The following is a 144,179-nucleotide window of genomic DNA, read 5'->3' on the forward strand; positions in this document are numbered from 1 at the left end:
AACCTGGTGAACTGAATTTTCAAAGTTGGTATTACAGGCTTGAAGTTGGAGAATCCGGTTCACGAACTATTGTCAACTGAGTTCGGTAGTCTAGTAGGGTTGGCGAACCCGATTCAAAAACCGTTGCACCCTGACTCGGAACAAGTCAGGTTCACGAACCGTTCTACCAGCTGTCCCAGTTTATATTTTAACAAATGTTCAAAGACTTATTTTTAGTATGTTTAGCATTACCAGAACTCTCGTAATCCTAAGACTTCATTGATCACTTAAATACTTCTGTGTGTGCATCATGATTAAACTCTTAGGTGATTAAATGAACATCAAATAGTTTTTAGTTCTTAGGCTAAGTTTCCAAACCGAACAATCATTATACACGGTCCCGTAACTGGACCAAGGTGTATATTCTTCTATTTTTTTTTCAAGAATAGTGTTTGCTTGATTCTCAAGTTATCTTAGATTGAATTCTAAGCAACCCCTGGTCTTGGAAAACTATAAATAGAGATGCTCTTTCAATTGGGAAAATTAATCCCTGATACATTGTGTCATAGTTGATTTTAGAGTCATCCTCTATTAATCTAGGTTTCCTCTGAGAAACATAATTAAGTCTAAGACTAAAAGACTTTGTCGTGGGGATTCGTGAAGCCCGGTTCGACTATCTTTACCTTGATAGTTCGTGAATCCAGATTTTGCTTTTCTGCTATTGAGGATTTTGTAATCTCTATGAGGCAAGATAGATAGTAATCACAAAGCTCTATTCGTCTCAGACTTTGTGATTCCTCAAGATAGATATCTGAAAACTGATTTGAATTGATCTTTTTAAAGATTGTTCTTGAGAGGTGGTTAAGAATATAGACTTCTCTTCGGGACTCGTAAGTTCCGCATTTTTGAGGTTTGCTAGCTTTGTCATTGTAAACATATTTCCACACCTTTATCTTTGATCTAAACTTAAATCAAATAGGCTTATCTGTTAGAAGCAGATTGATATCAAAAGTCTTCACTTCATCTGAAGCAACTCTTAGGCTGTAAAAGGACGTAAGTGAAGGGAATCAAGTGCGTAGAGTCTCGCGAGTTTCAAGAGATGTAAGGAGCGCGACTGTAACTGAATCGCTTGGAGAGTGGGTTCGGTCTCCACTACATTCCAGTCTGAAGTCTAATAGTAGGATAATGTCTGTAGCGGCTTAATACAGTGTGGTGTTCAAATCTAGACGATGTTCCAGGGTTTTTCAGCTACTGCAGTTTTTCGTTAACAAAATATTTGGTCTTGTGTTTTTCCTATTCCGCATTATATTGTTTATCTTTATGATTGGACTTACACAGGTTTTTACGTCTTCAATCCAAGTAGATACGTCTGTTTAATTATAATCGATTACGAGACTTGTTTTTTTTAGAATTTGTATCTTGAAAGATTGATAACAAGTTTAATCACTTGGCATAATTCCGATGGGATTATTTGGATACGACTAGATTGATCTCTGATATTGTTTTTGAGATCGTCCAAGAACTCTGCTTAACAATCAGGTTCACAGACCATGTGTTTATACACATATTAATTGAGTAGAGGTTGAAATATAAACTATATATACATATTGTTAAGGATCATTCAGTTGGTCTACTTGCTATTGTATTAAGTTTTGTCTATGCAGGTTGCCGAACGAAAAAATTGGATGTATTTGGTATCCCCTGCATTTTCATTTGGTATCAAAGCAGACAAACATTGTTAGACCTAATAAGTTTGTGTTTGAAGCGATCTGTATTATGGACAAGAATGTAATATCTGATAGTGTACTACTAGATCCAGAGGATTCAGAATTTTTTCAATAATTAAATTTGTTGAAGAAATTTTGATAAAACCACCTATTGGTCAAAAAAAAAAATTGTAAGTATTCCACTGATCTTGATAAATGGTTAGAAAATCTTACTCTTGTTGTGGATTCATATCCGCAGAAGGAACAAGACTCTCTTGACAGATTGAATTGTATCATGATGAACAATGTGTTTGCTGGGGTAGATATTGATATGTTAATAAACGAGTGTTATACTCCCTCTTTTTGTATTGAAAAATAAATTAGTTTCTGCTTCATTCCAAAGATAGAGATTAATCCTTATCCCTTGGAACATATTTTAAACCATGGTCTGATACATCATGAAAACTATATGTTGTTTGTTCACAATAATGGTGTGAAACAGAGTCATTAAGAAAAAGTTAAAATTGTTTTCCATGATGAAGATTTAAAGAAAATTCTCTGTAACAAAAGAATTGGCTTACACATTATTAAGTGTCATATCCAAGTGCTTTTATTAAAGAGGTGTAAGACAATGCATCTAGGATGTTCAATTCGTTATACTACTGTCACATGTATAAGCAGTTTATTGATGTTTCAGGAATGTCTCTTGTCTACAGATAAAAGTACACCCAATCCTATTGGTGTTGGAAGGAAGTTCTTTCATGGAGTCATTCTGTGTTAAAATCAAGTTTGTGCAAGAATAAATCGTTTGGTTTTTTTTGTAGTTATAAACTTTCTCTCTCTCTTAGTTGAGCCTTGCTCCTAAGAGATAAACTCTTTTTGATAAGAAAATAATACAAAAAACTACATGACCTTGATAAGACATGTACGGTTCGAGCACCATGAAAATCTATGAATAAGTCTAGTTCTTGGCCTCACGTACTACACATAAAAAGAGTGAATATGATCTTGTTTTTATTTCTTCTTATTTTCTCAATAGTTCGAGAACTAGAAAGTTAAACTGAAAGGGTTTCGTAACTAATCACTATCAAAAATTATTTTCTTGATGATATCATGATTGTTTGAGTTCGTTGTATTCCTTTTGAAATCTTCTTCAACGGGTGATCAATTATATTTGCTTTTGTCAAGGTTTCGAAGCTTTACCATTATCAACAGTTCGGGTACTCGGTGGGTTTTTTTACTTGATCTTGGTACTTCTTTGATTCAAAAAACATGTTTGGAAGAAAAAAAAATCACCATGGAGAAAGTTCTAGTAGGATAAATACCGGTAGAACCAATGAGAATGATGATGAACGTTATTTTGATGCTACTCTTCAAACCCTCTTTGTTAATGAGCGTGCTTTTGTCACACATAATGAGTATTGTAATCAAACAATGATTATGGAAAGAAAATATGATGTATCAATTCTTAAGGTCCGTAACCTCCACGGGTTCATGAACTCTCATGAATGAGGTATTTTCATAGAGGTATGGGAACTTCCCACTCCAGAATAGCAAGACAATTTTATGCAAATTTGCATAATGCATATATACCTAACTACATATTCAGCACCATTGTTAAGAACAAAATTTTTGTTGTTACTCATGGTGTTATTTCTGAACTATTGGATTTGCGATATAATGGTGATTTTGAGGTTCCTCAACCAAAGAATCTACGACCTACTCAAGATGATTTGTCTAACCTTCTTATGCGAAAGTATGTTGCTTGAAAATAAGGAAAATTACATGTTCATGATGCTGATTTATGTCTAAAAGAAGTTCGAAAACTTTTTGTTGCCAATCTCATGTCAAGCATCATTGATAAAAATCTTTGGAGCAATATTTTCATGAACTAGCCTACTACCTCGCTCAAGGAAGGAACATTAATTTTTTTGGACTAATCATCCGTCAGATAATCAGTGTTAGTCATGTAAGAAAATTCATTGGCTATTCTTATCTCATTACCAGGATTTGCAGTCACTTTGGAGTCGTTCTATTTGGGTCCTCCTTTAAAAGCCTGAAACCTTTGACCATGGACATCTTAAGAAAACGAGAAGAAACACCGCACCTGCCTCTCATCCTGATATTTCTCAACTACGTAAAAAGGTTGCATGTCTTGAGGGATAAGTTAATTTTGCATTGGCAGTTCATCATGATCTTGCTGAAGGGATATTTCCGATCACCGACAATTATCTTCGCAATATTTCCAATGTTCGAGTGTTTTATTTCTTTTTTTTTATGCTATGGCTGTAAAAACTTCTTTGAACTTCTTCTATTTCAGTTGATGGTTGTATGACTTTGATGATATTTTATCTTTGATTGGGTTTTTTCTTCAAATTAAAAATGTTAAATGTGTTAAATTCATAAGAAGTGCTTGTATTGTGAGATTTGTTATTTTCTATCGTTCTTTGATGATTAAAACATATATCTCATAATTTCTCATAGGCTAAGCTCTTTCACTCTTGCAAAAGAGGAGTAAACTATTTTGAGAATTGGAGTTTTTGATCTCTCCATGATTACACTTTTGTGAATAAATTGTTGCAGGATTTCGTAAGATTTCTTTAGGGATCGACTTACTTCCTTGATTGCATCAGCTCCAGGGAATAAGTGGTGAACTTTAATCTCTACGTTCGTACATGGCTAGAGAAGTTATAATTCCTATGTTGAGTCATATAGCACTAATTGTTCTCTTGTTCATAACTGGTGTAGATAATAGTTATTGTTTATGATTTTTCTCACAAAAATCTTGTATCTTAGTGTCTCTAACATTAAGATCGTTATTTTTAAGTTCTTTGTTCGTAATTGGCGAGAAGAGATAAAAATATTAGATACAAATTTATTTTGTTCGTAACTGGCGAATAAATTTAAAGTCCAAGAAAATCCTTCTCTTGCGACTAGAGTAAGTTTGCTCATGTTGTTCTTCCGGGAATGACATTTAATGAGGTATATTTCTTTTGAACTTGTGCTTGATGGTAATATATTTGTAGGAAGAGTGGATGTGGAATTGTGGGAGATTCTTGTGCCTTATTTCTCCTTTACACAAACCAAGGTTTCTTGGATGAAATCGTCTAAACTAATGGTTGGTACGTGTTCTATAGTCTTGAAACTCTTTTGATTAATTCATGATTATCCCGATTTTTCACCTTTGCCAATTTTGTTGACAAAAAGGAGGAGAAATATTAAGTAGTATCTTACTACATTACATATGGCTTTACCGAGCATCATGAAATGGGGAGTGAATTATTGTTTATAAGTTTTACCTATTTTGTAAAAGTAGTATGTATTGACTAAGGGGGAGAACATATCACCGTAGTATTACTTCAAAATTGTGGTGTAATTGAATTTTGAAGAAGGTAACAATATTATGTTTTTGTATAACAACCAATTAGTAGAATAATTACCTCATTCTCTAAACAGCTCTTATTGATCATTCTCATAAGTTGTTATTGCTATGGATCTTCAACAACAAAGAGATAAACGAACACATGCAGATCATTGAAAGAACTCGAAGTACGAAGAATTCAAGAAGTGTGTTGAAGAACCAAGAAAATCAAGCATGGTGGATTGAGCTGTAAAGTTTATTTATTTATCCATGTGTATCTAATAGTTTTGTCACTAAAATCGACAAAGGGGGAGATTTCTAGAGCGGTGCTCAGTTTAACCCACAAGTTATGCTATCTCAAGCTTGTTGTCAAATTTAGGTGATCAAACCTATGTCTTGATTTCTAGTCTACTAAGTCAAGTCTCAGACTAGGTTAGAATTGTTATTGATTATCAGAGATCACCTTGAAGACTAAAGAAGACATTTGGAGAACTTCTATATCCAGGTATGTGAAGATTGAACCATTCTATTTTACTCATTATACCATCATTCTATCTGTTGAGACTATGTCGTATGACTTATAATAGATTTACAAAGAAGTGGATTTCGAGTCAAGCTTGTCTTGCGAAGAATCTCGAAATGAGACTTAGCAATTAGATGTTCAACGGTCCTTAAACAATATTAGTTTTATGAATCAATTTGTGGATAAATTGAAAATTGCCTAGGAAAATGATTCGTACGTGGGAATGTTTCAATACATCATAAGAGGGAAATATGAACTTACTGAATTTTGTGTCAGGGTAGGTTAGCGAACCTGTTTGCAAACCATAGTTACTGAAATACAGGGAAGGTTGGTGAACCCAGTTTGCGAACCGTAAGTTCAGTCGTGGACAGTTCACGAACCCGGTTGGCAAATAAAGGTGACCTGAATTATATATTGGATAAATTGGCTGAAAGTTGGCGAATCCAGTTCACGAACTAAGGTCAACTCTGTTCCGAAGTCTTGTAGGGTTTGCGATCTCGGTTCATGACTGTAACACCCTGACTCATGAACAAGTCTTGCGCTATACGAACCATTGTACCAACTATCCTGACAAAGTTTAGCAGATGCACAAAGACTTAATTCTAGCATTGCATAAACTCTCTTAAACATTTCTAAGACTTCATTAATCACTTAAAAACTTATGTCCGTGGTTCATAAATGAACTTGTGCTTAATTGCTATATCTTGGTGGGGTGTGTGATTGTGGAATTTATAGGGGATGCTTGTATCTTAATCTCCTAGATAAGCGCTAAGTATTTTTTATTCTGTGATATCATCTCAATTAAATTTGATATGAATCTTTTTGAGTCTTGAAATTTCTTTTGATTGAATTCATTACGATCCCATAATTTTCGTACCTTTTCCAATTTTTATTGACAAAAAAGGGGAGAATTAAGTTTCACGCTACATGCATATGGTTTACGGATCATTATCTAAGGGGGAGTGAATCAATATCTATAGGTTTCACCTAATATGCAAAGGATGTAAGCATAGATTAAGGGGGAGAAACATATTACTGTAGTATTACTTCGAATTTGTGATACAATTGAACTTTGGAGAAGATAATAATATTATGTTTTTGTATAATGATGATTGAGAATATTTGTTTTCAAAGTTGTTATCGTTGGGGATCTTCAACAACAATGATGCTGAGTTGAACACGTTCAAGATCGTTGCAACTTGAAGTAACTAAGAATTCAAGGAGTTTAAGAACCAAGGAAATCAAGGATGATGGATTATGGACTTTTGAAGCTTTATTTTTTTAATCTATATGTATTGATAGTTTTGTCACTAAAATTAACAAAGGGGGGGATTATTAGAGCATTGCTAGGTCGAACTCACAAGTGTTGCTATCTCAAGCTTATTGTCAAATTTAGTTGTCAAAATCATATCTTGATTTATAGTCTACATTTAGTCAGGTCTCGGATTAGGATAGAAGTGTATAGTTGAGAATTGGATATCAATGCGTTCTACCGTTTGAAGGCGAAGATCAATAGGAGCTTTGGATAACGTCAACATCAAAAGGTAAGTAAAGACTGAACCACCTATTTCTCGTAGTTTTCACCTTTCAATCTATGAGACATTGTCGCATGACTAAATTAGATAATACATGCGGAATAGAAATTTTGAGTCAACTTTATCGTATATATTATTCTCGAAATATGACTAGTATACTTATAAACATTTGTTTATATTTGATGAATTTGGTTAAGAAAAATTCATTGTTCATGACTTCAATTATGATTCAAGATTTAATCATTTGAAAATAGCCTGGAATAGTGATATGTGTCATTGAGGTTATTCTGGAATGTTTCGAATTGATTGTTAGAGAGATATAAAACTATTGTTAATATGTATACAGGACAATATGCATACCAGTTCACATACTGGGAGAATAGTTATAAGTCTGGAAACGCAGTACACGTACCATGACAACGACATTCACGAACAGGTACAATACACATACTTACCCTGTCGAATATTTTCAGATGCATCAAAATTATTTCTATGAGATAATCGACATTTTATCAACTCTCTAAAAACACTATCTAGACATTTTTGATGATATTTGTGATTTATGAAAAGTCTTAAAGTGTTATATGAAAATGGTTAAGTATATAGTTCAATTGGATAGTTTCGGCTAACCTACATGAACAAGTCATTATACATTGTTTGGCTGCGGTCCATCCTAACCATAGTGCATATTATGATATGTTAATCTCAAGTCAAGTTTTTCATCTAACGGTGATTATTGATTTCTTGGTTCCAAAGCTATCTTATCTTAAACTTCAAGCAACCTTGATCTTGAAAGTTTATAAAAGGAGAACCTCTAACAAATGGAATCTTTGAATCCCTGAAACTATTCTGTGTGTCCAAGTTGTAAATTAGATTCATCCTCTCCTTCAAATCCTTATAGGGTTTAGATACTAAAATACTTCACATGGGAATTCGTGAAGCCAGGTCCAACTATCTTTATCTTGATAGTTCGAGTATGCTGATCTTGTTTTGATCGTTGAGTTTCTCACTCAAATGAGATTGATAGAAATCTCAAAGTATTTTCTTCTCAGACTTTGTGATTTCACATGTTTCTAATTATGAGGTGAATAATAATCTAGGCTGCTCTTCGGGAGTCATAAGACCGGATTTTGAGGTTTGCTAGACTTTGTCTATTGCAATCGATTTCCTTCTTCACCTTGATCTTTGGTCATAACGTAAATCACAAATTGGATTATCTGTGGGAGGCATATTAGTTTAACGTCTTCAATTGAGTTGCAGCAACTCTTAGGCTATAAAGGACGGTAGCTAAGGGTATCATTTGTGCGGAGTCCTGTTGGGATTCAAGAGGCGTAAGGAGCACGACTGTAACTGAATTTTTGTGACGGTTTAATTCCATCTTAACTACATTCCAGTCCGAAGTTCTTATAGTAGGATAGTGTTTGTAGCGGTTTAATACATTTTGGTGTTAAGGTCTGGACTAGGTCCCGGGGTTTTTCTTCATTTGCGGTTTTCTCTTTAACAAAATTTTGGTGTCTATGTTATTTATTTTTCCGCATTGTATTATTTATCTTTGTTATTAAAATATCACAGGTTGTATGTTCGACTTGATTGGTTATTGGATATTGATCTTTGGAATCGTCCAAGTAGTCTCACACATAATCAGGTTCACGAACTTGCTTCTGTAAACTTTCTTATTATGAGGGAAAGATATATAACCTCTTAGTATAATTCCTTGATTGAGATTCATTAAGTTGAACTCTAGGAATTGTATTTGAGTTTAGTCCATACATGTTGCCTAAGAAAAAGTTGGTGGTGTATTTTGGTACCCCCCACGTTTTCATCAAGCATAGTGGATTGAGCTGAAAAGTTTATTTATTTTTGAATCCATATGCATTGAATAGTTTTTCACTAAAATTGACAAAGGTGGAGATTGTTAGAACATTGCTCGGTTGAACCCACAAATTTTGTTATCTCAAGCTTGTTGTCAATATTAGTTGATCAAAACCATATCTGGATTTCTAGTCTACTAAGTCAAGTCTCGGACTAAGTTAGAATTTGTAGTTGAGTATTAAAAAACACCCTTGTAGACTGAAGATCGACGAAGACATTTGGAAAATTTTTGTTTCATGTATGTGAAGACTGAACCATTCTATATTACTCACTATCTCACCATTCTATCTATTGAGACTTTGTCGTATGACTTCTAGTAGATTTACAAACAAGAAGTTTCGAGTCAAGCTTGTCTTGTGAAAATATTCGAAACATGATTTGGAAAAGATGTACAACGGTCCTTAACAATATTAATTCTATGAATTAACTTGTGTATCAATTGAAAATTGCCCATGCAAATGATTTTATCACTTAGGAATGTTCAAACATCATAAGAGATAAATATTGAACTTACTGATATTTCTACTAAGGGTGGTTTGGATAACCAGTTCGTAAACCATAGATATCTGAGTTGTAGAAATAGAAGAAGGTTGGAGAACCAGTTCACGGACCGAAAGTTCAGTTGGGAATAGTTCATGAACCGTGGTGAACTGAATTTTCAAAGTTGGTATAATATGCTAGCAGTTGGTGAATTCGGTTCACGAACCGTTGTCAACTGATTTCGGTAGTCTAGCAGGGTTGGTGAATCTGGTTCACGAACCGTTGCACCCTGACTCAGAACAATTCATGCGGTTCACGAACCGTTCTACCAACTGTCCCATTTTATATTTTAGCAAATGCTCAAAGACTTAATATTAATATTTTTAGCATTACTAGAACTCTCTTAAACACTTATAAGACTTCATTGATCACTTAAAAACTTATGTGTGTGCATCATGATTAACCTCTTAGGTGTTTCAATGAACATTAAATTATTTTTAGTCCTTTGGCTAAGTTGACAAACCGAACAGTCATTACATATGGTTCTGTTAGAGCATTGCTCGGTCGAACTTGCATGCATTGGTATCTCAAGCATGTTTGTAAATGTTAGTGATCAAAACTATAAGTCTTGATTTCTAGCCTATTTGTATATGTCTCGGACTAGGACATAAATAGTGTAGTTGAGCTTAAATCTCTCAACGTTCATCTCTTGAAGACGAAGAACTACTAAGGGAAGCTTGTGGAAGTTATTCGACAAAAGGTATGTGGAGACTTGAACTTATCTATCACTTGGAAAGTCTATTTATACTATCTACTATATTGAGACATAAGTCGTGTTACGATATATTTTTCTCTATACACATTTGAGATTTCGAGCTGAGTATATCTCGCTTACATATTTCTCGAAATATGCTTTGGTAAGCTTTCGCTTCGACCAAGTTCATCTTATATCATGAGAAAATTGCCGAGTAACATCTTAAGTAGTTTGTGTGATACAATCATTTGGTGTAAGACTTGGAAGGTTTCAATAATGATTATTTTAATATCTTGAAAATTGTTTTGATGTTGATAGTGTGTGAAAACGGCTATTAACATTATAGAAGAATGTTTCAATGATTGAAATAAAGAGTTGATGATGTAACCATCTTTGGATATAAGCATATATAGTGTGTTCGCACATTAGTGTATAAGTCCATAAACCGGAAGCTTAGAGTATGCATATGTGTGTATACGGAATTGGTGAAGGAGATAGGTTAAGTATGCGTACCCGTACGCATACTGGCGGAAGTTCTCAAACCGAGAATTTCTACTGAGTTTAGTTTTGGAAAAACTCACAAAACAGTCACCTTAAGTATGCGTTCCCGTACGCATACTGGCGGAAGTTTTTGAACCGGAAATTTCTGCTGAGTTTGGAAACTTTACAAACTCAAAATAGTTTGCTTAAGTGCGCATACTTAAGCTGGTTACTTTGTCAAATCGGTCAAGTCCATGAACTTAAACATTTAAATCATAAGGAATGCAATCTTTGCAAACCGTGGCTATAATTTTCATGATTGATTCAAGTGAATCAAACCGATTTGATTTCAATTTTGTTTTCTAAACAATTGAACAACTCTTAACTAGTTTCATTTGAGTCATTTGAACTAGTTATTGTTAAGATGAATAAGGTTGATATGAGAGTAATCATATAGCTAACCTCAGTTAACTATTTGTGAACCAACATGGTGTACACGTTTAGGTACGGCTACATAAACCTAAATGAGGGTACATTTAATTTGTGTGTAACAAGCTAAGTTCGATCTAACGGTTGAAAGATATTATCTTGGTTGAATCAGGTTATTCATTTAACGGTGAATATTGAATTATTTGTTACCAAGTTAACTTGGATTGCATACCTTAGTTATAAAACTATATAAAGGAGAACTCTAGCAACTGGGAAGACTAATACCCACACCTCCTGTGTGTTACTAGTTGGATAACTAGAGTCGATTCTCCTTTAACCTTAGGTTTCTTCTTGAGACCATGTAGGTTAACAACTTGAAGACTTCATTGGGATTGTGAATCCAGACCCAACTATTATCTTTGTAGTTGTGTGATCTGATATTGCTGTTTCTATCGTTTTGAATGAAATTGAAATAATTGGCTCGATATTTTTACATCTCCGATAGGCAAAATAGAAAAGTAATCACAAACAAACTTCGTCTCATCGTTTGTGATTCCACAATAACTTGTTTCGCTAGTCGATTAAGTTTATTATGAGGTGATTGATAATACTAGGTTGTTCTTCGGGAACATAAGTCCATTTTATCAATTGGTTCCTGTTCACCTTGATTTATCAAAAGACGGAACAAAAAATCTTGGGTATTTCTGTGGGAAACAGATTTATTCAATTCTATATACTTTTCTGTGTGAGAGAGATTTGTCTATCAAGTCTTCGACTTTGGGTCGTAGCAACTCTTAGTTGTGGGTGAGATCAGCTAAAGGAATCAAGTGCGTAGTATCCTGATGGGATCAGAGACATAAGGAGCGAAACTGTACCTTGAATCAGTGTGAGATTGATTAGGGTTCAACTACAGTCCAGTCTGAAGTTAATTGGTAGTAGGCTAGTGTGTGTAGCGGCTTAATACAATGTGGTGTTCAATCTGGACTAGGTCCCAGGGTTTTTCTGCATTTGCGGTTTCCTCGTTAACAAAATTCTGGTGTCTGTGTTATTTCTTTTCCGCATTATATTTTGTTATATAATTGAAATATCACAGGTTGTGTGTTAAGATCAATCAATTAGAATATCCAGCCTTTGGTTGTTGATTTACATTGATTGACACTTGAACATTTGTCTTTGGTACCATTCAAGTAATTACTCTTATATTCAATCAGGTTCGCATATTTCTATTTGCTGACTGCGGATTGAATTAAGAGTTAGAGATATTAAACTCTTTGATATACTTTAATCTGGATTGAGTCTGACTGTCTAGTTGATTATCTAGAAAGTGTATTTGAGTAAGTCTTCTCATATTGCCAAAGGAATTTTTGGGTGTGGTTGTTGTACCCCGCATTTTCAATTGGTATCAGAGCAGGCAAACACATTAAATATCTCACAAGTCTGTGTTTAGAGCGATCTGATATGGACAAAGGTGATATCTCTATAAACGTACTACTAATCTTCGATGGCACTAATTATTTATGGTGGAAAATTGTTATGCGTGCCTTTCTTCAAGCGCGTGATTTTCAATCATGGGTTTATGTAGTTAATGGCTATGATGCTCCCGTTGTGGCAGTAGGGAATGTGAACGTTCCAAAGAACATTGTTGAATACAATGCTGCCGAGATACTTGCTGCAAAGAAAAACTTCGACGGTTTGAATGCCATCATACATGCCATTACCCTAGATCTTCAGCACCATGTGACTACGTGCACTAGGTCTATAGATGCTTGGGATATCTTAGAAACCATATTCGAAGGTAATACCAGTGAAAAGGAAGTTAGGCTTAAAAACCTTAATTCCGATTGGGAAAACCTTCGTATGGCAGATGAAGATTCATTTGATGAGTTTAATCACAAAGTGTCTGAAATTGTTAATGCATCTTTTGCATTGGGTAAGACTATTCCTGAAAAAGACATTGTGATGAAAATTCTCAAATCGCTGCAGCATGCCATCGTTGAAGGAAATAACCTTGATGCTCTTTCCAGAAACACATTGGTTGGAAAGCTAAAGATCTTTGATCATGAGCACACATCCAAAATCAGAAAGGATGTTGCATTTAAAGCACAAAAGAACACTAAATTACTCGACAAAAGTAAAAGTGTTTATGTCTCTAAGGATGATCTTTCTGAGACTGATATCAGATGAAGATCTTAACAAATCAGTCTCTATGATCACAAGACAGTTTAGGGATCTTCTATTGAAGAGAAGTAAACGGTTTTCAAGAGACAAACCCAGGTCGTCAGTTAAACCTCACAATCGCGTTCCTCCTAAAAACAGGGATGCTGACGAGGATATTCCACAGTGATTTAAGTGTAAAGGTTTTGGTGATTTTGCAAATGAGTGCCCAAATCGTAGAACATACACTGGAAACAAAGGTCTTGATGCAACTCTTGATGAAGTGTCCGATCACTATGATTCCAATGAAGACGAAAAATCAAGTGTTGCACTTCTTTGTGAAGATATCGATTTCGATAAATGTAGCAATACATACATCAATCTTGATATTCTTTCAGAAAGAAACTCAACCAATCTGGAAGAAGAAATTAACCTTTCTGTTGGAAACTCTATGTCTGATTTTTCAGGATCCACTCTGTGCCTAGCAGCTTGCACATCTCGGGAGTTCGAATCAGCATATCCATTAACATGTTCTTATTGTTCACTTAAGTCTCGTGAACTTTCAAAGTGTTTCAAGTATAAACACAAGATGAGACATGCCAAGAGACTTCAACGAAGAGAAAATCGCCTTGCAAACAAGCTCAAACTTGTTCAAAAAACCAATGAGGTATGTAAGATTTTATCCTCTTCAAAGAAGTTGGTTTCCATAGATAGGTCAAGACCACTAGAGAAAAGAGTATGTTCTAAACACCTTGATAGACAGGGATCTATGAATTCCTTTCAAAAGTCATGGTGGACAAATTGTTGTTCAGCGCAGCACAACTTAATTGTATTATTTTTGTGCATCTTGTCTCATGTGCCTGATTAAAAGAGACAAGAGATTGCACACCTTAGGCTTAAAAAGAAAAGAAAAAAAAAATCTTTCTGTTTTGCTTTTCTTAGATTTGTTGTATGGTTTGGAATTCTTTCATATCTAATTGATATTGGAAGGAACCTCCCTGTTTATCAAAAGAGGGTTATTCTCGACTATTCCACTCTCTTTATGGTCGTGAATCGTTCGTGCGTGAACCGGTGTAAAAAGGTTCCATAACCCTGCATTCCCTTTTCCTTCTCTGAAACTCTTTTCATCTTAAGACTGCCCGTTTAGTTTATAGTGTGATTTCATCTCATAAACCCATACACATATGGAGACTCCAAGCATCATCAGTTCTGATGGAAAAGATGTTAATATGATTGTTAAGCCATCAATCATAAAGGAAAAAGAAAAATCTCCATTGCCTCCGACTTTGAAAAGAAAACGAAGGAATGTGAGGAAGCCAAGAGTTGTTCCTTCAAATTCTCAGAAGTTTTCTGATGTTCTTGAAGAGTTGAAAGAAGCAAGGAAAGAGATTAAGCAAATAAAGTCTTTTGTTATGAGAACTCTCGAAATTCAGAAGGCCCTGGTTCGACATCATCAGCCTAGAAGGTTTGTTGGAATTGACTCCTTTCTCCATGAACCCTATGTATCTATGGTTGTTGAAGACGATGAGTTCGGGGACGATAAAGAATTCTTCATAGGTCTCAATGTCTAGTAAATCTTCTTTTTGTGTTTTTAGAAGAATAACTAGGGTTTGGAATAGCTATTATTGTGAGTACACATAGCTATGTCCAACGATTTTCATCTTTATTGTTTTTAGATTTATTATTTAAATTCTAAAGTATTTTTTGAAAGATGATTTTTGCAATTTTAATCTTTATGATTTTATATATTGCAAATTGTTATGGGATATGTTGTTTACGTCCGTGAACATGTGACTGTCCCATACTTGTTCAAAAGTTATCTCTATTATGTCGATATGAATGTATTGATGGAAGATAGAATGAACTTTTGGTATTACAAAAGTTAAAGCCTTTTATGTCATATTTTGATGGAAGAAAGGATAAAACTTTTGTTTACAAGGATTGAGTCTATTATATGTAATTGTGCAAATAGTGATGCAAAATAGAATGAATCCTTGTCTATTCCGCAGTATTTGGTCGATCTCCGATCCACAATCTTTGTGCATATACTGTGTTGTTCCATAAGGTTTCTTATGTTGAGCACAATCGACTGAGTTGATTATTCTATTATGATTAACTTAGTTGTTGCTCCGTGAGGTTCCTTATGTCGAACATGTTCAACTAAATTAATCATTCTCTTTTGGTTATCTTAGTTGTTGCTCCGTAAGTTCGCTTTTGTCGAGCATGACCAATTAAATTGATCATTTTTCTTTGTGATTAATTTGGTTGTGTATGCCAATTGAATTAATCATGGGTTCCCTTGTGGTTATTTCAATTGAATTTTGTGGATACAAATTCATGTTTTCATGTGATTTGTTTGTCCAAAACAAATCCTTCTTTTCTTGTGAAAGTAAGGTCACTTTTGTTGTTCCTTCGGGGATGAAATTTTATGGGGGAGTTCATTTTGAACTTGTGCTTAATTTCCAAATCTTTGTGGGGAGTGCGGATGTGGAATATTTAGGGGTTATCTTGTATCTTTATTAACTCCTTGATGAATGCATTTAGCTTCGGCTTTATGATTGCATCCAAATTTGTTGGTATGTTAATACACCTTTTGGTCATGAAGTATCTCCGTGGAAATTTCATTAGGATCCCACTAATTTTCGTACCTTTGCCAATTTTTTTGACAAAAAGAGGGAAAATTAATGTGTAGTTCACACTACAAATACATATGGTTTACGGATCATTATGTAAGGGGAAGTGGTTTTCATGTTGAGATATGTATTGACTAAGGGGGAGTGATACATATTACCATAGTATTGTTGTCAAAGTTGTGATACAATTGAACTTTGATGTTGTGTAATAATACTATGACACTGTATAACAATGGTTGAGAGCATTTTGTTTTCTCATTGTTATAGCTACGGATCTTCAACAACTGTGATGCTGAACTTGTGGATAATGGAGTACTTGGAAGTTACGAATATTTCGAGTCGCGTTGAAGATGCCAAGGAGATCAAGCATGTGGATAAGAAGCTTATTTTTTATCTTTTTTGTAATCCATATGTATTGATAGTTTTGTCACTAAAATTGACAAAGAGGGAGATTGTTAGAGCATTGATCGGTCGAACTCGCATGCGTTGCTATCTCAATCATGTTTGTCAATGTTAGTGATCAAAACTATAAGTCTTGATTTCTAGTCTATTTGTAGATATCTCGGACTAGGACATAGATAGTGTAGTTGAGCTTAAATCTCTCGACGTTCATCTCTTGAAAACGAAGAACTACCAAGGGGAGCTTGTGGAACTTCTTCGACGAAAGGTATGTGGATACTTGAACTTATCTATCACTTGGAAAGTCTATTTATACTATCTTCTATATTGAGACATAAGTCGTGTTACGATATAGTTTTCTCTATAAACATTTGAGATTTCGAGCTGAGTATATCTCGCTTACATATTTCTCGAAATATGTGTTGGTAAGCTTTCGCTTCGACCAAGTTCATCTTATATCATGAGAAAATTTTCGAGTAACATCTTACATGGTTTGTGTGATACAATCATTTGGTGTAAGACTTGGAAGGTTTCAATAATGATTATTTCATTATCTTGATAATTGCTTTGATGTTGATAGTGTGTGAAAACGGCTATTAACATTATAGAAGAATGTTTCAATGATAGAAATAAAGAGTTGATGATGTGACCATCTTTGGATATAAGTATATACATTGTGTTCGCACATTAGTGTATAAGTCCATAAACCGGAAGCCAAGAGTATGCATATGTGTGTATACGGATTTGGTGAAGGAGACAGGTTAAGTATGCGTACCCGTACGCATACTGGCGGAAGTTCTCAAATCGAGAATTTCTTCTGAGTTTGGTTTTGACAAAACTCACAAACTAGTCACCTTAAGTATGCGTACCCGTACGCATACTGGCGGAAGTTTTTGAACCGAAAATTTCTGCTGAGTTTGGAAACTTTACAAACTCAAAATCGGTTGCTTAAGTACGCATACCCGTACGCATACTTAAGCTGGTTACTTTTTCAAATCGGTCAAGTCCATGAACTTAAACATTTAAATCATAAGGAATGCAATCTTTGCAAACCGTGGCTATAATGTTCATGATTGATTCAAGTGAATCAAACCGATTTGATTTCAATTATGTTTTCTAAACAATTAAACAACTCTTAACTAGTTTCATTTGAGTCATTTGAACTAGTTATGGTTAAGATGAATAAGGTTGATATGAGAGTAATCATATAGCTAACCTCGGTTAACTATTTGTGAACCAACATGGTGTACACGTTTAAGTACGGCTACATAAACCTAAATGACTTGGGGATTCGTGAAGCCAGGTCCGACTATTTTTACATTGATAGTTCATGAATCCTGATCTTGTTTTTCTGTTATCGAGGTTTTCGTAATCTCTTTCAGGCAACAATAATAATCGCAATTTATCTCAGACTTTATGATTCCTCAAGATAGATATCATAATACTAATTTTAATTGATCTTAATTGATCTTTTGAAGATTATTCTTGAGAGGTGGTTAAGAATCTGGGCTACTCTTCGGGAGTCATAAGTTATGGATTTCTGAGGTTTCCTATCTCTGTCTATTGCCAATATATTTCCACGCCTTTATATTTGATCTAAACATAAATTAGATAGGCTTCTCTATTACAGGCATATTGGTGTCAAAGGTCTTCACTTCGGCTGAAACAACTCTTAAGATGTCAAGGATATTAGCTAAAGGAATCAAACACATAGAGCCTTGCAAGGTTCAAGCGACGTAATGAGCGCGAGTGTAACTAAATCGCATGAAGGGTGGTTCCGGTCTCAACTACATTCCAGTCTGAAGTGTGATAGTATGCTAGTGTATGTAGCGTCTTAATAGAGTGTGGTGTTCAAATCTGGATGAGGTCCCGGGGTTTTTCTGCTATTGTGGTTTCCTCGTTAACACAATTTCTGGTGTCTTGTGTTTTTCTTTTTTCGCAGTATATTGTTTATCTTTATAATTGGATTTACACAGGTTTGTACATATTCAATCTAAATAGACACGTCTTCTTAATTATAATCAATTATGAGACTTGTTTCTTATAGAATTTGTATCTTTAAAGATAGATGACAAGTTTACTAACTTGGCGGAATTCCGATTGGATTATTTGGATACGACTAGATTGATCTTGGATATAGGTTTTTGATCGTCCAAGTACTCTGCTTAACAATCAGGTTCATGGAACCTGTGTCTATAAACATATTGATTGAGTAGGGTTGAGATATAAAATCTATATTCATATTGTAAAGGGTCATTCTGAAAAGTCGAGGGTACCCAAATATACCTCAAGCTAAAAAAATTCCTACCTATAAGTCCTTTCTCCGAACGTGATTGTCTATGGACTGAGTCGAGACAATGCAACTAATCGGTTCACACTTCGAGTGATCATCTATGGATACGAGATCGATACAATACAACAACGAAGTGCGTTTACTTGATAAAAAGGTTCGGACTTAACCAAACACAGTAGGATTGCTTATCAAGTAAATAGGAATTAACGTTTGTGTAATTTACTTTAATTATAATAAAACAATTATAATACGGAAAATAAAAGTAAATGACACAGCAAGATTTTGTTAACGAGGAAACCGGAAATGCAAAAAAACCCCGGGACCTTGTCCAGAATTGAATACTCTCAGGATTATGCCGCTACCAAGTGATGTGAGTTCGACAAAGGCTCTTCTGTTTATCTCAAATAAACTCCTTCGTCCGTTTCTTAGATCTATCTTATTCTCAACTACCGAAGTAATTGTTAAGATTTTGCAATCAATACTTTTAATAATTGTATTGATGTCGATCTACACAACTAATCAATCCAATCTACCACAAGGATAAAACGATTATAGTTGGATCCTCTATATCGAAACAAGTATTGTGCACACCAAAGATTACGAACCCTAAATCAGAAATCTTCAATATCTTCTTTGTCTTCAAATATTCTTAGATCTTCAATAAACGCCTGCACACAACAACTTGAATCTCTTGTGATCAATCACGCACATAACGGAGTCTGTTAACAATGGATTATCACAAGACGTATTTATATCTACAAGCAGTCTAAAGATCCCTGTCGAAACTTCGATCTAGTTTGAGTGAATCTTATATCAAAAGGGAAGATTCTCAAGCATAAAAAAACTAGGGGCAATCAAAGTTCAACCACCGTTAGTCAATCAAAGCAATCGAAAATACAAGATAAACCGCAATTATCTAGTTTCCCACCAACGTTACTAATAGAGCTTCTCAATCCCAAAGAAGACTTTAAACTGAGCGGCCGTAAGAGATTTCGCCTAATTAGGTTACTCTCCTCTCCGAATAGGCGGCTTCACCAGTAACAACACAACCGAGGAAGTTTGTTGTCACGAAGGATTAGTATGCTAGAAATGAAAACTTCAAGTATTTATAGACAAGGAAGTTTGGACACCAAGGAATTTCCAAAACCGAAAATATTTTCAAGATATGCAATATATTCCAAACTCGGTTTCCATAATTCCTGGAAATGCTCTGTCCAAAATAATGGCCGAAAATCTCTTTGGAAAATCTTCAACTAGTAAATGCACATTACTAATTCTCATTTTCCTAAAATAAAATTAAAAACCTTAAATAAAAGATTCTTAACTTATTTATGTTTCGATCATGGGATTCTCTTCCTTTAGATATTAAGGAATAACTTTGAACAATTAAAGATGAGCATTACTGCACATGTTCAAAGTATGTCGACATCCTTACTTTGTAACTCCTCTTTCATACTTACAACCTTGAAACCGATTTTCCACACTTCCAAATAAGTTTAGAATTGGTTCATTTGACTTTCAAGAACAATCAATCACAAATCATGGGTTTAACGGTTCTACCAAACCAAGTTCCGGTTCTACCTCCATGTGAGTATTGTGCATAGTCACACTAGCTTTCTAAAATTCGGTTGACTAGGTACTAGGATCGGTTCCCCACATATATATGGTATCTAACTTGAATGTATTGCACATGTCCATAGGATCGGTTCTCCTTTGCCTAAAAACGTGTTGCACATGTCCATAGGATCGGTTCCCCTTTCTGCTAAACCATGTTTCACCTCATACAAGGATCGGTTACCCTTTGTGATGTATTGCACCTCTTACTAGGATCAGTTTCCCTTTACCCAGAGTCGGTCTCACACAAAATCAAAAACTCGATCATACCATCTCAGGTGATTACTTAAGATCAGTTTCATTAATAAAAGTCATACCAATACATAAGTCATGCCTTTGTGAATAGTTTTACCAAGAACACAAACAAGTCATGAGCGGTTATACTAATCACACATATTGGTTGTTCACAAGATATGCAATGAATAACAATACCAATAACGCCTGGCGATTTCCTTTTCGATTCACAAAACAAGTTCATGAATTTACTTCCTTAAAACACATGTGAAAAATTGTTTCCTAGGATGAAATCCTCACCTCATACCCATACATAATCACAATAGCATTTAAACGATTATGTCGATGTCTTATCTACAAAGTTTAATGGTTGAGTAATAAATTTCGTATTGTATTGTTTAATAATATATCTATCTATAGTGTTCATGCTTCGTAGTTGTGTTTTCAATATGCACGACTTGAAATATATGTTAGGGAATGAAAAAGTTCAGGTCAGATATCACTAACCTCAAGTGGAAGGATGATGTTGTTGTTGTAGCTTCTTACTTCTTCACTTCTTCAAGTCTACGCAATACTTGTAATGTCTCATATCCTAATATTTTCAAGCTAACCTATACGAAGTTGACTCTAGTACATAATCAAGCGACTCTTTAAATGAGTTTTGATTCACTAAAATATGACAACCAAACTTGACATACCAACGCTTGGTGGGTTCAACCGAGATATTATCTAACAATCTCCCCCTTTGTCAATTTTAGTGACAAAACTCTTACATTATATGGATAAACAAATTACAAGAATTCATTACACATATGCTTGATTCCCGAATTCAACAACACAATAACCTGTATACATTCAATACTTAAATGTCGTTGTTGACATTATAATAACAAAGAATATTACTCCCCCTAAAGGTAACATATGTAGATTTTATCAATCCGCGCGTCTTTGTTATTCCTTTGTAATGATATGTTACTCCCCCTTAGTCTATGCTTTCACGCTTTCGTTAGATACACATTTAAGCACTAATGTTCTTTTCCTTTAGTGATACCAACCAATATAAAATCAATGCCAGTATCACTTGTTTACTCCATATATTTCTCCCCCGTTTTGTCAAAAAATGACAAAGAAACGAAAAAATAAAGGAGAAACTGAAAACAATCTTACAAATCTCAAAATAGACTTGCAACCTATAGAGTTAAGCACTAGGGTTCCACACACCATTTCTGATAACCAATATCAAACCGAAACTACAAAGTAATTTGTTTTGATATGTTATCAAGGAAACAATTTCCCGAAGCAATTTTCCCTAATAGTTTAGTAAACCAAAAATCAACTAAGCACCTTAGTTCCTTTGCTAAACTGATTGTACAAATACAACTGCTTGTTCGATAAGACCAAAATAAAGATAACTCTATTTTTCTCATCAGGCTCTAATAATCCATATAACTTAGACCTTTAAGTTTTAAACAAGACAAGTACTAGGTTAGTTAACTGGCATTTCTTGTTAAGGCATTCGATTAGACTTGAATAACCAAAACCTCCACTTTGATATGTCTAACTAAGATCAGAATTAACATAGTTTCTCTTATCCGGAATCGAATTTGACTAAACAATTCATCCCGTAAACGTTTTCTTTCATTAAGCCATAAACAATTCATACAAACCAAAATAAATCAACTTGCATAATTATTCACCTCAACTGGAAGCAATTGAAACAACATAGACATTATAGCACCGCAATTGCATCGAAATTTTGTAATCCTAAACAATTGATACCAAAGCAAGATAACAATAGTTTTTCTTAACCGGAAATAATTGAATTACACACACATCCATACACTCATAATGGAATAAAACATCAATTGTACCGAAATTTTGTTAAGCAAAAGCAATAAATATATGAAATAAAAATCAGGCTTTTCTTAAACAGGAAAACAATTAACTAACAACATTTTTACCTCAAATTTCGCATCCTCTTCTCCAATATGTTTGCATTTTCTTCCAGGGAGAATTGATATCGAAATATCATTATGTTGTCATCCTTATGCAAAACAAAAGAATAACAACAACCAACCTTTACCAGAGAAAGGTTGAAAACCGGTTTTTAACTTTTGCAAGCAAAAGTTGAAACCCCTCGAAACACATATGCTTTTATGCTAAACCAAAACCGATTCAACATATTGTAACTTTTTCACATATTGTTTCTACCAGAACCCCTCATGATCCTTTTATAAAGCCTACCAACATCGGCTAGAACTTAATCTTGCTAAATCAAAAAGTCACCAAAACCATAAGGGTTCACAACATTATGAGATCGAATATCAAGGTAATAAAACTGAAATCAAACATCCCATAAACATCCATAGCAATAACAAAGCATTCAAGCACATGCTATGTAAATCAAAAACTACCACAGGAAAAATTATAAATCACTTAATTTTATTCATAATAGTTTTATTCTAAATAGACCAAATACAATCATTGAAAGAAATCAAAATTTGATGTCTGTTTTCCTGGATTAAGTATTACATCATATAACTTAATCTCTAGTGGTGCTCTTGTTGTTCACTGAGGTTTCTTCAGTGTTCAAACTTTTAAAGCATGTCTCAAGAGATTTGTCAGCAACCACTTCCTGTTTTTCAAGCTTTTTAACTTGAACCTTCATGTCATCAATATCATCTTTTGTTTCCTCAATCTTTTCTTTTACCCAATCTTGATGTCGAACAGTCATAACAAGATTGGTTTCCAGTTCTTCAAAACCTTGGATATATTGATACATACTATCAGAACGAATCCACTTGGTTTTGGTTGGATCTTGTTTGTTGTAAGGCAACAGACATGACTCATCTTGTGATCCAACTGAACTATCAGAATCATAATCATACATTATCTTTGATATGATTTTCTTCTTCCTCTCTGTATTGATTCCTTGACAATCTTTAACCTTTTGAGCTTCCTCCTTATTATCCTTAGAGATACTGCGAGTTATTGGAGGCATGCTCGGTTTTATATATATAAAAGGATTGATCAGGGTATCAGAATACAGGAAAGAGATAGTTTCCCTTTTAAAAGAAGACAACTTTCGGACCGAAAGATATCAGGGGAGACCGACAATACTAAAGAATATATTTCGTTTCCTTTATCTGAACTTCTCAAGCTGGAAAGTTTATTAAAATTCAAAAATTCCAAATAAAACCTATTTTTGGAAGATTATGATAAACATGAACATTTTTAGACAACCATGGATTCTCAGCTATCCATAAAGTTTCACGATTTTTCTGATAAACAACTACACAAACAAATGTGCTCCAGATTTATTGTGCCTTTCCCATCCATGAACAAGAGCACGAAAGAGGATGAGAGTGCACAATTTTGATACAACTAGGTTGCATCATAGTAAGCTTTTTCTCGCTTACAGTGAATATCAGAAACATAGTTCATGTTTCTCTTAGGGAATTTCTGCCCAAAATATTTTCTCCCAAGACGATGATCTTTTCTAACTATAGAGATATGATCACGTGGAGAAACTATACTGACGTGAGAATTTTTAGAGATGGATAAATCTCTCTTAATTATATCTATGAGATTTTCATAAGATTTTCTCATTCTAAGGACTTCCTTATGATTCACATCAGTGTGATTATCTGAAACAATTATCGGAGATTCCTGATTGTTTCTTTTGGTAGAGATTCTCTCTTTCCCTTTCTTCTGGAATCGTTCTTCATCAAAACAAGAAATGTTTCGATATGGGTGAGGATGAACCTTTTTCCAGAAGCGATTATCAACTCTTTCCTCTGAATCTTTTGAGTTGATCTTATCGGGTAGTGGTATAATCTATCTTTCTACCTAGGAATGGTCTTTCAGTTTTTTAAGACAAGAAACTTCCTTCAATATTTTTACCATCGTATGTTGAAGAAGTATAAGTTTCCTGTCAAGTGACTGAAAATTGTATTCCTTAAGATCACTTTCACATAATCGGTTCAAAGTGTCCTTCGGACAAGATTTCGTTTGATCATCAGTAGATATAGAAGATGGTTTCTTATCCTCTTCTGACTTGATGTAGTTACGCAAACTACCATCATCTTGATATGTTTCAGATTTGACTAAACTGGTTTTATCACAATATGTAAAAGTCGAGTAAGGACTTTTAGTTTCCTCAACATCAGAAGAAATCACAACATCATCATTAGTCAGAGTCATAGGACGTGTATCTTTTTCTTGAGAAAGAGTTTTACCAAGAGCTTCTAATTTGATAGTAAGATCCATATTCTCTATATCTAGAATATTCAGTTGGATGTCTTTATCTCTGATCTCCTGTTTAAGAAGATTTGTCTTTGTCTTTAATAACACCACTTTAGAAGACATAGATTTTATAGGCTTTAGTAGTTTTACCAACTCTTTATCAGCATCATGTTTTCCATCAGAGATGGACACAGATGTTTTCGCAACTCCTGGATCATGAGTCAATGAAGAAGTAACATATTCAACCTTTGAGTAGTCATACCCTTGCATGACGTTAACTGGATAAGACATAGATTCAATTTCTTATAGGTTGGATCGCACCAAACACAGATTATTAGATCTTTTCGTGTTTGCCTGCTCTGATACCAATTGAAAAGGCGAGGGTACCCAAATATACCTCAAGCTGAAAATTTTCCTACCTATAAGTCCTTTCTCCGAAAGTGATTATCTATGGAATGAGTCGAGACAATGAAACTAATCGGTTCACTCTTTGTGTGATCGTCTATGGATACGAGATCGAGACAATACAACAACGAAGTATGTTTACTTGATAAAAAGGTTCGGACTTAACCAAACACAATAGGATTGCTTATCAAGTAAATAGGAATTAATGTTTGTGTAATTTACTTTCATTATAATAAAACAATTATAATGCGGAAAATAAAAGTAAATGACACAAAAATATTTTGTTAACGAGGAAATCGCAAATGCAGAAAAACCCCGGGACCTTGTCCAGAATTGAATACTCTCATGATTAAGCCACTGCACAAAATTAAACCAACTTCGTATAGTTGAGACCAAGCAACTAAACTTATAGTTCACCTAGTTCCGCTTGTATTACCACGCCTCCGACCTGTAATAAGTCGTGTACTTGGAACAATTCATTTGGTTCGTATTCCAAACAGTAAAGGAACAACAAATTTGTTTGGTAGCAACTCTCTTCAACCAAATGATGTGAGTTCGACAAAGGCTCTTCTGTTTATCTCAATAAACTTTTTCGTCAGGTTCTTAGATCTATCTTATTCTCAACTACCGAAGTAATTTTTAATATTTTTTAATCAATACTTTTAATCACAAAGAATTGTATTGATGCCGATCTACACAACTAATCAATCCAATATACCACAAGGATAAACCGATTATAGTTGGATCCTCTATACTGAAATAAGTATTGTGCACACCAAAGATTATGAACCCCAAATCAGAAATCTTCAATATCTTCTTGTCTTCAAATATTCTTAGATCTTCAATAAACGCCTGCACACAACAACTTGAATATCTTGTGATCAATCACGCACAGAATGGAGTCTGTTAAAATGGATTATCACAAGACGTCTTAAGATCTACAAACAGTTTAAATATCCCTGTCGAAACTTAGATCTAGTTTGAGTGAATCTTATATCAGAAGAGAATATTCTCAAGCATAAACAAACTAGGTGCAATCAAAGATCAATCACCAAAGTCAATCAAATCAATCGAAAACACAAGATAAAGCGCAATTATCTAGTTTCTCACCAACGGTACTAATAGAGCTTCTCAATCCCAAAGAAGACTTTAAACTGAGCAGTCGTAAGAGATTTCGCCTAATTAGGTTACTCTCCCCTCCGAATAGGCGGCTTCACCAATAACAACACAACGGAGGAAGTTTGCTGTCATGAAGGATTAGTTCGCTAGAAATGAAAACTTCAAGTATTTATAGACAAGGAAGTTTGGACACCAAGGAATTTCCAAAACCGAAACTATTATCAAGATATGCAATATATTCCAAATTCGGTTTCCATAATTCCTAGAAATGCTTTGTCCAAAATAATGACCGAAAATCCCTTTGGAAAATCTTCAACTAGTAAATGCACATTATTAATTCTCATTTTCCTAAAATTAAATTAAAAACCTTAAAGAAAAGATTATTAACTTATTTATGTTTCGATCCTGGGATTCTCTTCCTTTAGCTATTAAGGAATAACTTTGAACAATTAAAGATAAGCGTTACTGCACATGTTCAAAGTATGTCGACATCCTTACTCTGTAAGTCCTTTTTCATACTTACAACCTTGAAACCGATTTTCCACACTTCCAAACAAGTTTAGAATTGGTTCATACGACTTTCAAGAACTATGTGATTGATCAAGAACACTCAATCAAAAATCCTGGGTTTAACGGTTCTACCAAAAAAAGTTTCGGTTCTACCTCCATGTGAGTATTATGCATAGTCACACTAGCTTTCCAAAATTTTATTGACTAGATACTAGGATCGGTTCCCCACATATATATGGTATCTAACTTTAATGTGTTGCACTTGTCCATAGGATCGGTTTCCCTTTTCCTAAAAACGTGTTGCACATGTCCATAGGATCAGTTCCCCTTTCTGCTAAACCATGTTGCACCTCATACAAGGATCGAGTCCCCTTTGTGATGTGTTGCACCTCTTACTAGGATCAGTTCCCCTTTACCCGGAGTCGGTCTCACAAAAAAATCACAAACTCGATTATACCATCTCAGGTGATTACTTAAGATCGGTTTCACTAATAAAAGTCATACCAATACATAAGTCAGGCCTTTGTGAATAGTTTTACCAAGAACATAAACAAGTCATGAGAGGTTATACCAATCACACATATTGGTTTTTCACAAGATATGCAATGAATAACAATACCAATAACGCCTGGCCATTTCCTTTTCGATTCTCAAAACAAGTTCATGCATTTACTTCCTTAAAACACATGTAAACCATTGTTTCTTATGATGAAATCCTCACCTCATACCCATACATAATCACAATAGCATTTAAACGATTATGTCGATGTCTTATCTACAAAGTTTAATTGTTAAGCAATAAACCTCGTATTGTATTCCTTAAAACTATGTCTATCTATAGTGTTCATGCTTCACAGTTTTGTTTTCAATATGCACGACTTGAAAGATACGTTAGGGAATGAAACAGTTCAAGTCAAATATCACTAACCTCAAGTGGAAGGATGATGTTGTCGTTGTAGCTTCTTACTTCTTCACTTTTTCAAGTCTTTGCAATGCTTGTAATTTCTCATATCCTAATACTTTCAAGCTAACCTATACGAAGTTGACTCTAGTAAATAATCAAGCGACTCTTTAAATGAGTTTTGATTCACTAAAATATGACAACCAAACTTGACATACCAACGCTTGGTGGGTTCAACCAAGCTATGCTCTAACACATTCAGTTGGTTTACTTACTATTGTATTAAAATTTTATCTATACAGGTTGCCGAACGAAAAATGTTGGGTGTGTATGGTATCCCTTGAGTTTTCAGTATGTAATTGAAAATGCGGGGGTACCAAAATACACCACCAACTTTTTCTTAGGCAACCTATATAGACTAAACTCAAACACAATTCGAAGAGTTACAACTTAATGAATCTCAATCAGAAACTATATGAAGAGTTTATATCTCTTTCTCTCACAATCTATATGTAAACGGATAGTACCTTGACGATTCCACAGATCAATATCCAAGATCAATCAAATCGTATCCAACAATTACGATGGACGTATCCACTTTGATCGATTTACGCACAACCTGTGATGTTTCAATTATAAAGATAAACAATATAATATAGAAAAATAAATAATACAGACACCAGAAATTTTGTTAACGAGGAAACCACAGTTGCAGAAAAACCTCGGGACCTTGTCTATATTTGAATACCAAACTGTATTAAGCCGCTACAGACTCTAGCCTACTATTAGAGATGCACCAAGAACCTACCCATCAAACCTAACCTGCCCGCACCAGATGAAGCCGTGAGTGTTTAAACTGAACCCATTCGTAGTGGGATGGTTTATGGTTATGAATCAGAAAACCCGATATAGAAGGATCAGTTTATAGTTTGATGCTAAAACCGACCGAAACCGACCGTGAAAACCGATAGAGTTTATTGTTTAACTTTTTTTTATTGGAAGTATTGTTTCTAGTATTGCACTTTGAATACCTATGGTGGTGGTTTGGATTGTTTAAGTAATTAAGATATTAAAGAAGTATGATTAGGCTTTAAAACTGAAAAGACGAGGGTATCCAAATACACCACAATCTTTTTGTTTCAACCTATAAGTCCTTTACCTAATATGATCTTCTATGGACAGATTTGAGACAATACGACACTTCGGTTCACACTTCGTGTGATTTTTTATGGATACGAGATCGAGACAATACAACAACAAGATAACTTGTGTGATTGAATGTGGATATAAGATTGAGACAATACTACAACAAAGTGTGTTACTTGATAATAGGTTTGGTAATAACCAAACTTTATAGGATCATTATCAAGTAATGCGGGGTTAACGTATATATGTATTTTACTTTATTATAATAAACAATTGTAATACGGAAATTAAAGTAAAAGACACAACAAGATTTTGTTAATGTGGAAACCGCAAATGCAGAAAAACCCTGGGACCTAGTCCAGTTTTGAATACTCTCAGAATTAAGCCGTTATACAAAATATAATACCAACTTCGTATAGTTGAGACCAAGCAGACTAATACTAGCTACTTAGTTACCTCAGTATCCCCGCGCCTTCGACTTCTAGAGTCATGCACGTGAATAGCAAGTCCTTTGGATCGTATTCCAAACAAGAAAGGAAGAATCTGTTTGGTACCCGCTCTAATCAATCTTGCTACAAGATTTAGATGGGTCATTGACAAATGCCCTTATGTTAAATCTAATAAACTCATTTGTCCGGTTAGATCAATCTAACTTTAACTAAAGAAATAGTCAAGTATAGATTCGCACTCAATAAAAATAAATCTCAAAGAGAAATATAGAGAATGTCGATCTCATGCAACTAATCAATCAAATCAATCAGATTCTAGTTGGATCCCAGACGATCAAGGTTTATGCGCACAATTCACAAGATACGAAAACTAATAAGAAATCTTCTTTGTCTTCAAATCCTCTTTTATCTTCAATAACCTGCACAACACCACTGGAATATCTTGTGATCAATCACGCACAGAATGGAGTCTGTTAACAATGGATTATTACAAGATATCTTTAGATCTAATAACAGTTCTAAATATCCCGTCAATACTCTGATCTAGTTTGAGTGAATCTTATATCAGGAGATAAGATTCTCAAGCATAAACAAACTAGGTGCAATCAAAGTTTCAACAACCGTTAGTCAATCAAATCAATCGAAAACTAATAACATTGTAGTTATCTAGTTTCCCACCAACGGTACTCGTAGAGCTTCTTGATCCCACAGAATTCTTTAAACGAGCGATCATAAGAGATTTCACCTAATTATGATACTTTCTTCTCCGAATCGATGGCTCCACCAGAAACAAAAAGAAATGAAGTTTGCCTGGCTCTTAGGATAGTTTGCTAGAAATGCAAACTTAGGTATTTATAGACCAAGAATGTTTGGACACCAAGGAATTTCCAAAACCGAAGATATTATCAAGATATGCAATGAATGGAAAATATTCGGTTTTCCTAATTCCAATAAATGCGTGTCCAATATTTCTGAAATCTCTCAATCGAAAATCTCCAATTAGTAAATGCACATTACTAATTTTTATTCTCTAGAGATATGTATTAATTCCTGGTAATTAAAGCATATAAAACCAAAAACCTTATAATTAAAATATTCTTAATTTATTTCGGCACAAGATCACCTTGAGTACTAATTAAGGAATATCTTTGAACAATAAATGATAAGAGTTACTGCTCGTGTTCAAAGTATGATGACATCTTTTTACTACAAATCCTTATTTCATATTTACATGGATTTGCATTCTTGGAATCGATTATTCCACATTCCAAACAAGTTTAGAATTGGTTCACTTGTTTTCCAAGAATAATATGTGATTGATCAAATACCAAATCACATACATGGGTTCAATCGATTCTACCAATCACTAGGATCGGTTATACCTAAATATGTAAACACTTGTGATCGATCACACCAGTCACCAGGATCGGTTACACCAGTTACAAGGATCGGGTCCATCTACACATCTTATTACTTGTGATCGGTCTCACCAGTTACCAAGACCGGTTACACTAATTACAAGGATCAGTCACACAACACTCATGATCGGTCACACCAATTACAAGGATCGATCATACCATCACATGGTGATTACTTAGGATCGGTTGCACCAATTATCAAATTAAACCAGTCATGCCAAATCATAAGTCTAGGCATTGTGATTAGTTATGCCAAGATACATAACCTGAGTTAATATCGGTTCTACTAACTCACACATATTGGTCATCCAAAGATTTGAAATGAATAGCCGGACCCTTAATCATATTGATTTCCCTTTCAATTCACGAAACAAGTTCATGAATATACTTCCTTTAAAAAAATGTAAAACATTGTTTCCTAGGATGAAATCTTCATTATAACCCATCCACATAATTATAACAATATATACAAGATTATGTCGATGTCATATCTACGAAGTTCAAAAGATAAGCGTTATACTTCGTAGTCTAATTCCTTAATACTATGATCGTACTATTATGATCATGTCACATCACTAGAGTATTATACAATATGTACAGTATATACAGCTTCACAGTTATGTTTTCAATATAGAACGACTTGAAAGATACGTTAGGAATGAAAAAGTTCAAGTTAATATTACTAACCTCAAGTGGAAGGATGATGTCGTCATTATAGTTCATTACTTCTTCACATTCTTCATATCTTCGGAGTAATACTTGTATGTCTCAACATTCCTAGACTTTATAGTCTAACCTAAACAAAGTTGACTCTAGTATTTAATCAAGCGACTCTAGATGAGTTTTGATACTAAAATATGACAATCAAACTTGACATACAAACGTTTGGTGAGTTCAACCGAGCTATGCTCTAATACAATAATTTTTGAAGAGTATAAACCCTAATTCTTCAAGTTTGTCTTGATATTTACTTTTTACCTTGTTGATAGACACATTTTTGTGTCTAATTTGATCTCAATACTATATATTGTTGGCACTCGATTTTGTACTAATTTTCTTATTTTATGTATTTGTAGGTATTTTTTGGAAATAAATATTTTTGGAAAATTCGGCTCGAAAAGTTGATTTTGGCACTCGGAGGACAAGTGTTATTCGGACTCTCGCTTTCGGATAAGGGGTAACCTAATTAATAAGGGGCACCCCCAGGTCACCCCAAGGCAGCTGCTATTCGCACCCCAGTTCAGGATAGGGGGACACCCCTCTTCTTCACTTGAATATCGATTTTGGCGGGAAAAATGTTCACAGCACAGGAGAATTTTCGATCGAAGAAATGAAGTAGTGGCAGGCCGATTCAATGGCTGAAACTCATTGGGTATCTTCTTATGGGCTAGAAAGGAAGGTTATGGGTCTTTAGATCGATCAAATTTGGCTAAATAACTCACAAGAAGAAATCAGGGCAGCACGAGCATAATAAGAACAGTTCACGGGATTACGTGATTTGGAGAAGATTTTTAGCGTGTTAAGTGCATGATTGATGTCCCGAGCAGTAGGAAGAAGTGTGTAGTTGTTAAACAAGGAAAGAAATACAGATTATAACGCGTGGAGAATCATTTCAGAGAAGAAAATATTCGGAAGATATTTTCTTTAAACACCGAGTAATGAAGATTATATGGAGTAATTGAGGGAGATTCAACGAGCTGTAGGTGTATAAATATGTTCCCTTGGAGTACTAGAGAGGGGGTCGAGAGTTGGGAGGAGAGAAGGAACGCTGCAGAATCGTGAACCATGAATTCTCTCTGCTGTTGCTGCTGTTCGTGATGAAGATGAAGAACATGAAGAACGGACTCGCAAGAGCAGTGGTTTATCAACAGTGACAAAGAATCACATGCGTGGGTCGTAGTGTGGGTCATAGTTTGGGTCTTGCAACAACATAACATTTGTATCGTTCTTCTTGTAACAGTTGAACAGCGCCTTTGTAACAGTTATTTCTGTTACAATTTTTCTGTTCAATTGTTTTACTCCCTTTAATCAACTTTTGAGCTTTATACATGTATTTTGAGATTATGATTAATATGAGGAGCTAAACCCCAACGCTGGGGCGATGGAGGAAGCCTTAATTCATCCATGTGGTAATTTTATTTAATTCTTTATTTACTTTTTGCACCAATTTTAATTGAATTAAGATTTTAATTAATTATTTGTGATTTCATTTGATGGTTTATGCTTAGTCCTAGGGATTTTTGATATGCCATGCTTAAGAAATACAAGTAATATTTTATAAAATCTACTTTGGCAAAGAATAGAGTTAATATTCATTTTGTTTTGAATTATAATTGCCTAGAATTAATTTCTGAACCATTTAAGAAATGCATTTGGCCGAATCCTAAGCCCCAGTTTCTCGCACCAGTGTTAATATTTTTTGTATATATTTTTATTTTTTTAAATCTTTACAAGTCCGAGCAACGAGCTTTTACTACCACTTTCAAAACTATAACAAAATGGCGCCGCCGACGCGGACTAAGGACATGGATGAAACCTAAAACAATTCTTTAATTTTAGATTGATTTATTTTTTTAGGTTTATTATTTTTTTTCAGAATTGTTTGTTCCTTTTTACGTTTCTTTTTGTCTTTATTTTGCAGGTTCAAAGTGAAAACTAAGGACTTGGAGAGGAAAAATCTTAAAGCGAAAAGCGAAAAGAGAAGAAAAAAAGGACAATTTTAGGATTTAATATTTAATTTGTAATTTTTTTAGAGTGTGTGAGGAAAACTGTAATTTTTTTTTTTTATTATTATTATTTATTTTGGACTTTGGACTTTAAACAATTGGATTTTTTTTTTTTTAACCCTACGGAAGGGTATTATGAAAAAAAAAAAAAATTATATAAACTGTGTGCAGAGAAGGACGACGATTACTATATCATCTCGGCCCCTCGGGTTCGCACACGGCATAGGAGTCGTGGCCCGAGTCGACAACAACGGTTCATCCCCCGTCTGGTACGGGAGGTAAGTCCAATCGAAACACCCGCGAATCTCCTGCAAGCGGGTTACTGTCTGCCTTAAGGTGATAATTGTTTGAGGACGAACCGGACTGTCTTTATTTTCCTAGTAAAGGGCAAGGCCTGGCCAATACAAGATAAAGGTTTGGATTTCATCACCGCTCCCTTCTTGCCCGCCTTAGGAAAACGAAACCTAACGCGAACCCAAGCTTAAAATTTGGAATAGAACGAGACCGATAGGGTAACGAGCTTAAAAATAGGAAACTCGTTCGAAAAATATTGGTTGCTCTTTAAGCACACTCCAAAGTTCATGATGGTTTCTGTGAGTTGAATGCGTGACTGCGCCGCCTTGTGATAGCGGTGAGGCCTTGGGTATCAAAGCTCCACTGAGCTTCCCTCGCCTCAATTCAACTTACTTTGACTCGGATTGATTCCAGAGGGGTTTGCTCAAATTGTAACGAATTCCTTTTCGAAGGAATAGAAGCTGGTCTAGAAAACAATCTAAGTGGAGCCATCATGCTTTTTGTTTGCTATAAATCTTTAGGTTTGCTTTGGTGGAGTCGAGTCGGCCTTGTTTGTGATTGTATAGAATCCCTCTGTAGTTTATATTTCTTCAGTGATGAATCCTTTTGAGGAGACGCCACCTGAGATGACGTTGCGAGAATATATGTCTAGAAATTCTCGTTATCAAGAGACGTCTTCGGAAATGACTCTTGGTGAATATATGCGTGGGCAGCGATATATGGATACTCCAACTTTTATTGAGGAATCACATCTAACGATCTATGAGAAATATTATAAACATAGACCATGTAGTTGGGAACAAAGCTTGAGAATTCGTGAATATCAAAAATTATATTGTGATGATGATGAGGAGGAGGATGGTGATGATGATTATAATGATATTTCTAGTTCAAATCCAAATAATTTTAATAATTATTTACCTATTCAAAAAGACGAGGATTTGACTAGTAATACCCCCGTTTTAAACGATGATTACGAAACCGATGATGGTTTAGAGGAACCGGTTTATCCTGAGAATACTGTTTTAGAGTCATACGATTTAGAAACAATAGTCTTAGATGAACACGTAGAGGTGAGTGAGGATGCACCGCAAGATTACAACTTAGAAGAATCAATTGCCCATTTTCAAGAATCTGATGACCTACAAATTAGGGAAGTTGTGACCAGTCTATCTAGAGACACTGAAAACTCTAAGTTTGGGGGTGAGTATCATCCTCCATGTGCTTTAAATCTTAGTAAGGTCCCTCACTTGTGACTTGACATCAATGCCTCAACCATCTTACAAGATTATCTTCATACTCGTTTTCCAGAACCTAATGATATCCAACAAGAGTCTCAACTGTTAGAAACCCATCCTCTGGTTGATGTGGTTAACCCAGGCAATAATACCAAGATTGGTTTTGTTTTCCCACCAAATAGTTTTCTTCCAAATGTGGGAACATATAGATTTCAAATGTGTCGAATATTAAGTTGTGAGACTAAACCTAAATGCCTTAGGAAATTAGAATCGACACATTTTCTTAAGAATGACCACTCTCTTTGTGGTCAGCTGTGTAAGTCAAATCTGATTGACTTTAAGGATCCCCAGTTATTCAGGTTGTTATTATTTTTAATTGAGTTTTTCCAGACTTTTAAACCTGAACTGTTGGATCTTAGTTATGAGGAAGTGCATCCAATGAAAATATTCTATCAAGATCCTTTCATAGAACCTGAACCTGAACCACAATGGGACATAGGTATCTTAATCAGGAAACTAGGTAAGGGCACGCTAGTCTTGTTCACTTTCTTGGTTTACTGCAATTTCCTTTGGTCAGCTCTATTTGGTTTTAAAGACCCACAGTTATTCCGGCTACTGTTATACGATCCGAGTTGACTGATCCTTTCCTAAGTCTGGTTGAAGACTATAAACTTAGCACTTCTTGGGAGATATCCCATGCTCATGCAACAAGGTAATATCTTCCCTTAACTCTTCCGCTTCAAATGGTAACAGTTTCTCCTTGTTCATGCTTTTAGTTTCATCTTTAGAACATTGAGGACAATGTTAGATTTAAGTTTGGGGGTATGGGAGAAACTTTTTAGTTGCAATAAATAAACTCCAGAGCCTAGAAATTTACGCCTATTAAGGATAGCACTAACCAATCTAAGTGGATGGAAACATTTTTGTTTTAGGAGTTGAGGAACCAATCTGACTAGATGGAAACATCTATAGAGTCTATTCATAAAAGCACAGAGCTCAGGTGTTAGAAATAACATGATAGTTTCGCCATATCTCGTCGAGTCCTTTTCACTTTCTATTTTTAGTTTTCTTTTATTTCAAGTGATTTGGTGGGGCACATGATTCAAGTTGTTACCTTTGCTAGGGTGAAATAGAGTGACTGAGTTACCTTTTCAAAAAAAAAAAAAAAATTAGACCAGACCAGTAGACCAATCGGAATAAATACTAACACTTGATAGCAATATGTGTGTGTTCTCCATGTTTCCGTCGCCTAAGCAAGCGTGGAATGCAGGACCCGTGGGAACTATCGTGTAATCTGCTGACAAGAAGCATGCGCTTGGATCAAAAAGATCTATTCATGCCGTTAAGTTAAAAAAAAAATGGTTATTGTTCTGTGTAGTCAACTGCTGGTTCCCTTGTATTCGCCAGTTTGTTGATCTAGATTTAAGTTATTGGCCGCTGGTTCCCTTGTATATGCCAGTGTGTTAATATTAGTCAGACCGGTATATCAGTCATTTAGGTTAGGTTCACCTTGGCAGAGGCCTTCAGACAGATATGGGAAACACCGTTCACTTTTCAACCATCTACATTTTTCTTTTTCCATCTTCTTAATCTTTTCATGTGATTAGTCTGACTCCGAGTATGATGTCCATCGTGAAACTATCTTAGTAGAGCTCTGTCACTGATATGAATTTTAGTATGCTTGAGTGCAAACTCGTGTACAGCAATTGGAATTTCGCATCAGGGTTCTTCCTCTTAGAGTCAACAATTGTATGCCAACCAAGGAGGTTCTTTAGTGCTTTCCAAGGTTCTGCGTATATAGCTAGGGTCTGGAGTATTGGTTTTTGTGGGTACACCTCTGATAAACCCACCCGAGATTAACTCGGTCACTTTTCAAGAATAAATTTTGCTCGAGGACTAGCAAATAATAAGTTTGGGGGTATTTGATAGACACATTTTTGTGTCTAATTTGATCTCAATACTATATATTGTTGGCACTCGATTTTGTACTAATTTTGTTATTTTATGTATTTGTAGGTATTTTTTGGAAATAAATATTTTTGGAAAATTCGGCTCGAAAAGTTGATTTTGGCACTCGGAGGACAAGTGTTATTCGGACTCTCGCTTTGGGATAAGGGGTAACCTAATTACTAAGGGGCACCCCCAGGTCACCCCAAGGCAGCTGCTATTCGCACCCCAGTTCAGGATAGGGGGACACCCCTCTTCTTCATTTGAATATCGATTTTGGCGGGAAAAATGTTCACATCACAGGAGAATTTTCGATCGAAGAAATGAAGTAGTGGCAGGACGATTCAATGGCTGAAACTCATTGGGTATCTTCTTATGGGCTAAAAAGGAAGGTTATGGGTCTTTAGATCGATCAAATTTGGCTAAATAACTCACAAGAAGAAATCAGGGCATCACGAGCATAATAAGAACAGTTCACGGGATTACATGATTTGGAGAAGATTGTTAGCGTGTTAAGTGCATGATTGATGTCCCGAGCAGTAGGAAGGAGTGTGTAGTTGTTAAACAAGGAAAGAAATACAGATTATAACGCGTGGAGAATCATTTCAGAGAAGAAAATATTCGGAAGATATTTTCTTTAAACACCGAGTAATGAAGATTATATGGAGTAATTGAGGGAGATTCAACGAGCTGTAGGTGTATAAATATGTTCCCTTGGAGTACTAGAGAGGGGGTCGAGAGTTGGGAGGAGACAAGGAACGCTGCAGAATCGTGAACCATGAATTCTCTCTGTTGCTGCTGCTGTTCGTGATGAAGATGAAGAACATGAAGAACGGACTCGCAAGAGCAGTGGTTTATCAACAGTGACAAAGACTCACAGGCGTGGGTCGTAGTGTGGGTCATAGTTTGGGTCTTGCAACAGCATAACATTTGTATCGTTCTTCTTGTAACAGTTGAACAGCGCCTTTGCAACAGTTATTTCTGTTACAATTTTTCTGTTCAATTGTTTTACTCCCTTTAATCAACTTTTGAGCTTTATACATGTATTTTGAGATTATGATTAATATGAGGAGATAAACCCCAACACTGGGGCGACGGAGGAAGCCTTAATTCATCCATGTGGTAATTTTATTTAATTCTTTATTTACTTTTTGCACCAATTTTAATTGAATTAAGATTTTAATTAATTATTTGTGATTTCATTTGATGGTTTATGCTTAGTCCTTGGGATTTTTGATATGCCATGCTTAAGAAATACAAGTAATATTTTATAAAATCTACTTTGGCAAAGAATAGAGTTAATATTCATTTTGTTTTGAATTATAATTGCCTAGAATTAATTTCTGAACCCCATTTAAGAAATGAATTTGGCCGAATCATAAGCCCCAGTTTCTCGCACCAGTGTTAATATTTTTTGTATATATTTTTATTTTTTTAAATCTTTACAAGTCCGAGCAACGAGCTTTTACTACCACTTTCAAAACTATAACACTTGTGCGAAATAAAAACGAGATTTCCAAAATCTTGATTCGCATATAAAGGAAAATCAAGAAAGTAATTTATGAAAGCAAAATATTAAAAAGTCCTCACTGAGGCTGAAACAACTCTTAGGATGTAACCGACGTCAGCTAAGGGAATCAATTGCGTAGAATCACGTTGATCACAGAGACGTACATGAGAATAACGACAGTTGAATTGCTTGGAGGGTTAATTCTTCCTCAATTACATTCCAATCCGAAGTCTGATAGTAGGCTAGTGTCCACATCATTTTAATGCAGTGTGGTGTTCAAACTTGACTAGGTCCCGGGATTTTTCTGCACGCTGCAGTTTTACTCGTTAACAAAGCTCTCTGTTTCTTGCTTTACTTTTTACTTCTGCATAATGATCGTGATTGTTATAATTAATGTAAAAGCAAGTGATCCGATAATCAACCGAGGTAGTTTTCGAGCTCAGATTAGTTAAATTCATACAAAACTTGTTCTTGTTCAAATTTATATTTTGAAATATATGTTACAAGACTTGTTCTTGTTGGAATTCTGATCTTGTACCATTCAGGTATATACTAGGTTAATCATAGAAATTTATTTTTGAGATCGTCCAAGAGTTCTTTTACATAGTCAGGTAAACAGATCTATCATCTATACTACTGGTTGTGCAAGACATATAAATCGTATGTCCAATCATATACATGAATCTTTTCTGAATATTTACTTGTTCACAGTATTAAGTTTTGTCTTATAGGTTCAAACGAAAAATTCGGTGGTGTATTTGGTACCTTCTCTTTTTTAGCTTGTATATACATGAGAGTGTCTCATGTTTGTACGAGACCAATGAGCGGTTTAAATTTATCATTGAGTTTATCGAGGACATTACTAGAATTCAGTCGTGGATGCGCATGCGAAATTGAGGAGTATACCTAACCGGTGAGTCTTGTGGGGATGTACTGGGAGTCACTAATGAGACTGCATAAATGAAGCTTGTTATTACATTTCAAATAAATATCTCGTGTTCTGGATGAGATTAAAGAACACGTGACTTGAATAGTGTGTCTCATGGGAACATTACTAGAAGTCAGCCATGAGGCTCACATGAGTGAGGCTCACACGGCTGAGGCTCTCATGGGTGTGCACGCACGATGAGGTATAGAAACCATAATTGGATGAGGCTCTTTGATATCGACGCGTCATTCCATGCCTTAATTGCACCCCACCTACGGGTGATAACCCAGAAGACCGTTCGTGTGATAACGGTGGATGATATCCGACTACCCTGGCAAGATATTATATTGTATCCTCACAGTAAACCCAAAACCAACCGACCCGTAGTGGGTGGTTTTAAACCCAAATCAAAAATAGGTCGGGCGGTTTTGGATTTAAATTGTAAAACTGAAGTACTAGATAGAGGGTTGGTAGGTGGTTTTAGGTGAAACCTAACTGACCGACATATGTGCAGATCTACCTACTATCAAAACTTCGGACTAGAATGTAGTTGAGACCAAATCCACCATCACGGTAATTTAGTTACAATTGCTCTCCTTATGCTTCTTGAATCTCGCAATACTATACGTAATTGATTACCTTAGCTGACGTCCTCTATAGCCTAAGAGTTACTTCAACTCAATTGAACCAATTTTCCTCCCACATATAAGCCAATATGTGACTTCCGTTTTGATCAAAAAATCAAGGTGAGATAGGAAATCGTTATCAATATACAAAGTCTAGCAAACCTCAAAATCCGGTACTTACGACTCCCGAAGAGCATCCATGATTATTATTCACTTCATAAGTAAAACCTACTCCGATTTCAAAAAAAAATCATTATTGAGGGATATACTTGTGGAATCACAAAGTATGAGACGAAGAAACTTTGTGATTTTTATCTTTATTGGCTGATCAGAGTGAGACTTAATAATCAGTAACAAGATAAGGATACACGAAGTTTCAAGATAAAGATAGTTAGACCTGGCTTCACGAATCCTTTAGCGAAGTCTTTTTAGTCTTTATACCCCAAAAAGGTTTAAAGGAGAGGACGACTCTAGCTTAAAACTAGGATACACAAGAAAAGTTTCAGGGATTCAACGATCCAAGCTGCTTGAGGTTCTCCTTATATAGACTTTCAAAATCAAAGGTTGTTTTATATTTAAGCTAAGGTAGCTTTGGAATCAAGCAATCAATATCCACCGTTAGATGAATCTTTGATATGAGATTAACACAACAAAAATATACACTCTGGTTAGGATGAACCATAACCGAACCGTGTACAATGACTTGTTCATGAAAGGTAGGCCGAAACTAGCCAGACGAACTATAAGCTTACCATTTTCATATAACACTTTAAAACTTTAATCTTGAGTCACAACCATAGGTTATAATGTGATCTAATATGCCTAAATATTTTTTTTAGACAGTTGTTGAAATGCCGATTATCTCATAGAAATAATTCTGATGCATCTGAAAATATTCGACAGGGTAAGTACGTGTACTTACATCCAGTTCTTGAGTTATCTTGTCATGATACGTGTACCGGTTTTGTATACCCTTAAGACAAAACGAGTTCAGGAGTTCACATAATTTTTTCGGTATGCATACTAGGTATGTGTACCAACCTGAGTTCACGAGTCAACAGAACATTTTGGGATTGCAGATTTGGTATGTGTACCAGTCGTTGCGGAACTATAACTACACTGGTACATGTACTGCGACTCCGGATCTATAACAGTTGCACCAGTATGTAAGATGGTACGTGTACTGTCCTGTATCGACATTTATAGTAGTTTTATATCTCTCTAATAATCAATTTGAAACATTCTTGAATAACATCAATGACACATATCATCGTTCTAGGCTATTTTCAAATAATAATCTTGAATCATAATTTAGGTCATAAACAATAAATTGTTCTTAACCAAATTCATCAAGTATGAACAAATGTTCTTAAGATTGGTCAACATATTTCGAGAATAATTATCAAGATAAACTTGACTTGAAATTTCTGTTGTGCATGTAAAGTCCATTTTAGTCATGCGACATAGTTTCATAGATAGAAAAGTGAAAAATTGAGTAATAGGTGGCTCAGTCTTCACTTACCTTTTGTTGATAAAGTTCTCCAAAAGGTTCGGTTGATCTTCGCCTTCAAACGGTAGAACGCAGTGATGTCTGGTACTCAACTACACACTTTTATCCTAACCCGAGACTTGACTAAATGTAGACTAGAAATCAAGATATAGTTTTGATCAACTAAATTTGACAACAAGCTTGAGATAGCAACATTTGTGAGTTTGATCGAGCAATGCTCTAACATTAACCCAACTAATGTACCTCTTGAGGACACTGGATCATCAGAGAGGGCCTCCCTTATACCTATAAATATGTAACCTTATCCTCAAAGATAAGGATCCCATCCTCGACTCTCTCAATGATCCAACTTGAAGTTCTATCAATTAAGTGCAAATTTTCTGTTTGGTATCTCTTTACGTATAGCTCAGCTTAGTAGTGAGTTTATCTCTACCTGGGGTGTAGTGGTTAACTTTTAAAAAACCACAATTACAAAACAGATTTTATGTTCTACTAACAAGATTTTATGATAATCACTGTGAGGATTTTGCTTCATATTGAAAATATCCGTCATGATAGAAATCTTGGGTCATCATGCAAAAGTTACGCCAAGTGCACTTTGATCCAAAGCATACTTATTTAAAAAAATGATGTGTGATGTACTAAGTAATTATGTGTCACTGATTAGATGATGTATATTTTGAGTTATAACGAAGATTTTGGATCACTTAGCAAATTTAGATGATTGCATATCTTGGGCCACATAACAAATTTCAGATTATAAGCAGTTTTTTATCACGTGATAGATTTTAAATCGGAGACTTGATATATGGTGACCATGTAAATTTTCGGTCACATCGTACAGTTTTGAATGACATGACGGATTTTACATTGCAGTTAAATGGTTTGAGTTATGGTATAGATTTTGTGTCACCTAGTAAATTTGGGTCACGAGCTATACTTCGGCCAAAATGCCAGATTCTGATACAATAATATTTTTTTTAGGTCACGTCAGTTTGTATCATGGAAATGATCTTTGTAGTCCTAGGTGCACCCATGAAAATACTTACTCATGGGTCAATGTTTTTTCTTTCGCCTTTTTCTCCTCTCTTTTTTCATGTTGTCAGGTTTTTTCTTTCACTTTTTTTTCCTCTTTTTTTTCATGTTGCCAGTTAAAAATAGAGTCTAATTTGGATAGGTAATAAGTTTAATTAACAAAACTAGTCATAAAAACCCAAGGTAACCAAACTTGTGGTACAAAAATCCCACTCAAATATTGGCATTCATTAAAACTCCATCTTAAACTAAATTGATACAAAAGCCCCAAATTTTAAAAAATTGATACAAAAACCCTAAATTTCAAAATTGGTTTCATCAAATTTTATGATGAAACCAAAAATTGGTTTCGTCAAATTCTATGAGGTTTCATCAAATTTTATGATGAAACCAAATTTTGGTTTCATCAAAATCTTTGGGATTTTTGTGCTACTTTTATTTTTTCGGGTTTTTGTGTTACTTTTGTTTTGGCGGGTTTTTTTGTGGATGGATAGTGACACCTTTGGAGTTATAACTCGCGGACTGCTTAATTAATCTAAGTTCGAGATTGCTAGGAAAGTGTACAAAAAATTACACAGGGACATGGGTGTCCTAAAATCCACATAAACCTAAACTATCATAACCACAAGATTTAATAGAACAATCCTGATAAAGGGGCGGCGGATTCCATTAGAGAGGCGGCAGTGAATAGGACAAAAAGGGTCACTACACGATAATTCGAAGTGCCCCTTATAAAAAAACTGAAAATGACTAATTAATCCTTACATAGTTTAGTGTTGATAATCTAGTCTAGTTTTGATAATCAAAATTCACTTATATTAACTCTAAAACAAATCAAAATCAGATTTTTAGAGTTAAAAAAAAGTTTAGAGGAGAAGAAAAGAAAAACTTTTGTGATATTTGTGAAACCCTAGATTTTGATTCACTCGACCAAAATGAGTGATTCCAGTGACAAATTTGAGATGGGTAAATCTCTAAATTAGTTCTCATTAGCTTTTTGTCACTCAAAATTATCTAAAGTACGTAAAAAGATCGAAACTTTTAAAATTTCAGAAGAACTTACGGTTGGAATTTAGCTCGTTACCAACCGTAACTCGCAGTTACGGTTCCAAAAGTATCGAACACCAACTGTAACTGGTTCAATTTGGGGAAAACCCAATTGTAATACAAGTTACGGTTGGTAGAATGACAACATATAGCAACCGTAACAAATTACGGTTGGTAACTAATGAACCGAGATCAACCATAACTAACCTATGGTTGGTAAGGTTATTTGAGTTACAAGTCGTAACTCAAATACGGTTGATAACAGTGACGCAATTATAAACCGTAAAAAGAAAATGAAACATGCAGGACAAATTACGGTTCGTAACTTAAATAACGAGACCAACCGTAAGTAATTTACGGTTGCAAAAAAAAAATCGTAACTGAACATTTTATCTCAAAATCAAGAACTTACGGTTGGTATTTGAGTTAAATGAATCGTATTATCAACCAAATCTATAGTTACGGTTCCAATTGGAGTTATTACCAACCGTAACTCACATGCAACACAGAAATTTCAATTTCAATTTTGATCCAAAACCCTAATTTTTGATACAAAACTAACTTAAATCATACACGATAAACTAAACCCTAACTGGGTTTTTCGAAATATAGTTTTCAATCAACGATTATCAATTTTTTAAATCGAGGATGATGAAAATTTCAATTATAATGGAGGAGGAGAAGAGAAGAGATCTGATTCCATTAGGTTAATTAGTCCATTTAAGATGAAAAGGATAATCTAGTCAATTTACACCTCCTATAAGACATCCCCTAACCAACTAAAGGGACATTATTATCACACTTACAACCCCTCTAATGTAACATGACGCCCTTTTAACAGGATTGTAATAGAATGGCACACCCTTGAGCAATCTTGAAAAACTTTCATAAGCACAAGATTTAATGGAATCTTGAAAAAGTTACTTGATAAGTTACACATGTCAAAAGCCAAGGACCCTAGTAACGCTTTACACCTATAATTGGACTAAACCGTGATTCCTATTGGTTAAGATAGTCGTGTGCGTGTCAGAGGCGCATTACCCAATCCGACTACAACTCACAAACAAAGTTCACCAACCGACTGAGAACGCACGGTACACCTAGCATAAAACTGTCTACCACCGGAAGATCGAGATTTTTTTGTTTTTTACCTTCTGCGAAAACCAAAAGATCCAGATGTTTTCGGTCCAAATGGTGTCACTGAAAGCCAGGGGTGTGCATATAATCCGGAACCGCGAATTTCATCCGCAATCGTCTGCAAAATTGCGGGTAAAAACCAATCCGCAAGAGTCTATGAACCGGTCAGGAGTAAATTCTCAAATCCGCAAGGTTTAGCGGTTTGGTTGCGGTTGGTTTTGTAAATCCGCGAATTTATCCGTACCGTAGGGTAGTGGAGGAATTTCATAAAACTACCGAGGATAATAAAGGTTCAGTTCTTGGGAGATTTGCAGGTGTGCCGCTGTAAACTAGACACCCGTGTGAGAGAAAAAGCAAACGGTCTAGAAGTCATAGAATTATGTGACTAGGATGGTGAACTGACATGATAACAATGCTCCCTCTTTGAGCAATTCGCTGAAGAATCTTCACCGCCATGAAAACGCTAGTCGAATCCAGTCCTGATGTTGGCTCGTTAAGAAACAATATGACAGGATCATGAATTACGTCAACTGCAATGGAGACACGGCAACGCTCACCACCAGATACGCCTCTATGGCGTTCATCTCCTATCATTGTCTTAGCTGCATTTTCAAGTACTAATTGCTCTATTACAGCTTGAACTCTCGCTTTTTTCTTTGACTTGGAGATGCAACGAGGCAATAGAAATTCAACGGAGAACATGAGTGTTTCCTCAACTGTTAACATGGAGAAGGGTAGATAATCTTGTATTTTTGTTTGTTTTACTTTTTTTTTTTTTTTGGACTAAATCCGCGGTTAATCCGCATCTGTCCCGTATAATCCGCTGATTCGCAAAGGTCAAATCCGTGGGTGACTGGACCGGTCACGGTTCAATTTTCCAAATCCGTAATTTTGACGGTTTGGTTCCGGGTGACCCCTAATACGCAACCGTCCGTTGCACACCCCTACTGAAAGCTTTAGCATGCACAGAGTTTGGGCCTGTACTTCAGTTACCCTGGGGGGAAATGGAACTTCGAGAATTGAGAGATAAGTATGCTACATCAACATCTTAGCGATATTTAGACATTTGAATGACCCGGTGACATTTCACACACTTAAATACATCAAGAACGACTGAGGACTATTGGACAATTCTATCTGTTGTCCCACAACATATTTCTTCCAGGATCTGAGATTCCTCGTCTAGAGCATTATCCCTACGCTTCTTTGACATTATCCTACACCATAATAATCTATGCGGTAACCATGAATCTGACGTTTATAATATTCTCGTAATCAACGAAAGTAAAAGAGGTTCTAGTACTTCCAGGATAATAAAAGGGCATAACCTGAGACGCAAAGAATACACACAACACACAAACAAACAAAAAAATGAGCTCATTCCAACATCAGATTTTACGAGGTGAATCATTCATACTAATACTAGGTGTATAAGAAACAGGATAGTTTTACAACTTCTGCATCTGCAAGGTAGTAGCAGGTGACAGGTGTGAAACAGGCAGGCTTGGTCACATTAGCCACTTGAGTAATTCGTCAAATATACATCGTCCATGTCACTGAACCTTTTCTTCATCCTGCAAATTGTATATACGCACAAATTAAAAATCAACTTATACATATGTTATAACATGTTTTTGTAGATTATGTTGCTTACCGAGCATGACGTTCTTCTCTTGCATCAAGAGCTTCTACTTCTTCCTTTGATAGGAGATCAACAATGGGTTCATATAAGTCCCACTCCTTCCTTTTCCTGTTTTAAATAATGCACAACATTATTAACCACTAGGGTCTTCAAAATGAACCCCTTAATCTTAAGCTCGAGCGTATGGCAGAGCAATCCTACCTAAGAACACTAGATTTTCCACCAAATAATTTCATCAAGTCCACGGCAGCTCCACCAACTTTGCTGCAAGATTGAGCAAAAGAAGCGAGGGTTATTGAAAACAAATTGCAAAGAGTTTTTAGCCTTCAAATCCTTTTGGATAAATAAAAAAATAAAACCAATGGTCCGCAGGCATACCAACTAGGAATCTAGATCCCGCAATAACATACCTGGCAGAGACATATTCACCTCGACGACCTTTCTTGCTTACTCTGGTTTCCCTAGCAGAAGTTACACTTTGGGTTGCAATCTACAGAACATAATATAGTCAGTGCCAAACAACAACGTAAAACAAAATTTTCTACAGAGCAAGCTAGACAAAATTTTCCAACATGAGAAAGAAAACGACATTTGGGAAAATCCCCACCTCGTAAAGCTGTTCACGAATTGCAACTGCAACTGCTGGCTGTAAAATACAACTTATACGAATTAATTACAGCTACTAGCATGAAGTTATCAGTCACTAACAAGTACTTTACTTAACTAATAATGCCTACCCCAACTTCAGGGTCTTTAATATCCAAATCTTTGCAGAAGGTTCTTGCAAATTCTTCTGGATCACTCTCGAAGTTGTTCAAGTCCTACAATGTAAGAATCAACGGATGCCGAAGATATAAGCAAAATTTAGATTCAGAATTACATAATCCAAATGCATGATTAAACAATTATATTGAAAGTCACAATGCAAAACTCAAAGCAGACTTACCCATAAAAACTGGTCCCTTATGATGGTATTATTTACACGAAGATCAAGCTGAAAGAAAACACGAACATTACTATCTATGGCAACTCAAACCATAACCAACTGCTAGAAAAGATTAATATAAGAAGTTTTTCATGTAATGAACCTTGAGAGTCACTATCTTCTCACTAGTAAACATTTCCTGACCCTCCAAGGATCGGAACTCGTTGAGCTGTGACTGTAACAAACAGAAAACAAGCAAACGAATTTCCGGCAGTTAAGAGATGAACAACCAGAATATATAGAATGGCACTATGCATACCCATAAAAAGGAAAACCCCGGAGATCATCTGTTTCCATACAACAAACACATACACAGCTTCCATTTAACTTTATTTGCATCACAATTTCACAACCATTGAGATAAACCACAGTTACTGAAAACTACATCAGCATTTGAGCATACTGTATCAGTCGCCAACAAGGAGACCCTTTTGGGGTGACTAAAAGTGATTCCCGTCAGTTACAAAAAGCATCCCCTAAGCAAGTAACTATAGTTTCACTACGATTTCTTCTGATCCACAACATTGTTGCCTAGAATTAGGTCAAAACTTACAGCAGAACCCACAACCATTACTAGTTATACACATACTCACTTGTATAGACTGAGAAATCTGTGTAATGAATGCTGGAGGAAGCTTCAGGTCCTTCACAGTCCTCTTCGCGAACAGCACCACTTCAGAATCCGGTTCTTTTAACATAATTAAAAACCAATTCAGAAGATTAGCAAGATGCAAACTAAATAAAAACAAATTTCAATCCAAGATATAGATTTACCGGTTGGATTCCATGTAAATGAATCTTTGAATCGATTCCCATCGATCTCAATATCCAAACGAATTGGAATTAAAGCTTCAGAAGTTGGGCTACATACAAAAACAAACATGAATTCCAATAATATCCGAACTCTAAAAAGTAGAGATTCATAGTAAATTTTGAAAATCTGAAATTGGGGAGGAGAACATACATTCGGAACTTGACGGGTTGTATCTTTGGAAAGCTTCCCGCGAAATATTTCATTCCTCTCACCCTTCGATTTTAGATTCTGATTTATCTTCGTGGCCCTCTTTAGTTTCTAGGGTTTTTTTGGGGTGGGGGAGAAAAATTCAAAGGCGTGGTCTTATGCCTCTATGGTCTGCTAGTAGTTATAAATATAGGTGCCGTGGGCAGTCTTTTGGGTAACACACTACGCCACTTGGTCGTTAGCGCCGTCCTGGCCCGATTATATAACAAGCCTGCAAACAAGGAAATACTAATTGGTCCTAAGAATAATACTCCCTCCGTCCCACTATTAAATGACGTAGTTGAAGTTTGCACAAATTTTAAGGCAAGCAAGGAAAAAGAGATTTTTAAGCATTTTTTACAATTATATCCTTATGGATAATAATTAATGAAATTTTGAAATGATTTCTCTCTCAAACTACACCACGGATGTTCGCAAACTTTATACCATTGAAAAGCATTTTAAAACACCTACGTAACGAATATAAACATGCCTATCAAATTATGCATCTTTCTTATATTTCTTATAATCAATTAAAAGGGTAATTTTAGAAATATCTCCTTGTTTAGTGATATAGGTCACTTAATGATGGGACAAAATTAAAAACCAAATAGGTCACTTAATGGTGGGACGGAGGGAGTACATTAGAGAGAGTCTAGCCCAATTGACCTAGTCAATTGTCTGTTTGGTCCTATTTGGTAATATAAATTATAGTTTGGTCCTAGGGTGATGTCATGGATGATGTAAATGTCATCTTGTAGTGGCAGAAATATCCTTTTGGGACCATTACATCATCCATGACGTCACCATATGATATATATAGTCAATTATCAAGAGGGAAGATATTATTTTCAGATTTATTTTCTCTCACCTCCATATTTTAAGATCTACTTTCTCTCTCCTCTTTTTTCTTCTCCTGCTGCTGCATAAACAATGAAGATTGTGTGAGTTCTAGGGTTTTGATTTTGCAGAGATGATGAATACGATTTGCAGAGATGATAAACGTCATGAGTATATCAAGATGATGAACAAGACGACGATTTTTTGACAAAGATTTTGTGTTTTCTCCCTTTTTTGATGTTGTTTGTGGTTGAAGATGATGATGAACACGATGAAGATGATGAAACCGATGACGATTTATGTTCTTCTTCGTCACTGCTGCTGCTACTGTTGAAGATTATGAATTTGATGAAGTTCATTCTTGAAATGAACTCTGTTTTTCTCCCTGTTTTGATGCTGTTGTGGTTGAAGATGATGATGAACACGATGAAGATGATGAAAACGACGAAGAATTATGTTCTTCTTCATCACTGTTGCTGAAACTGTTGAAGATGATGAATTTGATGAACTTCATTCTGGAAATGAACTATGTTTTCTTTAGAAGATGATGACGCAAACGAATGAAGATGATGAAGATCTTGATTTTGATGATAAAGATCTTGTTATTGACGATGATAAAGATGATGATGATTTTGATTTTGATGTTGAAGATCTTGATTTTGTTGTTGAAGATCTTTGAAACTGATGTTTGCTGCTCGTATTAAAGATGAATTTCTGCTGCTGTTGAAGACGATGATGTTTTGGTGCTGCTGTTGAAGACGAAGAAGAAGATGAAGTTGATGATACTGGAGTTCATTTTTACGAATGAACTCTATTTTTATCAGGAGTTCATTTCTGGAATGAACTCTGGTTTATGTAGGTTTTTATCAGCAGTTCATTCCGATGAATGAACTCTGGTTTGTATAGATTTTTATCAGGAGTTCATTTCTGCAATGAACTCTGGTTTATATGGATTTTTATCAGGAGTTCATTTCTGGAATGAACTCTGTTTTTTTTAGGTTTTTATATGGAGTTCATTTCTGGAATGAACTCGTTTTTTTAGGTTTTTATATGGAGTTCATTTCTGGAATGAACTCTGTTTTTTTAGGTTTTTATATGGAGTTCATTTCTGGAATGAACTCTGCTTTTTTTAGGTTTTTATATGAAGTTCATTTCTGGAATTAAATTTATTTTTTTTAGGTTTTTATATGGAGTTCATTTCTGGAATGAACTCTGTTCTTTTAGGTTTTTATATGGAGTTCATTTCTGGAATGAACTCTGTTTTTTTAGGTGATTGGTGGGCCCGGAGATGTGTATAATTGAAGCGATAAAAACGGGGGCCTACAGTAATACCGCAAGTGCACGGTCGTCGGTTGTAGCTCGTGCAAGTACGGGTCGATCCACAGAGATCGGGTGTGTTTTGGAATGTTTCTAGCTAATTTAGGTTCCTAGATTTGCTTTGGGCTTAAAAGCCTTTTGGAAGTGTTGGGCTTAATGTACTATTGGGTTTGTTCTCAATAAAAGGAACTGAGCTTGGGCTCAGTTTGTTCTTTGAAATGCAAATGGGCTTTGGCCTTAAACTTAGGCTTTGGCCTCAATGAAATTGGGCTTTGGTTACTGAGGACTGGGCCTTTGGGCTTTGGACTCAGTTGTTGAACTAGGCCTTTGCTTGGCTGCAGGAGTAGCAAGAAGTGGCAGCAGCTTGGCAGGGCAGCTGCAACAGGGAGTGGTAAACAGCAACAGCAGCTGCAGCAGAAGAATGGAGATAGTGATGCAGCAGGAACTGCAGGAAGGCAGCAGCAGCAGCTGCAAGGGAAGAAGTGACAGCAGCTTGGCAGGAGAAGTAGCAACTGCACAAGCAGGGGAAAGAGCTGCACAGCAAGGCAAGTGCACAACAGGAAAAGAAATAGCAGCAGGGGAAACAAACAATGCAAAGCAATGAAAGAACTAAACAGCAGAAAACAAAACAATGCACAAAAGCAAAACAAAATGAGATGAACCAAGGCTTAAAGCCAAGGGCAGGGTTGTGGTGAAGAAACTGAAATGAGGCAATACTAAGGCAGCATACAGGCAAACAGGAGGTATACTAAAAGAATGGAAGAGAACTAGCTTGCTATAAGCACTAGTTTCTCCCAATGCACAATCAACACTACAACCTAAGCATACACAAGAATGGCAAGAAAATCAGCTTGCTTTAAGCACTGATTTCTTGCCATTGCACAATCAGCACATTGCTTCACAGATACCTAGCCTAGCATTCCATCAATTGACAGTGAATTTAAACATGACAGTGAATTGATACTAACAGTGAACAATAACAGTGAGTAGAATTAACAGTGAACATCAAGCATTAACAGTGCATGAGACCAAGTATTAACATGAACATTAACACAACTAACATGAACATAACTGAAACTAACAATAAACAATTAACAATGAACATGACTGAATTTTAACTGAAACATGGATATGAAAATTAGCAGCAAATTGAACTGAAAAAGTGAACTGAAAATTAACAAAACATTTAACAGAACTTTGAGAGTTCTGGATGTTGGCTACTCCAAACATCAGTAAAATGGAAACTTAAACATATGCAGTGATACACATTTAACAGGACATGAGAGTCCTGGATGCAGGCTACTCCAAGCATGCTTTCTAACACAACCCATAGTTCCAATTTATAGTCACAGACCCAAATTCCCTAAATTACCTAATTCCCCCAAAATTAGGGTTTGTTCTTCCCCAAATTACAAAAATTGAAATTAGGTTTTACCTAATCACTGATAGCACTCAATAGCTTCGACCCAATCTTCCTCTGACTCCCCTCATGCTATCCACGCCTCCAATTGCTTCATCTATCAATCTAATTCACCAAATCCAATCCTAACAGTGAAGAGGATGGTGGAGTTGTTGAAATAGCTTAATAGGTGATAGGGGTGATGATATTAGTGATGGGTTGCGGTTGTTGTGGAGAGTTGGTGGTTTGGTGGCTGTTGCAGGAGTGGTGGTGATGATGGTGGTGCGGCAGGGAAGGAGGTGGTTCTGCAGAGAGGGGGGTGATGGTGGTAGATGGGTTCGATAGAATGGGAGAAGGGGGTTGTTTGGTTAGGTGGTAGGGCTCGGGTGATAGAGTGTTGAGCGAATCCATCTAGTCTTGATGTTCTGTGACTCTGAGCTGCGAGATGCGAAGCTGGTAGGTAGATCGGACGGTGATGTGAAGTGAAGCTTGTATCGACCGTCAGATTTTTTGATATAACGAAATCAACGATGCCAGATGGAGTTAGGTACTGTAGTGTTAGGCGGAGATATCAAACTTTGATGCACAGCAAGGGATCGACCGTTGGATTCAACTACCATCTAATCTGAAGGCTTGGAATTTCAGCGTTGTGGTGCTCGGCAGAGACATCAGATTTTGATGCTCTATGAAGGAGCGACCGTCGGATGCTTCTGAGAAATGATCTGATGGCTGAGAACGGAGGCGCTTTTGTGTGTAGAAAATGAGGTTGTGCGCACCATTCTTCGCGGCTTCCTTGCGTAATTTCTCCCGGCTTTTCACTACTTTTCTGCTCTTTTCGCTCCGTGACTCATCCGAACTTTATTTATTACCTAAAAATGCAAAATTAATTAATAAAAATATTTATTCTTGAAAACAATGAAAATACAGAATATGGGATAAAATGTAGAATTAATGCCCAAAAGATGAGTTAAAATGCCAACAAAAAGGGATAAATATATACAATATTTGGCACTCATCAGTGATTTCTGAAAAAATAAGTAGAAATTAACTGGAGTTCATTTTGAAGAATGAACTGCTACAAAAAAAACGAAAGAATATTTTTGTCAAGTTAAATATTTTTAAATAATTATGGACCAAACAGTAAAGGCGTTTGACCAAAAGACTAAACAAACATGGACCCACCTAAAAAAGGACCAAACGATATTTTTCCCGCCCGCAAAAATTCCACGGTTTTTCCTATATAAACTAGGTTTCTTATAATTAGGTTGAGTTAAGGTTGCCGTAATTTACGATCACCATGAGATTAGAGAAAACTCAAGGCTAAGATTATCATTGTGAATAACACTGCAGAAAAACTCAACAAATCCCTTAATTCTTCCGATCATCTCTCTCCTTGGCTTAAAGGTTGAGTAATCAGCTAGAACTTGGAACAATTATGGGAATGTTGGAAGAAAGAAACATGGAAGAATACTTAATTATCTGACAATAAGGTGGCAGCAAATGTTCGTAATGCTCTGCAATCAGTTGCTCGGGGAGATGAGGACAATTATGATCAGTTAGTTGAGATTATGAACCATTCTGAATACCTGTCTGAGGATGAAGAGGCAATGCTTGTGACGTGTTTAAAGGCATTATCCAGAGCAGTTGCAGTTATTGATGTTGATCAACATGAGAAACTCCTGCAATCTATTTTCGGGATGAACATGTGGAAATATAGACCACATGTGTTGGATGCTTTGATGGACTTCATTACACGTCTGGCTACTTCTGACGCAAAATGTTTTGACTCGTCTCTGCAGATGCTTGTTAGAAATTTTATGCCGCCTAATTCCAAGTCTTCCGTGAAATTTTTGAATCTACCTTGTGGCCTTGCAAAAAAGGAGCAGGTGCTTCACCGGGTGAATTCCACATTGGTAAACATTACTGAGCTAATGCCTCTTGCACCTCGGAGTTTAAGCCCCATAATTAGTCAGCAAATGCCTCATATTTCTGCTGATGAGGCTTTGATGGCAGTGTATGTAGAGAACATGTTAAGGCTTGAAAGCTGCACAATAGGAGAACTCGTTGGAAGAGAGATGCTGCTATCGGCAGTGGTGTATAGGCTTATAGAGATAGATGTGTAAATAGGATGGGATGATATCTTGCCACCTAAACCTAGTAAAGGCATATTTAATGTGGACGTAGGTTTTAAGCTTAATTGATAAGGAGGTGATCTCCATTGCTGAGAAGAATTTTTTGAACTGAAGGTTTTATTTGGCCGATAAAAGCCTGTTCGAAAATTTCGAATCCAAAAGACACCATTGATGTCTGTTGATGAAGGAACCTGACGTTTCGTGAATAGAAACCTGTTGGCGAATAAAAACCTATTCCCAACAGGTGCAAAACCCTTTATAAATAGCTTCTCCCAGTTTCGTTTAACATATAAGAAAAATCAATCTGTTTTCTCTGTTTCAAAAAGCATCATCAGAAATCAGAAATCTCTTTGTGTGTTCTTGATTGAATCAAGGGGTACAAACCTTGAATTCAGTTTTCGTTGCAGGGCTTTCATTGTATCCTGAAGGCAATATTTCGCATACCTGTTGTAATCGCCAATTGTTATTGGGAGGGTAGAAATATTTGTCTAAAAGAAATTTATACAAGCCTTGAAAGTTTTGGAGTGCAACACTTTCTTCTCTGTGTCATTCATCCTTTGTGAAACCCATTTTTTTCAACAGATGGTACTCACATGTCAACATCTTAAGTCATATGCTGAAAATGGTCGTCTGTCGGAGGTATTTGAAGCACTTCTCCACTCGTTCCGTTTTACTGTTCTAGATACACACAAATCGAAGTTTGCCCAGTTTGTTATGTTCTACGCCTGCTCATTAGATCCTCGAAAGTGTGGTGGGCAGCTTGCAACCACGCTTTTAAATGTTTTTATGTGTGATAGTACCGGAAATCCACTAATAACGAGAATGAGTGCGGTTTCTTATCTGGCTAGTTACTTGGCTCGAGGGAAATTTCTTGATAAGCCTATCATCGTTGACACATTACGTAGTCTGCTAGATTGGTGTCTTGATTATTGTAGGTTAATTGATGCTGAAGAGAAAACATTAAATCCCGAAGCCCATGGACTATTTTATTCTGGATGTCAGGCCGCCATGTACGTGCTCAGTGAAAACTACAGCCACATCCATTTTCCAGATTTTGGACACTGTGAAACCCACGCTCAAAAAAATACAGGCGCACACCCATTTTCTACGACAAAATATCTCCCAAACCCATAGTTTCTGAAATTATGTTTCGGTCTTTTTTTCTTCTTCTTCTCTGATTCTGCTTTGGCCTCAGTTCTTCATTGGAGTTTCAATTCACATGCAAATCTCAGCATCTTCGTATTCTGATAAACCTAGGGTTTTATAAGATTTTTTGTCTTTCCCAAACTTCATCCCTAATACTCCCGCAAAAAAACAGTGAGAAAGAGAGATCTAACAAAAGAAAGGGCTAACAGCTTCCCGTCATGGCATAACATGGTAGTGCTGCTGGAGAAATAGGTGGATTTGGTAGGGGGTTTGGTGTCCGTGGAGATAGGGGTAGAGGTGATATGGGAACATGGAGAAATCGAGAAGAGGGATCTGCTGATGTTCAGTTTAAATGGAAGAGAAATCATGCAAGAACATGAGTTTTTGTTGTTGGTATCTAGGGTTTCATGGAGATGAAGATTTGGAGACGATTCATAGTTTAGATGAAAGATTGGGATGAATTACAGATGGGTATTGGTCAGAAATCGAATTCAAAGAGAAATAAGAATAATTGAACCACACACAGTTGTGGGTTTGAGATGTTCTTGAGGTGGACTTCTAAATAGAATAGATGAAGGTGATATTGGTGCCGCTATTATGCTGGTACCATTCATTTCAGAGACAGAGATGATTGAAGTGTTTCTGGTGATGAATGAGTCTGTCTAGATGAATGTATAGGAGTTGCCAAGGAAATGCTTTAGTGATATTGCAGTTGTTGGTTGCAAAGGAATTACAGGTGCTGTTAAAATACAGACAAGGGGATGAACTGAACTTGCTGTTGTGTGAAGATTGAGTCTGTGATAGACTTGCAGGTGGTGTGACTGAGATGAAGTATGAGAAGCAGTTGCAGTAAAGTAGATGTATGTTTAGGTTGCAGTTGCAGGTGAGACAGCTGATGGGTATGCTTGAATGGTTCCCTTGATGTTATAAAGAGCAGTGAAATTGGTAACATATGTTGGTGATAATATAAATGTGCCGAGAACTGAAATAAGCTACTGTGGTTTACTGCGCTGCAATTGAGGAGGTTGTGTGCTTGCGAATGGATTGGCTTTGTGCTGAGATTGTAAACTGAAGAATCTGGTGATTTGGATTACAGGGAACTGTAGGTGTTATGGTTGTGTTGATGCTACAGAGAACAACACAGAAAGAAAGTAGATGTTGTTCATGGTATTGAGATTGAGTTGTAGTTCAAGTTGTTGCAGTTGGCAATGGATGTGACTGCTACAGTCATGAAGATAAGAGAAGAAGAAGGTGTTGCTGCAAAGAACGGCTTAAGGAAATGGAGTTGTAGCTTTGTTTGAGTTGCAGGTGATATTGTAAGTAGTATGTGAACTGAGATGCAAGTGCCTCTATTGAGTTCGCGTATGAATGCAGTGGTAGTGCACATGATTCTGCAATGAAGCTGACATGGAACTGGTGATTGTGCTGAAGGGTAGTTCTGAGATGGAATCAGAGAGGTTGCAGAGATGGAATCAGAGAGGTTGCAGAGATGGGTTTTAATTGATTTAGATTATGGTGGTTATGCACTGGTCTGGTGGTGGAATTGTAGTTGAAATTGTGATTAAATGGGAATGATACTAGTGGAGTGTGGAACTGGAGACGCAGATGCCAAGAATGAGATGATGTTGAGCTGACATTGCAGCTATTGAATGAATATGATGGCAAGAGATACCACTGAACTGATCTGGTGAATGAATATGAGTTGTTCATGCAATTGCAGGTGGGGTTATGAAGTTGGTGGCTGAATTGCAGTATGTGTTTGGAGATTGGTAATGCAATGAGTGACTTGAAGTGCAGGCAAGAGTCGAAGTTGCAGCTGTGAAGAAGACACATCCATCATGGCTGTACTGAACTGGTGAAGTGCATTCATTGCGCAACACATATTCAACCGGGCAATGAAATGAAGAAAAAAATGGTTGAATAATCTTTTATGCAGCTACGAAAATGGTTGCATAACGGTTATGCATCTAAAAAACTTGTTATACAGTCTCGAAAATGGTCGCATAACACGTTAGCAACAACTATTCAGTCGAGAAACTGTCTGCATAACATGTTATGCATTCGTGAAAATGGATGCATAACCTGTTATGCATCTACAAAATTTGTTGCATAACTTGTTATGTAGTCCAGAAAACCTGCATAACCTGTTATGCAGGTTTAATTGCAGATGATGGTGTAAATACATGAAAGAAGATGATGGTGTAAATACATGATTTTGACCAAGAGCCCCCGAATAACTGAAAGATAATGGTTTGCGTGGGAGTTAATGAAACATGAAAGAAGATGATGATGTGGTTATGACTGTATAACATGTCATTCAGTCGAGAAACTGTCTGCATAACATGTTATGCATTCGTGAAAATGGATGCATAACCTGTTATGCATCTACAAAATTTGTTGCATAACTTGTTATGCAGTCCAGAAAACCTGCATAACCTGTTATGCGTCCGAAAATATGGCTACATAATGCATTATGCATCGAGAAAATAGATGCATAACCTGATATGCATCCGTAAATATGGATGCATACTGCATTATGCATCAATTTTTTATAAGTACGGCTAAAATCAACCAAAACAATGGTTACATAACTTGTTATAGATGCATAACTTTGTTATGCAGATACATAACTTGTTATGCAGTCGAAAAATGGTTGCATAATTCGTTATGCGTCTGCAGAATGTGTTATGCATCGTTTTTGGTGAATGCATAATGGTTAAGTATCAAGTTTTCAAAAATTTCCCTAGAATGAGGATCACCTCCGATTTTTTCGTTAAAAACAAAAATTTGATATTCTTGTTTGTACTCGTTGCGTAGCTCTTTTAAAAAGATTTCCAACGATATAAAATTTGTAAAATTCTAAGGCGCGGATTTTTAGATATGTTATGTCCAAGTTGCGCTGCCAATTATACCCCTGAAAAAGATAGTATGCATAAGAGTTATGCCTGAAAAGATAGTATGCATAACCAGTTATGTATTGATTCATATAATAATTTCATATAATTATGGGTGTCACGTTATACAAAATTAATTGTGGGCCTGAGAACGAAAATATTATTTTTTTTGGATCTCCCCCTAATTTCCCTCGCGTTTTTAGGGGCCACTCAAAAGGATTTAGGGGTCATCAATTTATACCCATCCAAAGACTCTAGTTAAGGGGTACCCTATATGATATTGAAGTTACATAAATGCCCTTCTGGTAAAACCGTATAAAACCAAATCAAAAAAAATTCTACTCATTTCAACTCTTCTTCTTCCAGTTTCATATCTTCCGATTGTGGAAGAAAAAAAACTTTCCTCGTTCAACCGAAACATCGCCGCGAATCGTAAAATCAAAACATCGTCGATTCGTTTATAAAACAATGGATAAGGGAAATGAAACCTACAGACCTAGAACCAAAAATGTTGCTCGGGGTATCGATCCAAAGATTGGGATTTTAGCAAGAAATAAAGAAATTCTTGCTGCAAATGAAGAAGAATGCGAAGAACGCGAAGAACAAGTACCCGACAATGTAGTCGGTGGTGGCGATTCCGATAGTCAAACACTTCGTCAACTTCAAATGGCCCCAATTAGGTAAGAATCTATCATTTTTGGTGTTTATTTCGCTTTAATTCGACGAATCGAGGAAAAAAAATTCTAGGGTTTTCGGTTTTTTATCCAGATTCGGGCGATATTCATGCTTATTTACTTCCGAATGTAGTCGTGTTCTTCGTTTCTCAAGAACATCGACAGTATTCGGGAGATATATTTGTTGGTTATCTGCCGAATATTGTTGGCCATATCTTCCTGGATACAAACTGGTAATAATCGGTAGTTTGATGAATTTTTTGGCTTCCGAATATATTTAAGTAGACACACAGTATTCGGAAGTACACTCACTACCGAATATATATATTGAAAAAATCTCAAAATTTCTGATATAGGAAAAATCCCATTTTGGGGAAAGTATTTATTCGGAAGACAATATAATGTTTTATACCTCCGATTGTGTAGGATAAAATTTTAGAGTTTCTGAACTCCAGTTGATGAATATTCGATTGTAAACATGTTTAGTTATATTCCAATTGTTTTTAATTCGCGAAAAATATGTGTCTTCTTACCCTCGAATTTGTTTATTCGGGTTATAGTTTTGTACTTTTTCTTCCGATTGTGTAGGATGAAAAATTTAGAGCTTCTGAACTCCAATTGATGCATATTCGGTTGTAAATATGTTTAGTTAGCTTTCGATTGTTTTGTATTCGAGAACAATATGTGTCTTTTTACGTCCGAATGTGTACATTCGGGTTATATTTCCATACTTTGTCTTCCGATTGTATAGTTTGTAAATATTGTTCCTTTCTTTGTTGTTTAGACAAAGTCGAGAAAGGAGGAAGAAAGTGACAGCTAGTGCTAGGAGGGAAAGGAGCGCCAAAGATAATTCAAGTGCTCAACAAAGCTTACAAGAACAAAGCAGTCAACAAGGAGTGCAACCAAGTGCTGAACAAAGTGTAGAACAACAAGGCAGTGAACAAGGGGTGCAACCAAGTGTTGAACAAGCCGCTCAACAAAGTGCAGAACCAACTGCTCCACAAGTTACACCCCACCATGAAATTGAACCAGTTGATCCAGTGCCAAGAGTAGAAGAAGAAGGACAACCAAGTGGTACCCAAAAAGCCAAAAAAGGAAAAGATTGTGTAAAGAAGGATATTGCTAAGAAAGCATCACATCTTGTCCCTCAACACTTGAAGAAGAATGGTATTCTAGCAGGCACAATCCTTGGGCTACCGGCGGATGAAGGAAAATTGCTATTTGGATACTAAGACTCATGGGCCAGAGAAATATACGAAACCGAGGCTAGGAACCTGCCAAGTTGCCGGGAACGTGGCTCTATTGCAGGTTTTTTCTTTAACTCTATAACTCACTCTATAGTTATTCGGTATACAATACATATGATGCATATCCATAACTCCAAATGACGCATATTCGGTAGGAAATGATCCATTTGTTTTTCCGAATGTTGGTTATTCGGTGGTTAGGTACTTATTTTGTTTTCCGATTATATACAATCGGAAATATTCTTTTGATATTAGAACCGAATATACAGGCCAGAAAAGCTATAGGTTACTGAACTCCAAATGACGCATATTCGGTAGGACATTATCCATCTCTTTTCTCGAATGTTGGTTATTCGGTGGTTAGGTACTTACTTTGTTTTCCGATTATATACAATCGTAAATATTCTTTTGATATTAGAACCGAATATACAGGCCAGAAAAGCTATAGGTTACTGAACTCCAAATGACGCATATTCGGTAGGACATTATCCATCTCTTTTCCCGAATGTTGGTTATTCGGTGGTTAGGTACTTACTTTGTTTTCCGATTATATACAATCGGAAATATTCTTTTGATATTAGAACCGAATATACAGGCCAGAAAAGCTATAGGTTACTGAACTCCAAATGACGCATATTCGGTAGGACATTATCCATCTCTTTTCCTGAATGTTGGTTATCCGGTGGTTAGGTACTTACTTTGTTTTCCGATTATATACAATCGGAAATATTCTTTTGATATTAGAACCGAATATACAGGCCAGAAAAACTATAGGTTACTGAACTCCAAATGACGCATATTCGGTAGGAAATGATCCATCTCTATTTCCGAATGTTTGGTATTCGGTGGATAGGTACTCAGTTGTATTTCCGATTATATATAATCGGAAATAATGTTTGGAAATTACTACCGAATATACACAATCTCTTTACTAAAACTTGGTTTCTTATGTATATAGGCATGGATCTATGACCACTTCCCTATCCTGAAGTTGGTCGGACAGAACCCGGGGTGGTGCAAAGGTACTCCTAGAGGAACAAAGTATATATTTGAAGACAACCGTTCTAGGAAAAAAGAGCAACAGTTGATTCGCATGAGGGAGATTTTGAACCAATTGAAGGCCTCAGACGTATGCTTTGATCCATACAAGGAAGATCGAGCCAGTGGGCATATAAATGTTCGGTCGGACTTGTCCCTTTATTTTGGACCATTGTGGCACCCCACAGGATATGTGATGTATAACCCCTCTAGGGTGATGCGACAACACGGGTATATACAACAACAACCTGTGGAGAAAATGGGGGATTACTACAAATTGGAGTTGGAGTTGTGTTCTTTTCTAGTGGTGATAATCTTACGATTGTTCACGCAGGTCCACCTACTGTTCTTGATAACTGGGATAAGAGGAATGACTTCATTATCGACACTGGTAGACGAACCACCCGAGGTGATCAAAATTCTCCAGACTATATGAGTTGGTATAACAAGGTATCACATCCTTTGGTTATCCGTGAAATCAAATCCAACACTACTGCGGCGGGTTCAAGTTATAATTGTATCATCAAAGACAAACCAGCTGGTTATGATAGACTGGTGCGTGTTCTTATATTTTTGTTCATTTTATATTATTCCTATAAATCTTAGGTAATTACCGTTTGATGTTATGTCATTACGTATAAAAAACAGGTGAATAGGTTCAAGCGTGTTTCCAAAATGTTAACTGCATGCCTGAAGAGCGGAGATCCCATGCCAGCTGATAGGCTTCTAAAAGGTCCTAAAAATTATCCCCGGCCAAAAACTTGGTGGGCCCGGAGATATGTATAAAATTAAGCGCAATAAAAACGGGGGCCTACAGTAATACCGCAAGTGCACGGTCGTCAGTTGTAGCTCGTGCAAGTACGGGTCGATCCACAGAGATTGGGAGTGTTTTGAGTTTTCTAGCTAATTGGGTTCCTAAATTGCTATTGGGCTATGAAGCCTTTTGGCTTAAATTGGGCTTTGAGTACTAATGGGTTTGATAACAATAAAATGAACTGAGCTTGGGCTCAGTTAGTCTTTGAAGTGTAAATGGGCTTTGGCCTTAAACTTAAGCTTTTGATTAAGCCTGAATTGGATTGGGCCTTAATAATGAACTTGGGCTTTGGTCTTAAACTTAGGCTTGGGCTCAGTTGTACAAACAATAGACAGTGGGCTTAGAACTGAGAACTAGGCCTTGAACTGGACTGATGGGCTTTTGCTTGGCAGCAGGCTTGGCAGCAACAACAGCAGCAGCAGCACAAGTGCTGCACAGCAGCAGCAGCAGCTTGGCAGAGGCAACACAGAGAGGGCACCAGCAGCAGCACAAGGCAAAGATGGAAGCAGCAACAGTACTGCAGGGCAGAGGCAAGTGGTAGCAGGAAAAGGCAACAGGAGGGTTGCAGGGCAGATGGGTTGCAGCAGCAGCTGCACAAGCAGTGCACAGCAGCACAAGGCCAAGAAGACAGCAGCACAAGCAAGGAAGAAAAGCAATGCAGCAGTGCAAGGCAAGTGAGAAAGAAAGGATGGCAGTGAACAAAACAGTGATGACAATAAAGAAAACAAGCAGAGAACAATGCAAGAACTAAACAAAGCAAATACTAGACAACAAAGAAAGATAACAAAACAAACCAAGGCCTAAGGCCAAGGGCAGGGATGTGGAGAAGCTAACAGAGCAAAGCTAAGGCACTCTTCTAGAGTGGGAAGAGAACTAGCTTGCTCATTGTCACTAGTGAGCACTAGTTTCTCCCTACTACTCAATCAACACAATGCACCTAAGCATACAAAAGGAATGGCAAGATAATCAGCTTGCTATGAGCACTGATTTCTTCCATTACTCAATCAGTTCAATGCTTCAAAGGTAACTAGCCTAGCATTCCATCAACTAACAGCAAATTAAACATGGCACTAACAGTGACAAAAAAATGAGGATTAACAGATACAACACATATTAACAGGACAAATGTAACAGGAATTAATTGGAAATTAAAACATGAAATTAAAACAAGCATATTAACAGGAGAATAACAATTTTAACAGGAGCACATTTAACAGGAGACAAACAATTTTAACATATGCAGTGAAATTGAACAGAACACATTAAAGAGAGAAACATTAACATTAACAGGACATGAAAGTCCTGGATGCCGGCTAATCCAAGCATAAAGTTTTTACAACATCCCAAAGTTCCTATTTATACCCACAGACACAATTAGGGTTCTACCAAAAAAAATTCCCAAATTAAAAACAGTAGACTAGGGTTTGATTTCTTTACCTAATTTGATGTAGCAACATCAAATTGAACTCGACCCATTCTTCTATTTGTCCTCCTCTACCTCTCCATGCCTTCAATTTCACTCTAGCTTCACCTAATTCTCTACCATGTCTATCAATGCTTTTTCTCTATTTTCAAAACCCTAGACTAGGGAAAACAGTGAAAAGAAGTGAGAGGCATGTTAGAGTGATAGGGGTTTCAATGTTGAGCAGGTGGAGAGTTGGTGGTGACAGAGGTGGAGAAGGTGGTGGTGTACGGTGGAAGGGGAAGGCTCTGCAAACAGGGAGGTGATGGAGGAGAGGGGCTCGACTGTTTTGGGAAGAAGAGGGGTGTTTGGTTAGGTGGTAAGGTTCGGTTGCTAGGGTGTTAGGCGGCTTCATCAAATTGGATGCACAGCGAGGATGAGTCGTGGGATGTGGAGCTGGTAGGTAGATCGGACGGTGATGCGGAGGCAAGCGAGGAGCGACCGTCGGATGAAGGGATACAACGAAACGAACGGTGCTAGATTAGGTTAGGTGCTGTAGTGTAAGGCGGGGATATCAAACTTTGATGAACAGCAAGGGAGCAACCGTTGGATTCAACTACCATCTAATCTGAAGGCTTGGAAATTCAGCACTGTGGTGCTTGGCAGAGACTTCAGATTTTGATGCTCTATGAAGGAGCGACCGTCGGATGCTTCTGAGAACTGATCTGATGGCTGAGAACGGAGGCGTTTTTGTGTGTAGAAAATGAGGTTGTGCGCACCATTCTTCGCGGCTTCCTTGCGTGATTTCTCCCGGCTTTTCACTACTTCTCTGCTCTTTTTGCTCCGCAAGTCATCCAGACTTTATTTATTACCTAAAAATGCAAAATTAATTAATAAAAATATTTATTCTTGAAAACAATGAAAATACAGAATATGGGATAAAATGTAGAATTAATGCACAAAAGATGAGTTAAATGCCAACAAAAAGGGATAAATATATACAATATTTGACACTCATCAAATACCCCCAAACCTGAATTTTACTTGTCCTCAAGTAAAACAAAACTAAGGAAATCCTAACTATATCACTGTCGCTGGTCTCTCGAATGCATTTAGCGTATGCACTAAGCCTTTTAAACCACTAAGTGTCCCTAGTGGACGAGTTGAAGTCTCGTGAAGGTTTGCTTAGAACGTACCTACAAAGTTCTAGGTCAAAATATAAGCTCAGATTCCATCAAATGTGACATGTGCATAACAGTTTAAGCTCACAGCAAAATGGAGATGTCAATCTAGCTATCGAAGGCACAATCCTAGCACTGATAACAAAAAAAAGACATGTGATAAGAGTGTAAAGTGTATCTACACATGTGTAAAGAAAGATCTGAAGTTATGACTACTAATCACCAAGAGATAGTTTCTCAGGCTAAGAACCAAGGTCGAAATCTAGCTAGCTGTCCGGACTTTACGAGAATTGTGAATGAGTTGGAGGAATTTCACAATTACTCGCGTTGTACATCAATGGCATACACCCTCCTTGCTTATTACAATGAAACAACAAAATGACTCTTTACATGACTCTTATTTACATTGACTACTCTCTTTTTATTTTTGGAACAAGAGATGATGAAATTGATAAATACTTGATTTTTTTGTATTTTTCTGATATTTTTTTCTCTTTTTTTTTTTTCTGAATATATACATCGTTTTTTTTTTTTTTTTTTTTTTTTTTTTTGTTTTTTAAGAGTAAACACTTTTGATACAAATACAAAAGGAAACAAAAATTACATGACACTTTGCAAGAGGTAGCCCTTTTTGATGCACCCAGTTAAATTCGATGGTTGTCTTTCTTAATGTAACCTCCACCTTCTATCCCAACCAACCAAAGAACAAGCTAGTCAAGTTTCGTTCAGTATTCTAAAGTGATTGGCAATCGTAACTTCCTATCAAACACCTTGAAGATCGAGGCCATACATGTATTGGTAGATCGTGCGCGTGCAAATTTCTTATCACTATGTGAATTGTGCTAGAATCAGGGTGCCTAAATATCTAGACTAAGACTCCTAATAAAAATACATATTTGCACAAGAGTCAACATTTCAAGGTAAATGAGCTCCATTTTTTATGATTTTTCATTTTTTTAATTTTTTTCAATTTTGATTTTTCAATTTTTTTTGGAATTTTTCAATTTTTTCAAAAAGAAGAAGGAGTTCGTTTTCAATTATGGCAAATTATCATGGTGTCTACTCTATACCCCCAAACCTAAACTAAACATTGTCCTCAATGTTTCAAAATATGGAAAGAATTAAAATGCAACATATGGAAAGGGACATGCTGAGTAGAGTAAAAGGAGAGAGAATACCCGATTTCGGCGAAAGCAGAATTAAAACTCCGTTATTCAAGGCAAAAAATCCAACATATTTCAGCCGAGATCATATTGGATGAGCAGAAAATATATACAAAAGGAAATTTTACTAACACATTATCTACAAGAAAATTTGGTTTTTTTAATGGGATTGGACTTTTTGGAAAAAATTTGGTTTTGTTGGGAAAAAGACAAATTTTGGTTTTGATGGGAAAACGAAAAGAAATTTGGTTTAAAATGGGAGCAAAGTAGAAATTTGGTTTAAAAATTGGGAGCAAAAGATTTTTTTTTTTTTTTTTTTTTTTTTTTTTAAGAAAGAAAATAAAATGGAAAATAAATATTTTTTTTTTTTTTTTTTTTTTTTAAAAAGAAAATAAAATTTGGTTTTTGAATGGGAGCAAGCCCACTGTGCAAGCCTTTTGTGTTTGCTTTGGCTCCGCTTGGTTGAAAACTTTTGGTGGAACTGAGTCCAAAATCTCGGCCTAGAATTTGGATACTCGGCCCACTAACGAGTTCAACTAGCGTGATCGGTTACAAGCTCAGCTGGGTTAAAAAACCCAGAATACAAAATACAAGTCCAAATTAAACAAGCTCACAAAAATTAAATACACAAGCCCACAAATTAAACAAACAAGCCCACAAATAAATTATTACAAACCCAACAGAAAATAAGAGAAGCCTAAAAATTGGTTTTAATATTACAGCCCACAATTAAAAAATTGGAAGCCCACAATTCGGGTTCTCTTAAATGGGTTACCTTTTAAGCACAGCCCAGCTGCTCTGATATTGTTGCAAAAACCCAGTTGGGTTTTGGTTCTTTTCCTTGGTGGCGTCCCAGCAGAGGAAAAACAGGTTCAGAACAGCAGGTCCAACAGCAAATGAAGTGAAGCAGATGTAGATGCAAATGCTATGCAATGAAATGCAAAAATAGCTAATAAAACAACAAGAAAAACACAGCACCAATCCCCGGCAACGGCGCCAAAAACTTGATAGGCTTCTAAAAGGTCCTAAAAATTATCCCCGGCCAAAAACTTGGTGGGCCCGGAGATATGTATAAAGTTAAGCGCAATAAAAACGGGGGCCTACAGTAATACCGCAAGTGCACGGTCGTCAGTAGTAGCTCGTGCAAGTACGGGTCGATCCACAGAGATTGGGAGTGTTTTGAGTTTTCTAGCTAATTGGGTTCCTAAATTGCTATTGGGCTATGAAGCCTTTTGGCTTAAATTGGGCTTTGAGTACTAATGGGTTTGATAACAATAAAATGAACTGAGCTTGGGCTCAGTTAGTCTTTGAAGTGTAAATGGGCTTTGGCCTTAAACTTAAGCTTTTGATTAAGCCTGAATTGGATTGGGCCTTAATAATGAACTTGGGCTTTGGTCTTAAACTTAGGCTTGGGCTCAGTTGTACAAACAATAGACAGTGGGCTTAGAACTGAGAACTAGGCCTTGAACTGGACTGATGGGCTTTTGCTTGGCAGCAGGCTTGGCAGCAACAACAGCAGCAGCAGCACAAGTGCTGCACAGCAGCAGCAGCAGCTTGGCAGAGGCAACACAGAGAGGGCACCAGCAGCAGCACAAGGCAAAGATGGAAGCAGCAGCAGTACTGCAGGGCAGAGGCAAGTGGTAGCAGGAAAAGGCAACATGAGAGTTGCAGGGCAGATGGGTTGCAGCAGCAGCTGCACAAGCAGTGCACAGCAGCACAAGGCCAAGAAGACAGCAGCACAAGCAAGGAAGAAAAGCAATGCAGCAGTGCAAGGCAAGTGAGAAAGAAAGGATGGCAGTGAACAAAACAGTGATGACAATAAAGAAAACAAGCAGAGAACAATGCAAGAACTAAACAAAGCAAATACTAGACAACAAAGAAAGATAACAAAACAAACCAAGGCCTAAGGCCAAGGGCAGGGATGTGGAGAAGCTAACAGAGCAAAGCTAAGGCACTCTTCTAGAGTGGGAAGAGAACTAGCTTGCTCATTGTCACTAGTGAGCACTAGTTTCTCCCTACTACTCAATCAACACAATGCACCTAAGCATACAAAAGGAATGGCAAGATAATCAGCTTGCTATGAGCACTGATTTCTTCCATTACTCAATCAGTTCAATGCTTCAAAGGTAACTAGCCTAGCATTCCATCAACTAACAGCAAATTAAACATGGCACTAACAGTGACAAAAAAATGAGGATTAACAGATACAACACATATTAACAGGACAAATGTAACAGGAATTAATTGGAAATTAAAACATGAAATTAAAACAAGCATATTAACAGGAGAATAACAATTTTAACAGGAGCACATTTAACAGGAGACAAACAATTTTAACATATGCAGTGAAATTGAACAGAACACATTAAAGAGAGAAACATTAACATTAACAGGACATGAAAGTCCTGGATGCCGGCTAATCCAAGCATAAAGTTTTTACAACATCCCAAAGTTCCTATTTATACCCACAGACACAATTAGAGTTCTACCAAAAAAAATTCCCAAATTAAAAACAGTAGACTAGGGTTTGATTTCTTTACCTAATTTGATGTAGCAACATCAAATTGAACTCGACCCATTCTTCTATTTGTCCTCCTCTACCTCTCCATGCCTTCAATTTCACTCTAGCTTCACCTAATTCTCTACCATGTCTATCAATGCTTTTTCTCTATTTTCAAAACCCTAGACTAGGGGAAAACAGTGAAAAGAAGTGAGAGGCATGTTAGAGTGATAGGGGTTTCAATGTTGAGCAGGTGGAGAGTTGGTGGTGACAGAGGTGGAGAAGGTGGTGGTGTACGGTGGAAGGGGAAGGCTCTGCAAACAGGGAGGTGATGGAGGAGAGGGGCTCGACTGTTTTGGGAAGAAGGGGGGTGTTTGGTTAGGTGGTAAGGTTCGGTTGCTAGGGTGTTAGGCGGCTTCATCAAATTGGATGAACAGCGAGGATGAGCCGTGGGATGTGGAGCTGGTAGGTAGATCGGACGGTGATGCGGAGGCAAGCGAGGAGCGACCGTCGGATGAAGGGATACAACGAAACGAACGGTGCTAGATTAGGTTAGGTGCTGTAGTGTAAGGCGGGGATATCAAACTTTGATGAACAACAAGGGAGCAACCGTTGGATTCAACTACCATCTAATCTGAAGGCTTGGAAATTCAGCACTGTGGTGCTTGGCAGAGACTTCAGATTTTGATGCTCTATGAAGGAGCGACCGTCGGATGCTTCTGAGAACTGATCTGATGGCTGAGAACGGAGGCGTTTTTGTGTGTAGAAAATGAGGTTGTGCGCACCATTCTTCGCGGCTTCCTTACGTGATTTCTCCTGGCTTTTCACTACTTCTCTGCTCTTTTTGCTCCGCAAGTCATCCAGACTTTATTTATTACCTAAAAATGCAAAATTAATTAATAAAAATATTTATTCTTGAAAACAATGAAAATACAGAATATGGGATAAAATGTAGAATTAATGCACAAATGGTGTGAAGGGAAAAGAGTCACAAACTAACCTGCAAGTATACAGGGAAGTTGAAGCAAGTAATAGTAAATAGGGGTTTGTCCACAGGGACTTGGAGGATTTGCTACAGTTCTCTTTGGGGAGTTTCTAAAGTTATCTGAGTTCAAGGGAGGGTACTAAGGCTTTTGATTTCACTACCTGACCCTAGGCTAAGGAAATTGTGATGCAATGTATGTCTTGTTTTTTTCATGAAAGGTTACAAAGAAGGATAGAGAAACTAACCTAGCTAAATGACCCCTAGCATCAGCTGTCTTTCAACAGCACAACTGATCACAAGTATTTAGCTCAACTAGCTAACTGAGCTTGATGCAATCTCTCTAATGGATTAAATTCTCACACACTGACCTAGCTGCACTCCTAGCATCAGCTGTCTTCTAACAGCACAGCTGATCACAAGTGAGTAACTCAAATGGCATTTCATTAATCCTAAGGCAGTTAAAGCATTTCAAGACAATACATATACATTTACTATCCTAGCATATGATCAAGAGCTTCCTCTAAGCCCTAGCAAATGAAACTAACACATAATAAAACTGAAATTAAGACAAAACAACATATGAATTGAAGTTCAAACAAAACAGGGCAAACATATGAGAAACTGGCTAGTCCAGTTCTACAAGAGTGAAGCTGGCTAACCCAGCATGTCCACAGTTACAACCCCTCATACCCTTTTATAGTTACAACCAAATAAATCACAAATCCCCCCAAATCAGTAAAATTAGGGTTGTTGAACATCACCTAAATTGATGCAATTTCTTCCAATTGATGTCGACCCATACCTTGTAATCTCTTCCTGCTCCATTCCCACGCGCCAATTGCTTCTCTAGACTCGCCTAATCGATTGATTTTTCTTCTAGGGTTTCAGAGAAAAGTGAGAAGAAAAATCAATCAAATAGGGGGCTTAGAAAGAGGGGGTGATGATGGAAGTGATGGGTTTAGGTCTAGGGTTGGTTTGGTGATGATGGAGTTCGTTGTGGTGGTGGCAGTGTAGGTGAAGAAGGTGGTGGTACGGTTGGTGGTGATGGTGGTGCGGCAGGGTATGGTGGTTGCAGACGGGGTGAGCTCGATTAGGTTCTGGCTAGGGGTTGTTTGGTTTGTGGGATATAGACTTAGGTGTTTGAGTGTTGAGCGGGATCATCGAACCTTGATGTTCGGTGATGAAAGGCGTAGGATGATAACTTCTGAAACGGATCTAACGGAGAAATTGAGACAGATCGTGAGCGACCGTTGGATGCAAAAATACAACGAAAAACGACACCAGATGGAGTTAGGTGTTGTAGTGTTAAGCGGAAGTATCGAGATTTGATGCACAGGCAAAGAAGCGACCGTAGGATCTAAATGTGATCTAATCTGAAGGCTTGGAATTTAGGAACTATGGTGTTTTGCAGGGACTTCAGATTTTGATGCACGATGAAGAAGCGACCATTGGATGATGAGATGGATCCAATCTAACGGCTGAGAATGGAGGCGGGTATGGATATAGAAAATGGGTTTGGGTAAGGGTTTTGGGCCTTGGGTATGCCAAGCCCATATCTTCTTTAAGAACAATTCTTCCTTATTGAGCCCATTCCTAGCTTTTTGGTCTTGTGCGCACCATTCTTTGCGGCTTCCTTGCGTAATTTCTTCCGGCTTTTCACTACTCTTCAGCTCTTTTCCGCTCCGCAAGTCATCCAGACTTTATTTATTACCTAAAAATGCAAAATTAAGTAAGAAAAATATTTATTCTTGAAAACAATGAAAATACAGAATATGGGATAAAATGTAGAATTAATGCATAAAAGATGAGTTAAAATGCCAACAAAAAGGGATAAATATATACAATATTTGGCACTCATCAAATACCCCCAAACCTGAATTTTACTTGTCCTCAAGTAAAACAAAACTAAGGAAATCCTAACTATACCACTGTCGCTGGTCTCTCGAATGCATTTAGCGTATGCACTAAGCCTTTTAAACCACTAAGTGTCCCTAGTGGACGAGTTGAAGTCTCGTGAAGGTTTGCTTTAGAACGTACCTACAAAGTTCTAGGTCAAAATATAAGCTCAGATTCCATCAAATGTGACATGTGCAAAACAGTTTAAGCTCACAGCAAAATGGAGATGTCAATCTAGCTATCAAAGGCACAATCCTAGCACTGATAACAAAAAAAGACATGTGATAAGAGTGTAAAGTGTATCTACACATGTGTAAGAAAGATCTGAAGTTATGACTACTAATCACCAAGAGATAGTTTCTCAGGCTAAGAACTGAGGTCGAAATCTAGCTAGCTGTCCGGACTTTACGAGAATTGTGAATGAGTTGGAGGTATTTCACAATTACTCGCGTTGTACATCAATGGCATACACCCTCCTTGCTTATTACAAAAAACAACAAAATGACTATTTACATGACTCTTATTTACATTGACTATTCTCTTTATTTTTGGAACAAGAGAGATGGAATTGAAAATACTTGATTTTTTTTTTATTTTTCTGATATTTTTTTCTTTTTTTTTTTTTTTTTGAAATATACATCGTTTTTTTTTTTTTTTTTTTTTTTTTTTTTTTTTAACAAGGAAACACTTTTGATACATATACAAAAGGAAAAAAAATTACATGACACTTTGCAAGAGGTAGCCCTTTTTGATGCACCCAGTTAAATTCGATGGTTGTTTTCTTAATGTAACCTCCACCTTCTATCCCAACCAACCAAAGAACAAGCTAGTCAAGTTTCGTTCAGTATTCTAAAGTGATTGGCAATCGTAACTTCCTATCAAACACCTTGAAGATCGAGGCCATACATGTATTGGTAGATCGTGCGCGTGCAAATTTCTTATCACTATGTGAATTGTGCTAGAATCAGGGTGCCTAAATATCTAGACTAAGACTCCTAATAAAAATACATATTTGCACAAGAGTCAACATTTCAAGGTAAATGAGCTCCATTTTTATGATTTTTTCATTTTTTAATTTTTTGAATTTTGATTTTTCAATTTTTTTGGAATTTTTCAATTTTTTCAAAAAGAAGGAGTTCGTTTTCAATTATGGCATATTATCATGGTATCTACTCTATACCCCCAAACCTAAACTAAACATTGTCCTCAATGTTTCAAAATATGGAAAGAAATAAAATGCAACATATGGAAAGGGACATGCTGAGTAGAGTAAAAGGAGGAGAATACCCGATTGTACGGTGGTAGCGATTAAAACTCCGTTATTTCAAGGCAAAAATCCAACATATTTCACCGAGATCATATTGGATTAGCAAAATATATACAAAAGGAACAAAAGGGTTTTTAAAATTTTATCTACTGGATTATATACAAAAATTCACCATACACTAACAATCTAAAGAGTTGAGGATCAACCCAAAAGACAAAGTGTAAAGGTTTCAACAGCTTCACACAATAATAATATGATAGAAACGCAAGTGAAACTGTGAAACAAAATGAGCTACCCCCAAACCTGGATTTTTCAACGGATAAAATTTTGGAAACAAAATCTCGCAGTTTTGGGGGTTCATCATGTACAAGGTCTAGCTCAAAGTGAACTGTGCTAGGGACGGGCAAACATGCTAATTCCAACTGTGGTTCCTCAAATGTATTATACTTAGAAGCAAAATAGTCCAAGAGGACTTGGGAAGCACACAGTTCCAAACCTAGATTAGGGACTCTCAGAAAAGTCGGTTTGACAATATGGGTACAAACCAAATCTAGGTTGGGTGGAAGGCCATCAGATTGTGACTTATGTAGGACGATAGGCACATCATTATTAATCAAATCAAAATCTCCTAAATCATCTACACATGTCACATCATGCTCACAATCATCAATCAAATTAGCAAGTTCACACTCAGAATCATCAACATCATCAACAAATTATTCTATGCATTGGCAAATCAGGAGAAATATCACAATGTGACCTAGGTAGAGAATCAGACACATCAAATATATTTTCATGCATATTAGTGTCTATAGAAGATTCAACTATTCCTATGTCATGCTCATCTTCACAGAATAATTGTACGAATCCCATGTCAATATCAAAATCATATGAATTACAATGAGTATTAGAAAAAACAACATTCATGAAGGTCGAGGGCGAGAAGCCATATGTTTTTGAACCAACAGGTTCCACAATATTTTCATGTTCTTCTAACATATCATAATCATCATAATCATCATCATGGTAGCATGCATATTGGTCCTCATTAACAGTGGTGGTGTCGTTAGTCAATTCATGTTCCTCTAAATTAGGTTCATATTCAACATCATTTACATGAATGGGACTAGACACTTCATTAGGGACAACATACATTTCCTCATGAATTTCCTCCTTTTGTAGGTGAAGCAAAATCTGATCTAAATATGCCTGAATTCGTGATGTAGATCTATCGAAGTTTTGCTCACTAAGTCTTAAAGCTTCTGTGGTGGAGTCTAAATTCATGGGAGTACAAAATTCTTCATGTTCAAATTGTGGTGAATGGTACATGTATGCATGGTCATTAGGGTCTACAAAATATTGATCGCAACCCTCAAAGGATTGATTATGGTCCCAATGACTACCATTCTCACAATTCATGGGCATTTCATACATTGGATTTTCTCTTGATGGCCTAAAATTATGCAAAATATGACAATGCTCAACAGGGTGGTCTAAACTACCACATGCGGGACATGCATAGATTTCAGGTTGCCTAAGAAAATTAGATGTGACAGATTCCTCATGTGATTGCATTTCTAAAGCTGCGATTCGAGCTTCTAATTGATCCATCAGAGATGATTGTGTGAGTGAGGCACTAGCAAAATGTTCATTTTCACGTTGCGATAAATGATGCATGTATGAATAGTCATTAGGGTTCATGTATTGCGGCTCGGGACTTTGAAAATGTCCATAATAATTCCTATAACTATTGACATCATGGTCTGTGGGAGGTTCATAACGTGAAGTTTGTCCATACGCAAGTTCTCTAAGGGATTCGTTGTATTCCCCAACTGTAGAAAAAGATCTATACATGACTGGGCTCAAAGCTCAAAATTTGGTTTTTAAGGGATTGGACTTTTTGGAAAATTTGGTTTTGTTGGGAAAAATTTGGTTTTGGCGGGAGACATTTGGTTTTGATGGGAAAAAGAAAAATTTTGGTTTTTAATGTGGGAGCAGAATAAAATTTGGTTTTTGAATTTGGGAGCAAGTAAAATATTTTTTTTTTTTTTTTTTTTTAATTATCCTAGCATAAATTAGCACAACCCATAAAACACAAACAAAAAGAAGAAAGAAAAAGAAAAATTATTACAAGCCCAAATAAAAAAAAATAAAGAAAAACAAAAATTATTACAAGCCCACAAATTAAAAATGGAAGCCCACAGGTTGGGTTCTCTTAATGGGTTTAGGCTTACCTTTGAAGCACAGCCCAGCTGTTCAGTTAGGTTGCAAAAGCCCAGTTGGGCTTTGGATCATCCTAAGCAGCTCAGTTGGTTCAAGCCCAGCAGCAAAGGTGGAGCAGAGCCCAGCAGAATCTGCAGCGAAGCCCAGCTCAGTTGGTTCAAGCCCAGCTTAGTTGGTTCAGAGCCCAGCAGTAGAGAGTTGGCACAAGCCCAGCAGCAGAGAAAGCAGGCTTTGGCTTTGGCTTTGGCAGCAGCTGCACAGCAACAGCAACAGCACCAGCAGAAACTGCAGCTTCACAGCAGCAGCTTCACAGCAGCTTCAGCAACACTTGCAGCAGCACAGCAGCAGCACTTGCACTTGCAGCAGTGCAAGGTAGTGCACACCAACAGCAGAAAACAAGCAGCAGCAAATAAGCACTTGCACACCAACAGCAGCAAACAAGCAGCAGCAAACAAGCACTTGCACACCAACAGCAGCAAACAAGCACTTGCAGCAGTGCAAGGTAGTGAAGCAAGGCAATGCTCTTAGTGAAGCGAGAACAAGAGCAATGCAAGAGCAGGAGCAAACAAGGAAGTTGCAGGTCAGGAACAAGCAAGAAAACAAGAAAGAAAACAGAAAACAAGAACAAGTTGCAGGTCAGGAACAAGCAAGAAAACAAGAAAGAAAACAGAAAACAAGAACAAGTTGCAGGTCAGGAACAAGCAAGATTAACAAGAAAGGAAACAGAAAACAAGCAAACCGCTACCGAGTCCCCGGCAGCGGCGCCAAAAACTTGATGCAATCAGCTGTCTTGCAAGATTAACAAGAAATGACCCCTAGCATCAGCTGTCTTTCAACAGCACAACTGATCACAAGTATTTAGCTCAACTAGCTAACTGAGCTTGATGCAATCTCTCTAATGGATTAAATTCTCACACACTGACCTAGCTGCACTCCTAGCATCAGCTGTCTTCTAACAGCACAGCTGATCACAAGTGAGTAACTCAAATGGCATTTCATTAATCCTAAGGCAGTTAAAGCATTTCAAGACAATACATATACATTTACTATCCTAGCATATGATCAAGAGCTTCCTCTAAGCCCTAGCAAATGAAACTAACACATAATAAAACTGAAATTAAGACAAAACAACATATGAATTGAAGTTCAAACAAAACAGGGCAAACATATGAGAAACTGGCTAGTCCAGTTCTCTACAAGAGTGAAGCTGGCTAACCCAGCATGTCACAGTTACAACCCCTCATACCCTTTTATAGTTACAACCAAATAAATCACAAATCCCCCCAAATCAGTAAAATTAGGGTTGTTGAACATCACCTAAATTGATGCAATTTCTTCCAATTGATGTCGACCCATACCTTGTAATCTCTTCCTGCTCCATTTCCCACGCGCCAATTGCTTCTCTAGACTCGCCTAATCGATTGATTTTTCTTCTAGGGTTTCAGAGAAAAGTGAGAAGAAAAATCAATCAAATAGGGGGCTAGAAAGAGGGGGTGATGATGGAAGTGATGGGTTTAGGTCTAGGGTTGGTTTGGTGATGATGGAGTTCGTTGTGGTGGTGGCAGTGTAGGTGAAGAAGGTGGTGGTACGGTTGGTGGTGATGGTGGTGCGGCAGGGTATGGTGGTTGCAGACGGGGTGAGCTCGATTAGGTTCTGGCTAGGGGTTGTGTGGTTTGTGGGATATAGACTTAGGTGTTTGAGTGTTGAGCGGGATCATCGAACCTTGATGTTCGGTGATGAAAGGCGTAGGATGATAACTTCTGAAACGGATCTAACGGAGAAATTGAGACAGATCGTGAGCGACCGTTGGATGCAAAAATACAACGAAATTAACGACACCAGATGGAGTTAGGTGTTGTAGTGTTAAGCGGAAGTATCGAGATTTGATGCACATGCAAAGAAGCGACCGTAGGATCTAAATGTGATCTAATCTGAAGGCTTGGAATTTAGGAACTATGGTGTTTTGCAGGGACTTCAGATTTTGATGCACGATGAAGAAGCGACCATTGGATGATGAGATGGATCCAATCTAACGGCTGAGAATGGAGGCGGGTATGGATATAGAAAATGGGTTTGGGTAAGGGTTTTGGGCCTTGGGTATGCCAAGCCCATATCTTCTTTAAGAACAATTCTTCCTTATTGAGCCCATTCCTAGCTTTTTGGTCTTGTGCGCACCATTCTTTGCGGCTTCCTTGCGTAATTTCTTCCGGCTTTTCACTACTCTTCAGCTCTTTTCCGCTCCGCAAGTCATCCAGACTTTATTTATTACCTAAAAATGCAAAATTAAGTAAGAAAAATATTTATTCTTGAAAACAATGAAAATACAGAATATGGAATAAAATGTAGAATTAATGCATAAAAGATGAGTTAAAATGCCAACAAAAAGGGATAAATATATACAATATTTGGCACTCATCAACAAAAGATGAGTTAAATGCCAACAAAAAGGGATAAATATATACAATATTTGGCACTCATCACCAGCTGAGAAGATCAAAGAGGCTAGAGATCTAGTTGATAATATGGATAGCGAAGATTATGCTGCCCAGGTTGGGGAGAAAGTCACGAAGAGGCATCAGCCCAAGGTGGCAGTATCAAAGACGGGTAAAAGAACTCGAGCTTCATCGAGCGCTGAAGCTGCTCCAACTGAAGGTGCTCAAACCCGTGGTCGTGCAGGACTGGGAGGTAGTCACGGTCGTAAAGTAAAGAAGAGCAGATAAATAATAATGATTTGTGTTGTACATTCGGAAGTTTGGGTAACTAAGTTAGACAAGTTCAAATGACAATGATTTGTGTGGTACATTCGAAAATTTTGGTAACTAAGTTAACTTCCGATTATTTGAAGTTCAAAATTTGAAAACTATCAGTTTTTCCCAAATTCTGATTTTTGGGCCATCGTACATTCGGAACTTTACAAAAAAAATTATCCTCCGAATATTACAAGTTCAAAACAAACCATGCCATGGCTCTAGGTGGTTCCAAGGGACAATATAGAAGGTTAGACACCCCATATTCGGAAGTTTTGGTAACTGAGTTAACTTCCGATTATTTCAAGTTCAAATTTGAAAACTATCAGTTTTTCCCAAATTCTGATTTTTGGGCCATCGTACATTCGGAACTTTACAAAAAAAAATTATCCTCTGAATATTACAAGTTCAAAACAAACCATGCCATGGCTCTAGGTAGTTCCAAGGGCCAATATAGAAGGTTAGACACCCCATATTCGGAAGTTTTGGTAACTGAGTTAACTTTCGATTATTTGAAGTTCAAAATTTGAAAACTATCAGTTTTTCCCAAATTCTGATTTTTGGGCCATCGTACATTCGGAACTTTACAAAAAAAATTATCCTCTGAATATTACAAGTTCAAAACAAACCATGCCATGGATCTAGGTGGTTCCAAGGGCCAATATAGAAGGTTAGACACCCCATATTCGGAAGTTTTGGTAACTGAGTTAACTTCCGATTATTTCAAGTTCAAAATTTGAAAACTATCAGTTTTTCCCAAATTCTGATTTTTGGGCCATCGTACATTCGGAACTTTACAAAAAAAATTATACTCTGAATATTACAAGTTCAAAACAAACCATGCCATGGCTCTAGGTGGTTCCAAGGGCCAATATAGAAGGTTAGACACCCCATATTCGGAAGTTTTGGTAACTGAGTTAACTTCCGATTATTTCAAGTTCAAAATTTGAAAACTATCAGTTTTTCCCAAGTTCTGATTTTTGGGCCATCGTACATTCGGAACTTTACAAAAAACATTATCCTATGGATATTACAAGTTCAAAACAAACCATGCCATGGCTCTAGGTGGTTCCAAGGGCCAATATAGAAGGTTAGACACCCCATATTCGGAAGTTTTGGTAACTGAGTTAACTTCCGATTATTTCAAGTTCAAAATTTGAAAACTATCAGTTTTTCCCAAATTCTGATTTTTGGGACATCGTACATTCGGAAATTTACAAAAAAAATTATCCTCTGAATGTTCTATTCGGAGGGAGTACGTGTATCGTTAGCAACCGATTGTAGTGCATCATTGGTACGAAACCTCAACGGCCATATTTTCAGAAACCTCAACGGCCATATTTTCAAAAATTAGAGCCGTTGGAACTCTAATCTATATAAGGAGGCGTTCATTTGCTCAACAACTTCTTCGACAACATGGGGTTTACTTACTTGAGAAGGCTCTGTAGAGATCTTTGGCCTTACTTGTCGGGTGGTTGGTCCACTTTGATCATTTCTTGGACGACCTTTTTTCTTAGGCTCCGGCTCATCTTCAAATTCGGCTTCCGAACGCTCGTGCCTAGAAAATATTCTTTTATTAGACAAATACTCCTTCAACTCTTTTCTTTGGATGGTCCTCGACACTTCGGCGTTCGGCCTACCGGTGTTCTTTTGCTTAATAGGTTCATCAATGGACCGTTATAAATGGACCTCAACGTCTCCAACATCCAAATGAAACTCACATTGTTCTCATGATCCATTAAACCCCATGCAATCGTAAACGTGTTTTTGTCCGAAGTACGGCAAGAAATGTTCAACAACGGCATGTTATACTTGTTTGTTTTATAAGTAGCATCTATCAACAAAATTTGATGAAAGCATTGAGCCAATTGGATCATTTCGGGATGTGCCAAGAAAATACGAACCACTATACCATCCTTTTCTTCCCTTCTCAAGGTGTAGCCGTGTAACTCCGCTAACCACTCCGATTGTTGCATGACCGTTCTACCATCCCATTCATTCCTTTTGATCGTAGCTAGGGCCGACTTAATTGTAGACAAAGAAGACAAGTTGTCGGGGTCGTCCGCCTTTATTTTACTTAAGATCGCACTCGCTTTTTGGATCCGCATAGACCTCACGTCTGCATTTGATGTGGTTTTAACTTGGCAACCATTACATGTCCAATTAAATCCAACGGATCATCATGGTTGTGACAACCGTTATCAACTTTATACATTTTATACTCTTTACCTTTAATACCATCGGGCTTATAGAAGACAATCTTAAATGGGTATCCTATCTTCTTGGTATTGCTTCGGTATTTCCTATTCGTCTTCCGTACGTACTTACTATTCTTTCCCTCGTGACTCTTTCGCGTCCCACCTCGCTCGCAAATCATTTCAAATCGAGTGTCACTAACATGATTATTTTGAACTACCGCGCACATGTTATCTTTTGCCTTGTTCATAAGCCATTCCTTTGCCTCCTTCTTACTTCCAAATGTCTAAACGTGCATAAAACAAAACAAATAAGCATAACCATTTAACATATAAATTTTGAAAAAAAAAAGTAGTAATGAGTATACCAAACCGTTTGCATAGCATAGGGAAGTGTCGGGCCTCAAATAGAAATCATCAACAAACTCTTCAATGGCCTGCATATGAAAGCAACAAATTATTATATAATAATCGGAGGTTATTAAATAAGTCAAACTGCCGAATATATTATATTCGGAATCCTATCGGTTACCCAAAACACCCGATTTATGCAAATGAATGTACACAGTTTACTGAGTGCAAAAAATGATATAATCGGAAGCTAAAATATATAGTAAAACAGCCGAATATACATAACCGGGAGATAACTTTAATCGATAAACATCCGATTTTCAAGTTTTCGGAAATTTTATTTTGAGGCCACTGTTATATTCGACAGTCAAATAATGTTAAACTATTACCGATTGTAAAGGATAAGAATACTGAGTTTTGAAATTTTTTGGGGAATTCGTTTTTGGGGCCATTCGGGGGTAAATAACTCTACATAACTACCAAATGAAGATTTTTTTGGAAAACCAGTTTGGGGTTTTTTCTCATATTCGGCAGTAAACTACTATCTTGGAACTACCGAATATACATATTTGGTACTCAGTGTGTTATATTCGTAAGTTTATTCGAGAAATTATCTACCGAATCTGGATAGTTCATGGCATTCAATGCATGCAATAATCGGTTTTTCTTGTTTACAAAAGCACACAAACGCATGCAAATCGAGTATTTGAGTTTCTTAACACAATACCTGTGTTTTACATGCATCGTTAGCTTCAATATCAGGCGATTCTCCATTTTCTTCCATGAAAGGGTCGTCTAGGTTTTCCTCTCCGCAAAAGTTTGGATCATTCAACATATACCCCAAATCGTCTTCTCTAAACGGTCGTGAACCCTCAACATTTTGTTCTTCGCCATGATTCTCACCTTCTTCTTCATATCCATCCATTTTTGTAGTGATAAAATGGGTTTTCCCTTTTTTCCTTCACATTCTTCTCTATAACTCTAACAACTCAAAAATGAAAAAGAAATGGAAAAAATGAAACAAAGATCATTCTAATACTGCACCGACTACAATCGGAAGTCTGGGTAATATTTTGGCTTCCGATTACAATCGGAGGATAACAATGTTATCATATCCTCCGAATATATAAGGGTAATTTCGCCATTACGAATTACGCGAGATAAGGGCTGACTACATTTTCCCTTTGGGTGACCTTTTTTGTTTTATTGTTGACCCCTAAATTCTTTTGAGTGGCCCCTAAAAACGCGAGGCTAATTTCCCCATCTGCTTTCGTATGACGGAAATGTTGGGTGATCCCAAAATTTATCAATTTCCTCTACAACTAATTTTCGAACACTCTTTGAACCCATTAAAGGTGTGCTTGCCTTCTAATGTGGAGGAATTTTTGAGGCAGGCAAGAGCTGCGTCATTGTATATGGCGTCTGATAAATTTGTTTCAAACAACTTGCTCGAGTCAGATTTTTGGATGGCTTATGGTGGAATGGAAAGACTTGACATGTTTTTCCCATTTGACCCATGTCTATTAAAAAAATGCAGTGAGAAATTTATCACACCGAACTATCTGTTTTGGTCGAATGTCATCCTTCCTTATAGCGACGAAGAGGATTTCATTGCTGAGGAGCAGATTGGTGACTAGGTTGATGATCAATTCTCAGATAATGAAGACATATGAAGGAGCTTTACCGGCAGAGACTATTTGGACCTTGATGAAAGTTACCCCTTCATATTTTTGTTTTGGGCTTGTTTTTCCTTCTCTCCTTTTGGGTTTCTATGGATTGTTATACTTTGCTTAGAAGCTTTTTCAGCGAAAATATAACATTTGTTGATCAAAAAAAAAAAAAAAATTACTAATGTGTATCCAAGATGATGAACGATTCAGCATATCTGGAATTAGCTAAATAAATTGTCAGATTGATATAGTCTACTCTTATTTGGTGAAGCTTGAGAGAGATTGCATGTTAGTGAGGAAGTAGGCAATGCCGTGAACGCAACTGTAAAGTTAAGTTTATATTACTACTTAGAGTCAGGGACCAGGGTAGGGGAATAAGTTCAAAAGTTAACTCTAGCCTGCTTCTTTTAAATAGGCTAGGTGATCACTTTTGGGTTCCACTAATGGTTTGGAATATTATGTGTTGCTGGTTCACATAAAAAAATAGGGTAATTCAGAGTGACAAATATCTAAGTTTAGTCTTAATCCTTGTATACGTCTAATAGGGTAAATCTAGTATGTGTATACGTCTAAACCATCGGGTCATACTGCATTAGGCCGGCAAGTATACATGAGAAGTTTTTCATTTCTGGAAAGATACATGCTTCTGCACATTTCTATATTCCTTGTTTCTTCACGCAAGTGCAGTTAGTTTACTCAAGTAATTGATTTATCGATTGTGATGGATCGCAAACAGGACTTAGTATCCCCCAAAACACAAAAGTTAAGAAACTGAAAAAGAAGAAAAGAAATCAAAACCAAAATTTATACTGTAAGATCTTTGTTCTGTATTTTGTACATCTCTATATAATATATATGTTCCATATGAGCATATGGAACAACATTGCATATATCTAATTGTTTCCGATCTTGTTGCTGACAATAAGTCTCATCCAACAACATCAAACTGTACAGAGAGAGGTGCAAACTAGCTTAATCAACATTGGTTTGACCTTGTGATCTTCAGTCTCTTCACGGTTGTTAAGAACATACTGCACACACAAGTACAACTTGATTAGTTTATGTCAGACAATTTATAGGAATGAACAGAATTATGAATGGACAGATTAAAATTTTGAACTTACTCCCAAGGAACATCTCCCACCATCATCCAATCACCTTCTTTATCTTCGTAAGTTAATACGTGATAATCTTCATGATCAGAATGTACTCGATCTACACCAGGGTCTGTATGCAATTGTTATTATGTCATTAGTTGGTTGCAACTGCTAATTTTATTTTAATCCAAATGTAAAGCAAGATTAAAGCACTTACAGATAATGGTGGTTAGGAACATGTGAGAAAGAGTCCTTATAAGGTTAATATAACCATTATGAGCAAACAGATCAAGCTTTCTTCCAATTGGAATCCCATCTAAATACACTTTCACATAGAAAGTTGGTCTGTTGCTTCCTTTCTCTGCTAATGTATTTCTCATAGACCTTTTTATCGGCGGCCAATTGGGTTGTTCATGATCCCTGAAATCAAATCACGTATGTAATCAACAAAATGAAAAAACGTACAAAAGACATGAGTGTTGATACAAAATAGTTGCAAAACAGAGCATTGCATTATGATGGGCAAAGAAATTGTATTATTAATTATATGTACAAACCTTGATGAAGAAGATGAAATGCTTAAGCCAAGACGTAAATCAGTGCTAAGATCTATTTTGGAAGAAGATGCAGAGGATGATGAAGAAACGGAGTAATTAGGATGACTACTGCTATCAATTGATGAAGAAGATGAAACACTTGGTCTTCCCATTGTTGTTTGGTGTTTGTTGCTATAGCAGGGGTGAAGAGCCGCCAACTTTGGCTTAAATAGAGAGTGGGAGGGAGGGAGGGAGGGTAGTTAAAGAGTCAGTCAGAGCTAGTCGATCTTCGAAAGACTTGCTGGTTTAGACTGTCGTCAGTGTGGCCGACATTCACACGTAACATTAAACAGACGTGTCCTCAATCTAAAACACATCGGCTTGGCTTAATTAATTTTGTTTTGACCCTTTAATCCTCTTAATTAATTAGAAGAAAACTCTTAGTTTTAGACCTTTAATCCTTTCAATAAATTAATAGCAAGACTTGTTATGTTTACTACTCGAGTTCATATGCTGGTTCAATTTCATGATGACAAGCAATCACATCACATCTAAACAAACAACCGGCACACGTTTGGCTTAATCAATTCTATATGTTATTGGTGGAAGGTTTAGAGACAAATTTATTCGTGACCATCGGAAAATTTTGTCTGGTACGAATGATAAATAAACACATTGTCCACAACAGCAGCAGAAGATGGCTCTTGTAAAACTGCGGCATCTATTTCACTTGCAAAATGATTTGTGTAACACTTGTTGAAAGCGATCATAGTGATTTATATGCGCATTGCAGTTTAATTACCTTTTGATGTAACATGTGCAGTAACTGATTTAAGAAAACTATGGATGGCAACCAGAAAGTCCTCAACAATCTAAGAAGCACTATATTGGTGGTCCTGCAGTGCATGTCATATATTGCAATCTACTAGTATTAACCAGCTTAACTAAGCTCACTAAATGAGTTTTATGTTTTGATTAATAATGCAACCTAATTAGATTTAGACAAAGATCCACTGACTTATGCATAGAAATGGATAAAGATTTTATAGCAAAGTTGGAGGCAGAAATCTAGTCCATAACAATTCATATTCGAATTCAGGCTAGACAAAAGAAAAAGATGATATCTCTGTAAATATATGCATGTAGGGCAAAAATATCTTTAGCCCACACTGATATGTTCATCCATAAGTGTATCTATAGATCGAATATTGGACCACAAATTGACCTAACAAAATCATATAATTGATCACCAACTACTATGGTCAGTTGGTCACATTATATGCGCCATTAATTTGGGTGATGTGTGACGGATTAAGAACCCATACTAAACATCTAGCTTATATATTCTTTTGGACCTTGTTTGGTTCTGAGAAATGAATAAGATCACACGAACGAAAGAAGTTTGATCAAGTCCCAAAGAGACAGACAGATGCTACTGCCCCAACTCAATAGACAAAAAAGAGGGAAAGAACTAAAACAAGCATGTTTGGTAGGGGCCTCAGTGGTTGTGTACGTATAAAAAAAATGAGTAGAAGATTTGAGACAATTAAACAAAAAAGCAAAAAAAATTGTTTAATTAAATCAAAGTCTAATGTCTCTCTATCACCTCCATACAAAGGCAGACAAATCCCATTCTCTCTTTTTCTTCTACTCTTTCTTTCTTTTCCTTTTTTGCTGTTTTGGGTTTTCTTCACCACTCTCGATTTGATTTATCACTAAACCAGCCTTATAATTATTCTTATTCAAAAGAGCCGTCCACATTCAAATATGATTAAGCTTCTTAATTACGCGAGCCGAGTCAGTTTAATTAATGAGTTCGAGAGCGAATGAGCTGATGCTCGCTCGGCGAACCCACGTGGAATATGATAAGGAGACAAGGGATGCCCACGTTCCGTGTGGCTCGAAATCATTGATTCCATGGACGTGCCAACCTTAATATTAGAATATATCACAGTGTATGTCTTATAATCATCTATAATGACAATTATACTGTTTACTACACCTAAGATTGTTGAGTTTGTCTTCACAGTTGATTGTTCTTGACCCATGTAAATTACTAGATTAACATTTGTTTAATTAACGTCTGAACAATAAATTAATATTAGTACATTACTAATCGTGTTTTCAACAATGGGCAAGAATGTAAGTGATGGGCACAAGTAAATGGCCAATGACCATCGGTATTCGCTCATCGTTATCTAATGTTCAATGTATTGGTTCCTACCGTACCGCACATTTAATTAACATCGAAGAAAGGAGTCTAATCAATTGTTAATTGACAATTAATAAGGTTTATCTAAATTCTGGAATACAAGTTCATTTGTTTATCTAAAAAAAAATGAACAATAGGGGATGTCTCTAATACTAATATGAGAGACATAAAGTATGGTGGTTTAGAAAAATTTATATAATGATTGAGACAATTCAGGGTTAGTGAAATTGTACTATCATAGGGCAAGAAAAGTATGGGGGAGGGGGTTTGGTTGTCTAAATGTAAGATATTGTTGTTTATTAATGTTTAGGGAAAGGGGAGGAGACAAGAGGCAAAGGATTTGAAAATTGGGAAAAAAAATAGACAAAGTAAAAGCATTAGAAGGCTCTTTTGGGTAGGATTTCATGAGTTGATGGGTGAGAAAGAAGATATGTTTGTGTTTTAAGGTTTTTTTTGAGTTTAATATTCTCGAAAGAAAAGACATGAAGGCAAGTCTAGGAGACATGCAATCAACTCAGCCATGGACAATGGATAGAAAAGTTAAAGCAAGAGCTGTGTTATTTGTGTACTGCATTTTTTTTTTGACTGATGATGAAAATGCATGTTTGATAAGAAGAAAAAACAAACACTAATGAAACAGTGGCTAGTGTTTTCCTGTTTCTCTATCATTACTTACGGATTTGTGTAATAATTTCCCCACTCTTTTTTTCTGCTATGATATTTAGACAGGGAACAAAATAGTTAGCTTGGTCCTAAAGAAAAGCCCATGGCGAGGGAGAAAATTAGGGTGGTAACAAACAAACAAGATGAATAAGAAAAGGTTGTTATTGTTCCCCCAATGTTGCTTCCCTTGGGCATCTTTCTCTTGGTTCAATGACCTTTTTTTTCTTGGTGCATTGCACTTTGTGTATAACTCAAGCATATAGATAGATCTCTCTTTCTTCTATTCCCTACGCTAATAGCCTCGAACACTAAACAAAGACAAACCTAAAGGAGAGTGTTTAAGTTTTGTTGTTAATATGTTGCAAGAGTTGAAGATAGGGAGAGGGACCTGACCTCGGTCGAGGAGCCTCATCGAGCCTCACTGTCTTTACCTGAATGGACCAGTCTTCCAACATCTCATTAGATTGCCCCCCATTGCCCACAATCCGTGGTTTAACACAAAGAGAAAGTTGTAAAACCAATAAAGGAGGAGTCTTCTAGAAATAAAGAATTCAATATATCTCTCTCTCTTCTCTACACATTGGTACTTTCTTGTAACCCAAGCTGTGGGATTTGGTGAATTTACTGTTCCTTTTCATTATAATCCCCAATCTGTGGTTCTTTGGTTTCCCTTCGTTAACACTCAAGCAGTCAAAGGTAGGGTTTTAGCTAGCCTTTTAGGTCTTTGCTTTGACTTCGACGTGTAAAAAAGTCTCCACTCTGGCTGGACTCTGGAGAGTTCTAGGGAGAGGCATGATCCCGTTTCAGGGCCTACTTTGTGGGATTTTTCATTCATTGCTTGAGATTGTTGGTTGATTAAGATTGTATTGACAAAGTTAAGTTTTGATTTTTAGTGTGCGTTTTTCACGTTGTATAAGCCTTTGACTTATAGTAGTAATTAGACTTTCTGGCATTATTTATGGAGTTTAAACCCCGTTGATTGAGTAAAAACTCCATGATTAAAAAGAATATCACAAAACATTCTTTGTCGCAACAGACTTGTTCCTGGTCGGACAGAAGATGTGATGGCCCAAGGGATAATCAGGGTTGAACTGGCAGCTTGTAAGTCAAAATGGCCGGCAAGGCCTGTACTAGGCCTTGGCTAAAAAAAGATTTAGCACATTATGATTCTCCAAATTTACATACACCACTTGCAATTATGTTTAAGAGAAAAATGGAAGATTTTATTAGAAAACTGATGAATGGGATTTACATCTAAAAATACCAAGGGCCTTGGCACTGTCTCAGTTTCGCATTTCCACATATTCCAATGAACAGATCAAAAAATTGAAGTAGCTATTGCTAAGAATCTAAGTTGTGTAACCAATCATCCTAAATACACTGGGCCATAGCTCTAGTTCATAGCTAAGAGAACAAACCAAGATAAGAGCTTTAATTGACCACTCTCTCTCTCTTTGGCCAAAATTTGTTGTTTTTATTTGAAAGAATACTCTGATAAGAACTTAGCTACCTCAGCAGCATTCTCAAAAGCACCCTCAACACAACGGCCCAAGGCTACACCGGAAACATAGTTGCCACCTAGAAACAGGCCATGTAATCCACCATCTTGAAGACCACGTTTTGCATCCGCAAGAGTATCCAGATGACCAACCAAGAACTGGGGTATGGCTTGCGGCCAAACTCTAACACCTAAAACAAGTGGATCCTTGGAGTTCGAAGTTATTAGCATCTTTCTTAGGTCTCGATCAACTGCCTCAACAATTTCTCCCTCCGTCTACAAGCATCCAGTAATGCATGTAATCCATTAGTACACGAAACAAGTGAAGCACTTGAGGCCCATGAAAGGAAGTCAGAATGTCTCAAAAAACAAGCATTGTTCTGATTTTCCATGTAGTAGTTTTGTACAAAACCTTGAAATAGATGCCGAAAAACAGAACATGTCAGGTACCTTGTTAACAATTCCAGTATTGGTAGCACCTCCTATGAAGTTCAAAAGCAGAACTCTTCCGGGTGGAGCTCGGTTAGGAAAAAGGGATGAACTGTATATAGTTCCTGTTTGACGAGGAATACAGTTTGAGTACAGTTCTTGCCTTATCGAGAAAGGCTAAACGATGTAAGGTTTGCACATTAGACAAAGAATTCTAGAGGAAGTACGTACCTAAAGTCTCCACTCCTTGAGTGCGCGGATGCAACTGGCCAAACCCTTTTAGTTCACCATCTATCAGGCGTTCCTTCTTGATAGCTTCAAATGGGTATGAGATTGAAACTGCTGCAACTGGCGGGTAATAAAACTTGGACAGGGAATCCGCAACAGCACTCTGCAGGAAATAAGCACGGACATTTAATATCAATTTATAGGAAGAAAAAAAGACATGCGAGTTATGGATGTCAGCAATGTGCATGGTTGTGTTTCAATAGCCATGGAGCAAATATTTAGATGGCTTTCGATCGCACATACTTCGCTTTCCTTAAAAAAAAATAGGTTTTTGTTCTCATGCAGCTTCACTGCATATTTTCCAAAATAAATTAGTGAACGTATGAGGTAGTAGTTCAAGCTGACCAACTAGTTATCGTTTTGTAACGCTTCAAGTGACCCCCAAACAAGAGGCTTGTACACAGTTCCAGACATAAAATAGCACAAACCTGATGGAATTCAACCCTAAGTCCTTTGGTGTTTCCACCTTACAGAAAAAACAACAACTGGTTATCATAGACGTACGGTCAATGGTGCATAGTTCAACACGACACTCAAAAGATCAGCTAATGTAGATGACTGTCTCGTATCAGTTAGTCAAATAAGGCAGTGGAGTATTGAAGGAAAGCTAAGCACGTCCACAAGAGTAAACAAAAATTATATTCAGCTTGTTAACAACAAGGCATTAAATTAGCAGGACAGCAGTATGAGAGGAGTCCAATGCCTAGTACTCACTATTCACACTTAACAAGAAAGAATGCATAATATATTTAAAAAAATGATGCACTAAATATAAGAAGTGAAGTCACTGAAATTAGCCAGAAAAACGTATCCAAGCAGGCTTAATCAAAAATCATAAAGCGCTGAAGAAGGGGACATACAGAGAGAGGATGTAACAAGTCACTTGCAACATGAGATGGAACAGTCATGATAACGCTTTTAGCCTGGACAGAAATCAATCCTTCTGGTGTTTCATATGTCAAATTATATCCTCCACCACTTGATTTCTGTATGCTTGAAAGTTTCCAAGATAGTTTGACCATGTTACCCAAACTGCACAAGAAGCAATTATGTTAAGCTTGTCAAGTTTTAAAGAATTCTGGCGAACCAAAAAACAAAGGCAGTAAAGACCCACTTCTTTTATTTATCATATTCTACCTTTTAGAAATTGCAGCAGGAAGCATAGCCAGCCCCTTCTTAAAAGACCCAACTGTCTGTCCCTTTGGTTTGGGCAAGCGCCTGCATTTAATTCAATTCAATCAAGAAACTTAAACATACATTGAAGACGTCATAAGTCTCAAAGCATCAATTTATTACGGGTCTCGTGGTGGTTTGGGAGTTTTATCCTTCTGTTGAAACGCTTTGAAAGCACCACCGATGATGCTGCCGCCATTCTGCTCTAGCCTCCAAACCTTTTCAAATGCCGCTCTCATGCTCAACTTTGCAGGATCACCAGCATAAACACCTGTGTTGACCATTTTCTAAGGAAATGAGAAAGAACACTAAGCGACCCTCCTATCCAAAAGAAATTTGATAGCGGATGTTCTATACTTTAAAACCGCTTCTTCGTTGGGCACCAACAAAACTATTCTATATTGGTCTAAGTTAATGTCCATGATTCTAAGCATAAGATCTTTTGCATACTATCTTTACGAAACACACAGGACTGTATATCCGTGAAAGATTGAGATGACGTTGTTCTTTCTTACTGCCATCGGTCTGGAGTCAGAAGCATGTGACTACTTTTACTTTTGCAATATAACTAATAACAAAAACTATATTTTGAATTGCCACTATGATGAGTTGGCACCTGAACAAAATGGCTCAATCAAACGTTCAAAAACCTCATCACCAAGATTACGGCGCACAAACTCTTCCACCGACTCCTCACGATCCTGTCACCTTCGTCAAACAATTATGATATGAGAAAACCAATTCGCTTGTCCACAATTCATCATACATATGCACAATTCATGAATAATACGTCAAAGTAAAACTATATAAAGCTGCAAGAAGGAACAAACTGGCGGTGGAGGTCGAATGCCAATAGCACCAAGTCCAGCTCTAAGCTTCCCTTTAATACTCATCAAATCAAATACTGGCAAGTCAGCTGGTTTCGATGGAACAGGCCTCAGTTTTCCATCCCATAATACAAAACGTGGCGCAGTAGGATCAGCCAACACCAACTCATCCTTCAATCCATTATCTACCTACAATCAATATCCAAAATTCACCTCAGCGAAATTAACCATAATTGGAATTTCTAGATTTCTTCAGAAATGTTATTAAATATGCGAGGATAATATAGTAAATGGTGAAAATTATAGAGAACAAGAAAAATTCCCAAATTATGAAACCCTATATTTGAAAAATCGTACCGCTACGGAGAGCATAGTATCAGAAGGTTGAAAACTATTAGGACCTTCTTCCCAAAGATACCCATCTCGTTCCCTCGTTGAAATGTTTCCACCAACACGATTCTGAGCTTCTGTTACAATAACTTTTGAAGCAATTTCACCATGTTTAGTTGATAAAGCTTGTGCTATACATAAACCACTAATTCCAGCACCAACAATTACACAATCGACTGAATAAGAATTTGATTCTCCGTCTTTGTTGACTGCTGATGGAGAAATTGTTGAGTCTTTGGCGATTGAACATTTGAATCGAAACTCATGTTTGTTGTGTTTTGTCAAACGAGATGAATGAAGGTTAGAAGAAAGTTTCGGGAAGACGAGAAATGTGGGGGAGTTTTGGTGGAGGTTTTTGGCGGGAAAGCTATGGCGGAATGTGAGAGACGGGAGGAGGTCTGTGAGGGCAGTAGCCATGGCTTGAGCTCCGAGAGAGAAAGAGGGGGATCTTATTGTCTGTTTTACAAGTAACGACTCAATCGTTATCTGATCTTTTATTAGTTGTACTGCTGGAGCAGTAGTTGGACAACACCCACATTTCATGTGTAATTGACATAAATGCCATCTTCATGGCGGAAGAATGACAGAATCTTAAGAGCAAGCACATATTTTCGCTTAAGTGGCATGGTTTGGCTTAAGTTTTTTTTTTTTCCTTTTTTTTTTTTGTAAAAATTGATTGAAGAGGCTGACTAGAGGTAAGCGAAAATTGCTCCAAAGAGCTTACGAAAGCATCAGAGATAGAGTATCTCTGAAAACCCAAAATCCCACACACTCAACAAATTAAATTACAAAAAAAAAGATTATTTCGATTAGCCATTACAAAGTCTAAATTGGTATCTTTCAGAACTTTGGTGTTTCTTCGCCACAAAAAAGCTTGGATCTTTACTTGATTAAAGACAATTAAAGTATGTTATACTGTCTTCGCTTAAATTTTTCTTTTCTTTTATCGGTATAGGTAAAAATTGATTGAAAAGGCTGATTAGAGGTAAGCGAAAGTTGCTCCAAAGAGCTTATGAAAGCATCCGAGGCAGAGTATCTCTGAAACCCAAAACCCCACACACTCAACAAATTAAATTACAAGAAGAGACTACCCCATTAGCCATTACAAAGTCTAAATTGGTATCTTTCAGAACTTCGGTGTTTCTTCGCCACAAAAAAACTTGGATCTTTACTTGATCAAGGACATATTCAAAATCTATTACACCATCTTCAAAGATAATGTGATATCTGTACTACACCATAAGATATTCGCAAAAGGATGTTGGAACCTCACTCTCCACCATTTAATAATTGTGGCGGTGCAGTTAGGAGCTGGACCAATTATGCCTCCTACCAATTTAAAATGATCCCAAATTTCATCCGAGAAAGAGCAGTGGAGCAACAAGTGAGAATCTGACTCTCCCGCTTTGCAGCATAGCATACAACATTAACAATTAATTTGCCTATCCTATGGAAAGTATCCATGGTGGTAAGTCTCTTTTGAAACACTAACCAAAGAAAGAAATGTATCCTGTGAGTCCAAGACATAGACCACACACTTAGATGAAGATTATGCGTGATGTGTTTGTTTTTTATATTGGCATAACACGATTTCACCATGAAGAGATCAGAAGGATTGATGTTCCATTTAAGAGAGTCCATACCTGATCCCAAGTTGAAATTTTGTATGATGGAGATGATGGAGCAAACCTCTATAATTTGGTGTTCGGTGAGTCTTTTGTCCATGCCTAGGTTTTATGCTCCTCCTTACTGAATAGCTTGAACGCATCTTTAAATCGTCTATTTGTTCGTCGATGCGATAGCATGCACACTAGGAAAAGAGGTGGCAAGAGAAGCAGTAGCCACCCAATGATCCTCCCAAAACAACAGAGAGCTTCCCTCTCCCAATTGAATTTTGCATTGTTGTTTGAAGGAGTTAAGTTGCTTGTAAATTCCTTTCTACAGACCACAGCCCCTAGTCCCTTTAGAGTTACGTGTTTCCCTATCAAAGGTACACGATCCATATTTAGACACCATTGGTCTTCTCCGAAGGGGTTCTTTTTCTGTATTGAATCTCCACCACCATTTGGAGATGAGATCCTTGTTCATACTTTTGAGATATTTAACATCCAACCCCCCTTGTTTTAGAGGAGTACGAACTTTCTTCCAATCAACTAGGTGATGGCTCTTCATCACTTCGTTTTCGTCCCACAATAAATCTTGTAATACTTTCACAATTACTTCATTAACTTTCGATGGAGCTGCAAAATAAAAAAACATATAGATGAGTATACTCAAGAGAGCGCTTTTCGCCGAAGAAAGTTTACCCGCCTTAGTAAAACTTAACCTCTTCCGAGAGCTCAATCTTGTTTTGCACTTTTCAATGATTGCATCCCGCTTCAAGTTTGAATCTGTTGCGTCGCCTAGACGGACATCTAGGTAATTTATGGGCATTGAAGCACTTTTACATGCCAAAATTTCCGACAAATCTGGGATATCGGAGGGCCCTGCAATACCAAACATGCTTGTCTTTGCGAAATTGATTCAATGTCCTGAAGTGAGCTCAAAGAGGAGTAATAGATAACGGAGAGCATCAACTTGATCTCTAGACTCATATATAAAAACAATAGTATTGTTTGTACTGTGTATAAAATACACATAAGTCCTGCAAATCAAGCCCGCGAAGGAAGATTCCAGAAGTTTCCAGAAGACTTATTTCCCAAGTTGCTTGCATATCAAGTTTGTATCATAATTAGGGTATACATAACAATATAAATACATGTATCCTAAACCCTAAGAGGACATGTAATTCTAGGTTAGCTAATCACTATTATTGTAAACCTCATATCGATCCAATATCTCCCATACGGGATTCCACCGTGAATGTAAGCAACATTTGCCGAACCACGTTAAATCTTTGTCTTCTTTGTTTTCTTCATGGTTTTAGCCCTAATTTCATATCATCACCATCAAATCATCGTGTTTAGTGCCTAGAAGTAATTTTGGGTACAAACAAGTATCATCCGTGAATTGAAGGTGACCCACCCTTAAACCATCAACAATACCCAACAGAAAGCCTCTTATCCATCCTAAGTCCACTGCCTTATTAACATTTAACCTAAAACTTCTGAGATAATCAAGAATAAGAAAAGAAATAGTGGGTCTCCTTGACGAAGACCTTTACTTGTGGTGAACTTCAAGTGAACATAGTCATTTATAAGGGTCGAGAAAGGAGTGTTGTGAACACAACCTTGGATCCATTTTCTCCATCTTACGAGAAACCCCATTTTTGAAGAGCTTCGTCTCATGATACACGATCAAACACTTTCTCGAAGTTTATCTTGCATATAATCCTTGGAATTCCACTCTTAATCCTAGAGTCCGTCCATTCATTCGCTTAAGTTAGTGCATGTTACAAATGTGTAGCATGTTGTACCCAATGTAGTTAATATCGGATATCGGTTCATCTCGGCCGGGACCGATACACTGGTACGATTTTAAATCGGGGATATTATCGTTGAAATATCGGTTCTAGATTTAGAGACTATAATTTTATATTAAACATTTCTCCACACATTTTCGGATAAGATATAATATATAACATCAATTTTATCAAAAAAACAAAAGAGTAACTTTAGTAGACTTGCTTCGAGAGCTACATGCACCTCTACTACCACCTGGAAGACTTTCTTCGCAAAAATTACCCTTAAACTTTATAGAAAACGACCAATACCGTCTCATATCAGGAAATGTAGGAAAATTTCGTATCGACCGATACGGCCGATATTTGACCGAAACGGCCGATATTCGACCGATACGGCCGATATTATCGGGCGAATATCGTATCCCCGATATCCTTCTTATCGTATCGTTCTGGGCCGATATCCGAAATATCCCCGATATATCGGCCGATACGGCCGATATTGACTACACTGGTTGTACCTTAGCCTAAGTTTTTATAAGTTGGGTTTTACATTATTTCGGACGGAAATTCTTAACTTTTGTTATTTACATTTTTCGGACGTTCGATTATGGCCATCCATTTTATATCACGATTCCATAATTTGAGTTGCTGGACCTCGACGTCTATATTTATGAAACTGGCTATTAATTTTAAAAGTGTGGCTTTGTGATTAAGACTTGAATCATCCATAATTAAAATTTTATTTTACATATGTTCATTCGACTTATTGTTGTGATAACATTTCTTTATAATGCTACACTAACATTTCATATTTAATCAACCCACTACATCATATCATACTTACAACATTTCCCAAAATGTTTTTTCATTTGCTTCAAGTGCTTTAGAATTGTGCATTAGCATACATGTGTTACAATTAGGGTTGTGCAATCAATATATTTATCTGAATAATATTATTTATAATGATTTCCTCCACGGTGGAGGCCTTTAGCTTCTTCAATTTTGCTTTAACTTTGAAGTTTCTGCACAATTTTGTTTCGTTTTCACTTTTTTTAGCTTCCACAATATTGGTTATCCGTTGCGTTTCTTCACACCAGTTAAGATATTAACATTGCAAAAACCTTTATTTATTTGTTTGTGATTTAATGATCATTTTGATGTCAGAACAACCTATTTGTGGACATTTGCAACACATCCAGGGGCATTGCATCAGATTATGATCATTCATTTAATGTAATGGGAAAACTCTTTTGCTTATACAAGATTTATTTTTCTTTGATTTTATTGTTAGAAAACTTATTGATGGTGTTGGTTTTTAATAGTTTAGTAGGTGATTGTATTTTCAGCAAGTGTGGTGAAAACATTAACAATAACCGTGTTATTTTCTAGCTCAAAAACTAGTCATTAAGAGTTATCTTATATTTGTTTACACTCCTCTCACACCACACTTGATCATGGTTATCCTAACAGAAAAATATAAGTGCAATTTAAAACTGAATCTATAAACGGTTCTGGTGCCGAAGAGAATGGAATCAGTTGTGAATTCATGTTTAAATACGAAACTTATTTCGAGTTCAAACTATATTTTAAGCATGTTATTGAAACTGCTTTCCAACGTATTTTCAAAAATGAATTCAAACTAGATTGAGATATACAATTATCAAAAGTGTTGAAATCTCGAAAATATAAAAAACTATACTCTGTAACTTCATATAATAAGCTGTAAAAAATAACTAATTAATATATCATTCTTTCAACAGTTTGGTCATAGATGATGATCAAGTCACCTGATACTAAAGTCATGTAAACCAATTTTTCATGTTATGTTTTCAATAAATAAGACTGATACGTATCCATCAGTAATATTTTTAGACTTATGATGAAGCAAATAGTTAAACTTTAAAGTGAAAGAGGCAAGGCCACCACCATTAACATTATTGGTTTATCCAACTAGTAGTTTGAGGGTGATTAGTGACTCAAACTATTATTTAAGTTGTAGATTTTCGTAGATCTATTAAAATAAACTCAATACATGTTCATATTTTCAAATAAATTTACAATATAAAGTAATATCATCTATTGATAGTTCATTATTCATCGGTTATTGATAGATTTAACATTATTCAATTTTCAAAAACTATTTTAATTTATTTAATTGCTTGATCCCAATCATATCATTTATTGGTGGTGGGATCATCCTATCTATGTTTCCTTGCACCTTTTTGGAAGTTGTCAAATGATATGACTAGGATTTTTGCTATGTTTGTTTTCTGTTAAAAAATGTCATTCATAAAACACAAGTTGACTGATTTGGCTACTACTGGAAGACGATTTGACTGATTTGATTACTCTGATGAGTCTTATTTTTTTGATGACTCGGACTTTTGAACTCTTATCTTCAATAATCCCGAATTTATGTCAAGTTGGGATTTTTTTGAAGGTTTGTTAAAATTGGGATGCTATTATCATTTTCATATAATAGAATTAAAACCGAGACGATTTTCTTCGAGTTCATCAATGTGCACCCTTGTTAACCAGAGGTGCACATTCCTCCATTTTTATAGGATATCCTTTAAACCCAAGGTTTTCATTTATTTAGTTTATATTCTTTGTATTAGAGCACTGCTTGATCGAACTCGCAAGTGTTGCTATCTCAATCTTGTTGTCAAGTTTAGTTGCCAAAACTATAAGTCTTAATTTCTAGTCTACTTATAGCTAAGTCTCGGATTAGGATAGAAAGTGTAGTTGAGTATTAGACTTCACGGCGTTCATCGATTGAAGACGAAGAACTACTAAGGGGAGATTGTGGAACTTCATCAACAAAAGGTATGTGGAGACTTGAACTCATCTATCACTCAAAAGTTTATCTACTTTATCTCCTATTTGAGACAAAAGTCATATAGCTGTATAGGCTTCTATTATACACATTTGATATTTCGAGCTGAGTTTAACTCGCTTACATATTTCTCGAAATATGTGTCGGTAAGCTTTCGCTTAACCAAGTTCATATTATATTCTTGACGAAAGTCAAAAGATGATCATGTGAATATCGCCTTGTAACATCTTACATGATTTGTGTGAGACAGTCATTTGATGTGGACTCGGAATGTTTCGTATTGATCATTCGATCACTTGAAAAATGCTTTGAAGCTAATAGTTTGTGTGAGACGGCTATTCTCGTATTCCGAGAATGTTTCAATGATTGAATTGGGAGTTTAGAACAAATAACCATGATTAGATATAGCACAGTATGTGTACTTGTATGATAACTTTTGCAAGTTATTCCAAGTTCGGGAATGGTTTAGTGAAAGTCCGGAAACTTAGTATGCATGCCCGTATGCGTACCGGCGTAAGTTCAGTTCTGGGAAATTCAACTGAGTTTGGAAGCTATGCGTACCCGTTCGAACCCAAACTTAGTATGCGTACCCGTTTGCATACTTGAGTAGGTTAAGTAATGCAATCTTTTGCAAACCGTGGCTATAATGTTCATGAATTAATTCGAGTGAATCAAACTCGATTTTGCTTCAATTGTGTCTTGTATACTTCTATGAGAATATAAACAATTGAATAACTCTAGAACTAGTTTCATTTGAGTCATTTGAACTAATTATGGTTAAGATGAATAAGGTTGATATGAAAGTGTTCATATGGATAACTTCGGTTAACTATTGTTGAGCCAACAAGGTGTACACATTTAGGTACGCTTACCCATATCTAAATGAAGTCAATTTTCACTTGTATGTAACAAGCTAAGTTCGATCTAACGGTTGAAATATATTAGCTTGAGTCTAATCAGGTTTTCATCTAACGGTGAATATTGAATGCTTTGTTACCAAGATAACATTGATTGCAAACCCTGATTTGAGGGAAAACTCTAGAAACTGGGAAACCTAATCCCCGCACCTCATGTATGATACTAGTTGTGACTAGAGTCGATTCTCCTTTAACCTTAGGTTTTTTCCAAAACTCTGTAGGTTAACGACTTGAAGACTTCATTGGGATTTTGAAGCCAAGCCAACCTATTTCCCAGTAGTTGTGTGTTCTGATCTTGTTGTTTCCTATCCTATTGAGTACTATCTTCTCTAAGATTTACTCGAGATTTAATCTCCGATAGGCAAGATAAAAAGTAGTTACAAATATCTTCGTATCATCGTTTGTGATTCCACAATATCTTGTTTCGTTACCATACGATTAAGATTATTGTGGGGTGATTGATATTACTAGGTTGTTCTTCGGGAATATAAGCCCGGTGTATCAATTTGTTCCTGTTCACCTTGATTTATCAAAAGACGGAACAAAACTCTTAGGTATTTATGTGGGAGACAGATTTATCTATTCAATATACTTTTCTGTGTGAGACAGATTAGTTTACCAAGTCTTCGACTTTGGATCGTAGCAACTCTTGGTTGTGGGTGAGATCAGCTAATGGAATCAAGTGTGCAGAGTCCTGTTGGGATTCAGAGGCGTAAGGAACGCGACTGTACCTTGATCAGTGTGAGATTGGTTAGGTCTCAACTACATTCCAGTCCAAAGTTAACTTGGAGTAGGCTAGTGTCTGTAGCGACTTAATACAGTATGGTGCTCAAATCTGGACTAGGTCCCGGGGTTTTTCTGCATTTGCAGTTTCCTCGTTAACAAAACTTCTGGTGTCTGTGTTATTTCTTTTCCGCATTATTTTTGTTTATATAATTGAAATATCACAGGTTGTGCGTAAGTTCAATAAATTGTCAATCCAACCTTTGGTTGTTGATTAAATTGATCAACACTTGGATATTGGTTTTTGATACCGTCCAAGTTATTTCTTGTATTCAATCGGGCTCGCAAATTCCTATTTGTTTGATTGCAGATTGAATTGAGAAATTAAGATATAACTCTTGGACATATTTTTCTTAGATTGAGTCTGACTGTCTAATTGATTCTCTTGAAAGTTTATTGGAGTTAGTCCATACAGATTGCTAAATGAAATGTTGGGTGTGGTTGTTAGACCCCCGCTTTTTAAATTGGTAACAGAGCAGCCAAACACGTTGAAGACTTTATAAGTCTGTGTTTGTAGCGATCTGACTCTATGGACAGAAGTGTTATCTCTATAAACGCACCACCAGTCTTCGTTGGCTCGAATTACTCATGGCGAAAAATTGTTATGCGAGCTTTTCTTCAAGCTCGTGATTTTCAAACATGGGTACGTGTTGTTAATGGCTATGATCCTCCAGTTGTATCAGAAGGCGATGTAATTGTTCAAAAGGATATTGGTAGATATGAACCTGACGAGATTCTTACTGCGAAGCAAAATTCTGACGGGTTAAATGCTATCATACATGTCATTACCCTAGATCTTTAGCACCATGTGACTACGTGCACCAAGTCTAAACAATCCTGGAATATCTTAGAACCGTATTCGAAGGAAATTCCTCTGAGAAAGAATCTAGGCTTCAAAACCTATGTTCTGATTGGGAAAGCCTTCATATGGCTGATGAGATTCATTTGATGAGTTTAATCTTTAAGTGTCTGAAATTGTTAATGCATCTTTTGCGTTGGGTAAGACTATTCCTGAAAAGGACATTGTGATGAAAATTCTCAAATCGTCGGAAGCCAAATACGATTCTAAGAAACATGTCATTATTGAAGGAAATAACCTTGATACTCTATCCAGAAACTGTCTGGCAGGAAAGCTAAAGATTTTTTTATCTTGAACTTGGTAAAGGAGAAAAACTTCGAATAAGTGGCAATTTCATTGCTACTTCTGATGTAAGGATTCTGTATCCAAAATTGATTGATCTGAAGGACGAGAATTGCGTTAATTATGCTCTTTCACTGTGTGTATAACAGTTAAAGAAAACTCTTAAGAGAAGAAAAAGAAGTTTCGTAAAAAACCTCCATCAATCAATAAAATGGATAAGAAAGTTCACAAAAACTATGATAATGGAACTTGTTCCATGTGCTACAAATGTGATCATCACATTTCTGGTATTCTTGATAAGGAAGTGAGAAAGATAACCAAAGCATGTATGGAAACTCTTGATTACTGTCCAGAGGAGGAAGCATGTGAAATTTCTCTCACTTATTTTGCTGATAATAACTCTTGTTCTTCCGACAACTCTAATTATTCCACAATAAACAATCGAAATTCTCCAGAAGAAAAATTCGATCTCTTGACCAAACATATGTACTTGATTAAGAATAAATTTCAACTGGAAAAGGAAGTTTAGATTAAAAGGATTGAAAATCTGGAATGTCAACTAAAAACATTAAGACAAGAAAATGCGACTTCTCGCAATTGTGATGTTAAAGAGAAAGATCGATGCACTTCGATAAGTTCTAGCAAACCAAATCAGCATATTACTCATGTGATCTTGTCATGTTTTAATCTCTCTCATAATGAGAAAGACATGGTTAACTTCACAACAATCGTGAGTATACCTTGAATAAAAATCAGGATTACTCAGAAACGGGTTGCACAAAGGTTCTTAAAAAAACTTCTTCTAAATCACGTTTTCAGAAGAAGAAAAAGAAATCTCATAAGAAATCTATGTCATTTTCTAAAGAGATTTTCAGAACCATTCATAGTATGCAAAAATGGATGAACAGTTTGTTCAGTAAAATAAAGGGAAGAAAAATATCCTCTTTGGATTCTCACTCCACAAAGAGGAATCTGAAACAAGGTTTAACGGAATCATCCTTCTCTCTTGTGAAACCTCCCGATCCTTCTTTAGGTGGGAGAAATTACTCATTGTAATTTTTAAGATTGTTCTTGTCTATTTTCCCTTGGACAAGAACAATAATCTTCATGAGGGGTGTGAAAAGTTTTCTGCTAACTTGATCATGTATCTCCCTAAATTTCTCTAGTTTTGGTTATTGAGCTAAGAACCGTTTCTGAACACTTAGAGGTTTTTCCTATCTATTTTAAGTTTCTGTTCGGGTTTTTGTCAAAGGTATTTTTGGGAATTTATCCCATCTCTTCTTATTTTTATATAGAAGATTTCCTTTATTTAAGAATCATTTCATTTACCTTCTCGATCATGTCCTCTTCAAGTATTTCCAGTAAAGAAGATGATGTATGGATTGTTCTCTTTCCCTCTAAGAAAGTTCATTTTGGTTCTTCTAATAATGAGATGTGTCAAGATAAACGTGATTCATCCTCTGATGGAAATCCTACTGTTTCTCTTTTTGATAAACTTTCATTAACTATGAATCTTATCTTGGAGCAAGTGCATGCATTGAAGAGTGAACTAGAATCCTCCATCAAAAGACTTGAAAATAAGATGGATAATCTTGAATCCAGGATTGATATAATCGAAGATGAACTTGATGATTATAGGGAATATGAGAAGAGTCTTGAAAGTAAGTGAAATGATTTTGTTTAAATTTATTTATTTAGGTTCTTATGAGAATTTATTCTTGTATTTTAAGAAGGATAACTAGGGTTTGGAATAGCAATTATTGTGAGTACACATAGCTATTGCCAACAATTTTCATCTTGCAATGTTTTTAGATTTATTTATTTAAATTTTAAAGTTTATTTGGAAGATGATTTTGCAGTATTAATCTTTATTGGTTTAATATATTGCAAAAATTATTATCGGATATGTGTGTTTGCGTTCGTGAACTATGATTGTCCCATATATGTCAAAAGTTAAGCCTATTATGTCATTATGCAAATATTAACGGAAGATATGATGAACTTTTGATTGCAAAGATTAAGTCTGTTATATGAATTTATGCCAATATTGATGGAAAATAGAATGAACCTTTGAATATTCCGCAATATTGATCTTTCCCTGATCCACTTATTTGTGAAAGTACTGTGCGGCTCCGTAAGTTCTCTTATGTTGAGCATTTCCGTTTAAATTAATTTTGGGTTATCTTGTGGTTAATTTAATTGAGTTTTCTGGATAAAAATTCATGTTTCATGTAATTAGTTAATGTCCAAAGAAAGCCTTCTTTTCTTGTAAAAGTAAGGTTTCTCTTGTTGTTCTTTCGGGAATGACATTTTATGGGGGAGAGTTCTTAATTGAACTTGTGCTTAATTTCCAAATCCTTGTGGGGAGTGCGACTGTGGAATATTGTAGGAGTTATCTTGTATCTTTCTAAACTCCTTGATGAATACACTAAGTTTTGACTATGTGAAATCATCGAAACAAAGTTGATATGTTTTCTTTTATTCATGAAGTATCTCTATGAGAATTTCATTATGATCCCACTAGTTTTCGTACCTTTGCCAATTTATATTGACAAAAAGGGGGAGAATTAATGTGTAGTTCACACTTCAAATACATATGGTTTACGGATCATTATGCAAGGGGGAGTGCTTTTCATTGTGAGATGAAGTATTGACTAAGGGGGAGTGATACATATCACCATAGTATTGTTGTCAAAGTTGTGATGCAATTGGACTTTGATGTTGTGATAATACTATGCCACTGTATAACAATACGAAAACATCTTGTTTTTATACATTGTTATAGCTATACAAACTTCGATTATACACATTTGAATTTGGAGCTGAGTTTAACTCGCTTACATATTTCTCGAAATATGTGTTGGTAAGCTTTCGTTTTAACCAAGTTCATCTTATATTCTTGACGAAAGTCAAAAGATGATCATGTGAAAATTGCCTTGTAACATCTTACATGATTTGTGTGAGACGTTCATTTAATGTAGATTCAGAATCTTTCGTATTGATCATTCGATGACTTGAAAATTGCTTTGAAGCTAATAGTTTGTGTGAGACAGCTGTTCTCGTCTTCCGAGAATGTTTCAATGATTGAATTGAGAGTTTAGAACAAATAACCATGATAAGACATAACACAATATGCGTACTTGTATGCTAATTGTTGCAAGTTATTCCAAGTCCGGGAACCATAGTATGCATACCCGTATGCGTACTGGTTGGTTTAGTGAAAGTCCGGGAACTTAGTATGCATACCCATATGCGTACTGGCGTACGTTCAGTTCCGGGAAATTCAACTAAGTTTGGAAGGTATGCATACCCGTTCACATAGTGGCGAACCCAAACTTAGTCCGACCACATAGGTATCCATATCGTTTGCATACTTGAGTAGGTTATGTGATGAGGTTGTCAACCTATCAATAATAATTCTCTTATGCTACACAATTATGTAAAGAAGTAGTGAGGCACGTTGAGTTCGTATCCACAGGGAGTGTGAGTTTTAAGCTATTATTTGCAACAAATTGTTTTTTTTTGAAAGACACAAGTTCTAAGATTGCAAAGATTGTAATTCAAATTATGAGATAGAATTGACTAGAGATTCATTCGCCACTACCAAACAAGATATTATTAATCATACAAGTTCTACTTCCACATAATTTCGGTTGCTAACAACTTTTAGACAAGTTATAAGTTCAACTAATCTTTAGATTCCTTATATCGCCGCATAGAATAAGTTCTCTAGCGAATTCTAATCAAGTGAACCACCTAAAATAAGCTCTCTAGGTGTAATTCAAACGATTGCATTAATATTTGTGAATCAAGTTGTTCCTAGTCACATGCTCGTAAGTTCGGCACATTAACCTAGGGTTATTTTTTACACACCATTGCATACAAAATCCCTTTGCGAAAAATAGTGCACCGCTACTTTTGTAAAGATTACTCTGACAATTACAGATTAAAATTCTTGATACTAGCATTAGAGTTGCAAACGAGTTACCTAATTGCGCACTTAGATACCAAGCATACTTCTCATGGTCATATAAACGGTAAAAGACAATCAACAAAAGATTTTTATCGGAAGAATAACTTTCAAGAATTGATTAATAACACATGTTCGGAGTTTTGAAATACTCCCCAATCAATGATGGAATTAGCTACTCATATTCTTGGTTTAAGCACAATAATAAGTTCAAGGTAAATAAGGTTTCAAAGCTAGAGAAAACCACTGCAAGATGCTCTGCAACTTCAGAAAACAGGGTCAAGGACTGGTTCTATGGAGCTTCTTCTCTCGGGAATTTCTGCGAACAATCTGCAAGCACAAACTGGTGATTAAGAGGTCATTTTCTCTGTTTCCGCGCCTCTCTTTTATATCTTTTGTGAAAAAGCGGGGGTCTAACAACCACACCCAATATTTCGCTTAGCAATCTGTATGGACAAACTCCAATATACTTTCTAGAGAATCAACTAGACAGTTAGACTCAATCAATAGAAAAGTACATCAAAGAGTTTATATTTCTATCTCTCGATTTGATCCATACTCAAGCAAATAGAAATATGCGAGTCTTTATCAAAGAGAGATAACTTGGATGGTACCAAAGACCAATATCCAAGTGTCAATCAATTTAAATCAACAACCAAAAGGTCGGATATTCTAATTGATTGCACAATGCACAACCTGTGATATTTCAATTATATAACAAAATATAACGCGGAAAAGAAATAACACAGACACCAGAATTTTGTTAACGAGGAAACCGCAAATGCAGAAAAACCCCGGGACCTAGTCCAGATTTAACACATACTGTATTAAGCCGCTACAGACACTAGCCTACTCCAAACTAACTTCGGTCTGGACTGTAGTTAAACCCAAACAATCTCACACTGATCCAAGGTACAGTTATGCTCCTACACCTCTGATCCTAGCAGGATGCTACGTACTTGATTCCCTTAGCTGATCTCACCCACAACTAAGAGTTGGTACGACCCAAAGTCGAAGACTTTAATAAACAAATATGTATCACACAGAAAAGTCTATGATAATAAATAGATCCATCTCACACGAATATACCTATGAGTTTTGTTTCGTCTTTTGATAAATCAAGGTGAACATGAACCAATTGATAATCCGGACTTATATTCCCGAAGAACATCCTAGTATTATTGTAGATGATGGATTTTCGACAAAGGCTAAAATCGTAATAGCACATTGTACATACTCCTGATCTAGCAATCAGATGAGTATTGAGGCTCATGTCTCTCATTGAAGCATGAAAGTTCATGCCGCAAGAACCTCTGACTGAAAATACTGTCTCTCAGAGCATATGCAGATGTGCAGTCTCTCAACTGAGACAACGGCATATCCCATGAACAATTTCAGTAATCACTTTTATAGAGAATCGAATGATTGGACGACTCCTAGACAGCTTGCCTGCTAGTATAGAGCGATAACGTCTTCAGGTTGTAACAATGTTTTCCCTGACTATATAAAAGACATGTGTATAGAATCATTATGATTGGACGACTCCTAGATAGCTTGCCTACTAGTATAGAGCGATAACGTTTTCAGGATGCAACGTGTTTTCCCTGACTATACTATACATAATAAATATGACGCTTCAACAAGCTCATATGCTCAATCTTGAATAATTAAGGCTCCTAGACAACATGCCTGCTAGTATAGAACCATCAATTAATTATCTCTAATCGTTAACTGAATATTCAGCAATATTCTACGATTCTTTGTAACATTTCGTCACTTCAATTCGTGGTTCTTCCCAGCAGAATTCCACGGGTTAGTGATAAATGTTCAACATACGGGCATATGAGCAGCTCTCGAGTAAGCCCCGACCAAAATGGTGCAAGTGTACTCAACAATAATGCACAAATGAGTATTCCAAAACACGAAGGAACGATGAACCTATGCAAAATAGGAAGAAAATAATAAATAATAAAATATTAATCGAGGCGTTGGGGGACCGGGCCCACCGGCCGGCCGGTCGTGTGGTGGCCAGTCCCACGCCCAATTTTATATTTTATCATATTTTATTATTTTCCCTAATCTCATGAAAATCCCTTCATTTGAGCAAATCTCCTTCGTCTCAAGGAAACTCCCCAGTCTCATGGTGTTTCCTCGTATCAAAGAAATAATAATAAATTAGGAAAGATGTCGTGGGACCGGGCTCACTAGCCGGCCGGCCATGCCCTAGCCATGGCCGGTCCCACACCTCATGACTCCTTATTATTTTATTATTATTTCCCTCATCCTATGAAAATTCCTTGAATTCATGAAATTTCCCTCAAGTCATGAAAATCATGTAAAATTAGGGAAACTCGTGGGACCGGGCCCTAGCCGGCCGGTCATGCACTAGCCGGTCCCACACGCCCCTTATTTTATTATTATTATTTTTTATGTTTCCCTCATCTCATGGAAACTCCCTGATTTCAACAAATTCCTTGGTTTCAACAAACCTCTTGATTTTATGATATTTCCCTAAAATCATGAAAACTATTATAAAATTTGGAAAAGTGTCTCGAGACGGGCTCTTTGGCCGGCCGGCCATGCCTTGGACATGGCCGGTCCCACACTTCATGACTCCCTATTTTATTATTATTATTATTTCCATAATCTCATGGAAATTCCTTAACTTCATGAAATTCCTCAGTTTCATGATATTTCCCTCACATCAGGGAAAATACATAAAATTGGGGTAAGGTGCTGCGGGACCGAGCTTGATAGCTGGTCGGTCATGCTCTAGACGTGGTCGGTCCCACACCTTGCAATCTCCTATTTTATTAATTATTTTTCATCATCTCATGAAGATTCCCCAGTTTCAACAAAACCCTGAATCCTTCATATTTTCTCAAAATGTTGCTCAAACGCGCATCGGAAAATATCGAAATTCTCAGGACTGAGACACGGACATTATGGTGACACGGGCATGTCTCCTTGACCGACCAAGGCTGGCCTTGAGGCTTGCAAAGAGCTTCCCAAACAACTTGGAGTTTGCTCAAACGACCATCAGCTGGTCCTATGATCACCAACGGCCTGTCTCATGCCCCCTTGGTTGGTCCCTCATCTCTCCATAATCAGGTTTTACTACGTGGCGCTCACATGAGCACTATTTTAATAAATGATTAAACCAGCATTTAATCATCTTTTCACCAACTGGTCTTCAGGAGACTTTGGTATTTTGCTCACTTGAGCATCTGGGAGCTACACGGTCGATTCATCATCCCATGTATCCGGTCCCTCCTTCATATCATGAACGGTTTTCAATAAATCATTAATTCAATAATTGGTGAAAATTAGGGTTTCGAATCCAGAGCTCTGCAGAAAACATAATTCTGAGCAGATTCAACATTAACAATTTTACGTTTATCCGGTGGTCAACATTTTAATAATTATGCTCGGCTCAGATGCCAGCATCTTAAATCAACATTTGCTCAGACGAGCAGCATTTGTTCAAATGACCAACATCTGCTCACACCAAAAAATATTGGTTCAACTATCAATATTCAATAATTCATCAAGTGAGCAACATTCGCTCAAGTGGACAATATTTGTTCACGTTGAAGAATGTTGGTTCAACTATCAATATTCAATAATTCATCAGATGAGCAACATTTGCTCAGATGAGTAGTATTTGCTCAGACTAGCAATATTTGCTCAGACTAAGGAATATTGGTTCAACTATCAATATTCAACGGTTCAGCAGCACAATTTGCTCAGGTTATCAACATTTATTCGACAATGATATTTTCTGTCTCAATTTGCAAATTATGTTCAACTCAGCAATACAAAGACTCATCGTCCCATAAAGTCAGCAACTGACTAACTAAATACACGTATGCCTTGTAGACTCCACATTCACGAGACATCAATCGTGTCACATCGGGGGATATTAACTAGGGTTTTGGTCTGGCGGTCTACGGCACGTGTGTTCATACACACGATGAAAATGTGAGCAAGTCGTGCAATCAGTTGGAGGAGTTAGCAAAGTAGTGGGTGGAAAGTTAACCAATTCTCTGCACGATGAGCAACTGGTTTCAACACGATTTTCTACTTCCCCACTCTTTAACTCCAGCAACTGTCACACTTCATGGGATCATGGTGTTTTCAATTCAGCAATATAAAAGGCCTTTGAATCATGATTGAAACAGACAAGAATTTCTCGACAAGTTCACACAGACAATCTTTCGTCTACACGAACTCATCGTCTGAGCAATCACTCTCAACTGAGTAAATTCAATCATTCAGAATCTTCTTACGCAGAATACACAACACACCTACAATCTAGATCACCATTGATCTCACACATTTCTCAGCTTCCATCCTACAGATCATCCCATCCTCTCTTGTGACCGAATTGACTCTGGAACGGCCATTGTCTTGGTTTAGGCCGGAGTCCTACATATTGATCTCTTCTCCCTTCTTGCGGTGCATCTGTGTGAGTTTGAGCATTTACTCGGTTCAAGGAGTCTCCACACGGTCATCTCCTCAATTCCATAAAAACCAGTAAATCGTCTTGGTTTAGAAATCTCAAGCCAATTATTACAATTGTACTCGTACGATAGAAACAACAAGATCAGATCACACAACTACAAGAAAAGTAGTATCGGTCTGGCTTCACAATCCCAATGAAGTCTTTAAGTCGTTAACTTGGTTTAGAAGAAGAAACCAAAGGTTAAAGGAGAACTGACTCTAGCTTAGCACAACTAGTATCACATAGAATGTGTGGGGATTAGGTTTCCCAGTTGCTAGAGTTCTCCCTTATATAGTCTTTCAAATCAGGGTTTGTAATCAATGTTAGCTTAGTAACAAAGCATTCAGTATTCACCGTCAGATGATTAGATTCAACCTAATATTTATCAACCGTTGGATCGAAAACATATCTTGTTATATACACATGAAATGCACGTTTGTAGGCTTGTGTAACCGTACCCAAACTTGTACATTAGTTGGTTCAACAATAGTTAACCAAATGGTTAGCCATATGATAACTTTCATATCAACCATATTCTTCTTCACCATAACTAGTTCAAATGACTCAAATGAACTAGTTAGAGAGTTGTTCAATTGCAAGGAAATCTTATGTACTACACAAGACACAATTGAAGCAAAAACGATTTGATTCACATGAATTGGTTCATGAACTCTATAGCCACGGTTTGCAATTGCATTCCTTAGTTTATAAAGATAAGTTCACTAAACATCATTTTTAGACATAACCTACTCAAGTTCGCGGACTGGGTTCGCGGACTTAAGTTGCCGGATGCAGTTCACAAACTCTAGCAGAAATTCTCGGGGTTTGAAAACTTCGACAGTTCGCGGACTTAGCTCACGCACTACTCCGGTTCACTTGATCAACAAAGTTCGCAAAATTTGGTTCAAGAAATAAGGACTTATACATATATGTGTTTCCACAACAATGCTTATATCCTTCAAATGGTTATATAGTCTAAACTCTCATTTCAATCATTGAAACATTCTCAGAGGACGTTATATAGTTGTTATTCACAAATTATTTCGCGTCAGAGCAATTTTCAAAGTGATTGAAACATAACATGACTTTCGTCACTAGGTAAAGATAAACTTGGATAAAACGAAAGCTTTACCAAAACATATTTCGAGAAATAGATAGGCGAGGTAAACTCGGCTCGAAATACCAAATGTATATAATCTAAGTATATATAGCAAAACGACTTTTGTCTCAAGATAGGAGATAAATAGAATTTTGAGTGATAGATAAGTTCAAGTCTCTACATACCTTTTAGTCGATGAAGATCCACCAGTTCCTTGAGTAGTCCTTCATCTTGTATGATGATTGCCATAGAGTTCTTGAGCTCATCTACACTTTCTATCCTAGTCCGAGACCTTGGCTATAGTAGACTAGAAGTCAAGACTTATAGTTTTGATCACTAACATTGAAAAACATGCTTGAGATAGCAACGCATGCGAGTTCGACCGAGCAATGCTCTAACAATCTCCCCCTTTGTCAATTTTATTGACAAAACTATCAATACATATGGAATAGCAAAATATATAAATAAACTTTTGTAGCTCCTATTCCACATGCCTAATCTTCAACATTACTTAAAATCTTCATCACTTCCAAGTACTCCAATTATCCCAAAGGTTGTAAGTTTAGAATCATCGTTGTTGAAAATCCGTAGCTATAACAACAAGAAAACAAGAGTCCTCAATCATTGTTATACAGTGTCATAGTATCATTACACAGCGTCAAAGTTCAATTGTATCACAACTTTAACAACAATACTATGGTGATATGTTACTCCCCCTTAGTCAATACTCCATCTCACATGGAAACCCCCCCCCCCCCCCCCCCCTTACACAATGATCCGAAAACCATATGTATTTGTAGTGTAAACTACATATTAATTCTCCTCCTTTTTGTCAATAAAATTGGCAAAGGTACAAGAACGGGATCCTAATGAAATTTCCGAAAGAGACATTCCATGACCAAAAGAAAGCATATATCATCTTATTTAGATGCAATCATAAAGCCGAAGCTAAATGCATTCATCAAGGAGTCTATTAAGATACAAGATGACCCCTATAATATTCCACAGCCGCACTCCCCACAAAGATTTGGCAATTAAGCACAAGTTCAAAAGAACTCTCCCCCATAATATGTCATTCCCGAAAGAACAACAAAAGCGACCTTAATTTCAAAAAAGAAAAGAAGGATTTCTTTGGACATAACAAATCACATACAAGTATGAATTTGAATCCAAAATACTCAATTAAATTAATCATAAGAGAACCCATGATTAACTTAATCGGAAATGCTCAACACAAGTAAACTTATGGAGACTTAAAAACACTCAATTAGATTAATCACAAGAAAACCCATAATTAATCTAATCGAAATACACAACCAAACTAATCACAAAAGTAATCAATTTAATTGGTCATGCTCGACACAAAGTATATCATGGAACAACAACTATGCCAAAACAATGACTCAGTCGATAGAGCTCAACATAAGACACCTTATGGAACAACACAGTATGTACACAAATTTTGGATCGGAGATCGACCTAATACCGTGGAATAATCAAGGATTCATTCTATTTTCCATCACCATTTGCACAATGACATCCAATAGACATAATCCTTGAACACAAAATATTTCAACCTATCTGCCATCAATAATGACATAATAGGCTTAACTTTTGTATTTTGTCAAAAAATATTCATTCTTTTATCAATACATGAATATCGACTTACGAAAGACTTTACTTTTGACAAGGTATGGGACAATAATAGTTCACGGACGCAAACACACATATCCCATAACAAATTGCAATATATGAAACCATAAAGATTAATACTGCAAAAATCAATCTTTGTCCTTAGAAGGTAGAATCAATCTTTTTCGCACGGATTTACACCAAGAGTGGTTACCAAAAACGTATAAAAATATTTTCTTAACAAATAAGAACATACAAAGTCATTAAAGGCCATGCATCATAGTTCACATAAGATGATAGTGAACATTCAAGAATGCCATATCAATGTGTACTACTGCTCATTCTTGAATTTCCTTCTTTGTGATTCACAAACATCATTCTTGTAAAAGCTACAAATGAGCTTAGAAGAGAATTACTCCAAGAATCCAAGTGCCCAAGTCCGATAGAACAAGTGCGACGAAACGGAGCAAAACACTCAAAAACAATATACGGGAAAAATACCAACCTCAACTCATTAACATTTAGAATTTATCATCATCATTTTGAAGATAATTCAAAGAGGAAGAGAATGCAAAAAGAATGAGGTCGTTCCGAGTTCGGACGAAGAAGTTACGGCCAAAACAAATTTACCGAATATCGACGTCAAGTATGCATACGGGTTTGCAAACGAATTTTCGTATCTTGGAGCAGTATGCAAACGGGTATGCGTACATAAACCCCTGGATTTTGATTTTAAATGATGTTATGCGTACCTGGTATGTGTACCATATAGTCCAAACATCCCGAACTATTATTTTCAAACCTAAACATTTAAGAACCTTAAACACAGATCAAGTTAGGTAGAAAAGAACGATAAGAAAGGTACGTGAATCATTATAAGTTCTCTAAGAAAATAAAAGCACAAATATTGCTCAAGTTTATAGACATACCTTTTTAGATGAATCCAATTGAATTCTACAACCTTACCAAACATAATTTGTGTGCCCAAATTTTCGTGCTTCCCTCACTGTATACATAACAGGACATTCCTTGGTGGGGATGCACTTAAAACACACTCAAGTTGTATTGAGTTGAACAATGTCTTGCTCACCACAAGTGACTTTTGGATTATCATGAAATAGATCACTTTTAGAACCTTTCACATCCAAATCCATCTTTCCAAAGAACTCTTTAAGTTCCAATATCATGGATACTGCCTTCTCCATAGTCATGGAATTTTCTGGGAGATCATTCCTTTTCACACTCAAAGTGTCAGTGACTTTCTTTGGAACCCACTTATGAGTGCATTTAGAAACAACTGGAACCTTCTTCCCGTTACTCTCTTCAAGATTTCTCGAAAGAGGATCGGATTTACTATTCTTTTGCAAGTTAGTCTTTCTCCAACTGGGAACATCGGATCTTGTCTTCGTCTTTTCGAAGTTATCCTTTTGATAACCATTACGATTGTGAAAAGGATTCGTATGACGTTTATAGGCAAAAATAGGTTTATCACAACGCTGATTCCTTTACCCCAAAGGTTGGACAGTTACAACTTGTAGCATTAAGGGGATTAGCCTTAACATATGATCTTAGTTTCACAACTTCTTGTGATGCCCAAACAAGAACATCATGAAGTTTCTCATTCCTTATACGGAAATGACATCTCCTTTCTAGGTGACCTTTATTTATGCAATAATGGCAAACATAAGGAATGTTCTTACCTCGATTTGTATGTGCTGACTTTGGAGGTTGATATACTTTGCTCTTTCGAACCTTAATTACCAGTGAAGGTATTTCACTTTTTCCATCAGTGGAAACCTTTTGTTGAGAAGAATAACTAGTCTTGACAAATTTTACCTCTTTGCTAATACTTGGAGCATCTATTCCCTTATAGCCCAATCCTCGTGTATCATGATGATTTTTACTTGCTCCTATCATAGTGGTTAATTTGATTGAACTAGTATTGAACTTTTTCAAGTCATCTTCCAACATCTTGATTTTATCAAGAGCAGCAGCTAAATCAGCCTCAAGGCGTTTTTCTCGAGCGAGACAAGCACTTTCTCTGTCATCAAAACTAATTTGTTGAGAGTTAAACCTTGCTTCAGATTCTGCAAGTTTCTCTTCCAACAAAAAGTACTTTTGACAAATATTATCACATTCAAGTGACTTCATACGTAGGTTTTCCTCATAATCCTTGAGGATCGATTCGTTAGAACGATTCGAAAAATAAACACCGGCGTAACATCTTCTCAATTTCTTGTTTTCTCGACAGAGAGGAGTCAGAAAAGGTGAGACATGAGAAGTTGTAATCTTCTTCATATTCCAAGAATCCAAAAACTCAACATACTCTGAGACTTCCTCCTCAACATCTCTATCAATATCTGAATCACCTTCATCAGAAAGTTCATCCAGCTGTTCTTCTAAGAGAGTTTCCCAATCAATAGTTTTTACATCAAGAGAATGTTTAGATATTGACTTAGATGTGACAGTTCTCTCAGGTGAATCCAAGCTTTTATAATCATCTGGTAATTTCTGTATTGCTAGGTTATTAGAGATAGACTCGTCCATAATCAGATCGCTACAAACACAGACTTATAAGGTCTTTAACGCGTTTGCCTGCTCTGATACTAATTGAAAAAGCGGGGGTCTAACAACCACACCCAATATTTCGCTTAGCAATCTGTATGGACAAACTCCAATATACTTTCTAGAGAATCAACTAGACAGTTACACTCAATCAATAGAAAAGTACATCAAAGAGTTTATATCTCAATATCTCGATTTGATCTATACTCAAGCAAATAGAAATCTGCGAGTCTTTATCAAAGAGAGATAACTTGGATGGTACCAAAGACCAATATCCAAGTGTCAATCAATTTAAATCAACAACCAAAAGGTCGGATATTCTAATTGATTGAACAACGCACAACCTGTGATATTTCAATTATATAACAAAATATAATGTGAAAAAGAAATAACACAGACACCAAAATTTTGTTAACGAGGAAACCGCAAATGCAGAAAAACCCCGGGACCTAGTCCAGATTGAACACACAATGTATTAAGCCTCTACAGACACTAGCCTACTCCAAACTAACTTCATTCTGGACTGTAGTTGAACCCCAACCAATCTCACACTGATCCAAGGTACAATTATGCACCTACGTCTCTGATCCCAGCAGGATGCTACGTACTTGATTCCCTTAGCTGATCTCACCCACTACTAAGAGTTGCTACGACCCAAAGTCGAAGACTTTAATAAAAAAATCTGTATCACACAGAAAAGTCTATGATAATAGATAAATCCGTCTCCCACGAATATACCTATGAGTTTTGTTCCGTCTTTTGATAAATCAAGGTGAACGTGAACCAATTGATAATCCAGACTTATATTCCCGAAGAACAACCTAATATTATCAATCACCTCACAATAGTCTTAATCGACGCAGCGAAAAAAGATATTATGGAATCACAAACGATGAGACGAAAATGTTTGTGATTACTTTTTATCTTGCCTATCGGAGATAGAAATCTCAAGCCAATTATTACAATTGTACTCGTACGATAGAAATAGCAAGATCATATCACACAACTACAAGAAAAGTAGTATCGGTCTGGCTTCACAATCCCAATGAAGTCTTTAAATCGTTAACCTGGCTTAGAATAAGAAACCAAAGTTTAAAGTAGAATCGACTCTAACTTAGCACAACTAGTATCACATAGAATGTGTGGGGATTAGGTTTCCCAGTTGCCAGAGTTCTCCCTTATATAGTCATTCAAATCAGAGTTATAAATCAATGTTAGCTTAGTAATAAAGCATTCAATATTCACCGTTAGATGATTAGATTCAACCTAATATTTATCAACCGTTAGATCGAAAACATAGCTTGTTATACACACATGAAATGCACGTTTGTAGGCTTGTGTAACCGTACCCAAACTTGTACATTAGTTGGTTCAACAATAGTTAACCAAATGGTTAGCCATATGATAACTTTCATATCAACCATATTCTTCTTCACCATAACTAATTCAAATGACTCAAATGAACTAGTTAGAGAGTTGTTCAATTGTAAGGAAATCTTATGTACTACACAAGACACAATTGAAGCAAAAAAGATTTGATTCACATGAATCGGTTCATGAACTCTATAGCCACGGTTTGCAATTGCATTCCTTAGTTTATAAAAATAAGTTCACTAAACATCATTTTTAGACATAACCTACTCAAGTTCACGGACTGGGTTCGCGGACTTAAGTTTCCGGATTCAGTTCACAAACTCCAGCAGAAATTCTCGGGGTTTGAAAACTTCGACAGTTCCCGGACTTAGTTCGCGGACTTAGCTCACGCACTACTCCGCTTCACTTGATCAACAAAGTTCGCAAAATTTGGTTCAAGCAATAAAGACTTATACATATATGTGTTTCCACAACAATGCTCATATCCTCCAAATGATTATATAGTCTAAACTCTCATTTCAATCATTGAAACATTCTTAGAGAACGTTATATAGTTGTTATTCACAAATTATTTCTCGTCATAGCAATTTTCAAAGTGATTGAAACATAACATGACTTTCGTCACTAGGTAAAGATGAACTTGGCTAAAGCGAAAGCTTTACCAACACATATTTCGAGAAATAGATAGGCGAGGTAAACTCGGCTCGAAATACCAAATATGTATAATCTAAGTCTATATAGCAAAACGACTTTTGTCTCAAGATAGGAGATAAATGGACTTTTGAGTGATAGGTAAGTTCAAGTCTCTACATACCTTTTAGTCGATGAAGATCCACCAGTTCCTTGAGTAGTCCTTCGTCTTGTATGATGATTGCCATGGAGTTCTTGAGCTCAACTACACTTTCTATCCTAATCCGAGACCTTAGATATAGTAGACTAGAAATCAAGACTTATAGTTTTGATCACTAACATTGACAAACATGCTTGAGATATCAACGCATGCGAGTTCGACCGAGCAATGCTCTAACATTTTGTTCCCTGCAAATTCATGACCTAAAACAGTCCAGCAATCCTTGTTCAATAACAACTCTGCCAGCTTCCAAATCTCAGCCGTTCAATACACAGAATTGCCAACCAAGACAACACTTCTCTGGCTATTTTGACGCTCAAAAAATCTTTCCAAAATTGAGACAAATTGGTACCCAAGTCTCCTCTTTTTGCTGACTTCTAAATCTGAACCTAACTGCCACCAAACATGCCTTGCACATAGCCATCGAGCCATGGATGACCAACTCCATATCATTCTCCTCATAGAACTCTCGGCTGCAACATAACTACAAAATCACCTTCTTTGCATAAACATCATCAGTCACTGATTTCTCGGCTTGTACTCAGCTGCAATACTTCACCTTAACTGCCTGTACCAACCTCCATCCCATCTCTACTACCATCACAGAGTCCATGGCTAGCACTGCACATCACTAGAGCAAAATTGGTACTTCCTTGCTGCCATAAACTCAACTTACAAAGCTCCATCAGGCTCCCTGCACAGACACCACCAACATTCAAAGCTTCCTCCTCTTGAACCATTGTTTCTCTTCTGTAATGGCATCAGTTTCTCCATGTCTTATTGCCTTTCCAACCATAACTTGACTAGAGCCCTGTAAACTGCAATCCATTCAAACCATGTAATACTCAGCTGAGAACATCACAAAACCCCATTGTAAACAATCCACACAGCTCCATGGCTAGACAGCAACAAGTTACGACAGACAAGCACCTTCATTCCCTGAATTTCTAGTTGTTCCTGGATTATGCAATTCCTCAAACACCTGCCGAACACAATGAACTGTTGTTACTTTGCATCATGAAATCTTCTCCTCTAGCTCCCCAACTCCTGCCAGTTCAATTCAAACCCATTAATGAGACAAACCCAATGTTCCCAAACTAAACAACCACTCATGATCTTCACATTCAACCCCCGACAACAACACCACTTCTCCCTTGTATTCTCAGCTGATATATCGTCTTGAATCTCCACCTTGTGCTCCTCAATTCGAAACCCATCATTCCCACAGCTCTTAGCTTCTTGATAGTCTTCATCTTCTCGGTTTAACAGCCACAAATAGATGACAGGAAGACCTTCTTTTACAATGGATTCTCCTCGACCAAAACCTTCACCTTCTAACACAGACTATGTGGTCTTCTTGCCTGTACTATCTTGTCCCATCTCATTTCGACTGGCCAGTAAACCCAAATGGCTCACCGGCGAACTAACTTGCAGACTCAATTTGCAGCTACAACACACTTGGTTTTATTCTCTGCTACTTGAATTTGGTTTCAAAAAAAACCCAAATCCCATTTCTTCGCAGCGCACATGTGCCAGTAACACAGGGACTTGTAAATGGATCCCTTTGCTGGACTGAGTTGTTTTCTTAATGGGCCACTAGACGTTGTTCCACCTTGCAGAATTGGAAATGCAGTTAGCAATCCACTCCCTGTACAAACTTGCTGCCATGTAGTCAAATTAACACCGACAGCTTGGTTCTTCTTCCTTTATGCGAGTTTATTCCATCGTACCTAAAAACATGAAAAGCAAAAGTAATATACAAATTCACAAGAAAACTACAGAGAAAAGCGTTGAAAACTTATACTAGAATTAGGTGTTTTAAACGCCTATCAAATTCCCCACACTTCATCTTTGTTAGTCCCCGAGCAAACAAATATAAACAAAAATATACAACAACTCTGTTTCGTTGAAGCTACGGTTACTCTTAGCATAAATAACAACCCTTTAAACCTCTAGGTGTCCCTAGTGGACGAGTTATAGTCTCGTGAGGGCTTACGAGAGATATACCCACAAAAACAACTCCAACTTCAAAGCGTTCCAACGTCCCAAGCATCCAAAGAGTTATGAGGACATAGAGTTTCTGCATGCTAGTAATAAGAAGTTAGAAATACCAAAGAACATATTCTCATTCTTAATGTTGAGTGAGAAATAAGCACACCATAATGAGAGAACGCATGTTTGAGAGCGATCAAGAAGCATTTCGCCTCGACTTCTGCCTCACCAATAAGGGTTTTATGATAATTGAACTCAAAAAGACAGCTTTTTTATGGGTCTCACATGTGTGTAGGTAGGAATGAAGAGATAATCCTACACACATTGAATGGTGGGAAGGAAACCTTCCGAATTATTTTCTGGAGACTCCACAGAATCGTGGAAAATAAAGATATTTTTCTGGTGATCTCTACAAAGAAAATCAACCATTTTTGCAAGAATGAGAGTACTTACCACCTTCACATTCGATCGGCAGTGACGAAAGCACCACTCTCACAGCATCCAATAGAAACGTCTTCCTTCGGCTCTTCTTCTTCATCGGTTGATGATAAACTCTTGAACTTAGATCCTTGACAATTTGTAACTCTTTCTCTTAAAATCCTTGTCGCTTGAAACTTCTTGATATATTTTTCCTCCCCCACGGCTTATTGAATAAATAAAAACTAAAACAATAATAAAAATAAAAATTTCTCGTCTCATTCTTTTTATCGAGACAAGAGAAAATATAAAATACAAAGTAAAAATAAAACAAAATATTGAAATATGGCCGTGGGAGAAGTACTTTACCCCTTTATTCTTCACAACTTGTATTGTCTTTGTATCATAAACTTCAATAACTCTCATCTTTTGATTTTCTTCGCTCTTGTACTTAGTCTTCAACTTTGATAAAAAAAAATCCGTTCCTTGTATGTAAGTCTTCAACATGTATATATAAAAATATTCTCATTGCATGTTGCTTTTACTTGGATATGAAATTTGCTCTTACTTGTTGTAGATGGTGGATTTTCGACAAAGGGTAAAATCGTAAAACCATAATTATACATGCTCCTGATCCAGAAATCACATGAGTATTGAGGCTCATGTCCCTCGTCGAAGCATGAAATCTCATGCCACGAGAATCTCTGACTGAGAATACTGTCTTTCAGAATATATGTAGATGTGTAGTCTCTCAGCTGAGGCAACGACATATCTCATAAATACAAAGCAATTTCAGTAATCACTTCTGTAAAGAATCGAAATGATTGGACGACTCCTAGATGTATTACTCACTAGTATAAAGCACTACGTCTTCAGGACATCGCAATGTTCCCTGACTTTACAGAATAAACATTCAAATCGAGCGTTCTTCTTCAGTTAGCTCATACCTCGATTTCTGAATAATTATAATGCTCCTAGACAGCATGCCTGCTAGTAAAGAGCCACCAATTAATTATTTCTAGTCGCAAGATTCATCAATTGAATTCCTAGAAAAATACTCTGCATTCCGCATAATATTTCATTACTTCAATTTATGGTTATTCCCAGCAGAATTCCATGGGTTAGTAATAAATATTCAACGTACGGGCATCTGAGCAGCTGTTGAGTAAGCCCCGACCAAAATGGTGCAAGAGTTCTCAGCAATAATGCACAAACGAGCACCTGAATGCACGAACGAGCATTCCAAAACACGAAGGAACGATGAACCTATGCAAAATAGGAAGAAAAATAATAATAATAAAATATTAGCAAAGGCGCTAGGGGACTAGGCCCACCGACCGGCCGGTCACGCCGTGGCCAGTCCCACACCCAATTATATATTTTATTATTTTTCCTCGATCTCATGAAAATCCCTTCATTTGAGCAAATCTCCTTCGTCTCAAGGAAACTCCCCAGTCTCATGGTGTTTCCTCGTATCAAAGAAATAATAAAAATTAGGAAAGGTGTCGTGGGACCGGGCTCACTAGCCGGCCGGCCGTGCCCTAGCCGTGGCCGGTCCCACACCTCATGATTCCTTATTATTTTGTTATTATTTCCCTCATCCCATGAAAATTCCCTGATTTCGTGATATTTCCCTCAACTCATGAAAATTACATAAAATTAGGGAAAAACTCACCGACCGGGCTCGTCGGCCGGCCGGCCATGCCCTAGCCGTGGCCTGTCCCACACGCCCTTGTTTTATTATTTTAATATTATTTGTTTCCCTCATCTCATGGAAACTCCTTCACTTCAAGGAAATTCTCTAGTTTCAACAAACTCCTTGATTTTGATATTTCCCTAAAATCATGAAAATAATATAAAATTAGGAAAAGTGCCATGGGACCGTGTTCATTAGCCGGTCGACCATGCCTTGGCTATAGTCGGTCCCACACTTCGTGACTTCCTATTTTATTATTTCCATAATCTCATGGAAATTCCCTAACCTCATGAAATTCCTCAGTTTCATGGTATTTCCTTCACATCAGGGAAAATACTTAAAATTACATAAAATTGTGAAAGGTGTTGCGGGACGGAGCTTGCTAGCCATGCCCTAGCCGTGGTCGGTCCCACACCTTACAATCCCCTATTTTATTAATTATTTTTCATCATCTCATGAAGATTCCTCAGTCTTAGCAAAACCCTGAATCCTTCATATTTTCTCAAAATATTGCTTAAACGCGCATCAGAAAATATCGAAACTCTCATGACTGAGACACGGACATTATGGTGACACGGGCATGTCTTCTTGACCGGCCAAGGCCGTCACTAGGGCTTGCAAATATCCAGTCCCCCATGTTTTAATAATTTTGACCTAATTTGCTCAATTGCTCATATTGGGTCCAAACTCTTCTCAAACAACTTGGAGTTTGCTGAAACGACCATCAGTTGGTCCCACGACCACCAAGGTTCGGTCTCATACCCTCTTGGACGGTCCCTCATCTCTTCATCATTAGGTTTCATCACCTAAAGGTGAGACGGACACCATTTTAATAAATGATTAAACCAACATTTAATCATCCTTTCACCAACTGATCTTCAAGAGACTTTGGTATTTTTCTCATTTGAGCATCTGGGCAATACATGGTCGACTCATTATCCCATGTAGCCGGTCCCTCCTTCACTCTGTGGTTGATTTTCAATAAATCATCAATTGATCAAAAATTAGGGTTTCGAATCCAGAGCTCTGCAAAAACATAATTCTGAGCAGATTCAAACAATAATAATTTTATGTTGATACCATGATCAACACTTTAATAATTATGCTTGTTCAGATGTCAGCATCTTAAATTAACATTTTCATTTTATCCTGATACCAACAATTCATCAAACGAGCAACATATGCTCAGACGAGGAATATTTGCTCAGACTAAGGAATATTGGTTCAACTATCAATATTCAATGATTCAGCAACATTTGCTCACCTTAAGTTATCAACATTTATCCGATACCTTTGTCTCAACAGACATGTTCAATTCACGAGTCTCGGAACATTTGAAAATCACGTTCGACTTAGCAATACAAGGACTCATCGTCCCATGAAGTCAGCAACTGACTAACTAAATACGCGTCTGCCTTGCAGACTCCACAATCACGAGACATCAATCGTGTCACATGGGAGGATATTAACTAGGATTTTGGTCTGGCGTCCTATGGCGCGTGCGTTCACCCACGATGAGAATGTGAGCAAGTCGTGCAATCAGTTGAAGGAGTTAGCAAAGTAGTGGATAGAAAATCAACCAAGTCTCCGCACGATGAGCCACTGGTTTTAACACGATTTCCACTTCCCCACTCTTTGACTCCAGCAATTGTCACACTTCATGGGATCAAGGTGTTTACAATTCTAGCAATATAAACAAGTCTTTGAATCATGATTGAACAACAGACAATTTTCGATAGACAGTCTTTCGTTTACACGAATTCATCGTCTTAGCGATTACTCTCAACTGAGTAAACTCAACCATTCAGAAACTATTTTCACGCAAAATACACAACACACCAACAATCCTTAATCACCATTGATCTCACACATTTCTCAGCTTCCCTCCTACAGATCGACCCATCCACTGTTGTGACCGAATTGACTCTGGAACGGCCATTGTCTTGCAGTGCATATGTGTGAGGTTAAACATTTCGCTCGGTTCAAGGAGACTCCTCCGCTCGGTCGTCTCCTCAATTCCGTAAAAACCAGCAAATCGTTTTTCCCCATCTACAGATTGGCGACCAAAGTGGGAGATCATTTTCTCGGTTTCAATCTCAGTTCTCACAAAGATGGTCGGTCTTAGGTATACTTCAGAATCTCCAGATTCTCACCAGAGTCTTTCAAATGGCAACACTCCTCATGCTCGTTCGAACGACTCTAATAACGTTCATCATTATTACTCCACTACTCCTTTTCTCTCTATTAATGCATTCGATGGAGAGATCCCGTCATTGGCAGAATTGGCGCGGAGGAAAGGAGTATTGGACGGAAATATCAATCGGTTGAAAGAAGCGATCGATAACCTCTTCACCTCTATGGTGGAATTGACAAGGCTTTTGGGAGCAAAAATGGTGGAACGTCCAAACTCTACTGACGCTCCTCAAACAAATAGTTTCACTGCTTACGAGAAGCCGGTGGATCAGGAAGTCACACACTTGATTGAAAATCTACGGAAACTCCTGCACTTCCAAGGGATCAACGTACGAACACGTTTGCTGCACTCAACCAAATATCATCAGACGTGCAACTAACTCCGTCATGCCTAGCAGTTGAAGAAACATCTATGATGTCTGAGCATTCGATCAACAACATCACGTTCGGAGAGGACGACCGCATGGCGGATGAAGGGAATAATCGAGTCTTGTACGTGACTGGTTTTATCAAAGACTCTGAATTCCAAAGAGCTCTTTTCGATACGGGCGATTCTACAAATATTATTACTATGAAGACTCTCAAAGCGGACAAGTTCCCACAGAGTAAAATTGTTCTCCATCCCATCTTGATGACAGGTTTTGAAGGAATCCAGATCCATACATGGACTTGAAGGTAGGGCCTATTCAATCAAAAGCCAAATTTCACGTGATCGAACAAGATCCTGATTATCACATGATACTCGGATGACCGTGGCTCCATGACAACAAGGTGGTTCCGTCGACATACCATCAATGCATGAAGGCTCTGCTCAACAAAAAAATTGTTCGTATTGCGGCTTCACATCTCCATATGCTCCAGTCTACGATACTGAATTCCTTGAGTCTCAAAAGGATATACCTGAATCTCCAAGAAAGATTTACAGTACTCCACTCCCAAGCTGTAAGTCCATTGAAGAAGTTGCCGACAAACCTTCATCCTCAGGCGCTAAGTCGATCAAGTCATCTGCTACAACGATTAAACGCCGTAAGGATCACGACTCAACTTCAGGATCTAATTTCATTGCCAGTCATGATGCGGAGGGGAAAATAATTTACCGCCGACGCAAAGATTAGCAATTAAGAGGGGAGAACGATGAAAAGTCTCCCCGCCCGAAGAATCATGTCAGAGCGAACCATCACTCGATGACGAAGAGGTTCAAGATGCTCCACGACAATTGCAAGACGATACTGATTCCACCACTGATGATCTCAAAACAATCAACATCGGGACTGAGGATGATCCAAGGCCAATTTTAATTAGTTTCATGCTGTCACCATTGGAACGGACGAAACTGATAAATCTGCTGAAAGAGTACCAGGATGTCTTCGCTTGGACGTACGAAGAAATGCCTAGTCTAGATGACAAAATAATTACTCATCATCTGCACATCACTCCTGGATCCAAAGCTGTCAAACAACTGCCTAGGCAGTTCAGACACGAAGTCGAGGAACAATTCAAAGCCAAGATTCAGAAGCTATTAGCAGCAGGATTCATCAAACCTATTCAACACCCAACATGGATAGCAAACGTTTTTCATGTCAAGAAGAAAAATGGCCAAATCAGATGTTGTGTTGATTTCAGAAATCTGAATCAATGTTGTCCTAAGGACGATTTTCCCTTACCCAACATTGATATGCTCGTTGATGCAACCAGTGGTCACGGTATGTTCTCATTCATGGATGGTTACAGTGGATACAACCAGATCAAGATGTACGAGCATGATGCCAACAAGACCGCATTTCATACTCCTATTGGGAATTTTCACTACACTGTGATGCCCTTTGGATTAAAGAATGCCGGTGCTACCTATCAACGAGCCATGACTGCCATATTCCACGACATGATGCACAAGCAAGTGGAAGACTACGTTGAAGATGTGGTGGAGAAGTTGAAGACTCGAGCATCCCACCTTGAAGTTCTGAGGCAAGTTTTTGAAAGATGCAGGGAATATAAATTAAAGATGAATCCTTTGAAGTGTGCTTTTGGTGTTTCCTCCGAAAATTTTCTAGGGTTCCTGGTCACAACAGAAGGAATCAAAGTCGATCAAGACAAGATAAAAGCTATTACTACCATGCCTCCCCCATGCACTGTGAAGGAATTCCAGAGTTTTATGAGCAAGGTAAATTATATTCGACGCTTCATTCCTGGATTGGCTCAACTCATTGCTTCCTTTACCCCTCTACTGAATAAAGGAGCAAATTTTACATGGACAACCGTCCAACAAGAAGCATTCCAGAAAATACAGCAGATGCTATTATCACCTGTTGTCATGAAATCTCTGGTGCATGGACGACCACTGATACTCTACACAGCTTCCAGCGATGTTGCTATCGGAGAACTTCTTGCTCAAGAAGATGAAGAAGGTATCGAACGACCGATCTACTACTCCAGCCGTACGATGAGAGACGCTCAACTGTTAGAGCATTGCTCGGTCGAACTCGCATGCGTTGCTATCTCAAGCATGTTTGTCAATGTTAGTGATCAAAACTATAAGTCTTGATTCCTAGTCTATTATAGCTAAGTCTCGGACTAGGATAGAAAGTGTAGTTGAGATCAAGGACTTCATGGCGATTCATCATACAAGTAGAAGTGGAACTTCTCGACAAAAAGGTATGTGAAGACTTAAACTTATCTATCACTAAAAAGTCTATCTACTCTATCTCCTACTCTTTGAGACAAGAAGTCGTATGCTATATATATAGACTTGGATTATACACATTTGGTATTTCGAGCCGACTATACCATGCCTATCTATATCTTGAAATATGTGTTGGTAAGATTTTAGCTTTTATCAAGTTTATCTTTACCATGTGACGGAAGTCATGATATGTTTCAATCATCTTGAAAATTTCTTTGACGAGAAATCGTGTAACAACTATGTAAAATCCTCTAAAAATGTTTCAATGATTGAAATGAGAGTTTAGATTACATAACCAATGGTGAACATAAGCATTGTTATGGAAACACATTTATGTATAATTCCTATTCATTGAACCAAAGTGTGCGAACTTTGTTGATCAAGAGAACCGGAAGAATGGCGAGGGCCAAGTCCGCGAACTGCCGAAGTTCTCAAACCCGAGAATTTCTGCTGGAGTTGACAAACTATTTGCGTGAAGCTGAGTCCGCAAACTCAGTACGCGAACCGGCGAAGTTCTCATATCCGAGAATTTATGTTGGAGTTTGTAAACTCTTACCGGTAACTTAAGTCCACGAACCTAGTCTGCGAACTTGAGAAGGTTAGATAGCTGAAGATGATTTCTGAACTTAAACTTAAAAAGACTAAGGAATGCATTTTCCAAACCGTGGCTATAAAATTTCATGAACCGATTCAAGTGAATCAAATCATCTTTGCTTCAATTGTGTCTTGTGTAGTACATAAGATTTCCTTGCAATTGAACAACTCTCTAACTAGTTCATTTGAAGTCATTTGAACTAGTTATGGTGAAGACGAACATGGTTGATATGAAATGCTCATATGGCTAACCTTTTGGTTAACTATTGTTGAACCAACAAGTGTATATGTTTGGGTATGGTTAACAAACCTAGACACGTGCATTGTCAAGTGTGTGTAACAAGCTAAGTTTTCGATCTAACGGTTGAGAAATATTAGCTTGAATCTAAATCAAGTTTTCATCTCACGGTGGATATTGATTGCTTTGCTACGAAGGTAACTTAATTACAAACCCTGATTTGAAAGAATATATAAAGGAGACATCTAGTATTGTGCAAAAATAATCCCCACACCTTATGTGTGATACTAGTTTGCATGCTAGAGTCGTTTCTCCTTTGGTTTTTTTCTTCTAAAACCAGGTTAACGACTTAAAGACTTCATTGGGATTGTGAAGCCAGGCCGATACTACTTTTATCGTAGTTGTGTGATCTGATCTTGCATCTTCTATGGTACGAGTATAATCAGATTGATTGGCTTGAGATTGATATCTCCGATAGGCAAGATATAAAAATTAATCACAAACATCTTCGTCTCACTGTTTGTGATTCCGCAACATCTTGGTTCGCTACCATACGATTAAGATTGTTGTGAGGTGATTGATAACTCTAGGTTGTTCTTCGGGGAAAAAAGACCGGATTATTAATTGGTTCCTATTTACCTTGATTATTATCAAAAGACGGAACAAAACTTTTTAGGGTTTATCTATGGGAGACAGATTGATCCTTTGATAGACTTGTCTGTGTGAGACAGATTTGTTTATTGTCAAGTCTTCGACTTTGGGTCGTAGCAACTCTTAGTTGTGGGTGAGATCAGCTAAGGGAATCAAGTGCGCAGTATCCTGCTGGGATCAGAGGCATAGGGAGTACAACTGTACCTTGGATCAGTGGGAGACTGATTGGGGTTCAACTACAATCCAGTCTGAAGTTAGCTTGGAGTAGGCTAGTGTCTGTAGCGGCTTAATGCAGTATGTGTTCAATCTGGACTAGGTCCCGGGGTTTTTCTGCATTTGCGGTTTCCTCGTTAACAAAATATATGGTGTCTGTGTTATTTCTATTTCTGCATTATATTGTTTTATCTTTATAATTGAAATAATACAGGTTGTGTGTTGTATCATCAATTAGAGTAATCCAACCTTTGGTTGTTGATTGTCATTGATTGATCCTTGGATATTGGTCTTTGGTACCATCCAATTTATTCCTTGTGATTGATTAAAGACTCGCTGATTTCTATTAGCTTGAGTAAATCAAAACAAGAGAGAGATATTAACTCCGTGAGATACTTTTACCTGGATTGAGTCTGACTGTCTAGTTGATTCTCTAGAAAGTATTTCGGAGTTAGACCATACAGATTCATAAGAGAAATATTGGGTGGTGTTTTTAGACCCCCACTTTTTCAATTGGTATCAGAGCAGGCAAACACGTTAAAGACCTTATAAGTCTGTGTTTGTAGTGATCTGATTATGGACGAGTCTATCTCTAATAACATACCAGTTCGGACATTACCAGATGATTCTAAAAGCTTGGATTCACCTGAGAGAACTATCACATCTATGTCAATATCTAAACATTCTCTTGATGTAAAAACTGTTGATTGGGAAACTCTCCTAGAAGAACAGTTGGATGAACTTTCTGATGAAGGTGATTCAGATATTGATAGAGATGTTGATGAGGAAGTCTCAGGGTATGTTAAGTTTTTGGATTCGTGGAAGATGAAGAAGATTACAACTTCTCATGTCTCACCTCTTCTGACTCCTCTCTGTCGAGAAAAAATAAATTGAGAAGATGTTACGCAGGTGTTTATTTTTCGAATCGTTCTAACGAATCGATCCTCAAGGATTCTGAGGAAAACCTACGCATGAAGTCTCTTGAATGTGAAAATCTTTATCAAAAGTACTTTTTGTTGGAAGAGAAACTTGCAGAATCTGAAACAAGGTTTAACTCTCAACAAATAAGTTTTGATAACAGAGAAAGTGCTTGTCTCTCACGATAAAAACGCCTTGAGTCTGATTTAGCTGCCGCTCTTGATAAAATAAAGATGTTGAAAGATGACTTGAAAAAGTTCAATACTAGTTCAAGAAAATTAACCACTATGCTAGGAGCAAGTAAAAATCATCGTGATACACGAGGATTGGGCTGTAAGGGAATAGATGCTCCAAGTATTAGCAAAGAGGTAAAATTTGTCAAGGTAGTTATTCTTCTCAACAAAAGGTTTCCAATGATGGAAAAAGTGAAATACCTTCACCGGCAATTAAGGTTCGAAAGAGCAAAGAATATCAACCTCCAAAGTCAGCACATACGGATCGAGGTAAGAACATTCCTCATGTTTGCCACTATTGCGGAAATAAAGATCACCTGGAAAGGAGATGTCGTTTTTGTATAAGGAATAAGAAACTTCATGATGTTCTTGTTTGGGCATCACAAGAAGTTGTGAAACCAAGATCATATGCTAAGGATAATCTCCTTAACATTACAGGTTGTAACTTTCCAACCATTAGGCAAAGGAATCGTTTCTGTGATAAACCTAGATTTGCCTATAAATGTTATACGAAGCCTTTTCGCAATCGTAATGGTTATCAAAAGGATAACTTCGTAAAGATGAAGACAAGATCCGATGCTCCCAATTGGAGAAAGGCTAACTTGCAAAAGAATAGTCAATCCAATTCTCTTCCGAGAAATCTTGAAGAGAGTAATGGAAAGAAGGTTCTTGTTGTTCCTAAACGCACTCAGAAGTGGGTACCAAAGAAAGCTAATGATGCTTTGAGTGTGAAAATGAATGATCTTCCAGAAAATTCCTTGACTGTGGAGAAGGCAATATCCATGATGTTGGAACTTAACAAGTTTTTTGGAAAAATGGAATTCGATGTGAAAGGCTCTAAAAGTGATCCCTTTCATGATAATCCAAAGGTCAATTGTGGTGAACAAGACATTGTTCACCCCAACACAACTTGATTGTGTTGTAAGTGCATCCTCACCAAGGAATGCCCTTCTATGTATACGGTGAGGGAAGCACGAAAATTGGGGCGCACAGATTATGTTCTGTAAGGATGTAGAATTCAATTGGACTTTTCTAAAAAGGTATGTCTATAAGCTTGAGCAAGTTTTATGTTTTTATTACTTGTTTGAGTACTTATAATGATCCATGTACCTTGATTATCATTCATTTATATATAACTTGATCTGTGTTTAAGGTTCTTAAATGTTTAGGTTTGAAAACATTAGTTCGGGATATTTGGACTTCATGGTACACATACAAAGTATGCATAACATCATTTAAAATCAAAATCCAGGGGTTTAAGTTCGCAAACCCCGTCTGCATACTGCTCCAGGATACGAAAATTCGTTTGCCAACTTGTATGCATACTTGACGTCAATATTCGGTAAACTTGTTTTGGCCGTATCTTCTTCGTCCGAACTCGAAATGACCTAATTCTTTTTGAATTCTCTTCCTATTTGAATTCTCTTCAAAATAGAGGTGATAATTATTTAATTTGGATGAGTTAAGATTGGTATTTGTCCTGTCGCTTGTTTTTGAGTGTTTTGCTCCATTTTGTTGCACTTGTTCCACTTCTCTTGGACTTAGGCACTTGGATTCATGGAGTAGTACTCTTCCAAGCTCATTTGTAGATTTTACAAAGAATGTTGTTGGTGAATCACAAAGAAGGAAGTTCAAGAATGGGCAGTAGTACGCATTACTATGGGATTCTTGAATGTTCACAATCATTTTAGGTGAACTATGGTGCAGGGTCGTTAATGACTTTGTATGTTCTTCTTTGAAAATCTTTTTATACGCCTTTGGTAGCTACTCTTGGTATAAATCATGGCGAAAAAGATTGATTCTACTCTTTAAGGACAAATCATCTTATATGTGCATTACGAGCTTGTCTTGATGTCTAGGAAACTTCTTATGAGAATTTATTCTTGTTTTTGAGAAGGATTACTAGAGTTTGGAATAGCCATTATTATGATTACACGTAGCTATGTCCAACATATTCATCTTCATGTTTTTAGGTTTATTTGTTTAAATTCTAAAATTGTTTGGAAGATGATTTTTGCAGTATTGATCTTTATGATTTTTATATTGCAATTTGTTATGGGATATTTGTGTTTACGTCCGTAAACTATGTTTGTCCCATATTGTGTCAAAAGTAAAGTCATTCTTTGTCGATATTAACGTATTGATAAAAGGATGAATGGACTTTTGACAAATACAAAAGTTAAGCCTATTATGTCAATCTTTGAGGGAGCTAGGTTAAAATCTTTTGTGGACAAGGATTATGTCTATTAACTGTCGTTATGCAAATAGTGATGTAAGATAGAACGAATCCTTGTATATTCCGCAGTATTTATAATACATGGCATTTTTGAACCCGGGCTTAAAGCCTGTTTCAACTCATAAGAGTTGACATAGTGATTTGTATATATGTGGGTGCACAAATCCTAGTTAATTTGTTATAATTTTGTGATGGTTTTTTGGGTGCATATAGCTCAAATTAATAGGTGGCTAAAAGGAAATAGTTAGCACATGGAATGATGGGGTCATTACCTAGTAGAGCACATGATTTTTATGTGTAGTCATACGTATGGGAAACAGAATAAATCTTTCTCTCTTTTTGCATCTACTTTTAGGGTTATTATATATATTGTTTTGTCATTTCACCAAAACCCTAGAAAAGAAAAAGAAATCATCTCTCTTTCTTCCTCCTTTTATCTCTGTTACTTTACAAAAAAAAAAAAAAAATCTGTTTTGTTACTTTACTGGTTTGGAATACTGATTAGCTTGGATTGGTAAGGATTTCAGAATTTTTCTTGGATTACGTCAGAGGTAGGGGTTTCTCATAATACTAAAAACTAAACTATTTCTCATGATTTAATTTTCGGATTAGCTGTGATGTTTTTAAACTATGTCTTTTATGATCTCGTACATGTCAGATTTCCATAGGCTGTCTTGTAAGTCTCATTTATAAACAAACTTCATTGTTTTTCTGACCCTAGTCAGTGATCTGATGTCTAAACCTCAAAATAACCATTTCGTCCACTGGTACATGGAAGAAAATATTTGGAAATAAAAAAAAAGAGGATTATTTTCTTTATACACTATGTCCGTCCCTACCTCCACCTATTTTTCTTCTCGTCTACCGTGTTAACCCAGAAACTTTGAAAGAAAAAAAGAAAGGGAGAAAGAAAGAAAGAAAGAGACGTCAGAAAACTTGCTTTGTATTACTTCAATTTTATCACTGGCATAATAATATCCCGCAATTTTTATTTTAAATAAATATGTCAATAGAGTGGACTCTAAATTCCTTTGAAAATTCACACAAATATTATTGCTTGCTACCACTTTTAAACATCATCTCAGTTTCGAAAACCGCGACAATACTACTCCTTCATCACTGTTTTCTGTCCTACTCTGTATATTTTTTTCTACTTATAGCCTTTGCCTTTATTATCTCAACTATTTAATTGCTTGACATCTCAAATTCCATAAAGTGAGAGTAGTCAGACCTTTTCCAAAAAAAAAAAATGTTTTTGTGTGGTCCATTTTAAAATCAAAATTTGGGTACATTTATTCCATTACCTGTTAAGAAATTAGTCTACCTTGTAATTTAAAAGTAGGGTCTTACTGACACTTTCCAATGAGTCAGAACCCCTTATTGTTTTACGAGTTAACCAAATTATATGATTTGATTATTTTCCCAATACAAATTCAGTTGAATTAGTGGATGGTACTGTTTGATATTTTCATCTGTAAACTCTCTGTTTAGTGACGCGGTAAATGGTCAGGGCATACGGAGATGGTTTCTGTTTTGGAGTATAACTGCATTTTTTCATTTTACTATAAATATTATATATATAAATGCATTGAATTGGTCTTATCGGATTATGGGCGTTTTTGAGTTTCGTACGGAATTAAGTGTACTGGTAAGGAAATGAATTTTGGATACACAATCTTTGCTGGTGTTGAAATGTCAGGCCTTTATGGCATCCCATCACTGATGGCAACCCTAAGAAAACTGTTCGGGGAACAATATGGTTTGTTACCGGAATAACTCTGACACTAGATTAGGAACCTACAATTATAGGTTGGTTATGTGAGTAAAAGGTGTAAGTAATTTCTGATGATTTTGGCTGGTATGGATTTTATTATTTTATCCGCTGCATGATTTAATTTTTGATGCACTATATTATTTTTTGAAATTCCTACTGAGCTTTGGTTCGCTCACCCCAAATTCCTTTTTCCTCTACCCACAGAGTTTGAGGAGAAGTTAGCGCAGTTAGCGGACTTGGAAGCTTACATCATAGTACTCGGATGTTAGTATTCTCGCAAGACACTACTATATGATATCACAGGGATATTGGGTATTTTTATTGATTATCATTTTACAATTTTCTTGGATTTTGATTCAATTATTTTATTAAGAGACATCATTTCAGTTTAACAGTTTTTAAATAATTTCTCTTACTTTGTGAGTTTTGGAATATTTTTGGTGATTATTATCTGGAACCTATTTTATTGGAATTTAATTTGGAAAGACATTAAGTTATGCTGTCTTTATTCATTTTGCATTTGTATTCTGTTTTATTATTATTCTTAAAAAAAATAAGCATGTTCCATAGTCATGTCTCAAGAATCCGGTCTTGCTAGTTGGGTTGGGATTGATCCATTGGGTCAAGCCGGATTTTTTTTTTGCGGACATGACAATGTTGATCTTCCCTGATCCATATTTTATGTGTATAAAGCAATACTCCATAAGTTTCTCTTGTGTTGAGTATATGGACGATTAAGCTAATCATTCTCGTATGGTTAACTTAGTCGTAGCTCCGTAAGTTTTCTTATGTCGAGCATAATCAATTAAATTGATCACTTTTTTTGTTTAATTTGATTGCATATTCCGATTAAATTAATCATGGGTTTACTTGTGATTAATTTGATTGAGTTTTTGGATATAGAAAATCATTCTTATGGTTTTTGGTGTCCAATAAAAAAGAATCTTTTTTTTTCTTTCGAAATTAAGGTCGCTCTTGTTGTTCTTTAGGGAATGACATCAAATGGGGGAGATTTATTTTGAACTTGTGCTAAATGGTCATATCTTGAGGGGTGTGCGGTTGTGGCATTTTAGTGGGGTTATCTTGTATCTTTAAACTCCTTGATGAATGCATTAGCTTCGGCTTTATGATTGCATCTGAATTAGTTGGTTTGTATTTTTTTCCTTTTGTCATGAAATGTCTGTTTCGGAAATTTCATTATGATCCCGTTCTTGTACCTTTGCTAATTTTATTGACAAAAAGGGGGAGAATTAATATGTAGTTCACATTACAAATACATGTGGTTTTCAGATCATTGTGTAAGGGGGAGTGGTTTCCATGTGAGATGGAGTATTGACTAAGGGGGAGTGATACATCTCACCATAATATTATTGTTGAAGTTGTGTTACAATCGAACTTCGACGTGGTGTAATAATACTATGACACTGTATAACAATGATCGAGAACTATGTTTTCTCATTATTATAGCTACAAATCTTCAACAGCGGTGATGCTAAACTTACAACCTTTGGGATCATTGGAGTACTTGGAAGTGACGAAGATTTCGAGGAATATTGAAGATTAGACATGTGGAATAAGAGCTACTAAAGTTTCTTTATCTTTTTTTGTATTCCATATGTATTGATAGTTTTGTCACTAAAATTGACAAAGGGGGAGATTGTTAGAGCATTGCTCGGTCGAACTCGCATGCGTTGCTATTTCAAGCATGTTTGTCAATGTTAGTGATCAAAACTATAAGTCTTGATTTCTAATTTATTATAGCTAAGTTTCGGACTAGGATAGAAAGTGTAGTTGAGCTCAAGGACTTCATGGCGATTCATCATACAAGTAGAAGAACTACTCAAGGAACCGGTGGAACTTCTCGACAAAAAGGTATGTGAAGACTTGAACTTATCTATCACTCAAAAGTCTATCTACTCTATCTCCTACTCTTTGAGACAAGAAGTCGTATGCTATATATATAGACTTGGATTATACACATTTGGTATTTCGATCCGACTATACCATGCCTATTTATATCTCGAAATATGTGTTGGTAAGCTTTTCGCTTCGATCAATTTTATCTTTACCATGTGGCGAAAGTCATGATATGTTTCAATCATCTTGAAAATTGCTTTGACGAGAAATGGTGTAACAACTACATAACATCCTCTAACAATGTTTCAATGATTGTGAAAGTTTAGATTACATAACCAATGGTGGACATAAGCATTGTTGTGGAAACACATTTATTTATAAGTCTTATTCCTTGAACCAAAAGTTTGCGAACTTTGTTGATCAAGAGAACCGGAAGAATGGCGTGAGCCAAGTCCGCGAACTCATTCCATAAACTGTCGAAGTTCTCAAACCCGAGAATTTCTGCTGGAATTGACAAACTATTTGCGCGAACCCAAGTCCGCGAACATGTGAAGTTCTCATACCCGAGAATTTCTGCTGGAGTTTGTAAACTCTTCCCGGTAACTTAAGTCCGCGAACCTAGTCTGCGAACTTGAGAAGGTTATATATCTGAAGATGATTTCTGAACTTAAACTTAATAAGACTAAGGAATGCAGTTTGCAAACCGTGGCTATAAAAGTTCATGAACCGATTCAAGTGAATCAAATCATCTTTGCTTCAATTGTGTCTTTTGTAGTACATAAGATTCCCTTGCAATTGAACAACTCTCTAACTAGTTCATTTGAAGTCATTTGAACTAGTTATGGTAAAGAAGAACATGGTTGATATGAAATGCTCATATGGCTAACCTTTTGGTTAACTATTGTTGAACCAACAAGTGTATACGTTTGGGTATAGTTAACAAACCTAGAAACGTGCATTGTCAAGTGTGTGTAACAAGCTAAGTTTTCGATCCAACGGTTGAGAAATATTAGCTTGAATCTAAATCAGGTTTTCATCTAACGGTGGATATTGATTGCTTTGTTACCAAGGTAACTTAATTGCAAACCCTGATTTGAAAGACTATATAAAGGAGAATCTAGTATTGTGCAAACTGATCCCCCCACCGTACGTGTGATACTAGTTTGCGTGCTAGAGTCGTTTCTCCTTTAACCTTTGGTTTTCTTTTTCTAAAACCAGGTTAACGACTTAAAGACTTTATTGGGATTGTGAAGCCAGACTGATACTACTTTTATCGTAGTTGTGTGATCTGATCCTGTATCTTCTATCGTACGAGTACAATCAGATTGATTGACTTGAGATTGATATCTCCGATAGGCAAGATATAAAAAGTAATCACAAACATCTTCGTCTCGTTTTTTTGTGATTCCGCAACATCTTGTTTCACTACCATACGATTAAGATTGTTGTGAAGTGATTGATAACCCTAGGTTGTTCTTCGAGAATATAAGTATGGATTATCAATTGGTTCATGTTCACCTTGATTATTATCAAAAGACGAAACAAATCCTTTTAGGATTTATCTGTGGGAGACAGATTGATCCTTTGATAGACTTGTCTGTGTGCGACAGATTTTTTTATTGTCAAGTGTTCGACTTTGGGTAGTAGTAACTCTTAGTTGTGGGTGAGATCAGCTAAAGGAATCAAGTGTGCAATATCTTGTTGGGATCACAGGCGTAGGGAGTACAACTGTACCTTGTATCAGTGTGAGACTGATTGGGGTTCAACTACAGTCCAGTCCGAAGTTAGCTTGGAGTAGGCTAGTGTATGTAGCGGCTTAATACAGTGTGTGTTCAATCTGGACTAGGTCCCTGGGTTTTTCTGCATTTGCGGTTTCCTCGTTAACAAAATTTCTGGTGTTTGTTTTATTTCTATTTCCGCCTTATATTGTTTTATCTTTATAATTAAAATAATACAGGTTGTGCGTTAGATCATCAATTAGAGTAATCCAACCTTTGGTTGTTGATTGTCATTGATTGATCCTTGGATATTGGTCTTTGGTACCATCCGAGTTATTCCTTGTGATTGATTTCTATTAGCTTGAGTAAATCAAAAGAAGAGAAAGATATTAACTCCTTGAGATACTTTTAAATCAAAACAAGAGAAAGTTATTCCTTGTGATAGACTCACTGATTTCTATTAGCTTGAGTAAATCAAAACAAGAGAAAGATATTAACTCCTTGAGATACTTTTACCTAGATTGAGTCTGACTGTCTAGTTGGTTCTCTAAAAAGTATTTCGGAGTTAGTCCATACAGATTGCTAAGCACAATATTGGGTGGTGTTGTTAGACCCCCGCTTTTCCATCAATTCCGATACCCCAAAGCCGAAAGAGCATGTATAGCATTGGTACATGCAATCCAGAAATTTAGGCACTACTTGTTATCCAACAGAGTCGTGCTCGTTTCCAAGGCCGACCCTATAAAGTTTTTACTATCAAAGCCAACCTTGATAGGGAGACCATCAAAGTGGCTACTTCAGATGTCAGAGTTTGGCATAGATTGTGTACCACCCAAAGCAATCAAAGGTCAAGCAGTTGCAGACTTGCTCGCTGCTTTTCCAGGAGAATATGCAACAATGTTACATGAAGATGTGCCAGGCGAATTTCTAAAGGTCTTAGTTATCAAAGAAGAGATGTGGCTTTTATACTTTGACGGATCCACCACCCGTAGCAACAACACTGGAGGAGCGGGCGTAGTGCTAGTATCCCCATCTGGCGAAGTCTTCTCACACTCGTTCAAGTTGGATTTCCATTGCACCAACAATTCAGCAGAATATGAAGCTTTCTTACTAGATTTGTCCCTGCCCAAGCACGCAGGAGCAACACACCTTGAGATAAGGGGAGATTCAAAACTACTGGTCAATCAAATGAATGGAGCATACTCTCTCAAAGAAATCACGCTCTCCCCATTCAAAACTGAAGCGCAGCGGATATTAACTCATTTTGCTGATGCAACGATTGTCCATACTGGACGAACTAACAACATGCATGCTGACTGCCTGGCTACTCTTGCTTCAAGGATGCAATTCGAAGGAGAAGAGAAAACAATCACAGTACAAAGGCGTGTTGTGTCATCTACCTGGCTTTCTCAAGTTGAAGACATTCAAGCAAACGATTGGCGAGCACCTATTATTCATGAACTGAGCAGTTATCTTTCAGAAGGGAAAGTCAGTCTCAAGGAATTAAAGAATTATTTCTTGCTTCATGGAGCGTTATACTATCGAAATCCTGATGGGTCTTTATCACGATGCCTCGGAAACGACGAAGCGGACGAGCAATTCAAACGCATACATGAAGAAATCTGCGGACAGACGTTGGTAGTAACACTTTACAGAAAGCTTCAAAGGATGGGATACTATTGGTCTTCCATGGAGGCTCAATCAAGATTTCTGCAAAGATCTTGTCCCAATTTCCAGACGCCTCCTCATCACTTATAAGCTTTGACAGTTCATCACACTGGGGACTGGAGGGAACCTTACATCAAGTACCTTCGGGACAACGAATTACCTCTGGAAAAGAAAGAAACAATCAAACTCATTCAAAGAGCTAAAAGATTTGTATTTCTTGATGGAATCTTATACCGCAAAAGCTTTGGTGGGAACTTACTGAGATGCTTAGATGAACATGAAATCCTAACAATTTTGAAGAAAATGCAAGATGGAGAACATCAAGGAAAAAGGAAATTATTTCTCCAAATTCATGAGAAATATTATTGGTCGACCATGGAAGACGATGCAGCTGCGCACGTTCAGAGGTGTCATCAATGCCAAGTCCATGGTAATCTCATCCACACTCCTTGTCTCCCATTGAATTTCGTGAATAGTCCATAGCCTTTTTATAGCTGGAGACTGGATATCATCGGGAAAATCAGTCCAACATCTTCGAAGCAGCATGAATACATCATCACTTCAACTGAGTATTTCACCAAATAGGTTGAATCTATTCCTCTTCGAAGTACCACTGGAGTCACGATTGCAGCCTTCATCAAAGAATACATAATATGTAGATTCGGTGTCCCTAAACACATTGTCGCCGATAATGGAACTCCTTTTGCCAATAAGGACGTGACATAATTGCTCGATGAATACGACATCAAACAAGTTTTCTCCATACCGTACTATCCCCAAGGAAACGGACAAGCAGAGAGTACCAATAAAAATTTGATCCGATTCTCAGCCGAACAATTCATGATAATCCTCGAACATGGCATGAACAACTGCCTATGGATTTATGGGCCTATCGGACGACACCAGGGAGCTCGATCAGAACTTCACCATACTCTCTCGTCTATGGAGCCGACGCCATACTCCAAGCAGAAATCAAAATTCCTTCAGCAAGGATTGCAACAACTAATGGAATACAGTGGGATAAAGCCTAAGTATCCAACTCAAGAATTGTTGAACTGGACATGCTTGAGTCGAGGAGGGCTAAGGCAGAAAAATACGTGGAAGCCTACAAACAAAGGATCTCCAAATCTTACAACAAAATGGTAAGACCCCGAACATTCCAGGTAGGAGATTTGGTATTAAAAACGGCAAAACACATTCAACAAGATATGTCTTCTCCCAAGTTCTCTCCAAAATGGGAAGGGCCTTATGTGATCATCAAAGCGGTGTCCAGCGGATACTACAAAATCTTAGCATTTAATGGAGGAGTAGAAGGAAATATAATCAATGGCAAATGGCTCAAGGCCTATTACGCCTGATCAACAACAAGTAAATTAATCTTTTATCATCATCCAAGCAGATTTCAAAATGTAACTTATTTTCCTTCAAAGAGCGTGCAAGGTGCTCATTTGTTCATCAAACATTCATTAATTGAACAAAATTCCTCCATAATGTCAGTTATTCTATCTTACCAAAGAAACCTACAACTCTCTCAAATACTCACTCAGAGCAAACCATCCAATAATGGATAATTTTTATAGAAAGCCATGTCAGGCCTCTTCTGAAAGTTTTTAGTCTTCACTTTCAAGTCCTGATCAGCATTTTCAACCCTTGCCGACTCCAAGGCAAGTGCCTTATCCTTCTCCAAGATAGCAGTTGTAGCGGAGATCGCGTCAGCAACATCCGATGCCCTATCGATTTTGATCATCTCAAGACGATGACAAAGCCAGCCTATGTTGAATTGCAAGGTCTCACAATTCAAAATCATGACATTTCATCTATGCATCTCATGATTCTTGACGTCTCGCAGATTCATTTTGATCATCTCTTTGATGATCGGTAATAATCCAGCGACGGTAGTCAAGAGGGTCGGCAGAAAGTCTCTCCACACTTTGGTTATAGAAATGTGCTCGTACCTTCTCCAAATCTTTGTGTACAGAGATGCATGAAATTTTGGAATGACGAATCCACCAAATACCTCGTTGTTCGGGAAAGTATCGGTCATGGGAGTTTCAAACGGGAGTCCAGCCACGATTGCTGCCATCATTCACGGTTACGGATTTCCTATTCTTCCTCTTCCTAGCGTCGACAACAACATGAACATCAACCTTCCATGAAGAAGTTTTCGATTTCAATAAGGATTGGATAGCATGATAAAAGCTTCAGTCAAGAGGTCATGGAATTACTTACGGATGTTCCGGCTTCACGAGTTGACCTGTACCGAGCAAAAGCCTTAACAATCCGCTTGGGTCTCAAACCACAAGAAGAAGGCTGATTTCTCTGATTATCCTGCAACAAGTTATTTTCTCTGATCAGTCATCCTGCTCAAATGAAGATGGAAGAAAACGTTCAACTCACCGAGACGGACGCTTATGCATCATGCTTTGACCAATGTTCGTTTTGAAAAGAAGCACTGCTGTTAGACATGGTGATGAGAGGTATGATCGTGAGAAAAATTTCTTCCGATAATACACAGGGGCAGAAGACGATGTTTCGTTTAAATGGGAAAACCTAAACACCGAAGGTCTGGATACTTATCCTATAGCGGATAGTAAAATCTGTTGTTGTTTTTATTGAAACCCTAATTCTCGAATCAAAGTGTATCTGGTAACATAGAAGAAGTGCGACAATACTAGGGACTGACAGTTCAGGCGTGTTCAACACAGATACTGGGGACTGACAGTTCAGGCGTGTTCAACACGGATACTGGGGACTGACACTTCGGATGTAACCAACGTTGCAATTGTGAACTGATGATCTGGAGGGCCGCGTGTCTCCTAGCCAGCTCGTATAGTTTTACTTTGTGGATAATTATTATCTACATGGACATTGGTCCATCCTATTCAGCTGGGTGTGAAGAAGATTTGGCAAAAAAAAAAACGATAAAGGATTATTGTTCAAAAATAATTTCTAACGCAACATCTCTACCTCCAAACTGCTCAGACAACCAGAAAATATCTACTGCAATAGAAAATAAATAATCTCAGAAAGACTCGCGAGCAAGATCAATCATCAGATGCATCAGATTCATCGGAATCGTCAGATTTGTCAGAGTTATCAGATTCGTCATCATTATTGTCTTTCGAAGAATCCTCATAAGTTTCTTCCTTGGAGTCACTGTTAGAGATATTGACGAAGTCCGGTATCTCATCAGTATCGATGTACATCATATCCCAATACTCTTCTTCTTTATGCTCGGATTCGAGGTCATCTTCAACCAGTCGCTTAATCTCCCTGGTACGCCGATGTGGCTTAATTTTGCACTCCCGTAGCACCCACACGGGTTCGTCTCCCGAAGCATCCGAATCCGAAGCCACACCGTCAGCATGAGGTCGAAGTTTCTCCTCAGCTGCTAACCTTCTGCGCTGGAATCGGCCCCTCCTTTGCCGATAATCAGCTAACGTCTCATCCTCTTGTTCTTCAAGAGTTCATCACTAGTAACATTACGGTCATTAAGAGGCACGTGTTTTATTTCCTTAACATGATCCGTCTTGGATCGAGCTTTGGCTACAGAAGTCTTGGAATCCTCCTCGGAAGAGCTAGAAGAATAGTAATAATCATAATCGATGCTGCTGGAAGTCACTATTGTCTGGAACCAGGAGCACAGAATTACGGATATGCTGATATCAAATTCACTACAAAATGGTATTTCTCAAATCTTATCTCTTTACAATTCCACTAGCGCAGTGATTGTGATATAAGAGTTAGCACCCCAAGATTTGTTCGTTCCTTGAAACCTATGAAAACGAATGAAGCCTTATTATTTGAAAATTGAAACCTGATTTTCAATAAAATCATGAACATAATTTTCATAGTGTGAAGAGCCACAACTGAGTTATAAAACTTACACCAAGTAAATATTTCATCATAAATAAATTGTCCAACTTCAAGGGTTACTCAAACCTATATTTTGATCTGAACAAGATAATAAAAACGTGAATTATTCACGTAAAAATTTTCAAATTTTTTCTCTTTAACACGAGAAAACTCACGTAAATAAAATATGTCATATATTTTTCATGAAACATGTCATGGTTTCATAATTAAAAAAAAAAAATCCTTCATACGATCGTCTGTCTTCGAAGGAATTTCACAAAATTAGCATAAACCTTCGTTTCTTAAACTAACGATCGGACGAACGTACGTTCCTAAAACAACGGTTTTTTCATAAAACTCACGCCCAAAATTATGTATATACACATATGATTTTTATGATGAACAATTCATGAACAAACAACAAACTTCTGGAAAAAAGAAATCGTACATGTCGGTGCCGCCAGGAAGTTGGCCGGACGGTGGCGGCGATGGTCGGACGACGGCGGCTCCGGCGGAAATTCTCTGCTCTCTTCCTATGCTCGGGCGTGAAGAAGATGAAGAGATGAAGGTGGTGGTCGGTCGTGTGGGTGAATTAAAAAAGGAGGATTAATTCCTTTTATATCAAATTTTATTTCCAATACCTAATTTCACAAGGATTTCCTTTCTGGGCCCGGGCCCGTGAATCCTAAACCGACCAAGGTTCCATTACCAAGCCAGCGGTTCTACATCAATTTAGGCTCATTAGACGATGCTCTATCATGCCATTGGGATCTTCGTCCAAGCCATGATCCGTTCATGCAATCGAAAATCTGGTAACATCTTATTTTACGACTAAGTTCAACTACTTATTTTCGTTTGTAACTATAACAAGAAAATCACCATTCAGTGCTGACTGAGGAACATGACTGTCTTTCACTAAGCAGGGGACTTAATGTAGATGGTAGGTTTTCCACAAAGGGTAAAATCGTAAACCATAATTATACATGCTCCTGATCCAGCAATCAGATGAGTATTGAGGCTCATGTCTCTCGTCGAAGCATGAAATCTCATGCCACGAGAATCTCTGACTGAGAATACTGTCTCTCAGATTATATGTAGATGTGTAGTCTCTTAGCTGAGGCAACGCATATCTCATAAATACTGAGAAATTTCAATAATCACTTCTGTAAAGAATCGAAATGATTGGATGGATCCTAGATGTATTACTCACTAGTATAGAGCACTACGTCTTCAGGACGTCGCAATGTTCCCTGACTTTACAGAATAAACATTCAAATCGATCGTTTTGCTTCAACTAGATCATACCTCGATTTCTGAATAATTATAATGCTACTAGACAGCATGCCTGCTAGTAAAGAGCCACCAATTAATTATTTCTAGTCACAATATTCATCAATTGAATTCCTAGAAAAATACTCTGCATTCCGCATAATATTTCATTACTTCAATTTATGGTTATTCCCAGCAGAATTCCATGGGTTAGTAATAAATATTCAACGTACGGGCATCTGAGCAGCTATCGAGTAAGCCCCGACCAAAATGGTGCAAGAGTACTCGACAATAATGCACAAACGGGGACCTGAATGCACGAACGAGCATTCCAAAACACGAAAGAACTATGAACCTATGCAAAATAGGAAGAAAAATAATAATAATAAAATATTAGCAAAGGCACTAGGGGACTGGGCCCACCTGCCGGCCAGTCACGTCGTGGCCAGTCCCACGCCCAATTATATATTTTATCATATTTTATTATTTTTCCCTCATCTCATGAAAATCCCTTCATTTGAGCAAATCTCCTTCGTCTCAAGGAAACTCCTCAGTCTCATGGTGTTTCCTCGTATCAAAGAAATAATAAAAATTAGGAAAGTTGTCGTGGGACCAGGCTCACTAGCCGGCCAGCCGTTCCCTAGTCGTGGTCGGTCCCACACCTCATGATTCCTTATTATTTTGTTATTATTTCCCTCATCCCATGAAAATTCCCTGATTTCATGATATTTCCCTCAACTCATAAAAATTACATAAAATTAGGGGAAAACTCACGGATCGGGCTCGTTGGCCGGCCGACCATGCCCTAGCCGTGGGCGGTCCCACACGCTTAGGTTTGTTATTTTAATATTATTTGTTTCCCTCATCTCATGGAAACTCCTTCACTTCAAGGAAATTCCCTAGTTTCAACAAACTCCTTGATTTCATGATATTTTCCTAAAATCATGAAAATAATATAAAATTAGGGAAAGTGCCATGGGACTGTGTTCATTGGTTGGTCGGCCATGCCATGGCCATAGCCGGTCCCACACTTCATGACTTCCTATTTTATTATTTCCATAATCTCATAGAAATTCCCTAACCTCATGAAATTCCTCAGTTTCATGGTATTTCCTTCACAAAAGGGAAAATACTTAAAATTACATAAAATTGTGAAAGGTGTTGCGGGACCAAGCTTGCTAGCCGACCGGCCATGCCCTAGCCGTGGACGGTCCCACACCTTACAATCCCCTATTTTATTAATTATTTTTCATCATCTCATAAAGATTCCTCAGTCTTAGCAAAACCCTGAATCCTTCATATTTTCTCAAAATATTGCTCAAACGCGCATCAAAAAATATCGAAACTCTCAGGACTGAGACACATACATTATGGTGACATGGGCATGTCTCCTTGACCGACCAAGGCCGGCCCTATGTCTTGCAAATAGCCGGTCCCATATGTTTTAATACTTTTGACCTAATTTGCTCAATTGCTCATATTGGGTCCAAACTCTTCTCAAACAACTTGGAGTTTGCTCAAATGACCATAAGTTGGTCCCACGACCACCAAGTTTCGGTTTCATGCCCTCTTTTCCGGTCCCTCATCTCTTCATAATTAGGTTTCATCACCGAAAGCTGAGACGGGCACCATTTTAATAAATGATTAAACCAACATTTAATCATCCTTTCACCAACTGGTCTTCAAGAGACTTTGGTATTTTGCTCATTTGAGCATCTGGTTGTTACATGGTCGACTCATCTAGCCGGTCCCTCCTTCACTCTGTGGTGTATTTTCAATAAATCATAAACTGATAAAAAATTAGGGTTTCGAATCCAGAGCTCTGAAAAAACATAATTCTGAGCAGATTCAAACACTAATAATTTTACGTTGATCCCGTGATCAACACTTTAATAATATGCTCGGCTCAGATGTCAGTATCTTAAATTAACATTTTCATTTGATCCTGATACCAACAATTCGTCAAACGAGCAACATTTGCTCAGACAAGCAATATTTGCTCAGACTAGGGAATATTGGTTCAACTATCAATATTCAACGATTCATCAACATTTGCTCACCTTAAGTTATCAACATTTATCTGATACCTTTGTATCAACATACATGTTCAACTCATGAGTCTCGGAACATTTGCAAATCACGTTCGACTTAGCAATACAAGGACTCATCGTCCCATGAAGTCAGCAACTGACTAACTAAATACGCGTCTGCCTTGCAGACTCCACAATCACGAACATCAATCGTGTCACATGGGAGGATATTAACTAGGATTTTGGTCTGGCGTCCTATGGCGCGTGCGTTCACCCACGATGAGAATGTGAGCAAGTCGTGCAATCAGTTGAAGGAGTTAGCAAAGTAGTGGATAGAAAATCAACCAAGTCTCCGCACGATGAGCCACTGGTTTTAACACGATTTCCACTTCCCCACTCTTTGACTCCAGCAATT

At 37.0% G+C, this 144,179-nt stretch overlaps 4 protein-coding genes and 1 pseudogene across 5 annotated transcripts in view; 1 reads left to right on the plus strand and 4 right to left on the minus strand.

Annotated features, from left to right (window-relative positions):
• Nucleotides 1-45,698: 45,698 nt before the first annotated feature.
• On the minus strand, nt 45,699-48,370 carry LOC113353014 (chromatin structure-remodeling complex protein BSH-like). Of its 2 annotated transcripts, XM_026596733.1 has the most exons (11): nt 48,229-48,370; nt 48,039-48,127; nt 47,858-47,952; nt 47,368-47,439; nt 47,226-47,273; nt 47,017-47,100; nt 46,887-46,925; nt 46,690-46,769; nt 46,481-46,543; nt 46,292-46,387; nt 45,699-46,211 (listed from the first exon to the last, which is right to left on the minus strand). In XM_026596733.1, the coding sequence occupies exons 1-11, from the start codon at nt 48,279-48,281 to the stop codon at nt 46,151-46,153; spliced, it is 780 nt and encodes a 259-aa protein (XP_026452518.1). In that variant the 5' UTR covers nt 48,282-48,370; the 3' UTR covers nt 45,699-46,150. The 2 variants fall into 2 exon arrangements, with proteins under 2 accessions (XP_026452518.1, XP_026452519.1); XM_026596734.1 differs by lacking the exon at nt 45,699-46,211 and having other exon boundaries at nt 46,288-46,387.
• Nucleotides 48,371-53,295: 4,925 nt separating this feature from the next.
• On the plus strand, nt 53,296-81,312 carry LOC113350709 (annotated as a pseudogene).
• Nucleotides 81,313-82,129: 817 nt separating this feature from the next.
• Nucleotides 82,130-83,175, minus strand: LOC113353015 (auxin-responsive protein IAA31-like). The gene is made up of 4 exons (XM_026596735.1): nt 83,000-83,175; nt 82,660-82,862; nt 82,470-82,572; nt 82,130-82,376 (listed from the first exon to the last, which is right to left on the minus strand). The coding sequence occupies exons 1-4, from the start codon at nt 83,149-83,151 to the stop codon at nt 82,322-82,324; spliced, it is 513 nt and encodes a 170-aa protein (XP_026452520.1). The 5' UTR covers nt 83,152-83,175; the 3' UTR covers nt 82,130-82,321.
• A 3,874-nt stretch (nt 83,176-87,049) lies between these two features.
• Nucleotides 87,050-90,917, minus strand: LOC113347067 (protoporphyrinogen oxidase 1, chloroplastic-like). The gene is made up of 9 exons (XM_026590651.1): nt 90,426-90,917; nt 90,072-90,257; nt 89,858-89,942; nt 89,365-89,512; nt 89,206-89,286; nt 88,929-89,100; nt 88,012-88,171; nt 87,802-87,905; nt 87,050-87,627 (listed from the first exon to the last, which is right to left on the minus strand). The coding sequence occupies exons 1-9, from the start codon at nt 90,873-90,875 to the stop codon at nt 87,328-87,330; spliced, it is 1,686 nt and encodes a 561-aa protein (XP_026446436.1). The 5' UTR covers nt 90,876-90,917; the 3' UTR covers nt 87,050-87,327.
• A 48,737-nt stretch (nt 90,918-139,654) lies between these two features.
• LOC113350710 (uncharacterized protein DDB_G0283697-like) overlaps nt 139,655-144,179 on the minus strand; it is an 11,963-nt gene continuing 7,438 nt past the window's right edge. The window contains exon 2 of the mRNA XM_026594839.1: nt 139,655-140,067. Coding sequence (XP_026450624.1) covers nt 139,655-140,067 — 413 coding nt within the window. The remainder of the gene's footprint in view (nt 140,068-144,179) is intronic.

This window comes from Papaver somniferum, chromosome 2 (genome assembly GCF_003573695.1).
Source record: "Papaver somniferum cultivar HN1 chromosome 2, ASM357369v1, whole genome shotgun sequence".
NCBI classification, from domain to species: Eukaryota; Viridiplantae; Streptophyta; class Magnoliopsida; order Ranunculales; family Papaveraceae; genus Papaver; species Papaver somniferum.

Excerpts from the sequence above, each read along its gene's own strand:
- LOC113353014 (XM_026596733.1), bottom strand. The coding sequence starts at position 48,281 with ATGAAATATTTCGCGGGAAGCTTTCCAAAGATACAACCCGTCAAGTTC. Across the intron at positions 48,128-48,228 it reads CAACCCGTCAAGTTCCGAAT|CCCAACTTCTGAAGCTTTAA; the intron begins GTATGTTCTCCT and ends TTTTGTATGTAG. Across the intron at positions 46,926-47,016 it reads TTAAAGACCCTGAAGTTGGG|CCAGCAGTTGCAGTTGCAAT; the intron begins GTAGGCATTATT and ends TGTATTTTACAG.
- LOC113353015 (XM_026596735.1), bottom strand. The coding sequence starts at position 83,151 with ATGGGAAGACCAAGTGTTTCATCTTCTTCATCAATTGATAGCAGTAGT. Across the intron at positions 82,863-82,999 it reads ATTTCATCTTCTTCATCAAG|GGATCATGAACAACCCAATT; the intron begins GTTTGTACATAT and ends ATTTGATTTCAG. Across the intron at positions 82,377-82,469 it reads GTGGGAGATGTTCCTTGGGA|TATGTTCTTAACAACCGTGA; the intron begins GTAAGTTCAAAA and ends TTGTGTGTGCAG.
- LOC113347067 (XM_026590651.1), bottom strand. The coding sequence starts at position 90,875 with ATGGCTACTGCCCTCACAGACCTCCTCCCGTCTCTCACATTCCGCCAT. Across the intron at positions 89,287-89,364 it reads CCCAAACCACCACGAGACCC|GCGCTTGCCCAAACCAAAGG; the intron begins GTAATAAATTGA and ends AATTAAATGCAG. Across the intron at positions 89,101-89,205 it reads CCTGCTGCAATTTCTAAAAG|TTTGGGTAACATGGTCAAAC; the intron begins GTAGAATATGAT and ends CTTCTTGTGCAG.